This window comes from Odontesthes bonariensis, chromosome 6, assembly GCF_027942865.1.
Source record: "Odontesthes bonariensis isolate fOdoBon6 chromosome 6, fOdoBon6.hap1, whole genome shotgun sequence".
NCBI classification, from domain to species: Eukaryota; Metazoa; Chordata; class Actinopteri; order Atheriniformes; family Atherinopsidae; genus Odontesthes; species Odontesthes bonariensis.
This window is the reverse complement of record NC_134511.1, coordinates 14,375,868-14,519,749: the sequence shown is the minus strand read 5'-3', so window position 1 is coordinate 14,519,749 and position 143,882 is coordinate 14,375,868. Positions and strand designations below refer to the sequence as shown.

Genomic DNA, 143,882 nt, shown 5'->3' with positions numbered 1-143,882 from the left:
CGGGTATTGCTAGTACATCTGCCAAAAGTTCCACTCAAAGAAAATAAAAAATAAAAAATCTATGACACTAGAATATTTATGATGCCATACTTAATACATCAAAGGAGTGCCAAATGTGGGCTCATTGCTGTTCACAGAACCATATACAGAGAGTTGTGTTGTGAGGATTTCTCCAGTTATTGAGTAAACTGAGTCCTAGCAGAGCAGAGCAGGTCAGCAGCAATGTGCCTACACTGTGATGTCTGAAAAAAGGAAATATCCGAACACAGGAAATGAGTTGGCAGGAATTATCCATTCAAATTGTTTCCTCCTTGGGATTTCAGAGACACGATAATGGCCAGTGATAAGTTATTTGGAACACAATCAACAAGATTAAGAATTCATTTCCTCTCTCATGTCTGCCTATTAATTTGCCTCCGTTTCATACATCCTCTTCCGGGGATTTTGTTGATTTGTTGTTTGGAACTGCAGAGTGATGCACGAATGATTAAAACCCTAATACTTGGCAGCAAATGGCAGATATCTATGAATACCCTGCCTATTTTTACCATTTCTAGAAGGCTGCAAAATCCTTTGAAATTGCTCTGCTAACTTAGTGTTGAGTTTGCAGTGTTGAGTTCCAGTTTGCAGAAACAAACAGCAACAACACATTGTCTCTGAACAACAATAAAAGACTATGGCTATAAATAAAGTTTTGGGGGAACATAATTCACTATAATGTGAATTGTAAACTCAAACCTGCTTTCATGGAGTGTTCAAAAGTCTCCATAAAGAGCAGTTCAATCCCGTCCACAAAATCCTGCGAAATGGCAAAATGTGAAAGGAAGTGTTATAGGAGTGTGTGATCAGTTAGACTTTAATTATCAGTTAGATTCAACTCATCCATCATGTCAAATAGGTAGAGATCCAGCAAACCCTTTTAATAACAGTACACTGCACTGCAGTTCAGACAGGATTTTACATCTGGAGACACAAAAACTTTATTTTGTTTAATTCAGGACATTTTTTAATTTTAAGTCATAAAATCATGTTCCATGGGCCTCTACATGGAACATAATAAATCAAGAATATTGGAATGACTCAAAGCCATCACTATAATTAAAACCAAAGCTGGCAATGTTTTCATACTGTGTCTAAAAAGTGCTTCAGTTGTATTCTTCCTCCCATCATCAAAAATTCATATGGACATCTTCAGAAACAGACCTCATAGACAAGCTGCAAACCAAGCACCAGGTTAAGTGTTGGAGAGCCCAATCACAGATGGCTGAAACTTTCCTTTAAGAAATGCATCCATGGGACTGCAGCCCTACTTAACCCGTAAACAGTCAGAAAGACGGTCAGGTCCATCCTTTTATCCCCTACTACGAGCAGACCCTGTCATGATGGCAAGGACAATAGTATTCATCTTGGATGAAAGTCAAAATGACATATCCAATTAATTACATTACATCTGTAATAGCATCCAGGTAACATCTTCTATGTTTACCCTGAAAGACCTCTATGAATCTCTGCACCGCCTCCACACACCACATATTGCATACGCAGCTGTTGTAACACATGCTGCTCAGCCATGGGCCTGTATGAGCGGCTGTTTATACAGGCCTGAAGGCCTTTCATATTACAGCAGACAAACACCAGCACATATGGACCTACCAATAAAGCCCTAACCTCCGACACAGACATATGACCTTAATCTTACAAACATAAAGTGCAGTAAAAATTTAACCATATAAAAACACAACAAAGCAAAAGTACACATGATCGCTTTAACCACAATTGCTAAACATTCCTGAACTGCTGTTCAGCATTCTTGTACAGAAGAATCGACACATGTGGCACTTTTAACCTCCAAAACTCTTAAGCATTATCACTACAAAGTCAAACGAAAAGGCTTCTTTTTGGCTGATTAGTCTGATGACACTTAAATTGCAACGTTCGATTTGTGGGACTCTGAAATGCAGTGGAAAAAAATAAGAACACCGAGATAACGTTACTTTATAGGATGAAATGGCAAACAGTTGCATATATACACGTCAAGAAGTTAGAGAACAACATTCATGTTGAGTTTTTGGCTCTTTGGAAATGTAAGGCTGCATTTCTACCAAAAGTACAAAGTTCTTTTAGTCCAAAGAGCATATTTTCTAAAAACAAAATTTTAAAAAAATTAAGAAAAATTAAAGTTCTCACCGCTACAAGCCTGTGTGAGAAGCAGGTCTGAATTGCAGCGTTCAGGCAGAACAGAGAAGCCACAGTGAATGAATCTTCTGCAGTCATTCAAACTGGCAGTGTGGCACCATCCCACAAGATTGTGTTGAGGTGTGGTAGTTTTTAATTGTGTAGAAGAAATTTGAGAGGGGAAATACCAGAGAACCAGAGTTTAAGTAAAAATTTCTGTGTCCTCTTATTCAAAATGTTTAAGCTGGTAATAAAGTGTTTTTGTTTTTTAAGAGGCAGAGCAGCAGCTGCCTGATTTGAACTCTTTTCTGTTGGACCGGAGGGTGCCATGACTACTTTTGAACATCTTTTGAGAGCAAGGCTATGTTCCAACAAATTTTAGAGCATTATGCAATATTATGCCACTCAACATAGTGGATACCTTTTTAGAATAGGCATGGCCCCTGGTGGTGTGTTCAGTATACGTGAAAGGACTATAGGTCAGTTCTCTACATTATTTCATAAAAAACATCTTTCTTGTTATAACAGACTTGCACTTTCTTTTAACATTTTCATTGAATTATCAACATGTACCTTGTGTTTTACCCAGACCATAGTTTGTCATAACCACAAAGACTCCCAGCAAGAATATTCCAGAACTGACATTTTAGACATTTGGCTCAGAAAATAAAAACCATAACCATAATAAGCAGGGGTTTCTCTCCAAAGCTTGCTGCACTTTGTATAACTCAAAACACTAGATTTGACATCCAAACATGAAATACAACTGAATCAACTGAACTTTTCCATGCATCTCAAACATATATGCCAACCAGTTTATAGAGCTGATAGCATACATAAACAGCAGAGCTCACAGTAGAATACCATCTCACCATCTCATGTGATTTTCAAACTTGCATATCAGAAACTTCTGCAGTCTTTTGTCAGGCCTAAAAAAAACCTGTGGGCCACTTAAAAAAAAAAAAAAGCACACAAGACAACGATAAACGGCCCCCACCAGATCTCCCCCGGCACAATCTTTGGCATCACAGTCTGCTATAGAGTTGTCAAGTAGTGCGGGAGGGAATGTGAAACTCTAGCATGTTCCCCATTTGGCACGTTCCTGAGGCTCCAACACAGTTATGAGGCCACTTCATAGGAGTGTAAACTGTGTATTTAAAAAGCCGTCATTGTGGGACTAACACTGGCCCTGGCGTAGGTTGTTAGAATAACTGAATGACACAATGGTTTCTTTTCTAAATAAACAGATGTGGGTAGGCTGTTAAAACCTTCATTTTTTTTTCTCTTTTTCTTCATCTCCTCCCCTCCTCCATCCCATCTGTAAGTAGTCTCTCTCTCACACACACACACACACACATACATACACACACGCACAAACTCTCTTTCTCTCCTTTTCTTTCACTCTCACTGCTTAATTCTGTTTCTCTCTTCCCTCCATCAACATGTCTAAGAAAGGAAAAGAGCCGGTTTCCCCTCTGCAGCTGTTCAGTACAGACAGGCCTCTATTCCAGCCTCCACAGTGAAGCGATACTGGTTATGTGCTCAGGCTGATTAACTGCACGTCATACTTTACTCCTGCATGACCACTACCACACTGCAGCCCCCTCAAACCCCCTACTCTTCTTCCTCCCAGGCTGCAAATGAAGGAAGTGAGCTCACCACTATTCTGCTGGCACTGGACTCCCATCAAAAGTAATTCTTTATCAAAGATTATTGTTATGCTTCAAAAAGACAGAGGCTGGAGAAAATGGTAATATTTTGCAGATAGCTGATGCGACACAGCTCACTTCACAAAAAATACTTAGAAAGAGTTAAAAAAAAACACACACACATTGTACATGCTGAACTCTAAATCAGCAATTGAAATAACCATATGTATCATTTGATCACCCTGTTAAATACGACCCATGATGGTGTTCTCTAAACCCCTTCCCCTACAAGCAGCAGGAGGGAAATATGACTCATATGAGCGTTTGCAAATCAAAGAAAATAACATTTTCAGGCATTTCCTTTAAGGAGCCACAAAGTTCCTATTAAAAAACTTCACATGCAGTTGCTCTCACAACCACTAGAAGTCACATTTTCTTTAAATGTCATTCTAGGTCGTTTTTGACCGGATGAGAAAATGTCCAAATTAGTTGGAAAGTTGGAACTGAAATCTTTATCAAACTCTTAGTCTTATTTTTTAATGTAGCACTTTCTGATTTGGCAGATTTATGTTGGTTCAGAAAAAAAAAGAAATCTGTGTTTCTAACAAAATCTATTATAATGAAGTTGATAAACAATTTCTAAGCTTGCTAAGTTATTTAGTTTTCTATATTTTAATCAAAATACAAAATAATCTCATCCAGGGTCAACTAATACTTGAGCGTGACGTATTCCTTGTTACTGAAGTCTGAGTCCAAAAGTCTGAGATCTGGCACGACTACTTTTTTCCACTTAAAATTTTTTTTCCATTTCCTCTTCAAACTCTCTGGATATACACTTCCACTCATTATTAAGATAAGTTTTGGTTTGAAGATGAGTAAATATATTAATGGAACTTAAGTATCTTTTAAAACTGAACATTTCAATCATTATATGCACATGTCTATATGAAGTCGTGCAGGACCGCATTCCCAGCTGGTTCTGCTATGTTGATAAGGCAGAGTGGATGCCTGGTGACCAAATAAAAAACATATGTGTGACAGAGCATCAGAGATGCATCAATCCTCTGTGAACTCTTGACTGCAAAGGAATTAGTGTGGATAGCAGTGATGTGACCGATCTATACACAGAATACTCGGAGGAAACACAGGGGCCATCGAGTCTCGGCTTTTAGAAATGAGGTTTTAGTGCTTTAATGTTGATCACATTTACATTTAGGGCTAAAATCACTTCCATGATATAAAGCTAGCTTTTCTATTTTAAAATAGAATTGTACCGTTTGTTGGAGTGAGCATCTTGTATCAGTTTTCCTTTAGTTGAACTTTACACAATTTCTACTGACTAAAAGAGGCAAGATGCAAGTTGTAAGAACTATAAATGGACACAATACAATATATTTTCTTGATGATAAACCCTACCTGTGTGTAGTCTTGCATGTGAACAAGTCATTAACCAGTACTTGGCTAAAACTGCCTTTTAAACAACAATTACCTGAAAAATGGACACAAGAGATACCGGCCTTCTTCTTCAGCTTCATTTGACTCCATGGTTGCCAACCATCTTGGCTCTTGGCAACATGTAATGGCAGCACAAGACAGCATCTTGAGATGAATGAGGTGGTTTAGACAAGAACTGAGGAAAAAAGAAAGCCAGATTTACACTCTGTGGAAATAAATACCCAGAATCCTTAGTAAAAGACAGTGTCTAAATAACAGCATAACAGCAAAAAGTCAAAAGCTTTACTATCTGACCTGAATCTCTCACCAGGCAGTTTATTTTCAATCCAGGGGAAAATACACTAATCTCTTTGCTATATGAGCTGTTTAGCTAAAGACTAAAATGTTTTGTTATTTCCTTAAGACTCTGTTAAACTTATGAGAGGATTCATTATCTAGCCTGGTAAAATGAATGATTCCTTATCAAATTGTTTCCTTGATAATAGTGTCAGTATCAGTTGAGAAAACAAAGAGAACAGTACCACATCTCACTGTGGTGGTTTTGAGGGCAGGATTGCTGTTGCTTTTTTAAAGAAGATGGTCCGTACGTTATTTCTACAAAATGGAAAGTCTTTGGCAAACAGAGGTTTTAACATTAGTGCAAATGTTCCACCCACAAGTGTGTCATGGTCTGGGATTTCCAATGTACCTCTTTAAATCACTTTACAAAGACAAGTTAATCAGAGTTATTGTGTAATCACGAATATCTTAGATAAGGTGAGTTCAAAACCAATGTATCACAATGACTGACTTTTACCGAGCATTCTTTTAAACACTTAGAAGTCACTCACAGGTTTCTCCTGGAAAACCCAACATGCAAATGTTAAACAAGAAACACCTCAGTGCTGATGTTTTGTCACAACATACCCCGTCAGTGTCGGCTTTCAGCCGATAACAGCCAGGCAATAACTCTAGTGGGGCCCCAGATGGCTTTGGACAGATTCATCACAACTAACACCCCAGGTCAGCCGTAGGTAATCCATCAGCCTTTTTCCTGCGCTCAGTTCAGACCGAGGTTACATCTCTACTGACGCAATTTATGGCTTCCCCCAAAATGCGTAGCCCTGTGTTCTGGTGGTGCTCTAAAATAAATGGGATCAACAAAGTCCGAAAAGGTAAATTAAGCCTGGCATGTAAGTGTCTGCAGCCAGCAAAAGAGTTTACTCAGGCCCAAAATTACAAGCAGACACATTACAGTGAGATGTTTCTTATTATCCACTTACAACTTCCATTTATTCCAAAGAGGGAAAAACTCTTGACTCCATTACGTATGATGTATGTATGTGTGATGTGGTATGACTTAAATCACAGGAGCAACTGACAAAAGTAAACGAGTCAGCAGCCTCATTACTCAGCATTCTGGGCAACTCCTAACATGGCAGTGCAGGGAGACATACCGCCCTCTGCTCTGTGTCTGCCGCATCCTGGCTGCTCACAGCAACTACTAACAAACAAATGACATAGCCTGCAAAAATCATGAAAGAATCAGCAAGGCAGAAAAAGTCATTCCCGGATCTTCACATTGAGATCTCCAACACGTGTGCCAAAAATACACTTTCTCTTTTTTTTTTTTTACATTGTCCGTTTACTATATATTAGTAATAGACTTGGTATGGTTTTGCTAACTACCAAGATTTGTTTATTTTACCCAAAGGAAAGCTCAAATTCAATAGTGTCTGAAAAGTAACATGCATGAAAAAAATAATTTTTTAATCAATCCTTAGATTCAAAGTAGCAAATGTTCATGAATGACCAAAATCCTTTAAAATCATTATCAACTTCTCTGATTCACGACTTATGTTACATCTTGAGGTGACATTCACTTAATTGTCGTTTCTTTTTCAATTCCGAAAGCTTTTTCTATAATTGAGCTTGATATCTTGCTGGTTCAGACAATATCTGGTATTCCCAATTCATGTTTCATGCCAAACTACAAAATTGGTGATGTTTCATGTTTTTTGGTGGAATATCAACCCCATCAAATTAATTTTTTTCAAAATCTTCAATGGTAGAATCAAAAATTCTTCTATAATCACAGTCTAAAGGCAAGAAGTATTAAGTCTACAAATTAGGAAAAATAACATCCGGTGGCATGTTGGGTTTTTCTCAAAAAGACAGAAACACTGAAGAGCTGTCTGGGCCCGTCTTATTTAGGAGAAAAGAATGCATCGGTATGCATCCAATTTAAAAATTATTAGGAACAATTTCATCTTTTTGACAACTAAATTCATGCAGACATCATATAGGTATGTTATTTCATTATGAAGCTATACTGTAAAGAATACAATTTTTTGACATATTTATTCAACTAATGTCTATAAGAAGCTCAACTATTTGTGCATCACAGTCAGTAAAATCTGGCTTTAGTTCTCATAAAATGAGATTGTGGGTCATGTGTAAAATCTGCCAAAGCACGAAAGACATGTCATTCAGCTTCAGCCAATGCTCTGATGTTTGGCTGCTTAGTTTTGTTGCAGCAGTCAACATTTTCAGTCCAGGTGTGCACCCGAGATTACTCCTTGTGTCTCTCTACGCGAAAGGCCAGGTGTGTCCTGATGCTTTGGCAAAGGTTTATGACCTTGTGCACTGCCATTTTCTGTTACCTCACACCATTAGCCTGTGGTCGTCCTCTGAGCTGGAAGGAATGCAAGAGTGGATGTGCAGTGGCTTGCTCGAGACGTATTTTATGACCCTTGGGTGCCTGCTAAACGCTCACCTTTGCTAATAAACTGGAAATCTACTGTGGAAAGATGTTCACTCATTTGTGCACACTAAAACTAAAGAGGATGTATTGATGTTGGTAAAGAATGCATTAAACAAACAGCAAAGAAAAGCAAGGTTAATTTCTGACATCTTAAAATAAAGACTTATGGAACAGCAAAAACTGATGGTCGGGCTTTAACTCTGAGGCCACATTACTAGTCTATTACATACCATAACCACACCACAAAGGACACTAAAACTAAGGGGATATTGGCCATAATCATGGTAATTTCCTGAACCCTAGCTGTCTTCTATGCATGGAGTCTGGCAGTCTGGTATATAGACGGTGCAAACATGCAGGGAGCACACACTCATCTTTCCAGCACACAGCAGACTTCTGATTCATCTGCAACAACAGCCGGACAATCTGCTCCTTCTTCTGGCTTTTCCCTGTCCAGACATACTTGCTCTGTCCGCCCTGAATGAAGATAAATTGGGTTGTGGTGTTCTTCTTTATCAGTCAACATTGAACTATCTGAAAGTCCCCTGCACAGATGGCTGGATAATGTCAACTTAAAGACCCCCCCCCAGATTTCTTTCATCTTTCTCCAGACATATTCCTGAGAATACTCAAGAGCACTAATGATAAGCACGGAGTTCCAAAGTTAGAACACAATGATTAAAAAACTGTGCCTCTGTTTCTCATGTTGCCCCACTTTTGACTGCAGGAGAATCTGTGATAATAACTGGAAAAATAAGTTGACCGAAACATGATTGGGGTTCAGCAATCTGCAAATTATGCATCTACAAATTGAGGAGGAATTTCAGAATAATAATCTTTGATGTAAAATTGTGAGGACTTTCAAAAGTCTATTATAAGAATATTCTACAGAATAATCTACAGTAAATAATATCATCTAAATATTCAGAAAATCTGGAGACTTCTCTGTGTGCCAGGGACAAGGCCGAAAACTTATATGTTATATTGGATGCCCACGATCTTCAGGCCCACAGGCAGCGGTGCATTAAAAAAAGTCATGACTGTGTCATGAAAAAAAAAAAAAAAAAAAAATCACTGTATGGGCTCAGAAACACTTCCAGAAATCACTGTCTGTGAACACAGTTCACTGTACCAACCACAAATGCAGTTTAAATCTCTATCATGCAAAGAAGAAGCCGTATGTGAACATGATCCAGAAAAAGCAGTAGTCTCCTGTGGGCCAAAGCACATTTTAAATGGACTGAGGCAAAGTGGAAAAACTGTTCTATAGGTCAGACAAGTCAAAATCGGAAAATATTTTTTGAAAATCATGGAGGCCGCGTCCTCAAGACTAATAAGGAAAGGGACCATTCGACTTGTTATAAGCACTCTGTTCAAAAGCCTGTATCTCTGATGGTACAGGGCTGCATGAATGCCTACGGAATTGGCAACTTGCACATCTGGAAAGGCAACATCAATGCTGAAAGGTATATATAAGTTTTAGAGCAGCATATACTACCATCCAGATGTCTTTTTTTTTTTTTTTTTTTTTTTTTTAGAAGGCCTATCCTATTTCAGCAAGACAATGCTAAACCACATGCTGCATCTATTACAACAGTATGGCTTCATTGTGAAAAGAATCCGGTTTCTGGCCTGCCTGCAGTCCAGACCTGTCACCAATTGAAAAGGTTTGTTGCATCAAGACATGCAAAATACAACAAAGAATTCTTTATAAGACAAGAATGGGACAGTATTCCTCTTCCAAAGGTCCAGCAACTGTTCGCCTCAGTTCCAAGACGTTTATGGACTGTTGTTAAAAGAAGAGATGCTAAAGCTGGCACTGTACCAGTATTTTCGAGCTGTTGTACTCATCAAATTGAAGACGAGATTACATTTTTCTTTAAATGTAATCTCACTTTCAACACTGCTTCATGCAGTGTGTATATGTCAAGGTTTATTTTTGCCATTAGTGGCAGTAGAAGAATCATAGAACTTAATTTTCAACATCCAGAAAACATTTTAAAATGTAAGAAGTTGTGTAGATGACAAAGAAAAGAAAAGTTCACTATTCACTTTCCCTCTAGAGTAGATCAGTAGGCTTCTATTCTCATTGTATCAGAACAACAAAATTAGAAGGCTCAAAAGTTGGTCATTAATAAGGAAAATCACCTCAACTTCAAAGATATGTTCCCCTTTCCTCTCACCTGTAGTTACATCCATTCAGAGCTAACAAGTATAGAGATGTCTGCTTTGGAAAGAATGCAATTAGAAATTCACTGTATAGTGATGCTAAAATCACCAACAAAGTATGTTTGAAGAACTCAACAGCAAAGTCTTTGTCCAGAAATGATCACCACCTGATATAATAAATATGATAATGATAAAAAATATCCCATAATCTTACTGCGACTAATGTCTTATGGGTTTCTTTTGTACAATACTAAAACATCAACAATATCAGTGCACGAAAAGTAAAATGCATGATCATTACACTGGACTCCTGCTTGAGATTGCATCAATGCATGTGAGCAATAATGGGTACCTCTAACTGAGTTGTGTTTAGACAAACTTAGAAGGACAAACCTGTCTTGCTCAACTGTATTCACTTGAACCAGAGCACAGAGATGAAGAATTGCAACAGATGAATCGAGCAAGACCTGAGAGGCAAGCAGTGGGTGCTACTACTTGAACTAACCCAGGACCGCTGGTGCCAACTGCGACTGCTGCAGCTGCACCCATACCAGAAAGTGTGGAAACTTCTGGGTCCCATCTGAGTCTGGGTGTTATAGATCTCATAAATCCATCTGAAGTACATTTGGACATCCAAGCAGTGACTTAATGAAGTACCCCTGATAGAGGAACCAATCACAAAGACTTCCCTGCTCTTATCAGTTCAGGAGTTCTGGTAGCTTTTTTCCATGAAACCAAAAAATGAAAACGGGAAAACCAAATAAGGCAAGCAAGAACAAATAGCCAAATCTCCATGTTAAAAAAAAAAAAAAGAAAAAAGTTATTTCTGTGCTTTATGATAGATCTCAAGTTTGTTACTGCTAGCTAATATTATGTGAAAGGGTTATGGAATAGGTTTTATTCTTGTCCTGGCACCACATTGCCATGATGTACCAGTCAATGCTAAAATCATGGGGTCTCTTAGCCGTCTTGTTGGGCACATAAAGACCCCGGTTCAATTCTCAAAAACAATTGAACCATTTATTTATATTTTGGCCATTGTTACTATTGCTTTATGTCCAGTTAGGATTAATAGAAAAAATTATTATTATTATTGTTGGCTATATTTGGATCTTAAAATGCAGTAGGAGCCTGACCATACCTTAAATAAGATTTCACTATTCAAATGATCCTTTCTTCTAAATGAATTACTAACCTTTTCACAGAAGCAGTGGTGTCATCCCTTTAGGATGAGCTTGACTTCTTAACACGATGTTGTCAGTGGAGGAAAAGCTCGGCATTCTCTGAAGTAGCAGCATATAACTTAAACTCATTACATGTGTTCAACATGTAATGCAGCATATTTCATATATTGTTTTGTGTAAAGTTTGAGAAAAACTTGGCTCCCCGACCTGTTGACATATATGAGACAAGCACGGTCTTATCCTGCATAAAGCCTATATTTACAATGAACTGCATTGCTTATGCTAATTTTTTTTGTCTTTTCAGTTTCTTTACTTTCGAGTAAGTTTGCATTTGCAGCTGGTCCCATAAAGCTTTCCCTGTGTGTCAGCAAAGCTCAACAAAAGCATGATAGAGTGAAAAAAAATCTAAAGTGATTATCTGTCACTGGCATCAAATATTCTTTCCAGAGGTGTTGTAATGTAACATCTGAAACTCCTTCAACCTTAAACATGTTTTGACAAATCTGGCATGTAGCGACCATTTTGTTTTGTTTTTATAGAAGTATGCAGACTCTGATAGTTGTCTAATCAGTGAAATCTTCTCAAGACGGAAAAAAAAAACCTTGATGTGGGAAAATGTATCCATTCTTGTTTTTGTCTTTTTACTTGGACAGATGGTGACAATTCTGGCTTTGACTGGATGAATCACTCTCCCAGAACTTTGCACCAACTTTTTCTTTCAGCCTGCAAGACGGAAAAACTGAACCGACAAAATCCATTTTGCTGCTGCTCAGCAGAACTGATTTGAGGTGTGATCACCTTCAAATATTCAACGAGGCAAAACTTACATGTTAAAACGTATTAAGTTTTAAAAGTCTGGTGCCTTTCTTCAGTTGAACCATGCAGACATTTTTCCCTCACGTGTCTGGCGCATACATTTTTGATATCAAACTATGCAGCACGCTGAGGTCTTATCATAAAAGCATTTTCCAGGGTTTAGAAAATTTCTTCACAGAGAAAGAAGGACACTGGGGCTATGCTTTGAACTTGAGATAACATGGTCGCCACATGGTCTGAGCTATGGAAGTATTTTGTGTGAGTGAATGCAGTTGCGTTTTCATGTCAAAATAAAATCAAGCATACGGAAAATCTGGCAGATCGGCTCTGCAGAGAATGCTAAACGTTTTTTTTTCTTCTTTTTTTTCCCCCTCAAGAAACACTGGGTATTAAAATGTACTCAGCTAATGATCTAAAACATAAACTATTCGCAAAAAGACCAAACTCTATGCAACATTAACCAATTTACCACATCATGATGTTAATTTTCTTGATTATAATGCTACCTTCAACATGAGATTCCTTCAGTTTGATGAGCATGCAGAAGACAAACTTTCCTGAGAGGAAATCCTTCAGAGTCCAAAGGATTCCTTCTAAGTTATTTTCCCATCATGCTTTTCTCAAGTCTGGTCAGTTTGGCGACAAGCAAGTCCTAATTTACACATCTTCCATTTCCCAACACTGACCATCTCCCCTACCTGACAAGAGCAGCTGCATCTCATGACATATGGGCCATGTCATTTCCAAAATTCCTGCAGTGCTGCCCTGCTCTCAGCATTTCTGTCAACACTCAATATGATGGTCTAATTTTACCAAGGGTGGTACGCCTGTGCCACCTGACCATTAACACTCATGCATATACATACATACACACGCATTTTTTATATATACATATATATATATACACAGAATATTACTACTACTAATATAGTAGTTTGATGGAATTTGAGGCATTTCTCCTAACTTGATCTCACATTGTCTGCTACTTAAACCTCATTTTAGAGGGAAATATTGTGCTTTTAACCCACTTTTTTGTAATTGATAGGTGTGAGTCTTTTTGCACACTTCATGCTGTACATCTCTAGATATTTCAAGTATAAAAGGAAATATAAGAGCTTTTCAATATGTTAAAAAAAAGTTAATAAAGTAGTTACAATTTCACCACATTATAAGTTAGTCAATCAGTTATAATAATCCATTTACATAACAAGTAAAAATCAGAGTCATCCATGAGTTTGACTCCTTCTGAACTTTTGTATGTAATGGCGCACTGTTAGATTGTGGTACTGCTGCATGTGTTCTGTACAATAGAGGGGCCTGCTGGTATCTCTGGATTTGCAAGTACCTGCTGACCGAAAACATATTTCATGCCATGAAATGGTTTTCTACCATTTCTTCTCCAAATTCTCTCCCTAACATGGTATGAATCACTTACAACTTCAAATGCACAGCCATACACAAACCAACGCAGGCCCTCCAAGGTCTTGTTAAGGCCATGGAATGAGCTGCACAGCCCTCTGGGTAATGGGCTGGGGATGTGCTGGAAGGAAACTCAAGCCCTCATGCCATTCCAGGCAGAGCACAGCAGGCCACGCTTAGTATCAATGACAAAAGCAGACAGACAGCAAGCACTGATGCATAAAACATGAGCGTGAGAAAGTTAGTGCAACTGAGTCAATTATAACATTATAACTTTTTGAGGAACATGGAGGAAGTTGTCTCAGCAGAACATATGAATTAGTGCTTGGTTAACTAAATACATATACCAGAATAAGTTGTCACTGTTTAACCTGTATAATAAGTTGGAAATCAAATGAAGAAGAAAAACAGGCAGGTGGAGACCGAACTCCAGAAATGTCAAACTGCAGACTCCACAGAGAATGACTTAATGAACTGCTGAGGAATATATTTAGCATAAGAGTAAGTACATTTAGTGAAAGATGACAGTTGAGAAGTGTTAACACTAACACAAACACATTTAAACAAGCATGTAGTCAGACTACTGTGTAGTCCACAAAGTTACAGCAGTGTTGTATAAATTCAGTCGAGGCCGAGGAGTTGTTTTGGTTGAAACCATATGGGAGTCATTTGCAAGAGAACTGCTGGCATTGATTCCAGGGCCTGTTTTTGATGTGCAGATAGGCACGGTACACATTTCGGTCAACGTGAAAATATTCCAAGATAAATGTGTCACTATCACTGCGTTAGTGATGAAAATTCCAAACCTAAACCATGAACACATTGATTTTACTTAAATTTGTTTTTCCATACATCAACACAAGTGTTGGGGATTAGTTGTTCCATATTTTCTAATCATTCCATGCTACAACAATAAAAAAACTAATGGCCCTTTCAATATTTTTTCTCTATAAAGTTGAGAACAGCTTTTTATGGCAAGATATTCCAGTAAATGGAGTAAAAAAAAAAAGAAAAGGGCGAAAACAATTCTGCCAACAAAGTTACAGTGAACGTTTCTCAGCTCAGCTTTACAGGCAGATTTGTGTCTGCTTTTTCCTCCTGCTAGGATCAAATTAGTTGAGGGGCCTGTTTAGGGAGAACTACACCAGGGACCAACAAAGGATTCAACTCACAAACTCTTTTGTTGCATCAGCTTCTCCTACAGTTAAGATTAAATCTTTGGAAAAGAAATAGTTCCCGGAAAGAGTGTCCTGAAAAATAGAGGAGTCGTGGTGAAGCCCTGACTTCTAAGACGGGGAGCCAACGGACATTTATGAAAACTTCATTAACTTTAGTTTTCAGTCATGAATAATACAGAAATGCTTAGAATAGATTGAAAAAGGCTTTCAAACACTTTACATGGAGGACTTGAGACGCCACATTTCTCTAAACTTCGAACATGTGACAAAGAAACCAAAACATAAAATTAAACTAGGCTACTTGCATTGATTGTCCAGTTTAGTTTGTTTCAGTGGGTTCTCAGAACGAGGTTCTCACGATGAAAACAAAAGTGCACTGTTGTCCATGGGTCCCTGGGGCCTCCAAAAAAAGTTCTAGCCCAATCAAATTTCCAGAGTAAAAACAGCACAGAATAAAACAATACCACCAAAAAGTACATCAAATTAATTCTAATTGTGGTGAACGGCAATAATTAAAATAGTACAGCTCTCAGACAGCAGCACAACATATTTGGCATCTTTTAATCTAGTGTGTTGCCCTTGAAGCACAGTAATGCCCTCAGCATGTTAACCATGCAGATTACAATCTGAGCAGTCATGAGAACACCATTTACTTCAGATGGTTGGTAAATTACAAGGAAAACAAAGCACACACACCCATATAGTAACATGCAGACACTATGGCACCATTACATATAGCTTGCTCTTTGTGAGAACACCTCCAGCACTCCTGACTGTGCCTGTACTAAACTATACCTATAGAATACTGACATAAGGCAACAGAGAGGAAAAGTATTCTCAAATTTCCACAGACAAAGTTCTTGCTCCTCCAAAGCTGAAAGAAGAAGGACAAGCTGTAATCGTTTCAGGATTCTCTGCAAGTCAAAACTACCTTTAAGCTTAAGTGGTTTCTTGGCAGATGGAGAAATATTTTTTCCAAACTCAGAAAGCACTTTAATCTTGAGGCTTTTCTTGAAATAGATGGATTTGACTTTTCCTCAGATTCTAAGTTATATTAATGTAGAGTTTAACAGAACAAGTAGAGCCAACGTATAGTGTTTAACCATTGACAGGCCACAAACCATGTTGTTTTGTAAGTTATAGGTGATGTTAAAAGTAGGCTTTGGAGCAGGATATCTGAAAATGCTTTCAAAAGTTTGGAGACAGAAGGATAGATCTGTCAGATTTAAAAGGTACTCAAATCAAAGTGTCTCTGCTGAGCCTCTGCCTTTCTTTGATTGGAACGCCACAAAGAGGGTGTTTTCTTTGAACAGTCAGAAAAAAAAGAGCACCCTGTAGCTTCCCCTTCTGCAGCCCATGACTCTTTCAACCTGCAACTTCAGTCTACAAGCAGCTGCACACCCGCATGGAACTGCCTCCATGAAAACTGCACGGCCTGCATCCATCAGAACGACAGAAAGATTGAGGTTGCAGTGCAGGCTGCTGGCATGCACTGCAGGTTGGATTTCTTTTTAATGTATTCATCAGAGGAGATGTGCAGGATCTCCAATATTAACTTAGACACTCACATTTATATTTAAGAATATTCATCTTGATGCTTTCAAAGCAAGGTTCTGTAGATTGTTCCTAATAGAAGATAAAGATTTTCAGGGGGTTTCAGTAGCAGTATAACACACGTTTGGTATTGATGAACATAGGAAAATAAACTTCAGAGGTCATGCTCCTCGACATGAAAAAATATCTCACCCTGAGCAAAAGTGCTTTTGACGGATGCGTTTTAAATGGTTTCTGAACAAGGATGTAACTTTAGGTATTTCTCAGTTATAAAAAAATTTACACATCGTGAAAAATTTTCCAGAAATAAAAAGGAGAGTGCGCAAATAGCGCTTCTGTGCAGGCATTATTAATGCTGAACTGTGCACAAATCATCTGGAGAAACAGAGTGTGTGCTGTCATCCAGGAGTTTTTTTTTTTTTTAGTGGTCTTGCTTATTTCAGCAAGGCAAAAGCCAAGAACATTCTGCTCATTTTACAACAGCATGGCTGATCACTTTATTAGCAGAAGTCCTTTAGCAAGCAATACTGTCAAAATACTTCACAATCAAAACCAAAGCAATTGGTCTAACCAGTTCTCAAAGGCGTTTGCAGTGCTGTTAAAAGAAGAGGTGATACACGTTTTAAAAGTGTTGCAGGCATCTGAATAAAATCTCTTCATACAGTGTTTTTTCCCAAAAAAATCCTGTAACATTTCTTAATTAGGTTTACATAGCATTACAGCTTGTTTTGGAAATGGGGTTGCATTAGTTAGTAAGATAAATTGGGTTGTTGTTTTTGCTGTTTTCATTGCATTTGCTTACATTGACAACATATATAGCTGCCAACCTAAGAGGAATTCAGTCTGCTTTTTGTCTACAGGTTTTGACCTCTCCCTTAAAGCTGCCGTCGGCAACTTTTTTTTAGTCATATTAGCTTGAACTGTCATGGGATTCTGGAAGTAGAATATTAAATAGGCTGTTTAGGAAAAATCCCAAATTCTGTAGCTCCCTCTGAAGCCTGTAATCGTGCTTGCAAAAATCGAGCGCTCCTGGCTGTTTTTAACCAATCACGTTAGGTTTATTATTTATCACCACGTCTTCCATGCTGAGCGTGAGTCTGCCCCCAGCTTGTGTGCGCGCACACTGGTGTGAACTCACGTGCACAATCTCGTCCACAGAGGGGGAGGGACCGGAAAGTTGTATCAGTTCGAATTTTCCGACTTTAGACTCGGAATTTTGAAAACCTGCCGACAGCAGCTTTAAAGGGGAAGTTCGTTTTTTTTTTTTTTTAACCTGGACCTTATTTCTGCCATAAAATACGTTCATCTACTCGCCGATAACAGTTTGGTGAAAGTCGGCGTCCTTCGGAAGATTTTTAGATTTTTAGATTACCCTTCTTACCCTTCTGTTCACCCTATACATGCTGCCTCTGGGTCAAATTCTGAAGAACTCTAAAGTCAACTACCACAGCTATGCAGATGACACACAGATATATCTGGCACTGTCTCCGGATGACTGCAGTCCTATGGAGTCATTGTGCGACTGCTTAGAGCAAGTCAAAAAGTGGATGAACCAAAATTTCCTTCAGTTAAATCAAGAAAAAACTGAGGTCATTGTGTTTGGCAACAAAGAGAAGAGGTTTGCTGTCAGTAAACATCTTGAGTCACTGTCTCTAGAAACTAAAGACCAAGTCCGGAACCTCGGCGTGCTGATAGACTCAGACCTGACCTTCAACAATCATATCAAATCAGTCACCAAATCAGCCTTTTATCAACTTAAGAACATATCCAGAATTAAGGGTTTCATGTCCCAAACAGATCAGGAGAAGCTGATTCATGCTAACATCTCCAGCAGACTTGACTACTGTAACGGTCCTCTGACTGGACTCCCCCAAAAGAGTCTCAAACAGCTGCAGCTCATTCAGAACGCTGCAGCCCGAGTTTTAACCAGAACAAAGAGATCAGATCACATCACCCCAGTTCTCAAGTCTTTACATGGGCTCCCGGTCAGATACAGAATAGATTTTAAAGTTCTGCTACTCGTCTACAAATCACAGAATGGTTTAGGTCCAGAATACATGAATGACATGCTAGCAGAGTATAAACCCAGTAGAGCTCTGAGATCTGCTGACTCAGGTCAGATAGTGGAGCCCAGAGTTCAAACTAGACACGGTGAAACAGCTTTTAGCTGTCATGCTGCACACAACTGGAACAAACTACCAGCAGAACTGAAATCAGCCACAACTGTAAGCACTTTTAAATCCAGGTTAAAAACATTTCTCTTTCGGTGTGCTTATGGTTGAGTTTATATCTTTCTTTTTCCCCTCTTCTTTGATTGCTTTTAACTGTGTTTTTAATTTTTATTCTATTTTTTTTTCTCTTTAAATTGCTGCTTTATGCTGTTCTTTTAAATGCCTTGTCTTTATGTAAAGCACATTGAGTTGCCTGTGGTATGAAATGCGCTATATAAATAAAGATGCCTTGCCTTGCCTTGCCTTACCCGTGATCTGCGTATAACCATATAACGGGAGAGAACGGGGCATAGACAAGGCAGCCTTTAAATAAGGCATTATCTGTCTTTATTTCACCAATACTTTAAGACAAATGAATAAATGAATGCGTACTATTGCACTGTTAGCTCATAGCTGCCATGTTGTTGTTATCTGGGGCTATCGGGGGGCTTATAGGAAGCTTTCTACACACACGTCTAGTGGGATGACTTCATCGATGCGTGCCGCTGCAGCACAGCTCATTCACTCGGGTAAGAGCGTCCATCGTACTCAAAGTCGTTGTCCACGTCGTCAAAATCTGATAAATATCCCGCCATGTTGCACAAAACTAGCAGTAGCAAACTCTGTGTGAAGTTAGCCGGCTGTCACAGAGCATGGAGTGAATGAGCTTACAAAGGATGCCGACTTTCACCACACTGTTATCGGTGAGTAGATGAACGTATTTTATGCTGGAAATAAGGTCCAGGTTTAAAAAAAAACAACGAACTCCTCCTTTAATCAGCTGTTTCTCCATCTCAACATTGTCATTCACATTTATGATTTGCACGTAAGGTCCAAATACTTGGAGCGAAACTGGATACCTTCACTTCTGGTTGGGACAGATGGTCAGCGAGAGTGAGAGGGGTGCAGTGTGTGTGTGTGTGTGTGTGTGTGTGTGTGTGTGTGTGTGTGTGTGTGTGTGAGAGAGAGAGAACGTGATTGAATGATAGAGATAGATAAATAGGGAAAGAGAGGATGCAGCTGCAACCTGGCTATATGATGGTAGGGGTTCAGAAGCAGATGGGGGCTTCACATTAAACTGCAACTAGATAGCCATTTTAAAATACCCACATAGATTCAAACCGAAAAGAAAAAAAACAAACAAATAAAATCACTTTCTGTGTCTGCGTTCTTGGGCATAAAAAACAAAGAAAATGAAGCATTGACCGAGCCCATATTTACCCAAGTTTTTGGCTCTTGTTTCGAAGCTCTTACTTAAACCCTATGATGTTCTCTTGTAATTTAAAACAACCTCCTGCACATTAAACATTAAACACATTTACTATAAGCTTCTTTAATTCGTAATCTCTCGTGAAAAAATTGCTGCACACACAATCATTTACAAATGTTGTTCTTTCTACAAACAAAACCAAGCTTCCCACAAACAGAGATGCTGCTTAATTAGAGTCCTGCTGCTCAAGATTGGAATCCAGGTTTTGTCCAAAGACTGCAGGTTTTGAAGAACTTTGGCATCTGGACTGAAGGAAACCTAATATTAGGAATGTCCTCTCCTCACCCCACCCCAATAAAGTATCTCCCATCCCCCTCCTCTCTGCCCTCGGGGCTTCCAGCAGACAACTTCATGAGGCCTCGGTCTGATCATTCAGGCAATTTTGGTTGAAAAGGAATCTTGCATGAAATTTACTCCAGGCCAGTTATACATTGTCCCTGTGTGAAAAGTAATCAGCTTCTGATTAGTAAAAATGTGTTTTTCCCTTATAATAAGTAGAATGTTCTCATTTACAAAAACAGAACTAGGTATAAACTGGATGATGCTGGATTAGTAATTGACTTTCTGTGTTCATAATATAATGCAAACAATGTCAAACATGGGGGGATGGTATGATAAGATTTCATATCAAAATATGTATTTTAAAAAATGCAAACTTAGCCCACTACATACATCCCTATTAATGGCATGTCATCATGAAATACTTTAATCTCACACACCATCAGTCAGAAATTGAGCGGCCTTGATTCCCTGGCTGTGACCCAGGCCGGCCGTCTCTCGTGGAGATCGACCCCATGAGTCCTGGACCACAGAAACTCTTAAGAATGTTATCAGTGGGCTGCCAAATCTATTTGATTGCATCTGCTTTTCTCACGTTTGTCTTCTTTGACAGCTTTGGGAACAATCTGAACTCGCCTGCAAAGAAATGGGCCGGGCGATAAGAATGGAAATTTGTAACACAAAATTTTGACACTTAAATATATGCCAGTATTTTGGGGGAATTTCCATCATTAGGATTTTGACAACAGTCATTTAGAATACTTAGCAGCATTGCGTCAGCTCTCCGACTCTCATATACTGGTTTTAAAAACAGATGAATTGCTAATACAGCTGCTGTCATGGAAGTCTTTAATATTTAAAATGGTCAGGAAGATAATGAGCTAGTTCATATAGGCAGCTTACATCTGTTTGGTCGGCTTAATCTCTTCAACATCATATAGCTACAAATTGTCTGAAACATGTCCAGATTTGTCACTTTGGAATTTTTGTGAATTGGCAAAAAGGCTCACCTTTACCTTTCACCCCTCTCTGTATGAAGAGAGGTGAAGTGAGAGGTGAGATACTACATGGAAAGTTTAACGACATTTAATAAAGACTACATTAATAATATGTTCATATATTGATAGCTGTCTGCCAGGTTCTAAACTATTTGGCTGGCAGCAGAGGGGATAGTTGAACGCTCGCAAAGTGGTGAGGATGACAATATTTACGTCTCAAACAAGTCTTGCAGCTGAGCGGAATACTGGTTGGCAATCTTGTGACTGTAAAATCCAAGGGCCCACAAGGGACATCTTGGTTCGACCCTTTGGGAGCTACGCACATTTACTGTCTTGCTGAAATTGAGATGAGATGATTAATACCACTCTGATGTCATGAAGCTGGAGCAGATGTTTACAAAGAAGACTGCAAGATCAGAAGAAAGCATGTCACCTTGACCTTGTCATGAGAATATTCTTCTTCTAACAATAGCAAAGCCATACCTTGAACCTTGTAAAATGTGGCCTTTGAATAGATCAAATTTACAAGATATTACCTATTAATCAGTGAGCTTTGGAGATGTTCTCACGTGAATGTTTTTTCCTTACTTAAAAAAGAGTTGTTTACCTTTATCCAGTCTTAAACTAAAATAATCATTATTGCTACATCGCTGTACTTTGCTGTTTCCAGTATGATAACTTGGATTTCGTTCATCCATTTCTTCACTTCCCCTTCAGTACGTAAACCGTTATATACGTTGCTCCCGTCCGGCCATGAGTTACAGCTACTATAATGTGGTGGCTGTTTTACTTTTATCACTCCAATTATAGTTAAAAAACATGACGCCTGTGTAAGTGCCTGTTTGAATTTTCATTGGTCAGGGGCAGAGAGGAGGAGAGAGGACGGCTGTAGAGAGACGCATGCTCTCCCCACAGTGAAGTGAGGGTTTATGAAGAGCCTATGCCCCCAGCAGGAGATGTTTTATTAGTGGTGTTTAAATGACCGGCTTGTTAAACATCAAGCGGCAGGCGGGCAAGAGGGCAGCCAGGCGGCTGTGTCTGCATTGCTACATCGCTGGCTATTTTCACCCTCTTCAGAGCTTTATTTGACATGCTAGTGTGTAGACAGGGTTGTTTCGAGACACAATAATCACTTTTAACTTGAGCTGAAACACAAGATTCCCACCTGTGAGTGAGAGTTGAGGCCCGGGTGGTCTTGGGTTATTCAGTGTCTCAGGAACATCAGACAGAGAACAAAGAAGAAGAAGAAAAAAAGAAAAAAAGGCCAGTAATCTCGTGTCTGAATATTCACACTGTGACACATGTAGAGAATCTACTTAAAAATCCACATAGATAGTTGTTCACATGCAAGAAGTAAAAATCCAATTATTTTTTCACTTTTGTGATATGCTGGTTCCTTTGCTTGAGGGTCATGGGAGTGTTATAGAAAATAATCCCCAGAGATAAGAATCGCAGTCATGGAAAATATGAGAATGTTTTTTATGATAAAAAAATTATGATGATGATGATATAGAAGAGCGGCCAAGAGATGGGGAAAAATACTTCAGATGTCAGGTTACATCATGTCATTGTGAGTAAACCCCAGCAGATTTACGATATATATTTATTTTCTTTAATTCAGTTATTTCTTATTTTCTTTGTGGGGTATGATCGAGCTGATGGTAAAGTCCCAAAAATTAGGGTGTATCACATTTACAATATTTTCCTAGATCACTGAGCAAGTTTAGGGGATATGTTCTTGTAGTTCAAAGGCCTCTGGACACCACAAATGGTATTATGCTGTAGTATTTTCAGCACCCTTGAAATCACCATGACCCTTCCTGCTGGATAACACAATAGACATTTTGAAAGAAAACTTTGCCCAGAGATTCCAACAGAACAAGCAAATAAAATGTTCTCATACTTTATTATCAACAACACCCTACAAAACTCGAGTAAAACAGAGACTATAAAATGTAATTTCTTGCAGTAACAAATCTTATACTAATTCAAAATGTTGCAGTAAATCGCATGTTAAAGAGCAGCTCAAGAAGGATGATCATGGTGGCATCATGGAAATATATTTTGGGATATTTTATTCTGTCTCCACTCCAAATCTTTTTCATCCTGTTACTTAATTTCTTTGATTTGTGATCTACATTAATATCAGTGCTGGTATAGTGGTATGATGAGGATCAGAAAAATGTAGATTTGAATTCAAATGTACACCATAGGCCTGAATCCCAAAGAACATTTCTCAGTGCTGGACATAACCCTGTGCTGTGTCTGGATGATCTATTTATCCATGCATATTTGAGTTAGTAAAATAGTTAAAAGAAAAAAGAAGAGCAACATACCTGCTAACAGATTTACTATGTTTTAAACACTCAGCTCAGAGAGAAGCAAAAACAGTTCCTGAAGAACCGTAACAGAGTAGATGTTTTAAATGTGACCTGCTAATTACAACACCAGAAAACTGAAGAAAGAACCATCAAGGACTGTCTCATGGAATAAACATTTTCATACAGCATTTCAAAAGTCAAGAATAGCATGCTATGTATCTACTGATAAGGATGCAGGACAGGCAACAGATCTTGAAACTAACAAACCTTCACAGAAATTCACAGAAGACAACTTATCTCTGTTGTAACTCAAACAACACACTAGATTTAGCAAGCTTATCATCAAATCCACCTGCAACACTCTAAATAAAGCTATGTTCTTCAGCTGGACAGATTGCTAGGACACTTAAGAGTCCTGGTTATACTGAATACTTAGGGGTGTTCTGGTCTCTTTATCAAACCTGTTATATATTATCACTGTTTTCATGTCCCAGCCTGAAATAACTCCCGGTTTTCTTTGATCAAAGAAATGACTGTGTGACGACTCCTCCTCAGTGTTCCTTTAGACAGAGATGGATGGATGAAGGATTTTAGATTATTGTCAGGAACAGAAAGTTACACCAAATCAAGGTAGTGGGTTTACACATTTATCAAAAATGTAAAAGAAGGTGCAGGGTTCTATCAAATTTTACAAGAAGTCTACACAATTATACTACAATCATTATTCACAATTATTCAAAGCATAGCCATGCCATCACCGTGTTCTGTCCAAAAGGGCTCACGCAAATTATCCATCCATCCATCCATCCATCATCTTCCGCTGGTCCGGGGATCGGGTCGCGGGGGCAGCAGCTTGAGCAAAGAGACCCAGACGTCCCTGTCCCCGGCCACTTCCTCCAGCTCTTCTGGCGGGACCCCGAGGCGTTCCCAGGCCAGCCGAGAGACATAGTCTCTCCAACGTGTCCTGGGTCTTCCCCGGGGCCTCCTCCCAGTGGGACGGGCCCGGAACACCTCACCGGGGAGGCGTCCAGGAGGCATTCTCACTAGATGCCCGAGCCACCTCATCTGACTCCTCTCGATGCGGAGGAGCAGCGGTTCTACTCCGAGCCTCTCCCGGATGACCGAGCTTCTCACCCTATCTCTAAGGGAGAGCCCAGACACCCTGCGGAGGAAACTCATTTCGGCCGCTTGTATTCGCGATCTCGTTCTTTCGGTCACTACCCACAGCTCGTGACCATAGGTGAGGGTAGGAACATAGATTGACCGGTAAATCGAGAGCTTCGCCTTCTGGCTCAGCTCCTTCTTCACCACGACGGGCCGGTGCAGAGCCCGCATCACTGCAGACGCCGCACCGATCCGTCTGTCAATCTCCTGCTCCATTCGTCCCTCACTCGTGAACAAGACCCCGAGATACTTGAACTCCTCCACTTGGGGAAGGATCTCATTCCCGACCCGGAGAGGGCATTCCACCCTTTTCCGGCCGAAGACCATGGTCTCGGATTTGGAGGTGCTGATTCTCATCCCAGCCGCTTCACATTCGGCTGCGAACCGCTCCAGTGAGAGCTGAAGGTCACGGCCTGAGGACGCCAACAGAACCACATCGTCCGCAAAGAGCAGAGACCCGATTCTGAGGTCGCCAAACCGGACCCCCTCAACGCCCTGGCTGCGCCTAGAAATTCTGTCCATAAAAATTATGAACAGAATCGGTGACAAAGGGCAGCCCTGACGGAGTCCAACCCTCACAGGAAACATGTCCGACTTACTGCCGGCAATGCGGACCAAACTCTGACACCGGTCATACAGGGACCGAACAGCCTGTATCAAAGAGTCCGGCACTCCATACTCCCGGAGCACCCCCCACAAGAGTCCCCGAGGGACACGGTCGAACGCCTTCTCCAAGTCCACAAAACACATGTAGACCGGTTGGGCGAACTCCCATGCACCCTCCAGGACCCTGCGGAGGGTATAGAGCTGGTCCACTGTTCCACGGCCAGGACGAAAACCACACTGCACCTCCTGAATCCGAGATTCGACTATCCGTCGGATCCTCCTCTCCAGTACCCCCGAATAGACCTTACCAGGGAGGCTGAGGAGTGTGATCCCCACTATAGTTGGAACACACCCTCCGGTCCCCCTTTTTAAAGAGGGGGACCACCACCCCAATCTGCCAGTCCAGAGGCACTGCCCCCGATGTCCACGCGATGCTGCAGAGGCGTGTCAACCAAGACAGCCCCACAACATCCAGAGCCTTGAGGAACTCAGGACGGACCTCATCCACCCCCGGGGCCTTGCCACCGAGGAGTTTTTTGACCACCTCGGCGACCTCAGCCCCAGAGATGGGAGGTCCCACGTCCGAGCTCCCCAACTCTGCTTCCTCATCGGAAGGCGTGTCGGTAGGATTGAGGAGGCCCTCGAAGTATCGGGCTCAATGTCCCCCACCTCCCTCGGGACATGGTTGAAGCTCTGCCGGAGGTGGGAGTTGAAACTCCTCCTTACAGGGGATTCCGCCAGCCGTTCCCAACAGACCCTCACAATACGTTTGGGCCTGCCAGGTCTGACCGGCTTCCTCCCCCACCAGCGGAGCCAACTCACCACCAGGTGGTGATCAGTTGACAGCTCCGCCCCTCTCTTCACCCGAGTGTCCAGGACATACGGCCGCAAGTCCGACGATACAACCACAAAGTCGATCATCGAGCTGAGGCCTAGGGTGTCCTGGTGCCAGGTGCACATATGGACACCCTTATGCCTGAACATGGTGTTTGTTATGGACAGTCCGTGACGAGCACAGAAGTCCAACAACAAAACACCACTCTGATTCAGATCGGGGGGGCCGTTCCTCCCAATCACGCCCCTCCAGGTCTCACTGTCATTGCCCACGTGAGCATTGAAGTCTCCCAGCAGGACGAGGGAGTCTCCCGGAGGAGCACTCTCCAGTGCCTCCTCCAGGGACTCCAAAAAGGGTGGGTACTCTGAACTGCCGTTCGGTGCATAAGCACAAACAACAGTCAGGACCCGTCCCCCCACCCTAAGGCGGAGGGAGGCTACCCTCTCGTCTACCGGGGTGAACCCCAATGTACAGGCGCACAGCCGGGGGGCAATAAGTATGCCCACACCTGCTCTACGCCTCTCACCACGGGCAACTCCAGAGTGGAAGAGAGTCCAACCCCTCTCGAGGAGGCTGGTTCCGGAGCCCAAGCCATGTGTCGAGGTGAGTCCAACTATATCTAGCCGGAACCGCTCAGCCTCGCGCACCAGCTCAGGCTCCTTCCCCAGCAGAGAGGTGACGTTCCACGTCCCAAGAGCCAGCTTCAGTAGCCGAGGATCAGACCGCCAAGGTCCCCGCCTTCGGCTGCCGCCCAGCTCACACTGCACCCGACCCCCATGGCCCCTCCCACGGGTGGTGAGCCCGTGGGAAGGGGGACCCGTGCCGTTTCTTCGGGCTGTGCCCGACCGAGCCCCACGGGCACAGACCCGGCCACCAGGCGCTCGCCGGCGGGCCCAACCCATGGGCCTGGCTCCAGGGGGGGGCCCCGGTGACCCGCGTCCGGGCGAAGGAACACGGTGTCCAATTATTTTATTCATCATAGGGGTTTTGTGAGCCACCCAAATTATGTAGAACTCAATGTCCTGAAGTCCTATCACTTTTTCAATCCATTTTTTTTCATTATTGTTTTATTCTTAGGGGAATAAAACACCTGAATAAGGTTGGAAAATAAAATACCTGGACAGGGTTAGGGAAAAATACATGGCTTTTCTTTATATAGGCAGATAGACACCTGTCCCATTTCACCACTTGGCTCTCATTTACAGAAGAGTAGGGTTACAAGCAAAAAATACAGAAATAAGGTAAGAATTAATATACATGGTTAGGAGTTACTCATCTTACTATTCATAGGATACGGTCCCCTTCATGTCACGTGGGCACTACCCTACACAAAACAAGTACTGAACTTGTGAACAAACGTACGTATTACACGTTTCTGCCAACACTGGGTTGGCAATGTTCAACATCCAGCTAAAAGCAGTTAAAATAAGGTAATTAATCATTTAACAATTTAATTTAAAACAGATTTGACTTTTTCTTTTTACAGAGATACAGAGATATGATTTGATCCTAGTAGAAAATATTCAGGGTTGTTATCCAGACTGACTGTGATTTATCTGGTGTTTCTAGATTAAACAGTGTACACTGCTGGCAGCCTCAGAGACAAGCTGCACTCATTGCACAAATTTCAAATGTAAATACCATCTGACTATCCAAATCTGTCTTAGAGCTTCAGGGCTCCACTCTGTTTCCAAAGCAAACGGGGGCAGTTAGAAGGAGCAGGATGACTAACTGCACAGGGAGTCTTCCTGCAGCTAGTGAAAAACTTAGAAATGTATTGTACAAACCTCAAAATCTGAGGAATTGTGAAAAACAGACATTTTTTTTCCAAAAGCTCCTGACTAATTCAAACAACATCATGAAAAGAGAGTCAGCATTGTGCATAATTTAAGCTGAACAAGCTGAAATAACCCTCCTTTGCTGTGATATGAATCCTGGCCTGCTTACCAAAGACAGTGTCTGAAAGCAAAATCAGGCTGCATAGACAAAGTGCTGTATTAATGTTCCACTTGGGAGTGGCTTGAGTCTAAAACACATTTCATAAGCCAGGAGAATGTGCGCTGAGGTTTCTGGTTTGGGGTCATCTGAAGAGTCAAGACCAAACATCCCTCATGCAGTCCCCCACAGGAAGTCATCGCTAAGAGTGCAATTAGACAGAGGCCCCGGTTTTTAGCTTTGGGAATATTCCCATCCCAAACACAGCATTAGCATTATCTTGGGTTTGAAGCAGAAGGTGAAAGTCTGGTCTTTGCAGTCCGAGTCAAATCTGCAAGATAACATTCTGTATCTTTGAATATATTTTCTGCAAGATTCAGTTACTTGAAACATATTTCAAATTGTTCGGTATTTGGGCAACTAGAGAAAAATTATATACTCTATATATACACTACACCTTAGACTGAGGAAGAGAGATTTCTGTTATAAAACTTTAAAAATGCATGCTGATTAATATGTTTCAACACAAAGTGGCTTAAAAAAAACCTCATTAAATTTAGTCCATAAGATGAAATATCTATTCATAATATGCAGACAAAAAATAAAGAAAATCTCATTCCTGTTTACAGACGATTTCTGGAAGTGTTCCAGAGCCCATGCAGTGAATTCTATCACGGTCATGACTGTTTTTAATGCAGTGCTGTCTGAGGGCCAGAAGATCAAGAGCAAGAATATATAAGAGTTTTGTCCACGTTCGTTCCACACAGAGATGTCTTCAAATTCTCTGAATCTTTTGATGATATGATGAACTACAGATGATGGAAAAGTTCAGCGTCTTTGTGATTTTACAGTAATTATCAGAACATCATTCGGCAATTGCTCCAGAATTTGTCGATTGCAGTTTACCTCAGATTACTGAACCTCTGCTCATCTTTATTTCTGAGACTTTTTATGCCAAATCATGTTATTGGTCTGTTTCCAAATAAACTAATTAATTGCAACATGTGCCTCCTGCGGCTGGGGCCTTTCTGTGTGGAGTTTGCATGTTCTCCCCGTGTATGCGTGGGTTCTCTCTGGGTACTCCGGCTTCCTCCCACCGTCCAAAAACATGCATGTTAGGTTCATTGGTGACTCTAAAATCGTTCTTAGTGAGTGTGAGCGTGTGTGTGGTTGTTTGTCTTGTTTGTCTCTGTGTGGCCTTGTGGTGGACTGGCGGCCTGTCCAGGGTGTGCCTCTCGCCCGATGACCGCTGGGATAGGCTCCAGCCCCCCCGCTACCCGACCAACAGATTCAGCTGGTATAGAAAATGGATGGATAGATGGTTTTGCCTCCTGCCTCCTAAAACTGACTTTTCCAAACTTTTGTTCGCCCCGTCTCAACCTTTTGAGATGCGTTGCTTCAATCAAACTCAAGGTGAACTAATATTCTTCATGAAACAGTAAAATATCTCAATTTCAATGTTTCATATATTTTCTAAGTCACTGTTTTCTAAGTGCTGTGGACTATATAAAATATTCCACAAAATTGTAAAAACTGAATAAAAACTTTCTTTATTTTCAAATAAACACATCTATCTATATCAGCTAAATACTTGTATTCACTTCATCTATGTCTTTCATAGTCATATCTGTTCCTTTCAAAGGCATATGTATTTATTCAATGAATTAGTCATTTAATTACTATTGATGGTATTCCATAAAAGGGGCCATTGTGTGCATCTCAGATATCACATGAGCTTTGACAAAACTACAGTATTTGACACCTTTGGCCAACAGCACATTGGTTTCTTGGTAATGTTAAGTTATAGTATTAGTGGATGCTTATTTCTTAATATTCATGTCATCTGTATGATGAGATACAAAAAAATGGTAACTATATTGCAATATACAATATATACAATATACAAATATTGCAAAAACAATGCACTTGTTAGCACTAGGAAAGCTTCACTTGCATTACAATATCTTTTTTGAAGAAAACAACTGAACTATTTCTTAGACATCAATGTATATAGTAGAAAAACTTAAGAGTTAATGGTTTTCCACTACTTTTTTTAATTTTTTTTATCTCTGCATTTCTAAATCTTATAGGCATCAATCCGCTAATTTGTCAAAACACAGCGCGGTTTACTTTCAAGGTTTAGATTTTGACTGAGTGAACTTTCATGCAGTTTGACACTGTTCAAGACACATTTATTTGCAAAAAAAAAAGTCTATTTTAATCTTCTGAGAAGGTTTACACAGTTTTCGTGAAAATGGTCAGCAGCAGTTTTGCTTCTATGACAGTATAATTTAATCAGTGAAACGTAAGCATAGCCAGAATGGAAAACAGTCAAATGATGTGTCGAAGGTTGCCATCTTAGAAGTGATGGATGGAATTAAAGTAATCCAAAAACAACCGAATGCTATCAGCATTCCCTTGTTTTCACTGTATAAATTCACAGCGTCACAGTTTTTAAGCTCAACTTTCAAAGTCCCTGCATGTTGATGTGCTCAGTAAAGTGTTCCACGCCCACTTACTCTTAGAACTGAACGTGTGTTTATGTGTTGAAGAGCTTGGCATTTGTGCCAGTTAAGATCCAGCTTCAGCTGACTGTTTATGTTCATTCTGGAGACCAACCACCTTCATGGGACATCAATTCAGACAAGAGAGACACAACCACTATGTGTTAGTGTTCTCTTACTGTAAATATTTCCTTAGCTGTGCATTTGCCAGCTGCCCTCCCTGCCTGCGCTTACATCTTGTAATGGGTCCGAGTATAGACAACTTTAGACAGCGCTACATCTTGTGTGACATAAAAATCAGGGGCTGCTGAAGATTACTTGTCAAAATTAGCACTCTGTCAGCTAAAATACTGTCTCTCTGCTCACTAACTTGATTAACCATGGTTTTGCCCCCATCATTATCATGAGTTAGTTGCTATGGTGGGCTACATCGACGCTGTATACTGCGGCTACTTGAATATACTACAAATGTCTATGCTTAATTAGCCTCTGATTACACACCTACGTTGACGTCTTTACTGTTGTATTGACAAGCATAAACAACACATCCAACACTGATGACTAGCTAGATTTAGCAATGTGCCCTGTTCATACTGACTGGGATTTTTCTTTTACTATGTATCAGCACAACAGTAACTTAAACTTTGTAAGAAGAACACCAGAACCGATTAGACCTTTCGTCATGATTCTCACCAGATTACTGTCCAAGAGTGTTAAATGTTCCTCTCATGGCCAAGTCACATACAAACACGCATGACTACTCAAAGGCAGTCTCATTTATGTTGCTGTTTGGAAACTTTTCACGATTCATCTTCACAAATTGCAACAATGTGGAAAAAGCGTTTTATTTATTTATTATGTTTTTCAACAAGCAACCATAACATATTAGTTGGCACATGGACTTTTTTTTTTTTTTACAATAAATAATTAGTTGCTATGGCTATGCTGAAGGGAAAATATGATGTTGCTCCATTGGAATGTCTCCTCGGTGTCCTGCCAAATCTGAGCTGGAAACACTTAGTAGGGAACCTGTGTGTACTAGGAGCTGCTAATAATTTGCTTAAGGGAACCCACATCTGGACGAATGGCTGCAGCAGAGGTTAAGAGTGTCGAAAATAGGCCAGCCTTTCTTGCCAGTTGCAGGCTGATAGTAGGGCCTAACGTTAAACAAAAATCTTAACTACAGGAAATAAGCCTGTTATCATAATATAACCATTTGCCTTGGCTGACAACCAGACTAAAATTGTTCCTTGTTTACTATTTGTGAGTAGAGCCAAACGTTTAGAGACAGATAAATCACAAATCCTCAGCAGAGTAACTCCAGTCCCTGGGCTATTTATTTTTAGTATCGTGGCCAAAAAGTTGAGCAAATAGACGGAACAAGTGAAAAAACAAAAAGAGGAGAGAAAAAAATGCAATCTTGTTTACAGAGCTATCAGCTTCGTTTGAGGGCTTAGATGATAATCCAAAGAGTTCCACCCTCTGAGCTACTGAACACTGACGACTCCTGAAAACGCTTCATAATTTCTTACAACATCTGCTTTTGGAAACGGAAGCAAACACAGAACATTGTTTAAAAGCTACAACCTGGCTGGAACAAAACTGAAAACCAATTAAACAGTATGAGGAAAGCAATGTTGTTGTTTTTTTAGCCTGCAGTTGTTTCTGTCATTTTGAGATCTTATGAGCTGAGGATAGAGTCCCGAAGAAGGGAATGTCCAGAGGGAGAGAGAGAGAGCATATGAAAGGGTGGAAAGATGTGAAAGAATTTTTGGCATGGCATTTGCGCTTTAGCATTATGGATGAAAGTTTGTGTGAATTTTGGCCTCGAGGACCTCACCTGTGTTCTTCAAACAATGTTGAACTTGCTGACAGAGCATTCCTTCCATTCGATAAACTTTCAGTTCCGTGTGTAATAGACTAACTTTAACTGACATTTGCACGGTGCTTTGAACATGACTTCTTAAATACATCCTGTAAGACCCTTAAAGGCAGCAAGAGGGGCACATTCTGGGCAGAGGACACTGCCCTGTGTTGATGGAGTCATTGTTTTGGTTCCTCTGTCAGGGTGTAGTTTTCTATACAGGTTGGGTAGTCATCTATGTTTGCATGTGCAAGTTAAACCAGCTTCAAATTGGCATGATGACCAGCTTAGAAGTAGCACCTGGTTTGCATAAGCACGAGAGCTTTCGCTGCCACATTCTAACTCGAACACATTAGTGCCCGTTAAAAGATGTTTACATTTTCAGAAAACAAAAGAATTCTCTTTCATAGAGAAAGCATAAAGGTCAGAGCAAGTATTGCATGCAGTGTTTTGTCTCACTATCAATTATAGCAATACACTCCTCAGACAACTCCAGAAGGATATGATTAATGTCTCAGACCAACAAAAAACAGATGTAATTCTTTTCATAAAGAGGCCACCATGCAGCTTCTACTCATGTATTAGTGAAAAACTATTTGCTTCAGGCACTCTTACATGCATATTTCTTTTAACAAGGAGTTCCAGCCTCAGTAGTCATTCTTATTCAAGCAGTAACCAAAAAAAAAAAAAGGCGGGGGGGACTAGATCAGAAAATCGTAAAGGTAATATTTGCAATGAGTTCTTCACAACACAAGTATGGAAGGAAATCCAAACCTCTAAGATCTGGTTCACATCAGTTTTCACAACTTTCACATTTCATACCAAAACAAAAAAAACAAATGAACATGTGCTGAAAGTGAGAGACAGGGAAGGAGAAGTAATGGGCAGCACAAACCTACGACATGTGTGTAAGGTCATTCATGAGGCAGACAGCTAAGTCTTTCATTTGAACACCATTAAAATGGCCTCTTTGTGAAAATGCACAGCATGCACCTGATAGAGTCTTGAGTTTGGATTTTTTTTTTTCTGTTTCCATCTGCGTGGATGTGAAGACATGTTTTCAGTTATATCCCTTTACATAGTGATTGTCAGCTTTAGCAATCACCTGATCAGATGTCTGACTCTGTTGGATTACATTTGTCTGTCCAAACACAGTGCTGCTGCTCCTACAAGTAGTGCTAGCACAGCTTGGCACCTTCCAAACAGAAAAGTGACCGGTAACATCTGCAACATCTGTGAGTACAAGCCAACTTTCCAGCTTTTTGTTTGTGGTCACTCTGAGCAACACACTGACTCAGTATTTAATGGGAGAAGTCAACTAGTCTTTGAGGCTCACAATTATTTTTAATGGAGGCTGGTGCTGTAAAGTAAAGAGTTACGGTAACAAGTCATCCTGTACTAATCTTTTCCTATGAGGTCATTATATGCTAACTGAAGATTTCATTTGGGATGACTCAAGATTCAGTATCATTATGGATCAGCTTTTTTGTTTGTATATGTTGATTTTATGGCATAAACATGACATAACAAAGGATTAAGTGTAGAGAATAACACATTCTTGCATTTTATATGTATGCTGATGTAATAAAAGTTCCTCTGTTATCACTTGTTATCACCTGTTATCAAGTGTTATTTTGTTTTCAGGGTGGGGCTGGTAACTATATGAGGTAGTCCAATAGGTTTTTGTTCGCAGGCCTATCTTAAACATCTAAGGGAACCTAAAGAAGGGGGCTGTACCTAAATCTACAGACTCTTGTTGGAGTTAATTTCCCCCAAACCTCCTCCTTTCAATGAATTCCAGATGTTTTGCAGACTAAAGTAGATTTAAAGGGGTGGAGGGGTGCTGGTAGTTGCGGGGAGCTGCTCTTTTTTTTGTACAGTATGCATAAAGTATGTATGTTCCTTACATAAAAAAGTAGCATAGGCCCCTTACACTTTGGCAGATCTCCAACATTGTGCCGAGACATCTAATCTTTTCTCTCTTAAACAAGTCATGCACATGAGGTTTAACCTGTACAAATAGATGAATAATTCACAAAGAAAAATTGCAAATGCAAATTAAACAACATATACAGCCAGAATAGTTGTAACCCAAAGCAAGTCAACACAAACCATAGGACTGCCAGTGTTACTTGAACTGCCAGTTCAAGTAACACTCTGTTCAGAAACTATTCCAAGTCTAATGAAGTCCTGACTTGCACGCTTTGGCACAGAAAAGTTCACAATTCTGCAAACCCTCAAATTCAAATAGTAGGTCAGGCAAACAAGCGGATGAGATGTTTCAGATCTAGCGACTGTGTGTGGTCCGCCTCACTGGAATAACCTGAGGTAATGAAGTCATGACTGGAAGAAATATACTGCTCTCCATTTTTAATAAATATCAAATCCTTCTTGCCAGAGGCCCAGAGGAAAAGAAGCCTCAGTCTCGTGTTCTTCTTGGCTCCAAATAAAGTGGCAGCCCCCATGGAAGATTCTCAGACATAGGGTATGAAATGAAAAATGCATGAAATGCGCCAATTGTCCCTGCAGTTCCAACGATCTAAAAGTAAAGCACACCAATGAGAGGATTCTTCTCATGGAAACAACTGAACAGAACCGTATAGTAGACTCGAACATTCTACACCTTTAAATCTTTTGTAAGCATGTTTATTGCTCTTAGCTTCCTTTGGCTTATATCTTTCGAATATGAAGGAGACTAATTGGAGAAACTAAGTGTTTCGCCATGAACTCCTCTGACTCCCTCATCACATCCATTAAGGCATCCCTCAAACCAATGCAAGCACCACCATTATAAAACAACTCTGACTTCAAGCTGCAAATCATGGTTTCGCACTCGCCACTCTTTTGCCTGACTCACTCAGTCAGAGCTGCAGAGTCATTGTTTGCTTTTCCTCCCTGGTAGCGGCACACATTGGTTACTGCAAATGACATTGGCAGCAGATGTGGAGGGGCCCTGAAAAAATAAACTGGCCGACGATGATGCCGTCCGCAGAAGCTAAATATTGACTTAGCGACCTGTAATCAGATTCACACACATAACAGAATGGAAATAAACAGCAACATTTGCTCGTGTCGCCTCTGCCGACCCTCCCACCACAACACAGGAGCCCCAGCTCGCAGGGAAAACCCACCAGCTTGGGTCTCTCAGCTCAGCCGATCTGGTAATGAGAACTTGCGTATGACGCCAAGGGGTGGGGATAAGAATATGGGAGACATATTATGATGTATAATTACTTCTCTCACAGTCCTGCCTCCTTCCAGCTTTCAAATCAAGTTGTGTGAAAGCTTTGGTGTGGACGTTTCTCTTAAAATAGACCTAAAAACTTAACAGAGGATTTCAAGGAAAACAGCTGACTTTCCGAGATGACGGGACATGGTGTAAAGTGATCATGCTGCCACATCAAGATCTATTGACATGCCACGACAAATAACTGGAAAAAAATGTTCACAATGATTCAGTGGGATTTAGAGCGTCTTCTTGTCGACTAAAGCAAATGTTAAAGAGATAACCTTTCCTCACATGTGTTTATAAGATCAATGTTAAAGCAAGCATCTGTTTATCTGAGTCACAGTGCTGGCTTATCCTCTACAGAGAGAGAAAACATTAAGCCAGGGCTCTATAAATTATGACTCCAAATAGAAGACCTTCATGTGGTTGGAATCTGGAGATTAAACAATGGTCGTAAATCAGGCACATCTGGGGTGTCATAAATCTGTCGTGCTATCTTTGGACTCATCGCGCCCTGAGTCCCGTTTAACAGGATTTGAGGAGCTTTCGGTGCAGATAGAGGGATCACTTTGGGATGGAGATTATCTCTCACAGTTTTGTTCATACATGAAAATCACTTTCTGCAATGGATCAGCATGTACTTGGAATCAAACCGTCTATGAATCTAATGATCTAAATACTTACGTAAGCGTCCAAGAATGATTTTGGCACACAAAAAAGGTTTTTACTTTCCACTGAACCAAAAAAAAAAAGCCACATGATTGGTAAAGTAAAGGCAAATATATCTCTACAGTTTTAACTGAAAACATCTAGCAAGTCACAGCATGTGTGTTACGTTCCAGAATTATTTCAAAACATTTCTTGACCCAAAAGAATAAGTGCACCTGCTACCATACTTGCAGAAACTAGTCAACAGATTAAATAACTTGAATGAAAACTGTGTTCTGCTTTGTGTTAAAACAAATAGGAAAATCATGTGAGTGCATAACTTAAGACAATGGACATACATTTTTCTGGACATATAAAGCCACTCCTAATTTTATCTGCTTTTACATGTCATTCTTTTCTTACTGTGAAGTGTTTCATGTCATATTCATAAAATAATTGACTATGTTATTGTACATTTCTGGATAAAAGCAAAGCTCTGATCAGCTGTACTCTCATCTATATTTGAGTTACAAGCACATTATTATTAATTTTCCCCGGGTTATTTGGAGCAGATGTTTGGGAATTCATTCTGTACTGCACAGCAAACCATCTGCAATTCATTCACTCTTTATTTGTTTTGTTTTATATGGGTTGAACATACTCAAAATGAATGTTCAGAATCTTTTATCACTTGCCAGTTGACAAAAATAATGAGGGGCATAAAATCTTTTCACTAAGCTTTATGTTTCTCAGTACTAAGGCTTTCAACCACTTGCCTTTGCAGCTTGTGTATATACAGTGTATAAGTGTGTCTGTGTATCTATCTGAAACCATCAATATATGGAGCTAAAAGATGAAAAACTGATGAACCCTGCAAAATGCTTGTTTTTACCAACTAAAAGCTGGCTTTATTTGTGGTAGTTCTTGTTGTTGACTGAGGGCAAAGGACACAAAAGCAATGGCTGACAGGAAAATATGTGTTTAATATATTTCACTGCATGGTACACATAGGTAGAACAGCTGACTTCTACTGGATTCCGATGATCACCATTACAAAACAGACCTTAGTTGTGTTTGATAAGCTGAAACCTTTCGAATGATCTGTGAAACTGAACTTCCTTGATGAAGTTCCATGTCTTGCCACTATTAAGCCTCATTACCAGGATTAAAAGGCACAAACACATCATCCCAGTGCTTGCCTCCCTATACTGGCTATTTGTTAGATTTTGTATTGATTTTAAAAATCTTACTGCCCACTTTCAGGGCCTTTACCCAAAATATATCTCTCGCATTTCATAAAATTATTAAGAAAAGTGCTATACAAATAAAATCTGTCCATTCACGCGTTTAGGTGCAGTGGGAATTTTTAGAGCTCGACATATCGTACACTCAGATTGACAACTAAGAGGAAAACAAAATCCTTTTGGGGGTGGATCACCTTCTTGGACTGAGTGCAACATAACTAGCCACCTCTGCAGAGAACTCACCAACTAAAAGGAAAAAGATTCGAGAAAAAAAAAAATCTAAGTGGATATTTTTATGATTGTTACCTGTCACTTGGCTAACAGCAACATGGTGCCAAGCAAACTGTAGCTGTATTTCTCCTCGGAAAACATATATATTTTCCACATCAGGAAAATGCCGCCATCTTTGAAAGAGCTGGAGAGCCAAAGCAGTGGCAGCAAGACTGACTATTGGTTGTGTGAGTGTGTCTGATGATACAGTCATAAAGTAGAGTAAACCTCCCGTTGTTGTAAGTTTAAACATCGTAGAAAACAGCATTTAATTGACTTATCGAGCTCCAAGTCAAGCGCATTGTATTTCAACATTACAGGTATAAATCAAGGATTAAACTTCTATGATGATTTTTTCATCTGTCAGTGATACATGGCTTTATCAGTGTTTCCTCATGTGTGCACAGATACTTTTGTACGGTAAAATAATGGATGAATATTATTTTGGATATATGGATATATATATATATATATCTGGTGTATTACTATGCATCAGGGGTTGTACATTTTACAGTGAAGATGTAAGATTGGAATAGCTCTGAAAGTACTGTTGATGCTTCTTTTTTCAAAACCTCTATGTAGCATTGCTTTTAACTGAATCAAGGTAAGATGGCTGCCATATGCTTCCATTTCTGTGTGGGAATGTGTTTTGACATTTCCTCTCTATTGTCAAGATCTAAACGAAATATCCAAATGTTGCCTTTTACTTCAGTAGAAGGCTTTTATAGTTGGATGCCTGGATAAACTGTTAGCTTAGACCAATTTTGTCCACAGCCATCTGGGCCATTCATGATTTGGCCCATTAGTCCGTCTTCAATGCCTGCACATTTTTGGCCTCACTACACAGGAGAGGAGATAGCGGCTCAGATGACGCCGAAGGTAATCACAGGAACTTGAATGAGCCTCTGAAATTGGGGCATAGGCCAGACTGATAAATTGGACAAAAAGCACATTGGAGGCTAAGGAGGAGATTATATTCCATGCCAGGCTAATTGTTGCTGATTAGTGGGCAGATTGGTGGATCGCTGGCTAATCTAGATGAGAGCCAGTTGATTAAGCCTTGGCCAATCCTTTAAATGACGGCCTGTTCCCTACAGGTTAAACAACTCCATCGTGGGAGCAAAAAAAAAAAAAAGTCAGGAAAGAAACATCTGTTTCATGAGATATGCGTGTCATGTTCATGCACACGCATTCCATTTCTCTGGTTATTTTTAGGAAAGAAAGGAGAAATTTGTGAATAACTCAAGGCAGGTTAAAGCCCCCAGTGGGATCTGTGGAGCCTGTGTTGAGCACCTAAACCACTCTGGGTCCATACGAGTACATACATGCAACTACCAACCGCATTGTCATGATGTATAGGTATGACAATAATCAATTCAATTTAATATGATCTTGGTCAGAATAAAATGTTTACATGCAATATAAAAGTCAAACTTGATATTTTCAGGCAAACTAACACAATAATTACATTGTTACCAAATTCATGTTAACATACTGATTGTAAGGAAATCTAACCATACACGTTTCCTGCCTTTTATACACCACTTCTACAGTTATGATACTACATTTTCTGTTGGTTTATATGCCTTCACCTGTCCCTTTTACCATTTATGGTGCCATGTACTTTGTGTGCTAAAATTTGAAATTGTGCATTTGCAACTGTTTGTGCTGCCATCTTGACCAGGGCTTCCTGAAAGAAGAGATCATATATATATTGATGGTACTTTCCTAGTAAAATGAATGTCCAGTTGAAAAAGAAGAAAAAAAAACAGTTTTTCCTTCAAATGTCTCTTAAATGACCGGAAGTCAGATGGTGCTTTCTCTCCAGCAGGATGCAATAATTAATTCATAGTGTCTTTGTGTCAAATTCTGAGCCATTAGTCTACTGCCAACACAATTTTAATCAGTGTGTAGAAACAATGTTCGCTTTATTTCTTATAATTATGAAATGCTTGAAACAATTTCACATTGTGACATTTTCCCCCACTACATATTCTGCTACAATATGAAAGCTTTCTAGATTCAACAATTAAAATGTGAAAGCTGTTAAAACGGTAATATTTTCTACATGGAATTCTAATTAGACATCCAATAAAACGTCAATAAGAAAACCTCTTTTTGTCATTTACACAAATTACTCAAGATCTGCACAGGAATTCTCATCTCGCAAATATTTTGCACCACATAAATTCCCCTCAACTGTAATTTAAATCGGCACTAAATATAAACTGCATGCTGGATGCTTTATTATGAAAGTAAAAAAAACTCAGAAAGAATTTAGGGAAAGAACAACTGTCTCTGTCGTTTCTGTAACATGAAATATGCAAAACCTTTTTCTGATAAGTGTTAAATGAAGAGTCCACAAGTATCAACTTTTGCTCCCTAACAAAGCTTAATTTCCCAGCTGTTTGATACCGTAAAGTGACCTGTACTATAACTTAAGAAGATGCAAAATTCCCTATAATTTCAGCTGGGATGTCACCAGTAAAGTGCGTAAAGGCAGCTGCAGGAAAGCAGAGGTGAGCTGGAGAAGTCATAAATCCTTGTCAGCTCTTGTGTTGTTTGCTTCTGACAAATTTTCAAAGAGAAGCCATTTAGCTTGTCCAGCTGTTTTAAGAAATGGGTTGTGAATGTGGCAGGCTTGTTTTTGAAGTCCTCTAATGATGATGAATGAGATGGTGAAGCAGTGGATATACTTACAGTACTAATATCACTTCCAGGAACAGATCTGATGCCCAGAAAAATGAGCTATAAGAATGCTATGTGCATCTTTTTTTTTTTCTCTCATCTAATTCATTTTATCCGGGGCTTTGCTCAAATGAAACTCCTTGCTTGCCTCGGACAAAGGAATAATGCATTGTAGTGAACATTATATACTGCAAACTATTGTAAAAGCAATCCAGCAGCATTCATATCAGATTCCATCATTTTAGAGGTTAAGTTGCGCTTGGTCTTGCAACAGCTCAGCAACGAGCTGATTTGACTTTGATTCGACTTTAAAGTTGAATGTGAAAGAAAAAAGAAAGGTTTGAAGGACCAGGATTTGAGCAACCAGGACTCTACAAAGTTCTTTAAAACTGATGAAAATATACCATATGTTAGCATTTAATCTAACCTGCTTTAAATAATAATAATAATAATAATAATAATAATAACTTTGCTGGTCTGTCTGCCGGTAGTATATATAAGTTGTTGTTTTTTTTCTAAATTAGCTGCAAAATGCAGCAGATGTCAGATTAGGTCTGTCGCATTAGATACACGCCCAAAACAACACTCATACACATTGCTTGACACATTCCAAGAACAAAGACATGGGCAGTGGTCGGGCTGGTAACTGGCCAATTATACTCGGTCGCGTGTAAGTCCAATCTCTGTACGGGGCAGACTCAGCCCAAGAAGATAAATATGAACTATTTCCAGAGGCCCAGCGCTGCCATACTTTACCTGTGACCTAAATAAATACTTTGTCTGTGAACAGAAGATTTCTGCGGTTTGTTCTTGGGCTTCCAACATAAGAATCGGGCTAACAATGGAGACAAAAAAAAAAATTCAGGAACGATCTTCCACAAATAGATTTGTTTATTCACTGCTGAAGATTCAGACGCTGAAGTCACAGACTGTGGAGATTGTGGATCTTAGTGTTAGGTTTCACAATAAAGCCATACAATTGCTGACTGAGAAAAATTCAAGAACGCATCCAGCAGAAAAATTTGCCTTGAATCGCTCCAAATCCACCAAATTTCCATTTGAGAAGCATTGTCAGAGAGATAAAATCACATCAGAGACCCGGGTACAGCAAACTCTTGTTTATCTTTAGCCTTTTCAAAAGGCACTGAGAAAATGCCAACAAGGTTTTCATTGTGAAAGAACAGACGTTCTTTTGTGGGCCCTGCCACCAAGCTCTGTGTTTCCATAGCCCTGACTCTCCACTCTCTAAATCATACAATATTCCCAAATTACAATGACATGTGCAGTATAGGATTACTCCATACTCAGACGTTTCTGTCAGAGTGTCTTAAAGTTTTGTCTTGGCAGGGGAAATCTGAGCCCCGCTCCACAGTCTGACTGAAGACAATGCCTTTCAGTGATTTGTTGGCTTTAAGATATCACGTGTAAAGGCCTTTAAAAAGTCTCATGGCAGAGGGACAGTTGTATTTCATTTCTGAATGTGACACAGTGTGCCAACAGCATGCAAAGTGGATTTAATCAGCAGTCTAATTAACAAGGCTAAAGTCTATAACCAGCAGCTCTGTGCAGTTGTACTAAAGGAGAGCAGCGCCTTCAGCTAAATGTGATCAGATACTGATGTTTAGCTGCAAATGGTTCACCATTTTAATCATTGAGGCTTCACGTTAGCATGCTAACAACTTATTATAAGTATTTGGTTACGTTGTAAAATTTAAAAATTTGATCTGCTGATGATCCTACATGAGGAATTTGGATATCCAGACTGTTATACTGTAGCCTGACGGGAACATGATTGACCAGATAAACTAAACCAAATTTTCAGACCAAATTTTTTATGTTTCATTTCCTTCATACCACAACTGAAAATATTGATGCTGGAGAAAAACTCATTTGCTCACTAAAACTGCTGGATTCATCATCAAAGATCAACTGAGGGAAAAGTGTTTTTTTGTAAATTGTTTAAACATCATATACTTGGAGAAATGCCTGTGCACATGTAGCAAATATAGTACATGTAAAAATGTGTGCCTGCCTATCATTCCTGGAAGCATAGCTGAAAGCATCCAGTTCACATGTGGAGTCCACTAAGCAAAACAAACACAAGGTAACATTTCATGTTAGTATCTTAATATTAATCAATAAGCTTGTTAGTTGAGATGGATGATAGCAGAGAACTCAAGCACGCTGTGGCTTTTAAAATGTATTTAATATGGTGCTTAAATGCTAGCCTGGGAATTCCCATGCTGCTTTGCGCGTGATTTCATTCACACTGCAAAGGCAGCCTGGAAACCACCGCCCTTATTTTTGCCTGAGTTAGGGAACCAATCACAGAACAGGGGAGGCAGCAAGACGATGTCGAAGCAAGTTTACTTTTAAAAAAGAGCAACGTTCTTCTTCTTCCTCATCGAATTTCTGTCGCTCTACATACGTCATCTGGTATAAGTGATACAATTGGCTATGAATCGCGTGTAAAGCAGCATGGGAAGAACCAGACGCCATTTGATAGACATTCGTAGCACCCAATAAACGGCTCTAGGCATTCGTAAACCACGCCTCAAATACGAGAAAATGCACACCTAGTTCCCAGACCACCATCCACATCTCATCGAGATGTGGACGCGTCAGCCAGGCTACTTAAATGCACTGCTTGGATTTGCTCTTGTACCTTTTCATGCAGTTTAATACTTAAATTTGTTGCATTTTCTAAAAAAAAAAAATCAATCAATGGTACATTTTAAGACACCCGTCTTTGTGTTCTTTTAAATAGTTATGACTGCAAAAGTATTTCTTATCTGGTTACTCGATTAATCAATTGAATAATCGATAGAATACTCGATTACCAAAACAACAATAACTTGCTACAACCTTACTGTACATTGATATCTTTGTTTAAATACAGCTTCCTCTTCACTTCACTCCCTCTTAACTCTCCCATCATTTCACACTCTTCCCTTCTCTTACTGGTTGTCAGTGACATGTCTGTGGTTCCATGGGAACCTCCCATGTAAACAGCCATGTTTCACCACCAGCAAATTGCCAAAACCCCTGAATTTGTCACTTCCAAGTCAGTTAGTGTTTTGTGGCTTGCAAGGTGCTAGCAAAAGGTACTTTAAAGAAGAAACCTCAGGCAAAGTGAGCCCAGAGATGGAAGAGATGTGGTTGATGGTTTGTGTTGCTTTGAAGGTGTGTGGAAAGTGCAAACCACCAGACTGGCTCAGACAGAAACCCATCATCTATTTACACTTCAGACCTTCTTTTAGCAAAAGGTTTGTTGTATCTTCAGGAATTGGGCCAGCAGGTCATCATATTACTCGTACTATAACTAAACTGTGTAACATGGTCACCGGCAGCCAGAACTTGGCATCTGTGTGATCTGAGCCACAAACCATTCATCGGCAGCACATGTCTGGGGAAGGTTTTTGGTAAAGTACAGCTCAGCTAAAAAGTGAAGGTCTCTTATGAATTACATTAGTTTTCTAAATGTGATCCGTCAGTAGTCTCATGAGTTATTCCCAGTATTCGCTGACACGTTTTTTATTTTTATTTCAAATGACCCCAAACTTTGTGAAAAGATTATCAGTCATGGGGCCACGATGTCAGCAACAGGTCGTTTAATTTTTGAGGGAGCCTATAATATTTGTTACTTATATTTACCTTGTAAAAACATATTGTAGTGGAAGATGATATTTTTCCCAAAGGGGTCTTAGTATCCTAAATTTATGCAGCAGAAAATTCTGTTTTAAAGTGTGGATAGAGCAAGGATTTTGTCATTTAGTAGAAAAACATCAAATAAACAACTGGAAGTAAATAGTGAACTATACTTTACAGAAGTAGAACAACTAAGCCACATGAAGATTTACCATTTTCCACCCTTTATATCCTAACAACCAAAACGTGTTTAGGCTTCATTGTTGGACTCTCTGTGAAATAGTTTCTTCTGTATTTTAGACGCAGGAAAAGCGATCTATTGACCAAGAAAGTAATCTGTCAGTTGCAGCTTTCACCATGATATCTTGCAAGATTTCAACACATCCGTAGTCCAAAGTCGAAGGAAGGTCTGAGGCGGCTGACCAGATTCACAATCACATTTTATACTGAACATGAAGATTCACTGATTACACAATGGTTTCGGTTGTATGTGCTCGTAACAACTTGTCAGACAATCCCATGCGGCATCTGAATAATCTAGTGAGGGCCTAGGGGTACTTGGGGTTTCATAAGTAAAGAATATAATCAGACAATAAACTTATGTTGAACCGCTGGATGTCTGTACACACATTCCCAGCATAATACAACTGATACGTGGGAGCATATTTAAAAAAAAAAAAAAAAAAAAAAAGGTAGATATAAAGATGTAGATATTCATGATCTGTCATAAAAATATAAAGGTTTTGTAATTGTTTGACCACATCCAAATCTGATACCCGTCCAAAATTGTACCAGAGTTGCAGAACATACAAAAGGGAATCAGATGAAGTCAATGAATCAATTTATGAATCAACTATACCCGACACAGTGAAGCAGTGGATGGTGGGAAAAAGCGCTCAAGACATTTCACATTAGCATCTTAATATTTATCAGTAAACTTTAGGATCCCAAAGTTTATGATTTCTCTCATCATACATGCAAGTATGGCCGAATTCACAAGATAAACTGAATGGTGATTTCGTCAGATGAACATCATAGCCCGTTTGCTTTTCGTTGAGCGTATACATGATGATTTGATCCCCAACTGCATTATCTGGTGTGTGTTAGTCAGGCTTTCAGAGCTTTCTTTTAATCAAATTTTGGTAAGAGTAACAGGTTTGCATGCATTTTAAATGTCTGGTTTTGGTCAGGCTACAGAGTTCTTTTTTTTGTGTGTGTGTGTGTGACCATTTCATTACAGGACTGACTCTGCATCCAACAAGGCATCGCTGCCAGCTTTTCAAATGCTGGATATGTTCCTGATATCCTGACGGATTGGTACATCAAGAGATTCCCAACATTTGTTGTTCAACAGCTGAGCGACTCGAGTGTCAGTGGTTTTGTGGGTGTCGGTTGAGTGTGGAACCAAAAGCTCAAAGGAAAACACTCTCAGATGGGATTTCTTTTTTCTTTTTTTTTTTGACAGAGGAATAGAGTTGCCTTTGTCATCTGTGCACACATGCAGATGTGCAAGGCCGCCCCCGCACACCACGCACGCACACCAGCCTACACACTTCTCCCATTACTCGTCTGCCGTCTTTCCACAGCTCATGTTCGCCAGATGCAACAGGAAACAGACGAGAGAGAGTGGCAAAAAACGGACCCCGATTGTGAGTATCTGAGGAGAATGAGAAAGCAAAAGAATGATAACGAGAGATGTTGACGTGAGGGGAGGGGAGAGTTGGGAGTGGATAGAGATGTGAGCGTTTCCGATAATTCATACCCGCAAGGTGAAGGGGTGGGGTAGAGAGGTTAAGGGCACTGCAAGCAGGGGAGGGGAGGGGGAGTGTAAACCTAATTTAGCAGAACTAAAAAATCCTGGTGATGTGTGTTAGCCGCATGAGACTGGCCTACACAGGTCACCTCACTTTCACTCTTCACTCAACATTTACCTTCTGCTCTATCACCTTGCTTTTCCTCCTCTTTTTCCAAGCCTCTAACTGCTGCAAACAAGCAGCCTTTGCTTTTACGAAGGTCAAGTAAAACAAGGCTTCACAAATTTATGGCCCTTTTTGATATCTGATTGACCAAAACATCAATAAACTGATTAACTTACAAAGAAGAAAACCATTTATGGAACCCAAATAAGGTTACACATGATTTAATATACATTTGCCTTCTTGCAATATACTTTAATTTCATGATAGTCGAAAGACATGTTCAATTTCATCCATTCTGACAACTGACTATATCTGCAAATCCCAAATCAGGTGTGTCCATAACCAATCTATCTCATAAATTCCACTCAGCCTTTCACAGGGCACGGGGTCAAAGCAGAACACAGAAAAAGCCCAGGAGCCTCCTGGAGCTATCTGGAGAATGCTGAACATGGCCGACAAATGAAGACACAGCTGCGCTCGTCAGAGAGCTCCCAGTCTCTCAGGAACAGGAAGTTACGGGGCCACTCACACACGACTGTGTTTGCTTAGTCTCTGACACGAAGAGACAACCAACACACAAGATGGGAAGAGGGAGAGAGGAAGGGGGAAAAAAAGGGCTCAGATGGGGGAAACAAGAGTCGGCGGGTGAAGGACTGATGGTGAAGATCAAAGTCAGTGCGAATACAGATTCTTCAAAGAAAGAGGAGTACGGAGAAAGCATTGGAAAGATGTCTGGGAATCAGAATGTACATTTGTAAGAGTGGCTGATCCCCGTCACCGGTTGCTTTTTATCATTTATCATCTGTGAGCATAAGGGTGGTTGAGCTTCTACCAAAAATAGCAAAATAGGTTCATTTGTCTTTTTAAAGTATGATTAATAGAGAATAAAATAGTCATATTCTAAAAACTACAAGGTTGTGTTTTGGATAGTTTGCCCAATTCTAGCCTCGGTATCTAAAACCAATTATTTGGGCAATGTATCCTTTGGCAAAGCTGCCCATAATCTTTAAAGAAGCTTCATTTAATTTTTCACCATAAACGCTCACATAAAAAAGGTGAATGTACCTTTCACCCTTCATTATATTGAATATAATTTTCCTAAAATGGTCTAACGTGTTTGGAGACAAAGTTTTGACTAAAAATATTACCCTCTTTTCCCACATTTTACTGCATTTTGTTTTGTTGTGCAGTCACAACCAAAGTCAAAGTTTTTGTTCTTGTGTAAGAAAAGTTAAGAAAAAAACAACAACTTTACATTGACTTAATTGATTTTATCTTTTTTTAAACAAACTGCTCCTATGTTCTGGAACAACATGCAGAAACAGAGTAACTTTGACAACTATATTACCTCCCAAGTATTACAACTTTTCGCTGATTTGAAGGAAACGCTTACATTTTCTTTGGTTTCTAAAGTGTGATAAAACATTAAAAGTGCCCATTACCCAATTATTAACTCATCACTGCTGTCACCACTGCCAAATAGGGTTCCTTTAGGTGTTGTAAAGGAGATGAATGGAAACTGTAGCTTCTTGGACGGTAAAACGTGAAAGGATGATAACACAGTGAAGTGCACATCATTTGTACTGGCCCACACACACACACTCTAAACATCAACCAAAAGGTGTCAGTCATTGCTCCAAGTTGGTGGCCCACTGAAGACAATGTGAAAACAAACTCACCAACCCACCCCAATCACGCAGACACACACAGTTGAAACAGCTGGCCAAGCTAAACTTGTATCAATGGAGGCAACAAGTTAATTTGAAGACAGGGGTTCTCTTTGAAGTTGTGTCACTTGGTCAGTGAGCCAACACTTTTGTGAGCTAACAAGATTTACGAGCTCTCCTGCTCACCTTTGCTTCCCTACAGCTGCTTCAACACTATCTGATGACGATAGCCGAGCCTGAGAGCTGATAAAGGCTCACATAAATGCCAATACCACCACCTTTTAAAACCCAAACTCAAAGTTAAGTATAAATTTTCTTAGTTGTTTTTTGTTAAGATGTGGTTCAAAAACAAAATGTGAATTTCATTAGTGGGTTAAAACCCTGATGATGTGGACTCATCTATGCTGGAACCACGTCTCGGTTGGTGAAGAAAAACTGAGCTTCAGTTCAGGACACGTCCAAATTAAAAGGGGAAGTGGTGACCCCTGCTGGTCACCCCAGCTCACTGCAGTTATTATTTGCAGAGAATTAAGGCTGGTGGGCTTAAGTTAATAAAGTATGTCAAGAGAGGTGAAGCATTTATTTCAATAAAGTATATTCCTAGTAATTATAAAAGGTGACAAAATATATTTTCTTCTTGTTCTTCCGATTCTTTTGTGAGATTTATAAATGATGGGGATGAGGGACTTTGGGTTGAATTGCTTATTGCAGTTACCAACACTTCTCTGTGATTAAACAAATGCTTTTCCAGTTGGAAGTGCTGGTCAGACAGCAGATGCATTGTTCAGGACTTGGGTTCATGCAGAAATGTAACTTATCTCAGTTAGGAAAGCACAGGGAGAATTAATACTCCTTTTGGTGTCCTCATAAGTAATGTTACTAAACCGGCATGCACAAACGCAGGACCTCCCTCAGTGAACTGCAGCCACTGTTAACACACCTGTGCTTTCCCTACTGTGACAAGTCAAAAGGTCAGCCTTGAAATACGTCTGTGTTCAACAGGATTACATTTCATTTTCTTTCTGCGTAACATCAGGCATTACATTGATTCAAAGAAAACACGGAAATAGAAAACTAGCAAGCTTGATAAAAGTTTTGCCATTGATAAAGAGTACAACCAAAGATCTGTTGTTTTGTGTTGTGCTTGTCTCTGAAGGTCTCCAAGTGTCCCCACCTGTGTTCCAGTGGCAGTGAGGGAGAAAAAAAAAAACTTGAATTACAGACAATATAACACATAAGTTTCTCATGATTTTCTGATATTTGCATCAAGAAAAAGTTTTAAAATTTGCCCAAAGCGCTGAATAAAACCATTTCTAATCTTACTGATTTAATTGACTTTTTTGTATAGAAAAATGCTTACCGCAGTCTCCTAAAATCCAAGACAATGTCTTCAAAGGGCTTATCTATCCTTTAATGTGTCTGAGTAACAGTCCAAAACTCAAAGTAAACAGTTCACCGTAGCAGGAAACTGACACAACCAGCTAATATCTACATCTGAGGCACAAGAACCAAATCATGTTGGGCATTTTTCCAGTCAAAAACTGAGCATGCATAATACTAAGACAGACATCACCTATGCAGACATGTTGCACACATCTATGGTAGCAATTGTGTTCCTCATCTCAAATTCTGCAGACACTAAAACGTTTACGTGGCACACACACATTGCATTTAGTCGAAATCATTGCAGCCACTAAGCTGCACTTAAAGCATTATGGCTGTTAAAGCTCAGGCAACCACAATGAAACTAGAGAACCTCTCACCTACGGCCCCCTGCCACTATTTCACAACGCTAATGCTCCTCCTTGGCCCTACCATAGTCCAATAACTGCTGTGATCACAAAGTTTGTTTCCTTTTAAACACTAAAAAGTAATTTTCATCTTCTGTATCACCTTAAAACAACAAGCCCTCACTCAGTTCCCATTACATGGTATTTATTTTCAGAATTCTTCAATGATTATACTGAGATCATGGGAATATTGTGTGAGAAATATTCCTTGGATAATGTAGGACTTTAAATGCTTTCCAATAAAAGCTCTGGAAATCTGTAAAAACTGAGAAACTGATCGAGGTCCAAGTTACTTTTTTTTTTTTTTTAATGTGATTTTGGGCCTCAAGTGGCCTTTATTACACAGTGGAGAGAAACAGGAAAATGAGCAGAGAGAGTAGAAGATGTGCAGCAGAGGGCCAGGGGCTGGGACCCAAACCTGGACCCGATGACCCAAGGACTTTCACCCTCCACACGTTGCATGTCCGCCCAAACAGCCGAGACACCCGGCACAATACAGTTAAAGACATCATTTTAGGTTTGTGGAAACTAAGAAATAAAAATGAACTCTAACAACAGAGGTGGTGGAAGCCCAAATAGATTGTCAGTCACAAATTCAATACCTATATTTGAGGAAATATACCTGGACTATCTGAAAAAACAACCAGTCAAACTGTTGCTAAAAAATACTTTAAACTTGAATTGTCAAAAGAAATATTGATTTTGATATTTAGCTCTGAGTGAGACAAAAAAAAACAACAGACATGCATACAGTTCTAAGCCAAAGGTTTGAACCATCTCTCATTTCTTTAGATCTATTACCAGAAAAATGGGAGATAGATGCAGTATATAATGCAAAAACAGAGTTTGTAAGTCAGTATTTAGTATAGCTATACCTTTATTCTTCGACAGTCTGAACCCTCTTAGACAAGCTTTCTTGTCATCTCTTTAAGTAGCTATAGTTCTTCAGGCTACTTTAAAGACATTTCAAAGCTCTTCTTTGGATGTTAGCTGTCTTTTGTTCCATTCTCTGTGAAGATGAACCCAAGACCTGTTGCCACTGATTTTCTGTCCAGTTCTTGTGTCTCCTGGCATACCTCAGCCTTTTCTCAATGGTTTCTTGACAGCCAACCATCCATGGCAATTATTTCAGATGAGGCTTCAGTAAACAGTACCGGGATCAAATGAAGGGACAAATGCACCTCTCGGGCCCTGTGTCTGAGGTCTTTACTGGATTTTTTTCTTCTATTTCTTAAGGACATAACGTATGGACACTGTTCATCTGCTGTAGACAGTTTTTTTTTTTTTTGGCCTGTCACTTCTTTTGTCCTCCACTTAAAAAGAGTGAAAAAGCTGTGAAAGTCCAAAGAAAAACTTTGAAAGACTTTCAGAAAGCCTGGAAATCTATTGCTAAAGACCACTTTAAAAGATTACAAGAAAGTCTGACTCCTTAGGAAGCTAAGAAATGAAGGGTGGCTCAAGACTTTTGCACAGCACTGTACATGTTTCTTGTAAGAAGAAAAACTTTTATACAGTCCGAATAGAGCGCTCCCTCAGATGGAGCCAGCAGTGAAAGACTAAAGACCGTTTTATACCCATGTCCGCAAGGCTCCGGCCAACAGACACGACACACCTGTCAGACAAATGTAACATTTGCAAAAATCCCACATTCAGTGAAAATTAGAACTCAGTTTTACAAAAACATGAATAACTTCATACACAAAAACGTAAACAAACAAAGCCCAAGCAAAACTAAGGTCCCAAAATTGCCATGTCTGTAACCATCAAATTACAAGGTAACTTTATAGTTTATACAGCTATAAAAACATAACTACGCACTGCTGGTTCATGAATACTGTGGTTTTCAAAATTAGGTCCCTAAGAAAAGCTAAATACCTTTCTGTTAATTCGTTCCTGTTTCCCAGGCCTTTGATTCGGCCACTGTGGTGAGATAAACGTTTAGAAATCGCGGGGTTAGTAACAGAGACACTCTCTGAGAGCACACAAGCGTGTCAGTCTAGAAAGAATATGGTTTTGATTTTGAGAACATGCAAACGCTCCAGCCAATGCTAATCATGGGGGAAAGCTTGTGAAAACCATGATGGATTTCACAGACATGGGTTTTGAGCTTGAGGTTTCGTCACAAATCCATTTAAGCTTTTATGTAATTTGGTTAAATATACAGAATCCTTTTAATCTTTTTATGTGGCCATTTTGGACCCTCTCAAATTGTTGGAAAGTATGACATAAAAGGGGAAATTCCCACTGAAATAATTTTTTAAAAGAAAAAACTTTGCAGAGCAGGCGTGTGTGTGTGAGAAAGAGAGAGTCCAGTGTTTTGTGTAAGGAGCTCTGCTGGCACCGGTGTGAGTGAGCAGCTCAGCTTCCAATGCTGACCACTGTCCAATCCAATTTTCACAGTGTTAACGAAAGACAAAATGATTAGCTGTGAACCCAATTGTCTGCAGACGACATGCTGTGTAACTTCCACAGTCATGCCTAATGAGAAACACAACAGAGACTTTTGTGATTGATACACAAGAAGAATGTCTGGATTCCACACCAAATACTTATAAGTAATCCCACACAGATCTTACAAAGACAGACCCTCTACAACAGCAGAATATCCTCTATTTAAAATGAATCACGACTAATACAAAGCCCCCAAAATATTAAGATCGTCGCATCAGTTTGGATGCGTTTGAAGACCTGCCTTGGAGACTTGGAGCCTTAGTCATCGTCATTGTTTTAATCTCCTTCTCTTTTCCACTCCATGGAACAATTTTCTGACTTTGAAAATGCCAGTCAGTGCATAACATTTTTTATTTTTTTTTAAAAAGTACATAAATAGCTTTTAAAAGAGTTTGACAAGACAAAACAACAAATGCAATGGTGTAGATAGATGTGAAAGGGGGAGAGACAGCACACAAGTAGCTACAGGATCAACATCTGTATTTAGGGCTGCCGATATTAGGATAACATGTGATATGCAATAACATTGTAGTCCATTATGATATCTGCATGCTTGTGATAGATGAACAAATACTTCAGAATGGTGTTAAGGTATATTGATGAGGGCTTCATTCCACTTCTGCACCACTTGTGCGTGCTGGTTAGTTCTGCAACGTGAACAAAATCCGAACTTCCTTTAAGTGGAATGCAGCCATCATTAGTGCTTGTTCTGCTCTTTCAAGTAAAACTGATACTGATATTGCGATGACAGCAGATTTTCCTAAAATGCACCCCAAGGAAAGAGAAGTGAGGGGATGAGGTTTTCTGCAGGAGCTATAAGTGAGGATGTGCCTTTGTGTCCTCTTTTCGACAAATGTGCTGGTCTAAAGGGGCGTGACACCTTAATCCAACATTGAAAATCAAACACATACATTGATACAAACACCTTTGGAGCTCATCCACCAGATAACTGAACACAGCAGTATGCTGAAACAAAACCCCGGTAAAATGTTGCAGCAGTGCCACACATTAGATATAAAGTTATAGGTTTTAATTCAAGGCTCCAAACAGCAATGTCTAATTGTGTTAAATGCCTGTCACCTCGTATACTATCTCCTCCTCTCTGGTTCATCTCCTCTACTTGGATCTCTGGTGGAAGTGAGTATATATGAGAAGAAGAAAACGGAGAGGAATTGCGTGATGTGCAAAGTGCTGAATAGGATAAGTTTGTTGATCATTTGTTTGCTGTTGTCTCTTATTTCTCCTCAACATCTGCGCAATTTCAGAAAGCACAACATTTCCTGCTAAGGTGCCAGACAACCAAATACAGATTTATGAAACACCACTTCGAAGAACTATGGAGGATTTCACAGATATGCATTTTGTAATTGAGTAACGGTGCCACAGCAGCAGTAGAATAACTAAATGATCAATTCAATTAAGGAGGTGGAGTTACAGCAAATCATTGAAAACATGCACATTTGAGTTAATATGAAAGCTTTTAGCTGGTCTTATACCATTAGAAAAAGAAGATTAATCTAACAACAGCACAGCCAGCTGCTTAGCTATAATAGTGGTAATAAAAACAATCAGCCTCCCAAATAAAACTTTGTTTAAAATTGAATTATTTCTATCATGCTTGGCCAAACATACTTAAAGTCTAAAGTATAAAAGAGGGGAATTAATATGTGAATGCAATATAGCCAAAACAATCATGCCTCAGTGTAATATTACCATCTGACTGTGTCACAGGTAAATACAGCAAGTCAACAGAAAACGTGAAATACATGCAAAAACCAAACCAGAAAACCAATGGAAACAAGAATTGTGAGACAAACAAAGCTGCAGTCTGTCAGCTGTCAAACATTATATGTAAGGCAAACGAAGGAAACGGAGGAAAGTAAACATACGCACACTGCTACCGTGTTTACAGGAAAGAAGCCTCTACTTACCTTGAACAGGAGTAGAGCAACAGAGCAGGAAACATCACGCAAGTGCGGTCTTTTTTTCCACTATCCCTTTCATAATCAGTGCGATCGGACGCTTGGCGGATAAATCTTCTAACGTATTATTGTCACGTACAAATAAATGTTTCTAACCCAGCGCAATCTGCAACAGGTGTACCACGCACAGGTGTCGGGGAGTCGAAAAGACCGCCATGTAAAGGTGAGACGTGGTGAGATGTAAAGGTTCAATGTCATCTTTCCAGGTATGGATTTTAATTTGTTGCACTCTACTTAACCAGCGACAACAGGCTACTACTGTAGTTCATGTGTTTTAAAGCAAAAATATTCACAATCAAAAGCTGTTCAAAAGTTTTTTTTCAGGTGTGTTTTTATCATTTCAGCCAAAAAAAAAGCGATGAAAAAGAAGGCGATGTGGCAAGAGAGCAAAATGTAAAGCCTAATTAGGAAATGCAATACAGATTAAAAAATAAACAAATAATGTAGAAACTATTATACAATAAATTAAGAAAGTTGGAATTGAATTCAAGTGAATGACGCAAAGCGTTTTTTATCATTTAATTTTTGTTGAGAAGGCTAAAGCATTAGGCCCAGTACAGTGGCTACTGGGTGTGACACAATTTGTTTGTTTTTGTTGTTTTGTTTCAATGTGTTGGGCCTAAATACTGATCCAGGGAAATAAAGCTGCCAAATGAAAAAATATATAAATAGATAAGTAAATCAAACAGATTCTAAAGAAGGTATTTCTATATATAATTTACTGTAGCTTGGGACTGATTCACCAGATTTTCACCTCCACCATTGTTTCTCAAGCTGCTTCTCAATCAGTCACTTACTTAAACTATAGGACCTAGTCATCCAAGGGGACAACAAATATTTGCCAGTTTGAAATTGATATAATAGCTATGGTCGGAGGTAGGAGAGTTGCAGGCTGCAGCCAGCTGTGCAAACACAATCTAGATTATTCATGATCCCAGCTGTGAGCTGTTAGTTGTCCAAAATGACCAAGAACCCACTGCAGCTCAGGAAGTACAACTCACTGATTAACTACTGCAGCACAGCCCGTTAATATATACAGTACAAAGAGATAGGTGGGTGGTCTCAAAGAGAGATAAATGAGCAGTTTTGGAAATTTCTTCTCTCTTATCAATTTGTATCACTTTGTTTATGCAGCTAGGAGCTAAAACACGTGAAAGCAACATCTACACTACAATAACATTTTTTTCTCTTTGACCGTGTCTGTATATGTAAACGAAAGGAGGAGAACGGATGGAGGGACCGAAAGGGTAGGAGTGTCAGTGTGCATACAAAAAGCACTTTTTGTATGCTCAAAATGAATCCACAGCTGGAACATTGTAGGAGCATAGCAAGAGTCTGTGTGTTTTCATCCCCATTTTTTTTTTTTTTTCACTTGGTTCTAATTTTGCCCCAGGGTTACATCGGGATGTTCCATGGAGAGACTTGTGAGGTTTTAGGGTTGCTATGGGTGCACTAAGGTGTCTGCCCTGAGTGGAGCTGTGTGCAAAATGCCCCCCAATACTTTTGTAAGTGCACTCCAGTAAAAATGGTAGCGGTCGGCTGCCACTAAATGAGCAGGAAATATTTATCATAGCTGAATAATTCTTTCTTTGGATGAAAAACAGACAAAGAACCAAAAACAGACTATTACTACTGATATTGGTAATACATAACCTGAAATATAGTTTATTTTTCTCTTCCACATAATTATTACAGTGAGAGTGTGTGGAAAGGAGCCTGCAGCAATGTTAATCTCATGAAAACATTGTTTTTTTAAAGGAATATCAGTGTTTCTTTGAAGAGGAATGACATGAAATAGAGTCAGCACGCATATAAATTAACACTCATTTTTATTTCGATAGGGTCTTGGATGTTGATGGCCTTTAACCAGCATCACAATGTCAAACAGCCCTTTCTGTTGGAAAAGAATATCCATACAGGAAGCTCTCTTAAAGCCGCTAAACTAAAATACCAAATAGAGATTTTTTTTTGGACAGAGGCCTTTAAAAGCAGCATAAAAGTATTACAATGAATTGTATGACACTTAGCTTGAAATGGACTGTTTCTTAGAAGTGCCTTGAGATGACATTGGCTGTGATTCGATGCTCTATAGATAAAACTGAATTGAATGGAATTAAAACATTCAGTAAGGATGAAGTGGTGCAAATACATAAATGGCCACATGAAGGCAGAATGGAGCCATGAGTACTTTGATTTCCGCTGGTGTGTCAATGAGTGTTCTCAGAGATTATTTTAAAAGATTGAGCCAAGGTAGCTGCTGATTTAAACCAAAAAAGAAAGATCGGTCCTCAAATCCAATATGTTTGCTTCAGGGCAGATGTATTGGGCTTGTTAATCTCATTGGTTAAAAGTGACAGTTTGTCTCCCTGCAGTTGATGTTCTTGTCGATTATAACAGTAAGCAGGACTGCAGTTAGACTTAGTTTATTCAAATGAAAGAGTTTGAAATCCTGTTTAAAATGTCTGTTTAATCTGGATGAAAGAAGCATAAGAAATCCATTTATTGTAAAATGTCATTTACAAAACAAACCCGTGCATGGACTTCAAATGACAAGCAGTCACAGTGCATTTTTATTGTCTTTTGGAGACAAAGGACATTTCAAGTACATAAAAGGTAAAGAGGACCCAGGGAGACATTTTATTGAATGATGAGTCACTCTGCAAGCACTGTTGGGTCAAGCTGCAGTTAAGAGACCGACCCATGATATACGTGGGTGTTAGTGGTGGTGAATTGAATTATTGACTCAAGTACGTCCGAACACTGTGGACTGCACGAGTAAACATTCAAACCATTCTGCTGCCACGAACTTTCTCTGCCGGAGATCATCATACTGCCCTCATTTTCTATTTAAGTACAGATACAGATCTGTTCAAGCGGAAGATAATCAGGAAGGCAAATGCCATTCTTTCTGACCGCTCCCATCCTTTACATTCTGAGTTCCAGTTTCTGCCTTCTGGCCCCCGGCTCAGACTTCCTCGTATGAAAAGTAGCAGGTACAAGCACTCCTTCGTCCCTACAGCCATTTCCCTTTTGAATCTCTTTTGCTACTTTGTATGGGCTGCTACTGATGTTGTTTCAGCACACTGTATTACCCCCCCCCCCCCCCCTTTTTTTTTTTGTTACTTGCTGCAACACTAATTGCCCTACGGGGACACAAATAAAGCTGAATCTGAATCTAAGTTACTTTAAGTGCGATTTAGTCAGATGTCACTGCAGTTATAAAATCATCTATTTTTATTTTTTTTATAGCAGAGGAAACGCTTTAAGCAACCATCTACATGGGGTTACGAGGGGATTTTCAATCCCAACTTCTGATGCATTTAGCAATCTAGGAAACAAGGAAACAAATACGTGTCAATTAGAGCAGCTTTGGAACTTTGGCAGGACTGATTCAATCCCCAACTGCAACATTTGGGTGTCATTGCATGTATTTTATTACAACTGCTTTGGTCTGATCATGTAAACATGGTTCCTGTATTCGGAGCTACTGGCACACAGAGCTTCAGTGTATACTATAGACTTTGAATTAAAATCCCAGATCCATGGTATGATAAAAAAAAAAGAGCTATTTTGACGATTCTATTTGAATGTTAATGGACGCCGTTTCTCTCCTTCTGGCATGTGAGCTGCTGCTCAGCCACACAGATAATATTTTGACTCCCAACTGTTAAAATATTAAGGAATTACGGACAACATAACTATCATTTTTTTAAAAGAAGTTGGCTTTAATTTAATGTTTACTGAACTTAAATATGAGTGACAGGCATGACATTATAAAACAGGATGAACTTATCAGCAGTTTGGTTAATCTGTATCTCACATTTCAACTAAACTGTGACAGTTGACACCCTCATCACAGGCAACTGTGGTCTCATTATCATGATTTCCTCCACAGGTGCAGTTAGTCGCTCATTGATCATCTTTCCAATGAATTGCAACACCAAAGAACTATCTCACTCGTCCAAAGGGAAACCGTTTCACTTCCTAACCCGATGACAATCAAAAGAGGGCAGGCCTCTAAAAGAAATTCAAATTCATTATTGACTGTTGCACTAAAATCATTCAAAACACTTCAAATAAATGATTAGCAAAATAAAACACTAAAGTAAAAAAAAAATGAAAGATCCTGGAAGAGGAGGCATTAAATCACAACTTTCTTAATTTAAAGCAATTCAATGTAACTTCTCAAAAAGCCCATTATGGAGCTCCCCCTACAGGCTTGGAGGTAATGTACGGTTACACTGTCGTAAATACAACACCCTTTCGCTTTCACGTTTCACGTTTGTTGACGAACCGGCGAGGAGTCAGAAGGTGCAAGCTATGTCGACCGAGAAGGTAAGAGTAATCAAATGTACCTGGGAGCGTGAGAGGGGTCTATTTGTTTTTGCGGTAGGTGTGCCAGAAAGCAAGTCGAAGTACTTCCGCTCAGCTCCCGGGCCGCTCCCGGGTCGCTCCAGCAAAGTTACTTAGCGCAGTTTTTCCAACTCAGACCCCCGAAGGGCATAGGAGCCAGGCCAATCGTAATATTAAAACTCATTCTAGCCGCACAATTTTTTTCAAGCTGTTATTTTAAGGTAGAAATGTTACATAGTATTGCTTTAACTATCAACGACGCCTTAAAAAAAAATCATCCATTCCTGCATTTTCTGTACCCGCTTAATCCTTACAAAACAATAATAGAAATTATGACATCTTCTAAAAGTACTTAAAGAACTTTCAAGAAAATTTACAAGGTACAAAACTTTGGAATTTGGCTCTGACGATTTCAGAACTTCTGTTTTATGGTCCGTGTCGGTCCGATGGATCAGAGCCACAGTTTATAAATCTAGAGCTCAGTGTTAAAAATACGTACTCCTATTTACATTCAAGTTCTTTGTCAAACGCTTTTCAAGCGTCAGTGAACTTCATGAGGAAATAAAATCCACAAAAACTAAAATCTTTCTTGGTGATCATACATGGAATTAATTTTGAGTAAGAATTATATGACCAGCAAAGCTTCTTGAAGACTGACAACAGTGGAAAAGATTCACATTCACAGAAACAGCAACGCAAAACAACACAAAACAGCCAAAAAAACAAACTTGAAGACCAATAATAAATACAAGCTCACATTCATGGTCGACTAACCATGAGGAAAGTGCAAATCCACAGTGGTTAAATCATGACATTCTACACCGTAGTGCGGGAAGTTAGTGCCTGATATGCCTTTAAAACAACCGTAGATCCTGTACTTAGACCAAACTTCAAGAATTAACTGCAGGGCTGCAAGTTTAGGTATGTAGACGAAGTGCAATTTCCAGTCTGACCGCTTGAAAAGTTAAAAAACAAACTGGAAAAAAAAAAGAAACAAACAAAACACAGGTGTGTTACTCCCGTTTGAAACCACTCAGATGAGATCCTTTTTTTTCTTTCAAACCACATGCCTTTGGTTCAAAGGGTTGAAGATGCGTTAAACACGCATCCCACCTGCAGCTGTTACTGTTACAGCGAGTTCAGAGCGTAAAACGCACAGATGTTAATCAGTGGAGCTTTGCGTCACTCAAGTGGATGCGCTTGTGTTTGCTGAGTTTTATCCAGGTGGAGAAGCATTCCTCGCAACTATTGCATTTGTAAGGTTTCTCGCCGGTGTGCGTCCTCATGTGGCCTTTAAGGTCTGTCCTGTGACCGAAGTTTTTGTCGCACACGCTGCACTTGTACGGTTTCTCGCCCGTGTGTGTTCGGACGTGCCTTTTCAAAGTCGTGCTGATGGCAAACTTCCTATTGCAAAATGTACACTTGAAGGGCTTTTCCCCCGTGTGCACCCGCACGTGATTTTTGAACGCGGAGGAATCCGCGAACTCTTTGCTGCAATATTTGCAGGTGTAAGGCTTCTCACCCGTGTGGACCCTCATGTGCTTCTTCATATTCACCAAAGCGCTGAAGGTCCTGCCGCAGGTGCTGCATTTGTACGGCTTCTCCCCCGTGTGGACCCGGGCATGCAGGTCGAGGTTGTAACGCCGGTTGAATCCGTTTCCGCAGACGTCGCACTTGAAGGGCTTCACCTCCGAATGAACTATCATATGTTTGTTCAGCTCCCAACTCTCCCGGAACATTTTCCCACAGGTGTCACATTTAAAAGTCTTCTCAACCGTGTGGGATTTCATGTGGAATTTGTAGTTTTTGAAATTGGTCATCACTTTACCACATCTGTCACACTTGAACGGATTCTCCTCTTCCTCGGCATCCTCATCGGAACTGTTCCTGTCACTCTGATGCGGTGGAAAGTTCGCACTTTCATTCGATGCATTCTCTTCATTATGTAGCGTAAGTTTTTCATCAGTACTGATCGATGTGGTCTTGTGATTACATTTCTTCTTGAGTGTCGGATCAGAACTCTCATTTGATGTTGCATCCCTATCGTTTGGTCTTTTAAGCGATGTTGTCTCCTTGCTTCTTGAAGGTGCATTTTCATCGCTAGCTTTTTTCCTTGTTGTTAACTCATCGCATCTACTGGATGTTGGGCCACGATCACTAGATGTACGTTTTGATTTCGAACTTGAGGTTGCGCTTTTCCCATCTCTGGTTCTCCTATTTGGTGTTGCCTTGGTCCGTTCAGCTGTTTTCTCACCAACGCTCTTACTCTTTGTTGACTCGGTTTTTCTAGAAGAAGTTGCTTTCCCATCACCGCGTTTCTTATTTCGTACAGATTTTAAACTCGAAGTGTCCATCGTTTCCCCCTCTTGGGCTTTTGAAGTTGTTGTCTGATCTGTCTTGTCATTAGATGTCGCCTTCTCACTTTGCATTTGTTCAGAGCTTCCAGCTGGTGCATCATCATGACATGAGGAGCTTGTGGGTGTATCTCCATCTGATCTCGTGCTCTTGCCATGGTCTTTCTTGTGTGGCCTTGTTTCAACACTTCCATCTTTGGACTTCCTCTTTGCCGTTGGGTCAGAACTTGTACTTGACGTCATCTTCCCATCTTTATGCTTCCTGACTGATGTAATGTCAGCCCTTTTAGCTGACTTTGCTTTCTCTTTGTTACTTTTCTGGTTTGGTGCTGATGTTTTGCTCTCATCTTTGCTTCTCTTATGTGGTGTTGACTCAACACTTCCAGCTGAGACTGGTCCTTCATCGGGACTTTTCTCATTGGGTGTCAGCTCCTTACATGTGTCTGATGTGCTATTATCGCTTTTCTCTTCTGGTCTTTCGTTTTTGTCCCCCTCATTTGAAGATGGTTCTACACTTCCAGCTGAGGCTGGTCTCCCATCCGGGCTTTTATCATTTGGTGTTGGCGTAAAATCTGAAGTTGACATTGCTGCCCCATCTTGCCTTTTCTCAGATGGAATTGGCTCAACCCTTTCAGTTGAGGCTTGTCTCCCATCTTGACTTTTCTCAGATGGAATTGGCTCAACACTTTCAGGTGAGGCTTGTCTCCCATCTTGACTTTTCTCAGATGGAATTGGCTCAACACTTTCAGGTGAGGCTTGTCTCCCATCTTGAATCATCTCAGCTGCTGTTGGCTCCCCATCGCATTTCGCGTTTGGCTTTGGTTCAGTGGATCTAGTTGCCACTGTGGTCATTCTACCACTGGTATGCTTCACGTTTGGAGCTGGTTCAGTACTTGCAGTTGATGTTGCGGCCTTGGTGTTACACTCCTCATTGTGCGTTAGTTCTGCACTACAGGTTGAAGTCTCAGCTTTACGGTCTTCATTTGGCACCGACTCGGCGCTTACATCTGCCGGAGTCTCACTTTGACATTCCTCCAGCTGTGTTAACTCTGTGTTAGCTGTCGACATGCTGGTTGACGCTGCACTTTCCTCATTTTGGAGTGCCTCACTATGCCTAGTTGGTGTTACACTTCCATCATCAAAAGTTGGGTAATCCTGATTCTCAGCTTCACAGGAGCCTTGAGAGAGGAGCTGGTGGTCACTGTTTGCAGGTGACACTGCAGACGTTTCCCTGTCAGGCCCCGATTCTACATCTTTGCTTGGAGTGTTGGATGGAGGATTGTCATTCGCTGACTGGTTGGGGTCCAAATGCTGAGGCTGATAACTGGAGACAGTTCGATCAGAAGTCGGAGTCTGCTTAAAAACGCTGGCCTCCTGACTGATGCAGATTTCCTCGTGTTCATCTTTAACCCTTGGAGAATGTGGTGGAAACAATCTGGAGTCTGTCCCGTGGTTACTGTGCTGCTGCTGGCTCAGGACAGCCTGATCCTCCTTACTGAGAGACGTTTGATCTTCAGAGAAAGACAAAGACAAGTGATGATGAAAATCTGGAAATGTTAAATCTGATACTTAAAGCAATTCAATGTAACTTCTCAAAAAGCCCACTATGGAGCTCCCCCTACAGGCTTGGAGGTAATGTACGGTTACACTGTTGTAAATACAACAACCTTTCGCTTTCACGTTTCACGTTTGTTGACGAACCGGCGAGGAGTCAGAAGGTGCAAGCTATGTTGACCGAGAAGGTAAAAGTAATCAAATGTACCTGGGAGCGTGAGAGGGGTCTATTTGTTTTTGCGGTAGGTGTGCCAGAAAGCAAGTCGAAGTACTTCCGCTCATCTCCCGGGCCGGTCCAGCAAAGTTACATAGCGCAGTTTTTCCAACTCAGACCCCCGAAGGGCATAGGAGACAGGCCAATCGTAATATTAAAACTCGTTCTAGCCGCACAATTATTTTCAAGCTGTTATTTTAAGGTAGAAATGTTACATAGTATTGCTTTAACAGTACAAATTAAAACCTCTGTAGCTCCCTATAGCCAAATACTGATATTTCTAATAGGCTCTTTTTTAAAAAAAAAAAAAAGATGTGTAATGTTTTAGGTAAGGTAAAGAAACACATTTGGGGTGTTACGGGGCTATGGTAATGACAGACTTACTGTGAAAATGAAAAAAATATATATTCTCAGTAATTCTCCCAGCACTTGTAACTGACTACAAAATTTTGCATCGCTAAAGTCAGCAACTATGAGGTATGACAGTCCTTACTGCGCTCAGTAACTTCAGTCTAATGATCCTTCTAACTTTCTAAAAATGTTGCTTACAGAAACAATGCATCGCCATTACAAGTCAGGTCTGTTCGTTCCCAGTACTGGAGCTTGTGTGTCGAGATTTTCACCTTAGAGAGGGGCTTGTGAAAATATAGAATGAAGGTTTAAGATTGTGTCAAAAGATGTGCACTGCATAGTTTCACCACTTAATGCCAAACAGAAACTTCTTAGAAACTCAACCACAAATGAGATTAAACTTCTGGCCCATGCTTGGGGATTTGTCAAAAAAAAAAAAAAAAAAAACATAAAAGGAATCAGTGGAACACTGGCTGCTTCATGAACTTAAATCGTGTTTAGTGCCATGGATCTCCAAAAGCTATTCAAATGGCACAACCTTATAAATCTACTTTCTCTTTACAACCACACACTGAATACTGTGGTAACACTACTTGTTAGCATAGTGGAGAATAGTGGAGCACTTCTGAATGATCAGAGTTAATCAAAATCACAAAAAAAACATCTTTATCTGACCAGTGCTTACAGTTGAAGGGGTTAAAAAGGAGTTAATGACCTGTGAACTGCTGCCTCAGGGAAACATGCGGCAACTTCCGCATATGAAATAACATCAATTATTTTGAACTGCTGTACTTTAACTTTCGCGTCCCATAAGCGTGACCATGTGTTTGCTTTAGCTTCTTAGCGAAGTGCTGCGCCACAATCTAACTCGTGTGCCCTCGTTATTAATGTGAAACTACAAGTTGACGCGTCAAACCTGTCCAACAGGTTATGCCATAAGGTTAGCCGGAAAAAAAAACGCAGCTAAAACTAATAGTGAATGGGCCAACTCATTCGACAAATTCAGACCGACCCCCATTAGTTAGGGACTTGGGTGTTTCAGCTAACCTGTCCTTTGTAGCTTTGTCTCAGGCGAAAACACCGTGTCCAACAGTCTTCGTTGACGAACGATCTCGATTTCGTAGTCTTCCACTCTCTTCTCGAAGGCTCCCAGTATTTCTTGAGCAGCCGCAGTCAGTCGATCACAGACGAACTTGCGCATACTTTGAACTGGATACATGGTTAAATCAGAGACGCAAATAGAACTTCATGAAATAACCAAAAAGAAAAATAACTCTTTGCGCTCGCTCTTGTCTGTTTACTTCCGCGTGGGTTTGAGCTGTCACTTCCACTTACCATCACGTGCGCGCTGGTAGAGTTCGCACGTTCGGCAGTCAGGGCACAGTTTGGAGACAGTGCTGCCGATGCAGTACACACGCCACTGTGTCACGCCACGCTGTGAGACAATAGAGAAGTGTTAAAATTGGCTCACAGCGTCAACGTTTGACTGACGCAAAAACGTTTTAGCTGTAACAATGGAAACGAAACGAGGCCGTTTTCAAACTTTCCCACTCTGGAACCCGTTCTCAAAAACTATCGTTTAGGGGTAGTGGGAACGCCGGCTCCGTGTGGCCGCGACAGCGAAACGATAAGAAAAAGTATCGTTTACAGTGAAAAACGTTTTCGTGTAGCCGCAGCCTTAAGCACACCTCCTGATTTAACAGCTCATAGAACCATTTCTAGCATGGATAACTTGAATAAATTATTTATTTTCTGGGATTATGAGTCTGTCACGTCATTTTGGTGGGATTTTGACCCACTCTTCTTCCCAACATTGCTGCAGGTCTTTCGAGGTCTTCAAACATATACTATACACAGCTCTCTTTAGGCATTTCAGACAGGCAGAGAGGTCAGCTCTTTGACTGAACCATCATAACGCCCTGGTGCTTTTTCCTCCCAGCCATTGTTGAAGATTTGACAACAGATCAGTGTTTCGATATGTGACACAGTTGATTTAGCTGCTGGACAGACGGCCTAACATTTGATTTCATTGTTTTGTTACAGCCTACTGTACATTCCTATTTGGGGTAGTTGTCATTAACATTGTTTGCCTTTTCTTTGCCTCGTCCACTTAAGGGACAAGAAGAGTTGAGGAAAGGAATAAAGGATGTTAAATTTAGGAAATGAGATGTAGGGTTTTCCTTTGAAGTAAGAATAAACTACTAAATTCCCTATATTCCCTATATATCTAGAGAATTATTGAGGCTATTCCTTTATAATGACTTTTTAATTCTGTGAGAATGATGTGGTATAAGATACATGCTCTGGTCTAAAATCCACACCTGGTTAAAGTATTTTCTCTCTTTTTTTGCCGCTATTAGAAGACACAGTCTGCCATTTGGAGTTCTCTTGACAGACACTGAAAAGTCACCTTATGCTTGGCCAAGTTTTTCATTCATTAAAAACTGAATGTTGAACTTTTCTCAAAGATCCATCATCACCCCGAGCTAATTCCATCACCTTTAAACCGAAATAGATCATTGAGAAATAAAGGCTGTGTATTTTACGGAAGCTGAAAGAGGCTGTGCTCGAAATATCATTTTTAACATCATCATCTGGATATCATGAGCGAATTATCTTTTTCATTTTGTTCAACTTGTTTTGCAGGGATAAGGGGTTGATTCTGTCATAATCTTGAGAGTACAAGTCTTGTTTACCGGAGACAACGGGTTAATATAATTTGTTGGTTCTGCCCAGTACAGTTTGTTTTCAGTGGGATCGCCTGAGGAGCAGCTGCAGGCAGAGCGGAATAGATTAAACTCTTATTTACAAGCACAGATGCTCGGTATGTGGCGTGTAATCGAGAGCAGATGCTCTTCACTGAAATTCTGTGCAGCACGCAGAATTACAGGTCTCGAGAAAACAAGATAAACTAACTTGTCATCACACAAAAACTCTTTGAATAATGGATTGCTCAACTCACGATGAAGATACAGCATCAAAATAAACGATTGCAGGAAAGGTCACTCTCGGCTTCTAAAGGGTGGAGTTCTCCTTGTTTCATTTCGTTATTAGGATTTTTTCCATCTATGATTTTCTATTTCTACATTTATTTACATATTATTTGTGATTATTCTTAGTTACTATGATTGCACCCCATTTCATTGACAAATTATTTTGAACTTGTTCATTGGGGAAGATTCTGCAGCCACATTTGTTTGTGTAAATTTACCAGTAAAGATAAAAGTGGTAAAGTGAATAAGGGTGTTCCTTGGGTCCAACTTCAGTATACATACCACATTCCGCATTTTCATCAGGGTTATTAAGCATGAGGTATGTGAAGAAAAGACACTCTATGGTGGGGCGTCATCTTAGCTTTATAGACCGGGGGATACAGATTCTGGCAGACTGAGAAATCCAGTTTGCCAAAAATCTGCATCCCTCTCCAATTTTGATACAGAAATAAGAAATTTCTCCATATTTACTAACGTCTAACACCAGGTGCACCACTCGTCACGTGACCACTTTTGTTTTCATGCCAGCTTTAAAGTCAAGAATGACAATTTGAGTCAATCAACCAAAAATCAAGCTGGAACAATAAATGACAACAAACTGAACAAATAAACTGCCAACAAAAATGTTTCTCCGATGCAACATCAGAGTTTACAATCCCTTCATAAATGATGTAGTGTAAAAAAAAAAAAAAAAAAAAAAAAAAAAAAAAAAAAAGAAGCAGTCCAAATACAAACTCCATTCAGATGACAATCTTCTTCTATTTTTCCCGACATTTACATGATGCAATTGTTACACAGTATACATAATCAACAGAAATATAAGTATATACCCATATGGAGAATTAATTAAGCAATATACGCAGCCCTCATATTATGCCATCTACATATTAGAAAACATCATTAATTTTGATGCATTGATGTATATGTAGCAAAACTATTTCAATTCAAGCTTGAGAACTCTCCTAAACAGAGGTTTTAGCTTGATTATTTCTCCTGATTAGTCTTATTTAGTCTTCATCAAAGGTAACATTTTTAAGCTTGAGCTCTAATTACGTGTGTGCACACCACTTCAGTACAGTGAAAGTGTCCACGTCTGCAAGGCTACATGATTGATTTAAGATGAATCACAATTACAAGTCGTTTCACGTGAACACAGAGAAGCCCAGACAAAATCCAGGGGTTCGGGTTCGGACATTGCTCGCAAATGCTTTTCACGCACGTTACAGTTGAGCATTTTCACAGCAGGAAATACTCCGGGGGAGTTAGTTTGTACATGAGATGACACACTGGAAAAAAAAAAAAAAACACATTAGCTTTTTTTTTTGGAGGGGGGTTGCTCTGCCTTCAGTGCATCTACAGTGTCAACAAATCCAAATTCTCACATCAAAGACACTGCTCTTAAAACACCAAAAAAAGCCACCTTGTAGTCCAGGCTTTTCTTCCAGGATTTGATAACATCTTGGCAACATATTAGCAAAAACTTTGGCATGTGTTTATTTCTCCCTTTCTTTGTGCGCTCTCCCAAACGAAGAATTTAGCGGCAGATGGTCAATCTTTAGCGTATCCCTTTCCTATTTGCCGCCAGCAGCCCACACCTTTAGTTAGCTAGCAGCAGGTCTTCAGTCCGTGCACTCCTACGGGAGAAGCCAGTGACCTGTACTTTCACCCCACAGTCACAAATGAAAATACTGGACCTAAATCTAACATGAGCACAGCAGAAATCGAAGTGATTTGTTTGCTGCATAATGACAATGGTGGGCGACTCATCGATAGGAAAAAACGTTTTTTTTTTTATAACATCTTTGCTACGTGTTTAGAAGCATCCAAGGCAGGAACAAATGCGTATACAGAAACAAGTGGAGCCATCAAATGTCCGCAGATAGCACACTTGCTCCCCACGACTTCTCTATTCCCACAGACAATCAGAAATGATGGAAACTTTCTAATATAAAGCTGATAGAGTAATCTGCAGTTAGTATCGGGGTATTTCATTTATACATTCAGGTAAGGCTACAGTGCGTGTCCTAAATCAGATGTACATTCCTTTACAAAGGAAATGCGGAAAAGTAGCTTCTGCTCCAGGCAATGAGACTTATTCAATATTTACAGGTTAGCAAACAGTTCACTGCATGTTGGATGAATGCAGGGGTTCTCACCAGTAGGGCTCTCGCGCAGAGTTTCGAGGAACAGCTAAGTCTGAAATCTCTCCCACATGTCACAAGAATACCCCCCCTCATCTGTGTGCGTTTTCATGTGAACCAACAAGCTTGACTGACTCCTAAGACATTTGCCACAGGTTTTGCAAGAGTATGGTCTCTCGCTTGTGTGGATTATTCTATGGCCGTTCAGTATTGATTTCTGAGTGAATCTTTTGCCGCAGATTTCACAAGGATACGGCCTCTCGCCCGTGTGGATTCTTCTGTGAACGTTCAGTATCGAGGTCTGATTGAATCTTTTACCGCAGATGTCACACGGATACGGCCTCTCGCCCGTGTGGATTCTTTGATGAACTTGCAATATGGATTTCTGATTGAATCTTTTACCACAGATGTGACACCGGTATGGCCTCACTCCTGTGTGGATCCTCAGGTGTCGAATCAGTCTGGACTTAAACCGAAATACTTTCCCACAGGTGTCACATTTATACTCACACTTTTTGGAAATGTAAGAATTAAAGGGAGTCTTCAACGGGATGGGGTGATATACATGACCGCTTTTGTGGCGTCTCTTTTCTGCTTGCTTGCCTCCTTTACAGTCCGATGAGTTGGGTGTGGACCCCTCCCCCGACGCGCTCCGGAATCCAACAGGATCCGCGTAGAAGGTTTGAGCACCGCTGTGATCACCTTTGTTGCACAGAAAAGTCGGCATAAATGTGTCAGACTCCTGTTTCAGCCCACACTGCTCGTTGTCCTGACTGGTGAAGAGGTCCTCCTGTTCCTCTTTAATTTGTGGAGACTCAAAGTCCTCTTGGCCCAAACTGTAATTCCACTCCTGGTTACAGATCTGCTGTTCGGTGAAAACATCTTCCTCCTTACAGACATATCGCTCTGGAAGGAGAAGCAACAGAAAAACACGTGACTATACTTGACAGAAAACAACTTTGTGCGATGGTAAACAGATGTAAATTACCCGCCGTTCAGTCCCTAGATTTCTACCCCACTCAAATTTATCTCCCTCTCTCAAGCTTTCTTAAACACTCTACTGTTCAGACTACCTTCTGGAAGATTCCACATTGGATAAATAACTCGTCAGTAAAAACCTAAGAAGAGAATTGAGATTCAGGTCTTGACATTAATGGTTTACACACAGACTGCATTCACAGCTCACAGATCAATGTGATGTTCTTGTGCTGCGAGATTGAAAATCTCAAACCTGCAGTGTGATTCCAACCACCTATGGTTGACTAAGTTTGTGGGGGAATAAAAGCCTAAAAACTACATGTGAACAATAAAAAAAAAAAAAATCAGCACGACTTGGCCACAACTTTAAAAATTAGTTGAATGTTTAAAGATCAACTCAACTGGCATAATTGCAATCTTTAAACCGTAATTTCTTTGTTTTGTTTTTTTTACCAACAGCTATCTAAACTTTTCACTTAAGTTTAACTCTGGTTAAGATTCCTCCTGCCCTGACATCTGTAACAATGTTGAAGCTGTGCAGATACAGCTATCTTTTTTATAGCACTGGATAGATGAAACTACAAAAAACAATAATGTTTGTCCCTTGACAAAGAACAGCTTTGTGTAAACATCTGACAAAAACGGCAGATAAAGGAGAGTGGCTCAAAAAGCTTAATGTGATGGCCTGAGATTGGTCCATCAATGCAATCCTTTTAAAAAATTTCATTTAGAGGCTTCAAGAAAAAACAAACAAACAGAGGAGCATTAGAAACCGACGAGCTCGACTAACTGCCGGCACATTTGTCACGTGTGGTTCTCACCCGGGTGCCACATTAAATGAGACTCCAGTTTGGATTTCTGATTGAATCTTTTTCCACAGATATCGCAGGAGTACGGCCTCTCGATCGAGTGGGTTCTTTTGTGAACGTTCAGTATGGATTTTTGATTGAATCTTTTCCCGCAGATGTCACAAGAATACGGCTTCTCGCCGGTGTGGATTCTTTCATGGACCTTCAAGATTGATTTTTGGTTGAATCTTTTACCGCAGATGGCGCAACAATAAGGCTTCACTCCCGTGTGGATTATCTGGTGTCTGATCAGTTTAGACTTAAACGGGAATGCTTTCCCGCAGGTGTCACATCTAAACTCGCACGTTTTACCCGTGCGAGTACAAAAGGGAGTCCTCAGCGTGATAGGATCGTGTTCAGCGACGCTTTTCTGACGTCTTTTCTGTAGCTTTGTTTCTTCATTTCCAGTTGGTCCCGAGCTGGGTTCTGGTACCTCAGAACTTTTCCCCGATATGGTGTCTATGGACTCCTCTCCTGAGAAACTCAGAGCCTCGACGGGATTCAAACATAGAATTTGATCTCCACAGCGATCACCTTCAGCACAAGTAAGAGTCAGCAAAAAGCTATCAGTCTCTTGTTTCAGGACAAGCTGCTCTTTGTCCTGACTGGTGCAGACTTCCCCGTGTTCGTCTTCAATCTGTCCATACACCGAGTCCTTTTGGTCCAAACTAGAGTTCCTGTCCTGGACACAGAGCTGCTGTTCGGTTTGGACATCCTTCACCTTGAAGAAGTTTTGTTGTGGGAGTTCTGTAAGGGAAAGTGAGAGAAAAAAAAAAAGTAGGTGACATAAGTAGGATGTCAGAGAAAAGTAGTTGTTAAATACAAGTAGCTTTAATATGTGAATGTATGCAGAGTTACGCCACAGGCAAATTTGCCTTCCCTTCCATATTTAACTTAAACCGTTGTTTTTAAATCTGATTTTATTCAACACTTGGGGACAAATTAATATTGAGAGTGAAGTGAAGACAAGAAGCTAACTGTCTGCGTATTTTTCCTTGCAAGGAAAAGTCAGAGAGTTAGAAAGAGTGACAAGCAGCGTGAGAAACAGTGATGTACAGTTCGTTTATTTTTTTGGGTTTTTTATAATCACATTGTACATGTACACCACACCCCCTGCACTGCAGTCAGCAGCGTTTTGTGTTTTCTGATTCATCCTGCTACGTTATATATTCATTCTACTTCTGTATTTATACATTGTTACTCCTATATTCTATTAGATTTTTTATTCTTTTTATTTTTCAACAGTTTTATCTTTTCCTTTATATTTTAACTAAATGTTATTTAAGTGCATTTTTTTTGTTTCTATGACGTGCAATATTTGAGATAGTCCAAGAATTCCATTACCGATAATGACTGGTTCCTGTGTACGGCACTAAAAGTTTGAAAACACCGTTTCACTTCCTTATGAAGTTTAACTTCATCATCTTCCTCATGAGAAGTTTACTCATGACTGTGACACCTGCAGCTCTCAGTTCTGCACTGTACTCCATCTACAGTGCTGAGACTGCCTTTGTGAGTTTTATCTTAAAATCAACTGTGCACACAATGAAGACTGTGAGACGAGCCTCTCAGTGCAGCTGCTCCTCGGTCCTGCCAGGATGCTGTGGAGGGGGTGTTTATTGTTCACCATCAAAGAATATAACTTCCTCCTCATCCGCTACTCCACCACAGTTCTGAGGGGGTCCAGCTCCCTGCCTATCACAGAACTGGCCATTTTCACCATTTTCAACATGTCCCTGCAAGCATTGAAGAGACGGCTCTGTCCCTTTCTGTACACCGTAACTATGTTGGCATTTTCCAGTACCACCCCCATGTATTTAGAAATTATGTAACTGTTTTTCTTCTTTTGTTTTGTTAGGATATCTCCTCAGGGTTTCGTTTTTAAAATTCCCCACTCTGAACCGAAATTAAACTCCTTCTAGAGCCTGTGAATAGAAGTACATATTGTTACATCTGGGCCCTTTTGATGTTGTGTCAGACAGTAACTGTAATGTCTACCTGACGAGCTGTAACGTAACAAAATCATACTTTCATATACACCTCTGCATTCCTGACTTGAATCTTATTTACTGCGAACTGGGAGAAGAAGACCTGACCCCACAGCCCACTAAAAATGATCTATAGCTGACATCCTGGTATCAAACACCCCAGTACACCCTTCTTTTGTTCTTTGTCCACGTCCTGCCTGGTCAGAGCTCGTTTAACTACACGAGGAGGGCAGGTGGTCACAGCGTCATGACGGATCAGATTAAATCTAATTTAAATCTAAATTCACATCTGCCATGATCCAAAAAAGTCAGGTTTTGAACGGTGGAGACCCAGCACAAGTTGACTTTATGTTTTTAAAGACGAGCGAGCTTTTCCAAACCTGTCCTGTGTAACTTTACTTGAGGCTCCCAGATGATGGTGAGCAGTTTGCGCTGGCGGTTGATCTCATTCTCATAATCGACGATAGTCCTTTCAAAGACCTTCACTATCTCGTCTGCCGCAGCAGTTAGTCGCTCGTTGACAAACTGTTTTAAACACTTAACGGAAGACATCGTTGCCTCTTCACAACTGAAATAGCCATCCATGACTCAACAGTGGCGACGTGGTTATTCCTCTTTTTTTTTGTTTGTTTACAGCCGCAGTGTGTCACACTCAAGAGATCCGACATTAAAAGTAAGTTCTCATATAGTTCCGCTTTCATTTGGTGATGATGAACAAATTACTCTTTTGAGCTTTTCACGGTGACTTCCTGTTATTTTCTCTTCCCTACAACTTTGGACACAATTTGGTAAAAGCTACGATACACACGTGGGCTAGAGAGAACTTTACACAGATCACTTCCAAAAAGTCTTGTTTTCCTGTTGTTTGGGAATGTAGAATTAGTGCCAGCAAAAACTAAAAACTCTTGCTGCATTGAGGTGGAGGTTTATGAAAAGAAAAGAAAAAGATACTATATTACTGACCGGTTTGTATGAGCAAAAGTTTCTGTGTGTACATTTCTCTAAAGTTTAAAGTACACACACAAAACCTATCAAATCGAATTTAGTGCTTTCTAAGTATTCATAAAGTTGTATATAAGTCAAAAAATCCGGCTAGAAATGAATCATTGTCAGAGTAAGCAGCAAACAGAACACACAATCACAATCAAATCTATCACTTCTTAGCAATAGAAATGGAGGGTACCTGCCTTTACAGTGTCAGTGAACAAAGATGACTAAAGAATAACACAAAAATAATTCATGGAACTCGAGAAATCAAAATGAAATATGTGGCTAATTAGTGTGAGTCAAGTATTTCCTCTAGAGAATTTTCATAAAGAAATATAACTTTTCTCTCCACCTTTTGTGTTCTGCCCGTTCAGCATCATACATGGGTTTTGTGCTGCGCATGGATTTCTGTAGTGGATTACAATCTTACTCAAAAGCGGAGTATCAGAGGAGCATTGAAATGTTTTTGAAAATTCTTACAGGCTCCTTTTGTTTGCATCTTAACATAAACCAGGCCCTCAGGTGTGTTACCATAGCCCCGGAGCAAGATTAGACAACAGTTGATCGTGTTCTTTTAGGCCACAGTGTGGTGTACGAGGGATGGTCGCCATCAAACAGCCAATGTGTAAGATGGTACAGGAAGAACTCTGCTGACACAGATTTGGTCGAACAAAAAAACCTTTTATTGCCAACCAGGTCCATTGCAGTATTACAGAATGATGCATCAAATCTGGAGAGATCTTCAATGCCCAAAAGTCTGTGCAATCTCTGTCTCACTGTGGACGTTTCTCCCCTTAAGTAAGGAAAAACCTTCCCCTATTTGGTGACCCTGCAGATGCTGCGCGGTCCTGTCCACAGGCATATAGCCAGAAGATAAGGTATAAATATCTGGTGAGCCTCCCCTAGATGCACTAATGGGGAGTGTGTTATTCTCAAAATGTTTGATGTTCGACTTTATGTATTTCCTACCTTGAGACGCCCTGTTTCCTGAACTCCTTCCCACAGCTGGTAAGTATCAGACACCACAACAGCTTTGGACATTTCGAAGGGTGACTGTTCAATCTCTTAATTTTCTTTCCTCCAGTTTCATGAGATAGCTTTTAACACAGATGTAACAGCGCCGTGGATGGAGAAATAATGGTGGTTCACATCTGTATCATGCAGTCATCATAGGAGAAACCTAAACGCACGCTATGATTATATGTCAATAAGTTAGCAGAACTTCAAGCAAAAATCTGTATTTTTTCAAGGTGAGCTTGATTTGTCTGTCTCTTTCTCTGAGTTGGTAGAAGCAGCATGCAGCAGTATCACTATGTGGACACCACATGTCTACCAGCCCCAGTTCAGTGAGATAGCCTCCACAGGTGCTGCGTCCTGGATGGAAGTACTGATGATGCAAGGGGTGCTTGTACTTCTCAACTACATCCTTTCTAATGAAGTCGTTTTCTAAAGTATCTCCATAAATGATTCCTCACTGTCAAAGAGGTACATGCATCGATGAGTATACAGCTACCTTTCAGAACATGCTGTAGTATTAAGTAACATTACAAAGTTGCACATAAATCTACAAGTCAGAAAAATAAAACTAGTAAATGGGGACGTGAATAATAATATTTCTGCTGAGAAAGCATTGGTCCTGGCACTCGTGTCTGACATCCAGGACAACGAGTTACGTTTTTGGTTCCTGTAACAACTTTGAACAACTTTTGTTAAAATTATAGTTAAGAAAAACCTTACTCAAGAGGGGAAAAGAGGAAGGGAAGCTATAATAGAGGAAAATGAGGAGCAATAATGAAATGAGGAAAAACCCAACGATTTACTAAATTTATCATCTAAAAAGACAGAATTGAACTGAGCTTTCAAAAAAATCAAAATGTCATCAGGTATGTTACATAATGGTTAATCATCTCAGTGAATCTTGTAAGGATACTTTATTGGAATTATATAACAAAGTTTGCAAAAGTGGGAAACCAGGAAAAGATTGCTCGAATCCAGAAAAATATATAGCAATTATGTTAATCTCCAACATCTGCAAAATTATGGAGATGTTGCACACTCCCTACCAGTTGGTGGCGGTAATGCTGAAACTTAACAAAGAGGAAGTTCATGTGGTCCGGTCCTCTGTTTCCAGACGGAAACATTTCGAAACGGAATTCTTTCCTGTTTGTCATGTTGCTATGTTGGTCAGTGTTTACCGAATAAATAATTTAGAAAAGAAGAAATAAAATTTGAGGAGTACGGCTCTAGCTCTAGCATTTCATCTGTAATATACGTTCGGCAAATTGCACAGGATCTAAATGGGTGCACATTATTGCGCCATTTGCAGACAAACAACGTTCTCCGGAAAGAAACACATCTTCGAAAAAAATCATCAAAGCAGACTTAGAGTGGTTCTTCTGAAATTTTTAGAAAAGGTAAGCACGTTAAAGTCTACAGATTCATAATAATTGTAACATTTGCAGTATTTTATGCTCACATCTCCGACGTTGGTGAACACGATCACGCTAACGTTAGCCGCAAACCATCGGTCTCCCAATAATCTTGCGTGTCCTATCTATTAAATAATAGTAATGCATTACTGTTTTGTCATTCGCATCGTATACAGTAGCACTTTCTGATTCAAATAGATGTATAATTCAATGTTAATTAAACGGAATACGGAGTCCTCTCAATATTCTGTTGCCTGAGTAGGCTATATTTTAGCATCGCTCTGAACTACAACAGACAAAACCAAAAGCAGGTATACGTCAGGAAAAAAAAAGGCTTTAAAAACCAACATTACACACATAGCCACTATGTTTCATAAAGCAGAGCAACGGGGAATAATTTTTATTTTTAATATAAATTTTGTGCAGTTTGTTATTGTTTTATTAATTGTTTTGTTGGTGCTTCGTGGTGTTTTGCTACGGCTTTGGTTACGTTACCGTTTCATTCAGTGTTGATTTGTGTTTCACCTCAACGCAAATTTATCCAAAAAAAATATATTTAAATTTTTTTTTTAATTTGATTTATTCTATGTTTTACACCAATCGTTTTTATGGTTTAGATTATAATTAATTTAATTTGTTTACTGCTTGTGGTTTTCTTCGACTGTACATTTGCGACGCAATGTCTCCAATTTTTTAACTTTCTTGTTTCATATCAATTCAATTTTCACTTGGTATCATCCTTTTTTTTTCTTGCCCTTCACCTTCATCTGTAACATTTGACAATTATTATGTTTATTTATATATCTAAATTTATAACTGCTAATAACACCCTCCCAAAATTACACACACACTCATGAAGGTAATAATGGCAATTGCCTTAGATTTCTTTTTTTTAGTTTTAATTTTAACACAAGTGCAATTTTTTTGCATTTTCTGTCTGTTTCATGTCTCCCAGGTGAAGGAAGCTCGCAGAACCCTTAAAAAACCCCAAGTAGAAAAGTTTGATTGCACCCAGCACAAGAAGACATTCTGGTGCTACTGCTGCGGGCTTGAAGTTGAAAGAAATGTTACAGACGACAACATGACCGTGCTGTACGGAGGACTGTTGGAACACATGGCTACGTAGGTTTTATGTTGTTGACTTTTATTTTAGTTCTTTGGTTTGCCTGGAAGCATTGTGGTAACCTATCTCTGCTTGCAACACATGTTTTAGCCTGGTTTGCACATATCTGTCGGCCTCTTAGAGGAGTTATTCGTTTTTGAAAAATGAACATTTTAAGGATTTTGCTTACTTGTTTTCCCTGCAAAATCCTACAAACAACTGTGCTTTGCTTGTGTGAGGTTACAGAAATCTCACACGCTTTTCTTTTGCTTCAAAATGTGTTGGATTTCAGTCCAGAACACAAGAAGAACACTCACAAGTTCTGGTGGGACAATAAAGCCGACCCAAAGTTGAGAGACAGAGTCATCATCACAGAGGAGGAAACTGAAAGGTGGGCCGGCCTAAAAGTCTGCGTTATCATTATTAAGGTTTGGGTCGAAAATAAAAGATTTACTCAGCTGGTAATGTTCTTTCTTTTCTTTTTTATTGTCTAGATTTAAATCCGAGGTCACAAAAGTGTTGGAATCCTTTGTCGAGAAGGAGGATGAGTACGTTAAACAGGTAATGCAAAAATAATTTAGATAATAAAGATTGCACCCGTGAGCTGGCATGCTTACACCTGCTTTTTGGCTAAATTTGGACACAATCTCTTCATGGAAACACAGATATACTGCAAATCTGATAGACCTTATCCTAGTCAAATGCTTTTTCAGTCAAGACCAAACTAATGGACGGATATGACAGATGTGTCCTACAGAATGATATCTCCTTAGGATGATAAATATTTTCATTGTAATATTTTTCTTTCTGTTTTATCTTTGCATGGTTTGCAGGAAGCTGACGTTATCCGGGCCCGGGAAAAGCACCGTCAGGAGGTCTTTCAGTCTCTTTTAGAGGTTTGTTTTCCAAGGATGCAGTGGCAGTATCCATGGCTGTGGCCTTGATGTGTTCTTTTTCTTCTTCTTCTTCTTCTTTTTTTTTAATGTAAGATGTAAAATTGTGAATATCAAGCAACAATAATCACTTGGAAATTCCTTTTGAGACTGGGCTGAAGACAGATTAGTGCTACGTTTATATTAAATTAATCAGAGTAGAGCAAACCTGAATGTAAAATGATTTGAGCAGAGCTCTGTTGCGTAATTTAAAACCATTGTCCACTTCATCAAGCTTAGTTGTATTTGAATAAAGTGAAATTACAAAGATTCCTGCTTACAAAAGCAAAATGATATTAAACACGACTGGAACACGGTAAGTGGTAAGTTTACAAGTTAAACTAGTCCGTTGATAAAAAATTCATAAGCGTACAACTCAGTCTGATTCAGCGAGTCCCTGAACTTTCTTCAGGAATTTCATCGCTTTCATTATTATATCTCAGAAATAAAATAAATAATCTTATTTGATTGGGGTAACCGTAAAAACTGAGTTCAGTTTTGACGTAAAGTTATAGTTTTTAAGTGAAAGGCTGTGCTTTATAGTTAAATCAAAGAGAGGAAGGTTGCGTTAACATATAGAGCAAAGTGGTGTGTTAGGATTGCTGTGATACAAGCTAAAGTGAAGCACAGCTAGATGTCAGACTTTCCGCTGTGAACCACTGTTGGCTTTTCCTGAATCAATACCAGCGCGACGAAGAGCAGGAGTTGTCCAATGGACCAAACAACAGCAATGCATCTGCAGAGGGTTCTCTCAGGTAACACTGTTTCTTTATGGTTATTATTCCTTTTTTTTTTTTTACATAGTATCTGTCATAGTGTTTTTTTTTTAATCTTCCTTTTTTGGGGAAGCTCATTTTGTCTCCTTTGGAACAGCTCTCAGTTTCAGCCTCAAGGATCAGGCCAACATCAGGGCAGCAGCCTTGTCGACTCAATGGCTGAGGTGCAGTGGGCTCCTACAGGACAAGGCCTGACTTTTATTGGTTATCAGGTACCCAGACGGTTATCATTAAGAGAGATAGAATGATGAGTATTTTCTTTGTTTTATATTTTTTCACATACACTAAAATAGATCACTTTTTCCGTCCTCTGTTCCAGGATTCAGCGAGCAGTGGAAATGTTCATACAGGTAATGTGAGGTGCCTTTTTGTAAGGGTTATAAAAAAAACAAGTTGGCTGAAAATATACTATAAATTTAGGTGAACAATGCAAAACTTTGGAAAGTATACAAGGACATATTTTGATTTTTAAATTAATGTGTCTTCCCAGTTTTTTTTAAAGTTTTTTTTAATTAGATCCTGATGTGTCTTAATTCCCTATCAGTGTTGTGTTGAAACCTGGAGATTATTGTGTGATCATGTGTTACTGCTAAGCTACTGCGAGTCTGACGCTTCGTTTCATAAGAATATGATAACTCTGCCTGGCCGTGGCCGAGCTGCTCCTTATTATTTTATATCTGGGGCGTCCTCTGTAGAATGCTGTACAGAACCCACACATGCTTTGCACACTTACGCATACATGTAAGAATTTTTATTTTTGCAGAATAATTAATGCAGTCCAAATGATGTCAATGTTAGCTTTGAGTAATTTTCTTTATTATGCAGCATTTTCCAAGTTAATTGTTGTGTCAAAAAAGATCTTGGCCCTGTCTGGATAATTGTTAAATGACTCAACAACTCTGGCTTGGCACAAAAGGGAACACAACAGCCAGGTGCACACGCTAATCTTCCATGAGGATTCTATGGTGGGCACAGCTCCCTTTTTCTTTACAGAAACCCATCTATTGACTGTAAATGTCGTAGTCTGACAACAACAATACGATAAATTAGCCTTAATTATCTCAGAAAAGTATGAAAAAATTCTTGTCCAACAACTGGTGTCATACTTGTTCCCTGGGAATTAATGGATTCATTAATTTAGTGGGTGTTACCCATGTTTAAAAAAAGGACGTCTAAACGCACTTCTAGTGTAAAACTGGCATCAGTATCTTCTGTGTTTCAGACTCTGGCTGTTTTGTTTAGGGCTGTCATCTCATGCTGAAGAGTGAAAGTGGGGATAAACCAAACACCTCCTTGATGGGATTTTGTTATAATTAAGTGTCTTAATGTCTTGCAACATAGAATGTATCAAGAGACACATTGAATTGATAAATCACCCTTTCTTTTCCATTGCTCTTGCCCACTTTTCAAAGCTTAAGTGGATTCTTTAATAGCTATGAGCTCTGTGTTGTAGGTGCCGTCCCTCCTTGGCTCCAAGACGATCCTCTGGAGGGGTCCTCTGGAGCTGCAGCACAGCCACAGATCGGCCCATCACTGCAAGACTTCCTCAAACAGAGTATGTGCACAGTTTGAACGAGGAAAAAGCCCGACCACTAATGTTTTATTGCTTGTATAAGTTTACTAGAACGTCTTGTCGTTCAATTTATGGCTTCGTATGCATGATGCAACTACAAGGAAAAATCCTAAAACTAAACGACATATTTATCTGATCTTGATCCAACTTGGTCCGATGAAATGATTATGGCAAGAGTGACTTGTGAAAAGAAGGAGAAAGAACTCTGTGACTAACAGGGGCGTATTTGTCTTTTACCAGAGGAGCAGCAGAAGCTGAGGAAGCTTCCACCAAACAGAGTGGGGGCTAACTTCGATCACAGCTCACATACGGACGCCAACTGGCTTCCCTCCTTTGGTAGGGTGTGGAACAGTGGTCGACGCTGGCAGTCAAGGTCAGTTAAAAAAAAAAGTCTTCTCAGCAAAATTATTGTAAGCCGAGATTCCTCAAACTCAGTCTGATTCATTTTATTTCCACACACTTGTACTTCAGGTCATCAGTACTATGTCAGGGTGTGTGCAGCAGGGTATTAACAGGGTTTAACAGGGAAATTGCACCTTAAAGTGATACTCCGGAGTAGATTCAACCTGGGGTCATTTGAACCGTGATATCCAGCCAAGTAGCCCACCCGCAGTTTTTCCGATATTGGCTGAACATCAGCTGAGTTACTGAGTTATCCCGAACAGCTTCGTACAAGGGTTAATGGATCCTGGCAGTATCTCCAAAATTACCACACTAAAATCACATGCCATGACACCAAACTTCTACAGTAGTACAAATATGGTCTGTACTCACAAAGCGATGCATTTGGAAGTTTGAAAATAGTCCAGGAGTTGATTATTATCAACACAAGCCTAATAGCTTCTCTGCAGCTAAAGCTGCGTCGACGTCACTTCTGGAGCTGGGAGCTTCAAAGTAAGATGAGGGTTGATCTACTACTGTAGACAACAAAGTATATGCTATATTCTACATGATTTTTTATGAATTTTTACGTTGTAGAGTTGTGAAATTATTTTATCAATGGAGAAATTGAGCAGCCTTGCTTTGTTGTCTGCAGTAGTAGATCAACCCTCATCTTACTTTGAAGCTCCCAGATCAAGGAAGTGACGTTAACGCAGCTTTAGCTGCAGAGAAGCTATCAGGCTTGTGTTGATAATAATAAACTCCTGGACTATGTACAAACTTCCAAATGCATCGTTTTGTGAGTAGAGACCATATTTGTACTACTGTAGGAGTTTGGTGTCATGGCATGTGATTTTAGTGTAGTAATTTTGGAGATACTGCCAGGATCCATTAACCCTAGTACGAAGCTATTCGGGATAACTCAGTAACTCAGCTGATGTTCAGCCAATATCGAAAAAACTGCGGGTGGGCTACTTGGCTGGATATCACGGTTCAAATGACCCCAGGTTGAATCTACTCCGGAGTATCACTTTAATGAAGATGACTGTAAATGTGATCAGCAGTAAATGATGTGATACTACCATAGAGTACATGTACATATTAGCCGCCTCTGTTGATATTTAATCTCCAATGCACCTGAAATTTGAGAGATTAGATAGATCCCTGTCGGCGACCTTTGTCACCCTGAGCTTTGAAATAAAATTCTGAATCAGTCACAGCTCCAAGGTACTTCTGTTGAGATACGCGTAGCCTCTCCCATGACAGAAAGATTAGTGTGCAGTTTAAAAAAGGATTAGAAATCTTTGCTTGGATCTAAACTTTTGACAGGTACACTTTTCTGTAATAGCAGCTACTTTTGTATGCGATCATTAGTGTGCATGAAAACCCACCGGCTTGATTTATAGTAGTTTACTCTGCTATTGCTCTAACAGTCAAATGTTGTAGAGGGGAAATCTTTCAGGTTCGTTTGAAATTTACTTTCCTGTCTAGTTTTTTGGATCAATTCAACCCAAGCAACCTCAAGACGCTCAGTTTAGATGGATGTAAAACCTCATACTATCGTTCATGTGTGTTATTGCACAAACTGAACAGATCTAAGATTAGATGGAAAAGATCCTGCAAGTACACTGCAGACAGATTTCCTTTCTGCGAGTTGCTTTGGGAAGTGATCTTCAAGCTCCAGGAGCTGACGGCTAGGGTATTTCCTCCCGTTATTATTACTACTGGTTGGACAGGACAGGACAGGACAGGTTAGTGATTAAGCATTGCAGAAACACAGTAATTTGCGTTTTATTTTTCCTTCTTATTCAAGCAAACTTCCAAAGATACGGCTTTTCTATGACATAAGTTTGCTCAAAATAAAACTCGGTATTGGCCATCAAACTTATTTTTTTTCCCTGTTGTGCCTTACCCATACAGCTTAATTAATCAGCTTCACTGTTCAAGGCAGTTACATTTTTTGCTTTTTCCCCAACAGGCACCAGTTCAGACAAGAAGAAAGGCAGAAGAAGAGACAGAAGAGGAAGCAGGAGCCCGGCGCAGAGGGCTCAAAGAAAGCAAAAATGACTGAACAGCAGACCAATTCTGACACATAAAGCTTTGTGTGTGAGAGTTTGGGTTTATAGTGATGCACATAGTTTGAATGAGAGCCCCCCCCCTCCCATGTCTTTTGAGCCATTTGTTGAGATGCTCAAGCTAAAGAGACACCCGAATGTTAGGAAAATGTCTTGAATGTTTGCAGTAAAGGTGCTTGCTGTAGTAAACCGAAGGTATTGGACATGTTATTTATATTTGAAAGTCACATTTGAAATCACATTTTCAGAGTTAAAAGCTACAATACGACACTCTGTTCCACTCAGATAGTCTTGTTCTTAAGCAACCTACTCCAAAATTGAGATATTTCAAACAAGTTGGTTGTACTCCACCTTAACTGATCAGTAAGCAACGGTGTTTAATCAGTTTGAACATAGTTACTAAGCTCTGAGGACAACTTGACTGTGAAACAGTGACGAAAGGGAACAGTAGAGGGCGCAACGTAGTCTCCTTTGCAAACCCTGTGTTGCCTGCTGAGGAAAGCAGTTGGTCTGAAACAAAACTGCTAAACTCGGGTGATATTGGTCATCTTGAATGTAATACATCCTTTTTTTTTTATTACGTGAAAATGAGAACATTTCTGAACAATCAGAATGGGAGCAGTGGTCCGTTTTTTTTTTTTTTGTAAACAAATCATTAGCTTTCATTTCCCCTCAGATCATGTTATGTAAAGAATTACTGGAAAAGCCTTGCAAATGCAAACACTGTCCCTTTATAGACGAATAATGGCTTTTAAATAACTGATTTGTGGTAAATGGCGTGTTGCTGTATAATTTATTTGGTCTCAATACGATAAGCTATTTTAAATTGTGTTCTTTGAAACGAGTAAACCAACTTGGTCTGAGGGCAGTTGGTTTCTAATCTGTGTCGCATGGGGGATCTTTTTGATATCCAAAAGCTGGATAAAAAAAACTTTGGATCTCAAGCACGTGGACACAGGGTTGCGGATTACAATCAACATTTGGTGTGCTTTGTTGTATGCACACGATTTGCGCATAAAAGAAATGTGATGGAGAAATTGGTGTTTTTGTCTTCTTGACACAAAACACAAGCCCCGGTAAGCCTTTTGTCATCATGCATATCTCTCATAAAATCGCCTCCGATGTAATGGTGTTCTCCTGCATTGGCTGTGTGAGTGAAATGGGATGTGGTTGTTCTACCAAGAGGGTTATTAAAAAAAAAAAAGAAAAAGAATGAATAGCCCACAGCAGTAAATGCAATATCTTATTCCACTCCTTGAGCTTGCAGGTTCTTCTTTTATCTTCCCATGTCTCCTCTGCGTAGCAGAGTATAATAAAGCCCCAGTGTGCTGTGGGTAGATGGGCGTGGAGTCAGTGCAGCTGCAGTGTGAGGATACAACGTTTAGCTGATCTATTCTTAGCTCTGTGACATGGCTTTCGCTGATTCAGTACAAATGGTAGGGGGAAAAAGGGGGATTACGATATAGTCAGAAGAGTAAGCTGCGAATCTTTGTACATTTAACTATAGTCTGTGTCAAAAAATGTAATTTGTTTTCACTGCGGATTGGTTGTCAGTTGAGCATTTTATTGTCCTTTCACATAGTTTCCTCTTAAAATTTAAAGGGAATAGTGACTGCCGGGGTTTTAGCACAAAAGGCAACCCTGGCACTAAATACTGGGAGGGGACAAAAAGCACGTGTACTGGGTGGAATTTGAGGTAATCCACAGACCTATCACAGGCGCAAGTTTTTGAATACATCTGCATGTTTTAAAGTAGACACAATCTCTGAGTGCTGATTGGTTAGAGGGAATGGGAACAGCCAATCGTTTAAATGACAGGCGCCCAGCTGGATGTTAAGTCCCGCCTTCCACATAGTTTTCAGCAAACCCCGGAAATATCCCCTTAAAGCGACAGAGGGCGAAATTCAGGCAAAGGTTGTAACAACGAAAACAGCTGCGAGCACAAAAAAGAGAGATAGAGGAAGGGACGTAGCTTAGTCGGCCAGTAAGAGAGCTATGTGGCAGGACAAAATGGGAGGACGAAACTGAAGTCGACCGAGCTTTTCGCCCATCACGTAAACCCCAAATGTGTCTAACGACGTCTGGCTTCGCACTCTATTTGCGTTAGCTACCTGGAAACCGTCTACGTACCAGTAAACACGACAAAGATAGCAAAAAGGCCAAACTCCCAGGCGACAGGGACGCGTTAGTTCTGAGTACCTGGCTGTGTCTGAAACACCTAATTTGTGAGGTGAGTAACTTAAAGAATCTTACGATTTTACCATCTCGTTGTCTTTTGAATCTTCTGCACTGTGTGAACTTGTAAGTATATCTCTACACCAATTACACTAAAGGTCAAGGTATTTAACAAGTTATTTTGAAACGATCTATTTGATTGACGATTCAAAGTCATCATGTTCATGATTGTGAATGTGGGCAGAAAAATGCCTGGAATCCGGCCCGAGCCAGCTGATGACCTGACAGTAGCTTGCAGGATTTAGGGGGCGTTCCCTTGCTTTGTCTGCTTTCCTCACACTTTCTTTATGTGTGTGCATGCAGTGTGGGTTGGGTAGAGACGAAGTGATAGAAATCCCAGTGTTTTAATTACCCATGATGGATAGACGTCTGTGTGTATGTGGCATGAAAATGCACGTGTGAACATTTCATTTCCATTTAACTGCACAATCATTGTGCATCTATGGGCTGTGCTATAAAGAGGGATCAATCAGCAGTGGCATATATCTGTGAGATTATGACTTAGCCTCAGAGGTGGAGTGATGATGATCACTGTGAAGCTTACAGAGGAGAGAGGATAGCATTGTGTGCAGTGGGTGTATTGTTCCCTTGGATTGCACTTGGGAGTTGAATTGCATCATGCAGTGAAGAGGGCACTGATGCTTGCACTGCAATCGTGTTGCAATATTTGTAAAATCTATAAATTGATAGCCTTTTATTGCATTGTTATAATGCTCATGTGCAATGTCTCCCATTGTCCTGATAAGCATGGCTTGATGGCATTGGCATGTAATGCACACATGTTTGCACTCTCGCACTGTATCAGTCATATAGCATGCATGCATATAGGTATTCTGCAGCTGCCTCACATGTATGTAACCCGGAGGTCTGTGCACACACATGTAGCCACATTGCTGCAGCAAAGTCCACGCTGTTCTCTTAGAGCCACCCCCCACCTCTCTGTCTGGGAGAAAGCAGTGGGCTTTGTCCTCAGCTGAGTGTGACGTCATATGGCTCTTTGCTGTAACCAGCCCTAAAGGCGATGTGCATGTTGTTCAGCAGGCCCGGGTCTGGGCTTGTCCCATGCAACAAACACCTCGACTTAAGTTCCCAAATGCTGAAACATGCCTGGAAAGAAGATTATTGATGAATGGGGTCTGTTTAGGTAGAACAGAGAAATTTAGGGAAATCTTCTCATTTCAAAAGAGATGGAATGAAAGCTAGATCAAATGCTGCAACGCTGGTTGTGAGACTTCTTTAGCAATTTTATGCTCTATGCATACTACCAAGTTGAGTACATTGAATAATGTAAGACAGTGGTCATGACTGGTTTGTATTTTCTCATCTTAATATATGGAACCACAAGTGTCTAGTTAGGCTTTGTAAGGGATGAATGTAATATAGTTAACATGACACTAACTTGAGGCTGGTAATTCTATTGGAGCCCAGTTTCTCCTAATTCTGTCTGAATAGATTAGGTCCAGACAAGCAGTGTTACAGCTTCTTTAAAGCAGTAGCCTGCAAATGTACACAGTACCTCGCCTGCAAGACAGCTACAGTTTTACAGTTGTATTCATGGCTCGGTCATCTGATAATCTGTGACACTGTACGTTAAGGGACACAATTCATATTATGTTCCTTTGAGTATTCAGCCTGTCTTTCTACGAATTGAATGTACCAAAGTGAGTTATTGATGTTTATAGTTGCAAACTCTTCTGTAGCATCCATATCTGACATTACTTCGTATGGGATGTAAGTGGTGGTGGCTATTAAATGCTTTAGGCCGATGAGGGCTTGTTGTCGGTTCTCCAGTGTGTGTCCGCAGGATTTGATGTCAGAGATTACAAATGATTATGTGGGTTAGATCCAGTACTCAACACTGCTTTGGGGCCATATTGATTTCTAATGTGTGTGCGTGGGACTGCTTTTGTGTGCAAGCGTGTATCTAAATCACATCTCTTGAATTTAGAAAAAAATTTAAATCACATTCAAGGATTATGTTTACAGATTCCGCGAATGAACAAACAAATACGGTCTCACCAGCATTGGAATGTCACTGTAAATTTGATTTATAGCTTTTAACTATCACCCAGAACTGGTGTGGACTAGTCAACTGACAGACCAATGTCTCTTGTTTTAAGAAAACATAAATACCTTATACCGATTTTCTTTTTCTTTTTTTTTTTTCCTACTTTTCAAATGCGTGTTTGAAATCTTTCTTGTAAAAGTCTCTCTTAAAATCAGCTAATTCCTCAGAGCTTCTATTCAAAATAGCACATACATAACTTTGAGAAGTTCCACCTTATCCAAACATTTAAACTAAACCTAGCTTCTGGCTTACCAATAAAGGTCAAACTGTTTTAACAAGAGGAAGTAGTAATTTCGCTGTCAGGTCTGCAGTATCCCATCTTTATAACTATGTTCCTCCAGTGCTATCTTACTGCACTTACTCTATTAATGTATGTATCAGGAAGTGAGGGGAACACTATTGAATTCAAGAATGGTTGAGAATAAGTGACATTGATTGTTTCAGTGCTTTTAAACGATCTGATGACAGTTGGAACCAATACATTATAAAAATAAAAAAAACCTCAAAATAATGAGGCAGTCACCTGTTCTCCATTATACGTATAAGCATGTGATTCTGTTGTTTTATATTTCAAGTTCCTACTTTAAAAGTCTGTTCTAACTGACTCAAACAGGCTGTAAAGATGCATTATCATCTCTGATCACAACACTTCAGCCAGGTTGGATTGTCATTTTTAAAATGTTGCCTCTGATTGATCTGGGAAATAGTGGATAATATTTAGAATAAATAGCAGTGAGTTGATTGATATATATCATGAATTTGATTTTAAAAAAAAATCTTAAAGCTTAGAGGAAATGATCATTACATCTTTGAAGAGACTTTTCTTCCCTTGAGTCGGAGGGTTAGGGTTAAACTTTGTTTAGTGTTAAATGCCTTCATCTATTGGAGAGGCCCTCTTGCCTTTAATTTGAATTAAAGGTTTGAATCATCTGACAGCAGAAGCCAGGAGAGACAGAAGAGGATGCCAAGGAGACCATAGCAGCTGCTGAATTAATCAACATGGTTTGGCGTTACACCCAGAGAAGCAAAGTGCTTTGGTATCCAGTTATCTGTAGCTGTTATATTTCCAGCTTTTTAGTTTGAAATATTTTTGTGACAAACTGTATATTTACTTGGAATTGAATTCATAATGTGAGATTATCGTGTCATGCCTCCCTCAGATGTCACACATACTGAAAAGACTTTCACAAAGGGCACACAGGTGCATCCTCCGTCATACGTCCTACAGCAAGCCTCCTCTCTCCTTGCTCCTCTTTCCTTCAGTATACATTTTAGGAAATGACTCATCTTTCAAAATATTTGGGTGAGGATGGTTTCCTGGTCACAGGCAGAAGGACAGAGGAGAAAGGAGAGGGGGCAAGGAGTCACAAAGTAAACAAATGGGATGAGCCATTAGCTTTGAACATTGTTGTGTGCTGCCGTGAGACATTAGTCTGACATTGCCTGGAAAATCTCAAGACACGGAAACCCCGACAAGCCTGAGTTTCTTTCCCCTCAGAGAAAAGAGTCCCATTCCTTTGACCTGTTCATCACCATTGACATCTCTGTGGTGGTGTCAGCCTGGCTCATAAGAGACATGGCAACCTCATGTTTTCCTGGATGGGATCCTGCATGACATTGAAGTACTTGTTGATTACCTTTCTCCAACGTCAGGAGGATTTTTAATCTTCTGACGATAGAGGTAGGTTGCCTTGTTTTTAATCTAATTTCCTGCTTAGTCCACTACAACTCCTTCCTTGTTACTGCTCCCGTGTCTACCATCAGAACTCTGCAACGTTTCAGCCTAAAACACCCAAATGGGCCTGAAATTTATGCTCGAAGAGATCCAAAATCTGCGAATATTGGGCTGCTTAAAAAAAATTGACCAGCTTCTTTCATAGCTGTAACTTGCACACTTCTGGATCGTCCTCTATGAGAATGAAATGATGGAGGGAAAGCATTTTATTTAAAAAAAAAAAAAAAAAACAGAAAAGGCTGGCTTTTGAAGGCTTTCTGGGGCGAGGTCATGAGTGACCATCTGGACATTTTAGCCATTATTCTGAGGACTCGGTCAAGGTTTTTCTCTTGATTTTTGTCCCTGCTCAGCTTCCTCTGCAGGCTAAGAGCCACATTTTATAAACATCTTATGTCTTGTGCTTGCTCTTGTCTTTTTAAAAAAAAAAACAATCCTTAAGCACAGGTACTGATGCACTGAAAAAAAACTTCAAGTCATGTTTACTGTAAATGCAATGTGCACACATTTTTGGAGGAGATATAACTAGTGCTAGGTTCAAACTCATTCATTTTAGGTCGCTTTGAACAAAACATGAATGTATTCTTGGCTTCCAAAAAAAAAGCACCAGCATTAATAATGAGTAATTGTTGGAAGTCATATATATCTCTGCATTATATAGGTCAGCACAGAGCTTATCAAACTATGGCCAGTTCACTCTCGGCTCCTATACCGTTCGTTTTCATTTCGCTCCTCCTGTCCATTGCTCTCGGTGACGATGTTATTTGTCTTGTTCTCTGCCCGTGCGGTTTATATTCCCATCTCCATCTTGCAGATGTGGTTTTCTCTGATGGGAACACAGTGGGGTATTTCCTGCTGTTGAAACATTTTTTGTATGTTTCACGAGTTTCCAAAGAGTTTTTAAGTGGGTGGTATACAGGTCCAGTTTCAAAGAGCACATAGCTTTACGTGTATGTTTGAATCTGTTAAGTAGGCCTTCAGAAGCATGTGGAGTCTTGGAGCATCACAGAGGCTGTTCTGTATCTTAATTTGTATGCAAATTTCTGCAGTGTTCATGTGTAATGGTATGTCTCCCTTCTGTCTGTGGCTTGATGTAACAGTGGACATGGAAACATGCAGTCGGGCTTGACGCAGACAGAAATGGGAAATATGAGGAAATGGCGCAAGAATATGACGGATAAATGTCTTTGTGTGGATGAACCTGCTTTTGTGACATCATTAGGACCCTTTAAGTTTTAAATATAAACCTTCTTATGCATCCTGAAGGCAACCACAGTGCTGTCACATTGAGGAAAAAAATCATTTTAGTTCCTGCCTATAGTTAATTGTAACATTTAAACTGACTTATGGGTTAAACATAAATTAGTTGGGTTGTCCACAATGAATGGAAGTCAGCGTAATCCGTTAACCGTGTTTGTGCAAGCTTGTTTGTGTGTGTGTGTGTGTGTGTGTGTGTGTGTGTGTGTGTGTGTGTGTGTGTGTGTGTGTGTGTGTGTGTGTGTCGGATTGACCTCGGGAGTAACTCTGATCAGACCTCTCTTTGACCTTTACTTTGAAACCCCCCCAGACTGAAGTGGATGAGAGATTCTACATATTAGTGCCCAAACACATACGCTTACGCCATTTAATTTAACACTTGTCCTTAAAGTTATTGTGAAAATGTTGCACTTTGGGACCTAATTTTCCTCTGTTTTGAATTTTGATGACATTTGTCCAACTGATATAGGTGTGAAAGACCTCTCACTGTTATCGTAATCTTCTTGAGCATCCACTTTGGTTGGTAATCCTTTCTACCATCTGCTTTGCTCAGTAATCAATCATCAGTCAGACTGGCTGGTTGAATAGTGACAGTGGGCTGGTTAGATATTAGTACTTTTTTTTCCTTTCACTCCCCAGATGATAGACTGGACTATATTCAGTGGCTGTTAGTCAAAGTAGGTCATTACTGCCATGCTATGAGTTTTCCAAGCATGAAAGGGAAAAAAAGGGAAAATTACTTTATTTCTATACATTACTTTTATTACTTGTTACTATAAATATATCATAAAAAGGTACACACCAAGTAGCATACACCAAGTAGTAGTCAAAGGCCTAGAAGAGGGAGAAGAGAAAGAAACACTTGCAGACAGTGTGAGGTAAAAGAAGAGATGGGTGAAAAGACATGCGTCTGAATTCAGCGTGAGAGGAAAAAGAGGATTGGAGGAGTGAGAGGGAGCTTTATTTCCTGTCCTCCATGAATAGGCAATATATTTCTCTGGAACATTCCTCTGCGCTGGCCCAGCCTGTCACCAAGACTCAGCATGCCACACTCCTTCTCATCTCTGGAGTTCCTCCTACTGCCCTCTGTGTCTCTACTTTTTCTTGTGTGAATCGGTCACATAGGTCACATATTACCAGTGGTAGATGTGACTCAGTAGTCAAACAAGCATACTGGAAAAGACGAAAAATAAAAATGATTGATGTAGAAAAGAGGACTGGAATCAACAAATTTACACTGAACTTTAAGGGCCTACTTGCACGTTCAAAAAACTTTTCTTCAGTTACATGCACAGATAAGTCGAGCCACAGTTACAGCTTAATTTGGTCTTGTAACAGGCCCACTGTCTGTGTCCTTACATTATCGGGTGGGGAATCGAGTTATTAAGTGAGGTATGTCCAATGTTGCAACACACACACACACACACACACACAAAAGTGATGTTTTAAAACCAAGGTATAAAAACTGGACACAAAACAGAACCAAAAGTCAAAGGATCAGCTGCTAAATTATTAGTCATATTACACATTGTGTAACAATGCAATGCTAGGTTTTTGCAATGCCTGAAACCATTGGAGCTAGAGAATGAGAAGAAAGAAAGAAAGAAAGGAAAGATGAATTCTTAAATTGGAAAATAAAAATGGACATGACACAGTTCTTGTCTCTGTTGAGTGGGACTTCTCATGGCTCCGTTACTGTTGAGCCCCCAGTCTTGTAAACTGATGTACTGGGATAATTCTGCTGATGGTCACTTAAAAGCAGCAACTTGTTGGAAACCACTGTCAGCTATTTTGAGCCTCTGCATGTCATATGGGAGTCCATTAAATGCTCAGGTACATAATATTTAGGTCCAATCAAACAATCTATGATTTATGTTTAAATTCTCCAGTTGCTAAGGAAATGAGCACCAATGCTTCCTGCTCTACCATTTAGTAGAGCACATTTTTCACTGACTAAACAAAGATTAGAAGTGAACCACCTAAATCATCTCTTTAAATTTGATTTAGGTGTGCAATGCTAAAAGAAAGTATGCGTTAGGACATTACTTTTTCAAAATGTCATACTTTTGCCATAAAGTGTCATCCCAACCGTTTGTGAAAAAAGTACTGATTCTGTTTTTTATTGCTTCAAGGAAATGAGAAAATGCCATGAAACATTTGAAAAGTAAGGAAGGCATAGACACAAACATTCTATTCATACTTTCACTGCAGCTTCTGTTTCGAAGTCAAACAGAGTTTAGAATTGTACAATCAAAGCATTAAACATTTATCGGTCATATGAATATCTGATTTTCTGGAATGAAATGGTGAAAAAGTACAAACACACCCACATACACACAATGTCTTTCTATTGGCACTAAAGCTATTTTTACACTTTAATAAGGAAGTCTCTTTTGACTTTGGAGTGCAGATTTCTTTAACGCACAGCTGGTCAAACACGCCCTTCAAGAGAGAGTTCACCTCACCTCACCGCCCAGTTCGTTACGCTGCTCTACAAATGTAAATATATAGAAACCACTAGAGGTGGAAAACTGGCTGCATGTCATGCTATCTGATGATGATCAAGTTTTGGATCATAGCACTCAGTCTGTCTGGGAATCATTCCGAGGTCCTATCTTATTGTAAAAAGAAAGCTACCCCCCTAACTTTCTGTAGAGAAATAAGGAAATGTTTTAAAATAGAAAGGACATCACTCTGTGCCTTAGTACAATGATTGAAAATAGAAAATCAAAATACAATATTGTAACCATATTACAGCATGCACATTCATTGATATGTTGCAGTAAAACCTGACACATTGCATCATCAAATTCAAATGGTAATTCACTGTAAATATTAGCGTTGAAAGTTTCAGGCTAATAGACACCAATATATGCAGGAGTCTATGCATACTGAAAGAATGCTCCATGTGGTGCAGATACACCCATCTGAAATAGATAAGTCATTCCCACCCTCACATCACCTCCACTCGTACACTGTTTTTGTTCTTTTCCTCTCCAAGAAAGTGTAGGATTTAGACCTTGTTTCAAAACTTGTCTGTCAGAAGTGTAACAGACGGATTTGGATTTCGATGTTGGCTTTGGGCTGGTTGAATGCTGTCAGTTGAGGAAGTTGGGTGAACGCCCCTGAACGGAGTTGCTGTTGAGAGGCCTATAAAAACAGGGCATGTGTTCGACAGCATCTCAAATGCCAAAGCGAAAAAAAAAAAAAAATCCAACTCTGACATTGTCCTCTAAACATCAAAACAAACACTATTGTGTGGTCAAGTCAGGATAGAGTCAGTGTGAGTGTTTAATGGAATGTGAGTGAGTGTGCTGTTTTTTCAATGCATCTTTCTCCTCAGCTGCACCCACAGTACCCTTGAATGGGGGAGGGTCTTCATAGAGAAAACACGCCCTTTTTTCCCCAAACATGGAAACCAAATCAGCTCTTAAAGGAACAGAGGTTTGCAAGAGTTCGTGCGTTCATGTATGCTGAATCACAGGATCTCGCATACAGCCCAGCTTAGGAACATAAAACCCCTGTTATTGAGAAGGTTTTCAACGAGGTTTGCTCTCAGAAGCAGAAGTTGAGCCTATTTGGCAACAAGAACTTTGTCTCGTTTTAGTATTCACTCATTTGCTCTTTCTGTCTTGGTTCCTCCTCCCTCCCCTCTCTCCTTTTTCCCCACATCTCTATATTTGGAGGTACGTAGCTGAGGACGTGTCTTGTTTTTCAACCTCTTTGCTGCTCACCTATATGGTTCACGACACTCACACTTTAAAGAGCAGGCTCACTGAATCCATCTGTGAGCGTGTACATACGGAGCTGGACAAGGAGTCAGATAGTCACTGAAAGTTGATCATTATATGTAGATTCTCAAGCCAAAATGCCAATTTTTTTCTTTTAAAACTGTACAACTTTATGTTTGGATTGTTCATATGTTTATGACTATACGTTTATGTGTTGGAGTTTTAAACTGCTCAATGCTGGGCTATGGAATTAAAGATGAAGATTATTCATTGGTTGACAATATTGTATAGGCTGCAGGTGGCTGCAAATGCAAATCCAGCACATATATGTTACTATTTGTATGAGTTTTATGATTGTCATATAGTCATTTGAGTAATGTTGTTAATCATTTCCAGACTCTTTACACTCTAAAATATATAACATTTGATATGCTAAAGTAGAAACTAATAAAAAAACAAAACGTCTACTTCCCTTTGTGTAACAGGGACAGTATACTGAACAAGTAGACTATGCAAGAGTGACATTTCGGTCATGTCAGAAACAGTCGCAGCATGTCACAGTTTGGATCAGATCAGGGGGCAGATGTAGATCAGGAGTCATAGCAAGACAGTGACAGACAGTGACAGACAGTGACGGACACACAAAGAGACGGAGAGCTTTCTTTCGTCTTGTCTGGCATGTCTCAACCAGCACACATCAGATAACAAGTAAACCCTTGCTTCCAAGATAAAAATAATGCAGCCTGTTGGTGTTTTGTGTCTGGAACAAGAGAACAGGGCAAAGTAGTGTGCTAAACAGTGTGCTTGACAGCTTCAAGGATGTTTTGTGTGCAGTGCTTTAACTTGCGCAATCTCCACCCACTGTGTGTTTAAGCTTGAGGTACACAATGTATGATGCACTTTCTTGCACAGTGTGTACTTTAACCACACCACCCTGAAATAGTTATTGCACAGTCAACATGCTGTTCCTTATTAGCTCACAGATGCCAAAATACTCACACAACCACGCGCACACAGCTGAGGGCTGCTCCTGGTGCTCTACTGATAAAACTTTTTCACATGCCCCTCATTCTCTATCTCTACTCCAGCTGCTGCTTTTCTGGTTTTCGTACTTGAGTAGGCTATGGGCAGTGTGTGCATATCATGCTACAGAGTGTGTGTTTGTGTATATGTGTGAGAGAGAGAGAGAGAGACTAAGACAGAAAGAAATGGGGGAGGGGGAATTGTATAGATGGGTGCATCTTTAATCTCCGAGCCATCGACTTCTTTATTAGTGGTTTTCTTCTACAGATACAAACACAGAAAGGCGTGCAGCCACACTTATGGCTGGCATGCTGTGGGAAGGTATTACAAGGTAGACACTGTGTACGAAACGGTTTCATAGCAAACACGGATCGAGCACACACTTTGAGGAAAGTACTCTTTCCGTCTTGTACTTTTGGAGAACAGGCCAAGCAGCAGCAGGTGGGCGGGCTTTTCACTCTCCAAATCTCCCACCCTTCTTTTCCTCCAAGCCAATCAGGACCTCATTAACTACAGCTGAACCCCCCCCTCCCTGCTTCTCTAGCCAATCAGTTGCCACCATGCACCCACCCCCCCCTTTCTCTTCCCCTGTATGCCTTCACTGCTGAGTGAGCAAAGCATGCCTTGCTCTATCAGCTGAGAGAAAAGCAACAGAAAGAAAACACACCTCGGAGAGAGGGGTAGGACAGCGAGACAGTGCTGAAAGGAGAGACATAGGAATAGAGGAGAAGGTGAGGAAGAAGAAAATGGGAGATGAGAGAGGGCATGACAGCGTGTGAAGTTGCCTTTGTATTCCAGATACTTTGATAGCGTGTATAAGAGGGAAATGAGGGCAGGGGGGGGTGGTTTGAAAGAGAAGCAGAGAAGGAGGGTGCAGGCGAGACAAATGGGGGCTGGGAGTTGTTGATGGGTTTTTGATTTGTGCATGTGTGTGAATGAGGGTGGAGGGCGGTAGACAGGAAGAAAACATACAGAGAAGGAGAGAGAGAGAGAGCCCAATTGCAAACTATTGGACACCCTGACCTAACAAGCAGAGGGAGGCAGAACAGCTTGACTTGCCTTTTTCACCATGACCTGTTCAGGAGGAAGGAAGCAAAGTGAGACGACAAAACCAGGGAGTTAAGAGAGACTGCGGCCTGGCCCAGTGCAAACAGAAACCCAGTGGAAGACAACGGTGTCACCTTTTCAGCCACCAGATGAAATAAAGGAAGGAAGGGGAGAGACAGAGTGAGGCAGGGAGATAAACAGCGTCTTTCTGACAGGGTGAGTGTGACAAGTTTTCCTGCTCTCATGTCAAGTGTGCAAATGTTACTCCTGACTGTCAGAATTTTTTTTGTCAGCTGTGCTCCGATAACTTTATGTCCCCTAAAATGGCCACATGAAAGGCAGACAGTTAGGCAGCAAGCATACGGAGGGAGGGAGAGAGAGACAAAAAGGGACCCTGTGTCAAACAGCATTCTCAGCAACTATGTCACTGCCAGCTTAGTTTAGACTGTCATAACTCCCCAGCCTGAGAGGTGTCTGTTTGGTGTGACATTGTCTTGCTCAGAGGTTTATCAGTCTCAATAAACTTTACCTTTCTTCTGTCACCATCTGCCTTTCTCTGCCACTTCCTGTTTTATGCCTTTGTTTAACACTCACAGATACAGTCAGCTGTCTTTCCACCCATCCTTTGTCGACGCAGGCTCCTGTAATCTCACTGTTTGCAGCAGCACCGAGCAACTCTTTCTGTCTGAGAAGGTCCACATGAGTGTTTTTATCAGCCCTCAGACACAGAGCAGGCCTGGGAGTAGCTTAGGCTAGTATCTGCTAAAACTTGATGAGACAATCGGGGCTTTTGGGAGGCTGCTAACTTCATGCTGATGCTATCGGGCTTCTTGTTATGGGCTGTGCGTGAAGGGTGGACTCAGGGAGAACACAAGGAGGGCAGAGTGCAGCTGAGCAGCAAGAGATGAAAGTGTTCACAAAAGGCTCATTCAAGATGACCGTTTTAGTCATAGACTGAAAGTCGGATGTATGATGGGGTGGAGAATGAACCTAATCAAAACTCAAAAACACTGTAACAATTGATCAGCCAGCGCATTTCTTTTCAAAATGTCTTTATGAGATGATTGTCACAAAACACATCCTTTGAGACGTTTCCCTTTTGTTTTGTTTTGTTTTGTGTGCAAAAACAAACCAAAACAAACTTTATAGCAGCATTGCATTTTTGTACAGCGTGTTTCCGAATACTTTTTGGCAACTTTTTTTTTAAAGGACTACTGTGAATGTTTGCCAGTTAATCTCATAAAAGATTCATATCTATGAAATGTAATTTGAGCAAAAATAATAAAAGACTCTCTAAGCTAGCAAGTGAGCTCATTTAGTTCCAGACAGCTGTAAGCACAGCAGCTGTGTTCCTCCCAGATAAAGTTTCTTTAAGGTGGAATGTGCAATTGTCAAATAGCTTTCGGAAAAAAAAAAAACAATCAGTTTTGTTGTGTGCTTTTTCAGTTGCTCCAGCAGGAAAAGGGATGATGCTCTTGATACCAGCACGTCTCGATGCGTTTCTTTGTGTGCACACATGCATGTGGCATTTAGGTGTTGTGATTAATGCACTCAGGCCAAATGTCAGGTTATTTTCTGCAGGTTGGTGCTGGCTGCGAGCTCTGCCCTTGTCACCTATATAGATTTCACTGGAAGCTGTCCTTTTTTTTTTTTTTGCTTTTTTATCGTCAGAGCCATCTGCATACTCCACTAATAACATGTTTCTGTGTGCTTTTTTTTCTGAGTGTGTGTTTTACTTTGGCCTGTTCGGTTTTTTTCAGAGTTTACTGGGAGCCACAGGTAGTTAAGCGTGGTTGTGTCTGCTTTACAGATGTTTCAGCCTAACATGCAGATGTTCCACAAGCAACTCAAATTACCAGCGAGTGGCTGTGTTTACTTGCACAATAATATTCAGACTGTAAACCTTATTTAGATGAGATAAGACGATCCTAATTGTGGCATGAGCTGCATATAATATATTCCATTCATATTGCCACTTACATGTTACAGAGGATAGTCTAATTTCACTCATTACTTCTTCTTCACATTATGTCCCTCTGGGGCAATTTGATGCTTATACTTCCAAAGTCTAAAGCATATACATATTCCTCAAAACACTGGGCTTTACTTGGGTCTATCCGTCACCCCAGTTGCACAAAGTCCTTAGCCAGCCCTTGACATGCATTGTAAGACAGGGTGTGTCACAAGATGCTGTGAAAACTCCAGTAGGATGTAATAGCGCGATTGAAGCATGTTGATTCTCAAACAATTTAAACTACATAATCCACATAGTGTAATTCAGTTGATGCTTACTCTGAATATGGCTTTGTTCAGGTAAGACAATCAGAAAATAGGCCAGGTCTTTTTTTTAGAGGAAGGCATAGATGGAGTCAGTGCACTCCCGTCTTTTCATCACCATCCCTAACACCACCTTCCTCATGATGAGGAAATTAAACACCTCTGGGCCTCCTGATGTGCTCGGTCATCTGATCCAAGACAGTTGGCCTTTGACCTCATGACCACAGTCTCCTTTAGCTTGAACTCACAACGGTGCCTTTGTACAGACTGTCTTATCCATTCCTGTGAACAAATATACACATTTCAACACACCTCTGCACAGCTGAATAGCTTCCTTAATGGCTATCCTCTGAACAGCATTCTGATTCCACAACAGGCAAATGACATTGGTAACCCTTGAAACAAAACTGAGGTGGTGCTCTAACTTTCACTAAAATCAGTAGGCAGATAAGGTTTCATACAGCAGTTATCTCAGAATTATTTGAAAAATGGTTGTCCTCAGTAGGTCAACCACAGTTCACTTCATTTATTTCTTAGGAACCTTTTCAGATTTGGTGGTTTATGTACTGTAGCCATGAACTCTTTGTGCCTCTGTTCTGATTATACCTTCTTCAAGGTCCTTGGCTGGGCTGTCGGCTCTCTGTATTCCCCTCATCTTCCATCTCCTTTCTGTCTCTGTGTGTCTCTTCATTTCAGTTTGGTGAATGCCATTCCTTCGTCTGTCATCTCGCCATTTCCAATCTTGCTCTGGCACCTTTTGAGTTATTATTTGGTGTGTTTCAGCAGAGCTGCAGGCATGTTGAGATTTCACATGACCTCTCAATAATGCATAATGGGTTTTTTTTGTGTGTGTAAGTGAGCGTATTAAAATCCCTACATTGTTCAGTGATACAGTAGTGAAGTTCCTGAGTCCTCAAGTCTGAATTGTAATACACCCAGCAACTTGAAGCATTTCTTGGGGTGAAGCCAGGGTGTTCCCTCTCCGCTGCTGGCTACTGGGTCGAGCCTGAGAAGGGCTGGGCATCCTCTGCCAGCCTCCAGTTTAGCAAGTCCAAAATAAGGTCGGCAAGCTAGTGGGATCTGGAACAGAAGCTTTGGGTGCTCATCGTGACACAGGCAGTGACTATAAATACTCCTGCTGACTTTTCTCCCTCCCTCCGTGTAGTGGGCTGATTGAACTTACAAAAGTTGAGCATTTCTGTTTTACTTTAACAGGTCTTGTTTGGCACCACCCCACCTCGATGAAAAATATTAAATGCCTCGTCTAACTGCTCTTGACATGCAAATGTCCTGGCTTTGTTGATATGTAACCCATGCATTATTTTTTTTTTTTTTTTTTTAGAACTTTCAGCGATCTTCCTCATATTTGACTCATTCCAGTCACAAGAGAAAAAAAAGAAAAGGGTGATATGCCTGACATGGCAAAAAATAGCAATGGCTATTTTAGTTTTATGCATTTCAGAAAGGGATTTTTCTGAAATGTCTAAACTTTTCGGATAGTAAAGAATCAGAACTATTTCACCTTAATGTGGGCCACACTTTAAGTTGTTTTGTTCTCAGTTCGAGGAGAGACTCTTGTGTGTTTGTGCTAAATCTGTGCAGCCTGAGTTTTCCCAAAGGTAGTGTTGTGTGACTGCAAAGAGGCCATATGTTGGGTAACTAATCACAGGTGACAAAGGCTTCACCCCGTCCTTGTGATTCTTTGTATGCAGTAGTTAGAAAGCATGATCACCTCAAGATAAGCCAACGTATCACCAGCTACACTGGGGGGCTGTTTATATGGAAGAATGAAAGTTCAGTGTGTTTCTGTCTTCTCTTTTATGTCTTGTCATGGAAGTTGAAGACATTTATTGTCCCGACTGAAAGAAGAATTTTGTTTGCGGAAGACATGAGACATAGGACATGTCTCATGACATGACTTGTATAAACACCATTTGTCAGCCAAATAATTCAAATACCAGCGGCAGGTCATCTAGAGGGCAGCTATTCACATAATTACATATAAAGGTAGCAATTTGGGCATGCAGACAAATTGCACTACTGTTTCAGTCAAGTGGAGAACATGAGTGAGTAACTCTTTGATTACTTCACCTTTTTTCAAAAGTTTCCTTTCCTCTTGCTTTGTCTTTCAGATTATGTCATTACTTCTGTGTAGTAAATGGATTTCTCTTCATGCATCATCACTGTGTCATCACTGAATTGGTTTCAGTAATGGTGGTCCAAACGGGATTCAACTGCATTTCGCTACTTTACGTAAATCGTAGCCAGCCTGGCGTCCGATTAGCTGTTTTTAATTTCAAGCCTTGGATGAAACGTCTAACTGCTTCAGTCAATCAGAACCTAAGCCTTTATCACAGTGTGTTGCAATTTTTTTACTGGCAGTACACTTCCCATGGAGAACACCCTTTTGTTGGGAGTGTAGATATTTTTTTTTGTTTAATGGAGATGCTTCTATGCTGCTCCAGCCCCCAGCACCCCCTGCCATCAACCCTCTCAAACCCTCTCTGTAGCTCTGCTTCCCTTTCTCCCTCTTTGTGGCCTAGCACAAAGGAGTAGTTATCCTTGGGCTACTGGTTACCACGGAGACGGCTCATTGCAACCCCACCTCGCCCCCCTTAAACATTCCCAAATTCAGGTCCAAGTAGGTTGGGAAAAGGCAAAAATGTCTCGTTTCTTTTGGCTTAGCACCATGTGGTGCCGAGCAACCTCCATGAGTGACTCCTCCATGTTTGAACATCAACACAAAGAGTTTGGATTTTTGTACTGAATATGTGGTATTTGGTGATGGAGGGTTAAAGGAAATGATAGAGTCTTCTGTCTAATTAAAAATCCGTAAGCACCTATACTGTGTTTTAAGTGTACTGATTATTTAATGTTTTAAAGTGTTTGTCTTTTGTTTTTAGGAAAATATTATCTGAGATTTAAAGATGGTAATGACCACTGATTTCATTTGTTTTGGTGTATTTAGGGATTCTGGGTGGAATGACTCAATCATGATGCCACAACCATGCCCAACCTCACACCCAGGTGACCAAGGAGGGAGTGCCTGGCCATCTGCTAATCTTAGAGGGAATATAAACAGAATTATTACCAACTTGGATTCCGAGGTGTTTTGTCTAAATAACCTCCTGCATTACTGACACTCTGCCTCTGCTGGTAAGTTTTGGCTTTCAGCAGCTTGATTTAATCCTGATCACTCTGTGTGTCTGTGTCTGTGTTTTGTTTTTTTTGTTTGTTTTTAAATTTATTGGACAATTGCTTGTAAATTCTAATATTAAGGGGGGGGGGTATCTAAGCTTTTCAAAGAATGTGGTCTATGTTGAAAGTGGAATATCTTCAGTTTTAATTTAATGGTGTGTTGTATGGTGCAATTGCATTGAATTATAAAATATGACACATAATTGTTGTACTCAAATTCTTTTGTTGCTGACAAAACCCCAAACTATTTGATTCCTCCTCAGGGTTGAGCTCTTGTTCCCACCACCTTTACTTCTGCTCCTTCTGGATTCCTTCCTCTTTCCTGATTACCTTTCCTGGGATGGTAGCATCATTTTGCAGCAGTTGGCATGGAGATGGATGAGTTCCTTTAGTACACTGTTTAGACACAGCTTCCAGATGCTGACAAGGACATGCACAGAGGTGAGATGTAAATCTTGTCATTGTCTTCAATGCATTATTAAGATGTATAAATAAGGAAAGGTTAAGAGCAATGTTTCTCTAATTATACCAAACTGATACCCTGTCTGTTTTTTGTGGCAGTGCAATTTTGTTAGAGCAGAAAAGATTTGTTAAGATTATAAAATGAAATGATGAAATTTGTTAGATCATAGTCTCTAGATACTTCTCAAATGAGTGGAAAAGGCAGGACCAAACCAGTGACTGTCCTCATCACTTATGCACCAAAAGTGAGAGGGTGGATTAACACTCTTTCTGTAAGAGTGGATATGTTTTATTGCTTGATACTATTCTAAATGCTATTCATACAGTTTATCTGTGGCAATTTATCTTCTATCTGTAGAAGACAGGTAATTATGCACACAGCACAAGATATTCAAAAGAAGGTGATGCCAAAAGCAACTTATCAGAACCCCAAGACCCTAATTAGATTTTCTCAAATCATTGTCCCTTAGAAAGGCCTTCATTGAGATGAGTTCCAGTTATGTTTTTCACCAGTCATGCCAGTGACCTAAATAGTAATAATGCATTTTGTTCTTCTCAGGTGGCGTGTGGTCCAGCTTCTTGATTCACATGCTTTGATGACAACAGAACAGGATCTGTAGGAAGTCCCCTTCCTCTGGAACATCTTGGTCTCCCTTTGCACAAAAGTCAGTTAAGACTCTTATCCTTCAGCAGCAAAACCATGAGGCACATTCACGTGGAGTTAGCCCACAAAAAGGCTCCACTGGTGCTTCCAGCACAGGAGGGGGATCTGCCTCCTTCTGCATCCTCAGCTCAGAGCCTCGACCCTGGGGTCAGAGCAGGGGTGCCCAGGCACTTTGGCCAAGAGGAGTTGCGGCTCCAAAAGGTCTACCAGCTCTCCATTTTTTCCCAAATGGGGGGGTTTTCTACCTCTACAGGATCCCACACTGATGCCCAACAGAGGCCTGTCCGGTTGGGTGTTAAAAGGGGGTTAGAAGAGCCTCAATTGACTCATAAGCGCTCCCATCTAGAGGACTCCCCAGACAGCAATATGCTGGAGGGAGGGGTGCTTTGTGGTCCAACCCCAGCTCAAGGAGTTGGGATGGGCTCAGCAACTGGACCTGATGGACCCGGTTCCCCATACTCTTGCATGCAGTTGGAGCACAGAGACTGTGAGGGTGGACGGTCACCCAGGTCTCCCCCACTCTCCCCAAGCCACAATCCCTCCCGACGCCCAGCTCAGCACAATCACGATAGGCCCATTCCTGATGCATTTGCTCGACTCTCACCTAAATCCCCCCCAATGTGCGACCCGCACGGGCATAACTGTGACATGGGTCATTGCCTTGGAAGCTCACCCAGAGTCGATTCAACTAATGGGAGCCGCACACCAACCCACTCTCTTGGTAGCCCTGGACATGAGAGTTGTAGTAATGGCTCATCTGGAGGCCAATCCAGCTCCCACTTATATGAAACATCCACATATGAATCTCCTAACCCTGCTAGCCCCACCAGTCCTCCAGGTCCTTTCTCCCCCCCACACCACACAGAGCTGCAGGAACCAGGGGAGGCCACCGAATGGGACGTTGGACTTGAATCCTCTCCACCAGTGCGAAGTGCTACCCAGGCTGCCACCTCTTCTAATGGGCTGGCTTCCTGGGAGAAAACTCCCAGCAGCAATGGCCACCGTCTATTTTCTGGAGGCCATTGGCCGGCCAAAAAAAGGTTGCTGTGCCCGAGTGATGCAGGGGAGTCGTGCTCAGAGGATGAGGGACCCTCCACATCTAAGAGAAGCAGACTGTCACTGCTAACTTCTGGACCAGCCTCATGTCGTAGCACCGATGCTAAAGCTGCCCCATACTGGAACCACCTACTGCCCAGTGCACGGGACCGACCCAAGGTTAGCACTCACTCGTATCCAGATCAAGATGCATTTTCATACAGTAATCTTTCTGAAAGTATTTTATGCCTGGCAGAAGTTGAAAACATGGCTTGTTGATAAAGGATAAATGTGACTATATGCAATGGAAACAACCTCAGAATAAATTGTGACTTACAGAAATCAGATGATTCACTTCCAAAAGTACACAGTTTTAATATTATTTGATGAGAAGTCTCAGTTTCCACAGTCTACTGTGGTCTCCTTTGCTAAGATTTCTGTTATGTTGATATACTCATTCATTGTGACAGTAGCAAACAGCTAATGACAGCTATGCTGTGTAGGATAGCTACAATGCTAAGTTAGTTTATCTGACAGGTTAAACTTATCAGTTGCAGTCAAAAGTGACACAGAATTTAACAGTGGTCTTTACTGTGATTAAAAATGCAGTTATCTGTTCAAGTTTTAGTTCAAGCAAGTTAAGCCCCCCCCCCCCCCCCCCCCCCCCCCCCCAACTTCACTAGAAAAGCTTGAAATTATAGATGTACCAAGACATTCACATGATCCTAATGTTATTTACATCATAAAGAAGTGGAAGGGAGGAAATTAAGCTTCAGGAAACCCCAACTACTGCCAGACAGAGTGGCCAGGTGACTTGAAAAGCATCATGGGCACGTTTGAATGCCTTTGAACCAAAAAAAACATGTATCATTAATGGCAGTCTCCAAAACTCTGAACACGGAGCTTTGAATGATACTTCAGTCAGTGGTGGGAAGACATCTGTTAACCTTGACAATCCTGTGATGCAAAGCATGGACTAAGAGAACGAGTAAAAGAATGAAGTTATGGCTGGCTCATTATCACAATGCACTGGAACAGGCAGAGCAACTCCAGAATAAAACCCATTGAGGGAGGGTCCATTGTTTTCCAACATGTGTGTTGTGTTTCATACACACATATACATACATGCTGCTTAAAATGTTTCTGGAAGTGAGTTGGCCATTTTTTTTTTTTTTTTAACATTGGAAGGCCAGAAAAAGCTTTCAGTGTACAGGTTTGTGGAATGGGGAGTGTACTAACGGTGACAATAGGGTTCAGTGCTTGGGTTTCATACTGTGATGGGATCATTGGGATGAGAAGTGTTCAGTTTATCTGAGAGGAAAGAGCAGAGAGAAAGAAAAGGCATTTTAGGGACACAGGGCAGTGAAAAGGATGAGATAAAGAAAAACAGCAGGGTTGGTAGCCTACCAAAGGTTGAAGTCAATTAAATAAGCGTTTATTTAGAGGATAAGATTTCAAAATGCTACGTGTGGATTTGACAGTATATGAAGATAAGCCGAAAAGCTGACAAATATCTCAAAGCTCTGTGAAGAGCCGATCTCAGAGTGTTAGTTGATACCAATAAGGTAATCATGGGTGAGAGGATTGCTTCATGTAGTTGGCCAGGAGATAGTATAGGTTTGGCTGGTGAGGAGCCATTTGACCGATGGGTGGCCTTTATGATGAACGGGAGCCTGGAAATGGGGAATGTTTGTGATACAACAGCTAATAGTCAGGGCTCAGTAAGTAGGACACCTTAAAAAAATGGAACCACAATTCAGAATTTTTCTGATAGGACCGCGGAATCTCAAATGATCACCCTTTTGTCTGTTCTTCTTTACTGAGTGTTTAGTGATGTTTTTTTCTTGCATGTGAAATGATTTCAAATTCTCTTCGCAGCATAAGTGATAAGTAAGGTATTATCTGGCAAAAGCAAATCATCATGTCCAATTTTGTGTTCTCTTTTTCTCAGACTGCCACAGACTGCGCAAGGGCAGGGAGACGTCTAAAAAATGGGCTGCGGTTGAAAAGGTGAGTCATATGTCATATTTTTAATCATGTAATCACAAGTGTTTGTATAAGAATAAGCAAAAATAACTAAAATAGAATCAAGAGATCAAAAATCTTGCCTCAGTAGTTGAGATGGGTTGTAATTCCATTGGTCGATTTACATGTGGCTGGATGAGATTATAGTCCATTCAACACGGATCGGAGGTGGGAGTTAAAATAGGTTTCCTGTTATTCCAAATGAAAGGTTTTTGTGTCTGGGCTTGTATTCTCAGACACTCGGAGACATGTGAAATATTGGTTTAGAAAAAATTTGTATAAACTCAACCGCTAACCACTAGTCTGTCTTGTGTATGTTTGTGGTCTCATTCAGTCGGCAGCTGCGCAGCAGTAAGCAGACAGACACCGGACGCTCCACACGTTCCAGCTGGCCCTCGTCTTCCATCAGCAGATCACTGCTCGGCAACTTTGAGGTATGCAATTTTTGAAAACCTTGCTGCAAACTCAAAACCTTGACCGATGCAAGCACATTCCAGTCAGAGCCAAGGGAAGCTGTTTTTCTTTCGTGAAAACAAACACTTTGTTGATGCTTTTTTATTTTTTTTAAAAAGCAAAAAATGCTGTCAGATGCATAAGTTTTAAAAGGGGGTGGCAGTTTCTCTTTGGGGGCACGAGTTATCCAAAGAGATGTAATAGAATAGCCTAAATTTTAAAAAATCATTTGCTTTTCCACTATCAACAGCTAATAAAGGCATTTGGACAGACTTTCTGTGATCAATTTAATGTAATCTGAATTTATGTCAGACAGCATTATCTGCCATTTTTATACAGTAACACAATTATGGTCCCACGTGCATCCTGAAATATACTGGAGCAAAGCTAAGCGAATACTTTGGACATGCACAGAAACACCTGCAAGTCTGAGGGGCTTAGTCATTTAGTTTTTTGTTTGTTTTTTTTTTAAATAAAAATGCCTAACTTAAATTGTACTTAGTTGAACAATCTAAAATCAAAAGATCCACTATCTATAATAGTTTGATCCTGTCACGGTTCGGGACGGGCTGGAGTCTGTTCCCGGTGACACTGGGCAAGAGGCAAGAAGTCATCAGTCAAATTAACCACCAATTAACCTACCCTGCTGTATTTGAACTGTTGAGAGAGAAGCCGTAGCTCTAAGAGAAAACCCACGCAGAAACGGGGAGTACCAAACTCTACAGGAAAAGACCCAGCCTATTGTTGTCGTGAGATGAAAGTGCAAACCACTGCACCACTGTGAAGCTCAGACTTTTTTTTTAAGACGTATTAAGACGTATGAATGTAACGTACTCATTTTCATATATATGGTAGCATCATTCTATAATTTAACCTTAAAAAAAATGTGCATATTCTTTCAATTCCTTTTAGCTTGTTGTACACAGGTGTAAAAATTCCCCACAACTTATATTTACTCTCCTGCATTAAAACAAATTGTCATTGCAGATAATGTTATTGCAAAATGATCTGGTTAGCTGAGTCTGATTTGAAAACGAAAGGTCTGCATATTTGCTTGAAAATAGGATAATATTTCTGTCATATCACCATGCTGTTGGCTAACTGGTGCATATTTTGTAAACGTTTTTAACATTTAATTTGGTTAGATTAAGAGGCATTTTTCTCTAATGTACCCTTCACTTCAGAGTTTGAGTTTTACCGTTCCAGACTATGACTACAACACTCTTTTTCTTTTTTTTGCCTATCCCAGGAGTCCATACTGAAGGGTCGATTCTCCCCATCAGGTCAGATTGAAGGCTTCACAGCAGAGATTGGTGCAAGCGGCTCCTACTGCCCACAGCATGTCACCCTGCCTGTGCAAGTTACATACTATGACATCTCAGAGCACAGCGCACCTTCACCCTTCCTGGTCAGTCTGTGTTTGTGTGCCTGCTCACAAACGTTAGCATGAGAATGTAGCATCAGAAGTTTGGTCTGAGAGTGGAAAACGATACAGATATGCCAATGTCTTCCGTAAACTTGATGTAAAACAATATATTATCCACTTTTCTAAAAGTGAACGATATTCTTAAGTGGCGTTTAACATGATATGACACCCCGCGTTGGTGCCTTTTGTGACTAGGGTACGATGTGATAGCTGTAGACTCAGTCAGCTTTCATTTTAGAATTCTGTTTTTGTGTTTTTTGAGATGATGAATTGGTTGTGCATGCATAATCTGTACAGCTGTGGATGATGTCATCAGTGGATCAAACCAGAAATGGAAATTGCTTCTGTGATATTGCTGTACTACTGCTGCTGCTCGCTGAAAGTATCACTTCAGTACAGATAAATTCACTCACTGATCCTGTCCACAGCTACTACGATGCGCCATAAAACAGGAGTTCTTTTGGGGTTTTTTTGCTGGGACTGAGGAGGTTTTTATTCAATGCCACACCTGTCTCTCACCCTCTTTCACAGGGGGTGATATCCCTCGAGCCTCTTGGAAAGAAAGGATACAGCATACCCAAAGCAGGGACCATTCAAGTGGTGAGTCTGTCCTCATCTCATCTCTTTTCAAGAAAAAGCACAAGATTGTAAAATGATTCACATGTCATCTGTGTGTTAGATGATAAGAACAGTAGTTTGACACGGTGATGCTCCTTTTTCTAAGGGTCATGTACCTATGAGTGATGAAAATTTCTTTCTTTTTTTTTTTACATAAATTTTGTGGTTTCAATCAGGAATTTAAAAAGAAAATGTGTTCTTATTTTAATCCAAGGTGTATCTGAGGTGTAACATTTGGCCTATTTCCCCAGACCTTATTTAATCCCAACAAAACTGTGGTGAAGATGTTCCTGGTGACTTACAACTTTGGCGACATGCCCGTCAATCACATAACCTTCCTGCGCCACCGCATCTTCCTGGTGCCAGTAGAAGAGGGTGTTGAGGGGAAAGGCGAGGTGTCTCCCGGGGCTGGAGTACTAGACAGGAAGAAGATTCTCTGCTACCTGATACATCTCAGGTTCGACTGAGGTTTCATTTGCCCTGTTTAGTTTTTATACCTATTAATTTGATACTTGAGTTTAAATTCTGCTGCATTTGCCTCTATAGTGTAATTCAGGAGAAGCACAATAAGATCAGACGGCAATATCTTCTAAAGCTTAACTTACTATTGTGTAGTTGCAGTACTTTTCTGCGCTTCGATATAATTAGGAAAAAATGTCTTTTAACACTTTTTTTTCCCCCCCTTTCTCTGTCTGACTTTGTCAGATTCCAGAGTTCCAAATCTGGGAAGATCTACTTGCACAATGATATCCGGCTGCTATTCTCCCGAAAATCCATTGAAGTGGACACAGGGATCCCATATGAGCTGAAATCTTTCACCGAGGTGCCAAGAAATCCTAAATACTCCCCCCGTTTGTGACCCAGGCCTGACCCTTTTAAAGCTCCCCAATGCCAATGCAGCCCCTCCCGTTCTTCCTGAAGAGGAGGCAGGGAAACAAACAGACTGCAAGGATGATGGGCACACAACTACATAAGACTTAATGAGACACACCACAAGCACACAGTACACACATTGAAAAAGTCCCCTTTTTTATGCCTAAACTCTCCGTCGGAGATTTAGATACAGATTGAAAATCATTCAGCAGATGTGGCATTTCTTCTGTCATCTGTTAACTGAAAAATGTTCAAAAGATAAACAATTTTAGTCTTGGGGCTGTCCAGCGTTCACGCAATCAAAAGCAGGACTTTTTCAAAATCTACATCTGTACAAGGAAAGAAATGCACAAATGCTGACACACACCAAAACAGACTGACAAGACTCACACACATACCATTCTGCAAGCATCGCAGCAGGAACACTTTGGATGGTGACTCTCTGAGTTCAGTGTTAACATGCATGCCTTGTGACTTTAACACCTGAATTTTCCTCTAGTGCCGTATCACACTGTCCTTCATTCTGCCTGCAGCATCAACTGCCTCATCGGACCCCAAATTTTAGCTCCGCAACTCTGGTTTTAATAAAAAGTCACAAAAGATATACACACCCCAAACTGAGGTATGAAAAGCACTTAAACACCTCTCTCAGAGGAGATGAGCAGAGACGCAAACACTAGTGACATCAGAAGATGTAATGGGATCAGTCAACTTGACTGGACGTCTTCTAAAATCACACGGACACAATCTGACCATACTCAGGAGCTCTGATGAAGAATAAATGTCTCTTTTTACCATTTCACCTGTCACGGTACAGACCACTGTGTACACATGCCATGGAAACGTGGGGATCCAGTTCAATTTATGTAGCCAGACTGAGGGACACTGTGCTGTATTCTCTTTCTTTTTTTCTTTTTTTTTCCTCTCCTTTTAGAATCTGTTCAGAACAGTCTAATGTTGGAACAGATATTGGGGGAAAAGAAAAAAAAAAAGACGAGCTGTAGTATTTTTAATTTATGTTTTCGCAAATGTCTTAATAAGCAATATGCTGCACAAAGTAGAGTGTGTTTTTCAGCTTGGACAAGCTTTCTTTTGGAGGGGTAGAACAAAGAAAGCAAAAAACGAGATTGAGGGATGGTGCGGGAGGGAGGGGTGATGGGGTATTTAACACGGGAGGGAAAAGTCTATGTATATTTAAAAGAATAAACTCTGCGACTGGCGAGTAAAGCCCATGCTTGTTGTAGTTTTTCATTGACAGTCGATGCACCACATCATTGCTCAACTTGGCACTAATACTATCGTTCTAATGTGAATTATACAGCAGATATTATTGTTGCTCATCAAAAGCAGTCCTTATCAATGACATCATAAAAATCTAATTCTGGAGCTTGTAGTTGCATGCCTCAACCTTACCTGATTTGTTCAACAAATTAGGTGAAAGTAAATGGTATCATTTGTTCTGAAATAGAAGAGTTTATTCCGAAATATACATTACATAAACTCGGGTAGTTTCATGTTACAGCCACAAGAAAGATCATGAAGTCATTTCATTTTGAGCAGCAGAGAGTTTGTAGATTTCAGAGAGCATCAATAATAAGGAGATGGAGATTATACAACGCATTAGCCATAACATTAGGACCACCTGTCTAATATGGAGTAAGTCCTCCTCATGCTGTCAAAAGAGCTCTGACCAGGTCTCTTGTTTCCGGAAAATAAATAACAGATCTGTTGGGCCTTCTGTGTGTCTTGTGCGATAGGGACTTTTTGTTTTTTTCTTTTGACTGGGTTTGCTTCCCAGAGATGCCTTCAGAGCCTTTCAGACTGGAAGCTCAGTGAAATCCTCAGACTTTTGGTTCTATTCTTTAAGCTTTTCCTAAGCTGTTTTTTCGGGGCCCACTGCTGTCCTGCTGGATCACCTTACCTGTCAGCGGTGTTAATGTTGTGAACGATCGTTTTATGTCAAATTCACACTGAAATTGTTATAATCGGGTAGAATTTGATGACGGTCATTAAACTTGAGGAAAATTCAGTCTAGCTGCATTTAGATAAAGCCTGTGGGCTTGAGGGTAAGATTTAGAACAAAGGACTGAGATGATGCAGACCGGAAACTTGGACCCTTCACTTTACGCATCAATTATAATAACAATTGCTGAGTTTTCAAGTCAAAACCAAATTTACATAATTTGGTGTTAACAGAATTTTATTTGCAAAATCATTAAGATTTGAGTGTTTTGCTATACTATTTTAGTTTTCTGTAATACATGGGGCAGATCTGCAGTGAAAAACTGTTGATATTGAGAGCACTATTTGAAGAAGTTCATGTTACATGAGGTTTATCGAAGTGTTTTTTGTTTTGTTTTTTACAGCAAACTTAGCATGAGCTCCTCTATTTGTGTCTGCAAGTCTTCTGATTAAGTTGAGTTAGTGACACTTTGTCAGTTTCAAAATTAATCGCAAGAAACAATGATTTCGGCTGATGTTGAAACTAAGAAAAGGAGGCAGCGGAATTGTCTTAAGATGAATTAACTGCAGATCTGAGTAAGAGATGTGCTTTCCCCACCGCTGAAAACATTCAGTGGCTAAAACACACCATCTCTGGCCACTTGTGCATGTAAAATGAGGAACACTGCTTGGCTGAAGGGGGGAAAAAAAAGTTGTAAATCTCTCCTGCTAAAAATACTGAAAAACATTGCAATTTATAACTCACAAACAGCCAGTCCTTCCTGAAATACACTGGTCTGGATGTCAGAAAATATCTTGTGCCCTTGACTTTTTTTTTTTTCTCTGTCAATATATGTTAAAAATAGATGAATCATCCCACTGCTCTCATTCACCAACCTACACAAACAGTTATTCATTTACACAGCTCAGGGGGTTCGCGTGAGTTTGTTCAACACTATAAACTTTAGCCTGACAAAGATGTTTGCCATTTAACCTTTTCCCCACAGTATTTTAATTGAATACGATTACAATCTATGTTGAGAGGGATTATTGGGAGTATCATCTCGAAATCTATCTTTGAACAGTCCTCCCCGAATAGTTTGACTTGATCTTTAGCTTCTACGGACACACTCCATTTATGTTGCACCAACTAACTCAAAATCTCAAATTCAGACTTTGTTTCAAAGCATTTCCTGACCCCTGGAGGCAGGAGCCGGTACTGTGGCTCCCTTCTGCTGTAAAGGCAGCTGACTCAAGAGGTGAATATAGGTTTTCAATGAGGTGCAGCTTTTCATAATGGGAAATTGCAGTCTCCACCACCTTCTGTCAAAATGATTAAAATGTTTTTTTTTCCACCTTCAGTTTAGGCCTATTTGCAGCTCAAATAATTGTGGTTTTTCTTTTTTTTTTTTTTTTTTTACCATTTGAAGTGCTGACAGACAGTAATCCTTGACAGCTAGCATATGCTGGTAAAAGCCATACATTCCAGAAATATTTGCACAAGTTAAAATTATAATTAAACTCTTTGTATGCAATAAAACTACCCATTAACTGCAGTGCATGACTGTCTTTATCAGTTATTTCTGCATTGTGAACACAGAAAATTTACAGTACACTTTAATCTCATTCAGTGTCACTGCGGTGTTTGTCTGCATGTCTTCCTGCATGAAGAACCTAACATTTTTCTTGTATAAAGGAAATTTGGAAGAAGACAACAAAACAGAAAACATTACAATAAAACAGTGACCCAATAACATCTTAACAGCAGATATTCGTAATCTCATATAACTTTCAAATTTAAGAAAAAAAAAAAAAACAGATTCCCAAATCCCTCCATGTTATATGGGTTTGTGCAGTTGTGCTTATATGACATCAGCCAGTATGTTGGCAGCGCCTTCAATGGCCTGACTCAACACCGACACGTGGTAGTGCGCTTTTTCCCAGTCACTGGACTGTCCTGACGACTCCGCACTGGCAAAGGCATCTGCTAGGCCTGGGAAGGTTGGCTTGCCAGCGCTACTTGAAGCCCAGATAACGTGCCTGTTTCACACAAAGGGACACAACATGGTAATGAGATGCATTCTGACACAAATAATAAGACAATAACTGTCACTAACTGTGAGATCTCTCTTCAAAAAATGTAACAAGGAAAAGACGAAGAGGGATTTAGAAAGGTGTATGACAAGTTTGAGGCTCAGTAGTTTCTTGTACCAAATGTGAGGTCTTTTTTTTAATCATATCATCATGTATCAATATCAGCTTCTGTTTCTGAATGTTTTAATGACTGTTTGTGCCCGCCTTAATTGCACCAGGTGAAATTCAAGTACATTTGTGGCTCCTGGTGACTTTGATCTATTCAGGGTTGATATTTCTTTTAATATTTCTAAAACCAGATCCTTCAATTTGGATTTATATTAAAACAAATATGGTAGTCATGGTAATAATGTCTAAAAATGACATCCTACAGGATGAAAACAGTTGGCCTTAACAGACCTGCTACTCCTTTTACTTTATATACAGTATCTGATGAAGGTGCACAGCACAATGATGACCTTACATACAGCCTCACAAACTGCTTGGCAAATACCCTAGAAATAATTTTATACTCCCTTTGGCCATGCAACTTACGCATCATGTCCTTACCTGAATGCATATTTGTCTGGGAATGCCAGCGGATTCAAGAAAGCTCGGTCTAGCAGCATAAGTTGGTCATTGATCTTTCGGACCTTCAGTGGTCTAAGAGAAAAAAGAAACGGGGATGGTATCGCAATCTCTGTGACTGACGACAATGTGTCAACATGTACATGTGTGCACTTACGTTTCATTCGGAAGGTCTGAGCTGTGAATCACCTGGTTTAAATGGTCAGCCGCTCTGCGAAAGCTGGCAACTGCATGTTTTAGTGGTTCTGAAATCAGAGATGAGACCAAGTCACACATGTGCAAGTCTCAAGTTAGTCTCAAGTCTTAGCTTTCAAGTCTCAAGTAAGTCCCAAGTAATTTTTTCCAAGTCAAGTCAAGTCAAGTCAAAGTCACCTTATTATTGCAATTTTACCTGCAGAATCTGAACTTAATACAGTGAAAATACAAGATATAAGTAACTGTCCCCCACCCCGTATTATATCAAGCTAACGTTAGCTAACTACCGACTAGGCTAACACGATAATATTAGCTAATTTGACAAGTACTTACTGGTCAGAATGGATCTTCAAATGACGAACAAAGTTCAAACTTGTCTGTCTCCTACCGGGTAATCGATATTATTTTTAAAATTAATTTATTAATCTTATATTCAAACTGAAAACATGAACTGAATAACTCTCAAGTCATTCAAGTCATCGTGTCTCAAGTCAGGTCAAGTGCCGAGTCTTTAACTTCCAAGTCCGAGTCGAGTCTCAAGTCTTTTCTTTTTTGTCAAGTCAAGTCACAAGTCATCAAAACAGCGATTCGAGTCGACTAGAGTCCAAGTCACAGTGACTCGAGTCCCCATCTCGATCTGAAATAAAGCATAAATCACTGCAGCCTCTCGTAAAGATTTCATTCTCTCTCGTTTTCTGTGAGAGCAGGAATGGGAACAGAGTCTGTTTCAAGCAAATAGTTAATACTAGTATTCCAATTTGCGTCACTACAAATGAAGGTAATCGTTTTTAGCTGTACACTTCTACAAATATCCAACTCCCCCGCACACCTGTTCTCATTTTCCATGTTCTATGTCCTATGTCTGAGATTCAAGTTGTATAAACGTCTTATAAATTTGGAAGTTTATAAAACAATCTTCTCCCCAGAGAACTTCTAAGCTATTTTGAAGAGATGAGATGCCAGATAAGCTCCATTTTCATCCTTCATCCAGCTCAACTGATCTGTGTCCCATTTCAGAACCTTCAACCTGGCGATACTGTATTAGAGTAAGTGAAGTAAGAGTGATGATCGGTAGGTAAATCAGCCTAACCCCTGAACAGTAATTGGTTGAATGCTGACATTTTTTGTTGGCATAGTCTGGTGCCACGGTCCATGTGTGTTAGGGGTAAGAATCAATCTCAATGGCTACCCTGATAACACTGTCAGTGATACAGCTTCTCCTCACTCTATACTTAATTTCAACAATTTTCATTTTCTGGCACTGACTGACTCATTTTTCTGTCTTTGCTCTTGATAGCATGTTTATCTGTCATACCTTTTGGTCATATCCTGCAGCTATTCCGGGGGCCAGGGTGTACTGTTAATCATTGTCAGACAAGGTACTGTATGCACCATAAGCGCATTATAAAATAAAATATCATAAGAGAAGATCAGTCGCTCAAGCACTCTCATAAATCTTTGGTAATGGTTTAGTGAATACACAGTTTTCTTCCCCCTCAACCTCAATCACTTTTCACCTTCTGTACAGTCACTGCTTCAAGCTGCTAGTTTCATTATATCTATACACATTCACAATCCTTCTGTTCCCTCTTCTGGCACTAGGATTGTAGTTTATCTTACTTCTACCTATATTTCAACAACTTTTCACTTGTATCTCCGGCTCGGGACATCGATTTCCTTTCATTTCAAGAATTTTTGGTCAGGATCTGTTGCAATAGTTTCCCCATGAGGTCATCTCATACCCCACAGGACATTATTTTTCAATCCTGTATCCTACTTTAACAATCATCTCCTCCTTTTTCTGGCACCAGAATATCAATTCACATTTTCTCGATCTCTATTCTCAGTCTATCACCCCTTTGTTCCGGCATATCTCATCTTACATGTCTTTGCCCATAAAGTACATGGACTTTAGAATAAGTTTTTCTTGGCCAAAGACGGTACAAAATCAAAAATGTAAAAATGTAATTGACCCAACTGGAGACCCAACAAGAAATATAAAACGTAAGACAGAATAAATGCTGCAGCAAAGTGAATTATTGTGGCATTAGAGTAAATTTATAGTTACCCATGGATATGTTATTGGCTTTTAGTTGCACCTCATAGAGGGTCACTGCTGTATTCAGGTACGTCTCCAGACTCTCAGCGTAGTCACCGCAGTTCAGTGGCAACACCAGACCGTCAGCCAATCGGATCAGGATGTTTCCTGCTGTCCTGGCAACGGCCTGATGACTGAGAAATCCTGAAAGGAGGAAGAAGCAGGATTGTGGTATTGGGGACAAAAGACACTATCTTAAAAGATGTTGCACCCTTTCTCATTTGTCTTATGTGACTAACAGAAACAGTAAAAATACTTGGCTGGGAAACATAAGGCGTTTTACTGAAATACGCTAAATGTTTCAATCATACAAAGTTTCATCTGCATCACAGTGACAAACGACAGGCAATGAAATAGCAATGCTTACCCGGATCAATGAATTTTGAAGCATAGTCAAAAGTGTCATATGCTGTGTGGTAGGCAGGGTAAATCCGAGCTTTTGTTTTACTCTGTGAGAGGAATAATATTCTGATGATTACACAAAATCATCAACATTCATGTCTTCTTCTCATTGATTCTGAAATAAACAGCTGTCTGCTTTTTAAATTGGCAATAGATTAAATTAGGCAGCTTTTAAATGATGAAACCAAGCAATACATTTAAGATCCATATCAGTCTGTTGCTTCTGCCTCGGCAGCAACAACTAAAAATATTATTTTTCCAATTCAGACTACATTCAACACAAGCGCTTCACATTATTTTTTGAAGACATTTGAAATACCCTGTCATATGTGTATGACATATCCATGGATGCAATTCCCAGGTAATGGACAAAGGCAGCATAATCACTACCTGCTCCTGTTAGATACCCGACACTGTTGAATGAAGACACAAAACATGACAAATGACAAATTGGTCATTTCAATGTGTAGACTCACTGTAAGATTAAATATGAACATATTTACAATGCAAAACAGACCATAACTATATTGCATAGACACAAATTGTATAGATGCTACAACTCAGCTTGGCAAAGCTGTGTTTTGATAGTTTGCAGCATTTATAGTTTTGTAAATTTTAAGCCAGGGATGAGAGAGTTTTAGTAAAAATGAGAGAGGTGACACTGTATCTCAGTACTTGGGAATGAGTCCGTAGGTTGGGCTTGTCCTGTTGAAGTAACGTATCCAGTTGTCGTACACGGATGCAGAATCCACTCCAGGTGCACTGACCTAGTGAGCAAACACACTTCTATGTGGCAGATTTGTTGTGTTGTGGGGACAGTGCTATTTTTCAAACACCAGAGCTGGCATGATTCAGCTTTTTAAAAAAGCTAACCTGTTTTGCAGCTTTGAAGATGACATTCTGCATCGATGGCATCCCTGAAACTCTGAGGGTGGCGTTGGCTGAGGAGTGAAAGTAAAAGGACCGAGATGGATTATCATCACTAGCTACATGTCCAAGACACAGCAGTTTACTAAAGTGAGTTCACACAATCTGCACAAAGAGACATTCTACAAGTTCATTTTCATGCATTATTTCTTGCTAAATATTTTGCTGAAGATTTCTTTATCAAAATTCTTGTAACCAAGAACGTGATTTCTTTCTTCCACATTTATGCATGAGTGAAAGTGAATTAGGAAACTGTTTTACCACAAAGTGGCACTATGACTATGCACATTTTAGCCAACCATCAACAAAAAACTTCTACAACCTCAAAACAACCTGTTTATTAAAACAATTTCTGGGATATTTCCAAATGTATCTGATAATAAGTACAAAGACAAATCTTCATTTGTGTAAGCAACATTTTTTTGTGTTTTGTCCCACCAACAGCCTAAAACCTCTAAATAGTCTAAAATGTTATGAAGAAAAGCAGCACATTGAAATACTTTAAAAAGTGTCAGAAACCAGGATATATGGCTATTCTTATTCCTATAAGTTTCGGGATAATCTTTAAAGCTCTACTGTGAAAAAGCATCACACATTATGCTGTAGGCGTTTCAAATATTTTGCTCGTCAAAGTCTTGAATTGTACAGTAGTTAATGATTAAGAGGTCAGATAAATGTAGTGAGTTAAGAGTAAAATAAAGTAAGTAAAGTATTAGATACAAAGCATATTAATATATATTTGAATTATTATATATATAAACAACAATAATGTATTTTTGTTATCATCATATCTGCTTATAAAGGATAACTCACTCTCGCATCCTCACCTACACTACACACATCACTTGAATTGCTTCTGTCTTTAACATCCTTAGGTCCTTGTGTTTTTTAAACTATTGCAAAGTATGCAGTGTTTGATGTCTCCACTCTTCTGATAATTAAAAGGATGAATTAAAAGCATTGTCAATAGAATACATTTAGGTCAAGCTATGTTCCTTTTGTTTGATACACAAACAGGGAGTGGTTATTATCACGCTATTCATGGTGTGAAAATATGCTTTTTCAAGCATTAGTACAACGAAAAACCCCTTACTTTTTAATGTAGTGTTTCTAGTACTTCTAGTAATGCTGGTATTTCTGTTACTTGTACAGTCACATCTACTGTCTAACTAATGCATGTCCGGTTACACCCGATTGTAGTAAAAGTACGGCAGAGTTGTGAAGCTTCTTACCAAAGACAGCTATGTCTACGTTTATGTAGGCAACGGTGCGTTCGCTGAGCTTGGTGAAGTATTCCTGAAGGAGAGAAAAGGTCAAGTTTTTTTTTTTTGGGGGGGGGGGGGGGGGTTGTAGGTCAATAGACATGCAATACATGCTAAATAAATGGTGCATTTTATTCCTTCTAAATTAAACGTATTTGCGGAAAAACTAGATCTATTTCTTCAAAATGTACATGGTCTTGTTTCAAAACAAACTCTTTAAATTTGCTCTGACGCAGTGGATTAATTGGAATTCACCTCAGTGTATTCTGCAGATCCAATGAGGCCAAACTCCTCAGCTCCCCAGCTTCCAAAGATGATGGATCTGCGTGGCCTCCATTTGCCTGCCATAGAGTGGCACAATGATAAACTATCCAAAATTAAGACAGTAAGACATGATGTTCTTCCAGCTTTGACTTTCCTCACCCTGCTTGACCATCCTGCCGAGCACCCTGGTAATTTCCAGCATGACTGATGTTCCACTGCTCGGGTCGATGGCACCATGAACCCAACTGTCCCTGTGGTTCCCATAAATCACATATCTGTCTGTGGACACAAACACAGAGCATTCACAGTAATATCACAAACTGCAAACAGCTTACATTGCATCATTAAGTTGCCTTCAGGCGCCCTTCTCACCTGGCTCAACACTTCCTCTGATAACTCCCATCACATTTGAGGAGTTTATCTGTGTTTCGTAATTGAAGACGTCCAGTTTCACATCACTGAAACAAGGTTAAAGGCAGAAGACTTAAGTGACGCAGAAGAGAGATAAAGGCTCTGTTTAACAAATTGCAATAAGATAAATCTCTGGTGATCTGATCACATGTTGACAGCTCTGGGTCCAGCTGTAAACACACTTAGGACATATTGTGATCCAAGAGCACCAATCACCACATTTGGAGGTGACCTGAGCTGCATATGGTCTCATTCTTTTAGCTGTATTAATGCCACACTTGCCACATTGAAAGACAAGCTGAAGTTTAAAAAAAACATTTTTTTTCTGTGAAAGTTCAAATACATTGGAGGTATAATTCGCAGAAAACCTCCTGATCCCTGTTTGTGTTCATTTTTGCAGCAAAAGTGGCAAAAAGCAGATCCTGATTCAGTTAAGAAACTTCCTAAGCAGAAACAACTCTTCAAACAGACTCTTAGTTTCCATGCCAGCAGAATATTGTTCACACGGTTCTCTTATATCTCAAATCTATCTTTTAATACATCTTTAAGTTCTATATCATATTGCGGTTATCAGATATCATAGACTACTGAAATGCCAGATTACTGCTATACTCAGGCAGATTTCAAACATGTTATTGTCTGAATCTGTAACAATATTGTTCATGTGACTGGCTGTATTTAGTATTTTTGCTAAAACTTCACTTCTTGCAGTGTAAAATTGAAAAAACGTAAACTTTTCCAGTGGTAAGACTGGTTTTAGCCAATCAGGGCATTCAGGACTCTTGTTAACACCAAGTGTAAAGAGGCACAAGTGTAAAAAGGGACAAAAGGAATCTTATTTTCACTTTTTAGTCCATGTATTATTCGAGGTGTGAAAGTAGGTGCAGGATATTACAACGGTAATGTTTCAGTGAAAAACTAATATTGAAAGTTTTATGTGGACTGTTGACTACCTGTTGTTGAAAGCAGACGTTGGTTTGAATCCTGGACCACCATAATTGTAGGTACAGTTGAATCCTCCCTGCCATTCATTTGGAGCTGCTTCTCCACCCAGCTCACTTTAAAAAAAAGGGGGAAAATTACTTGGTTTGAAGTCATAAACAACCATTTTGAGTTTTAACTTCTCCACAAGCAGGTGTTCACAAACCAGATTAATATGTAGGCATCCTCAAATCCGATTGGTTGAATTGGAATAGGAGGGATTCCTGTTATGTTCTCGGCTGGGATTCTGTAGGTTTCCTCTGCAAAATCATCCATTTGTTTTTTTTAATAGTTTTTTTTTTTTTTTTAATGAGTTTTTATAATAATGTTACTTAATGTATGCTTGTCAATGTGGTTTACATTACAGCCATTTATACAAAATACACTAATTACCTTTGGCAGCCAGGTAGGGGGTGAGCAAGTCTCCATAGCTATTGCTAAAGGAACCTCTCTCCACACCAGTGGGTGGCAAGTACCAGGAGTGGGGATATGTCTCATTGATGTCTGACATGAGACCATCGTTAATGTCCAGAGGATCTGTGTAGACAAGCACACCGATGACGCCGTAGGGTGCTGCATTGATGGCCTGCATGAGAGACCCAGTTAGTGAGCAATTAGTGATACCTGAGTAGTACTATAACTTATTGATTTACACTTTGATCACACAGACATGTAGCAGCGTAAGGGATAAAATACGACTGTTTTCTTTATGAATGCTTTTAAGTTTGCATGAGTCATTTTTGCAGTGGTGGATTTCAGACCTTTCCAAAAATGTTTCCGAGGAATTTTGGTACAGATTAGTTTAAAGGAGCTTAAAAAAGCACATTGTGTTCTTTTCAACACGTCTTTGTGTAGGCGATGTTGTTGTTCTCCTGCTGAAAGACTGAAGATCTTCACATCAAACATAGAGACAAATTCTACTACAAAATACCTTTGTGCTCTCAGGTCTGTGGATTTGTTTATGTAGATCAGATCAATCCCACATGCACAGGCAGTCAACACAAAAAAAAATCCATGACAATAGCCTCAAAAGATGAGTCCCCATTGGAAAAATTGCTTTTGTTTAGAAAACAAACAAAAAAAGACTCACTTTAGTTGCTCTACCTGCTCCACCATATCTGGTGATAGCGATGGTTCCTCTGAGGTCCACTGTCTGGTTTAGACGAAGATAATCACTTGCTTTCCCCTGATTAGCGTAAACCAGTCTCCCCTGAAACCATCAGAAAGATCAATATTCTGTCAACAGCAGAAAAATAACATGAAAAATAACTTGGTAAACTGATGTCAACAAATCATCACAGCTGGCTCTTTTAAATGTATGATTCCAGATTTACAATATGTTGATAACGGCACAGAGCATCTTTATTAGATTCTTTATCTCAACATCTTCTGTCACTCCCACTTTATTATGGCCTTCTTACCCTGTAGGTGATTTAACAAACTACTTAGTCACTATGAATCTTCAGAAGTGAATCTTCTTCACACTGTGAATCTTTTTGATGGTTAACTCACTCAGTCTTCAGAATAACTTGTTATCAGTTCTTGATAAGGTTTTGGCCTTGGAGATACTCTGTACGTTAGGATATTCACTTTTGTGGCACCAGTAAACCTGCACTCATAACTTCTAGTAAAGAGTGAAGCTGTCAATATTTAATCAATGTACCTCTTGTTTTTTTTCACAACGGATTTAATAGAATATCTTTATTCTATTCACTTATTGTGTCGGCTCATTTCAATAATTGTCTTCTTTCCACGTGAATCATTTCCATGCATTTCATCCCATCCAGTAGTAGCTTTTTTTCTTTCTCTCACACAAATTTGAATTTGCTCTGTAATGTGTGAGGATTTCGAACTGAAATATAAACGTTAAATTCTGCCCCACCACCAATGAAGAGACACCATAGATGAATGGGGTAAAATTATGATCATATGTATTATGAATGCTATTTTCTACACAACTGATTAAATGAAGACATTTACAAATTACATTGAGTTCTTGTTCTGAACATTGGATACAGCCGGGTTCAAAATTCTTGGCACATTTTGTGGATGTATGAGAGAGAAAGGATTTTATTGCGGGAATCTTGAATAAGTATTTCTAAATTAAATCTGTAACATTTTATGGGAGAATATGGCAACACACGAGTGTCAAAGGGAACATCTGTTGACTTGCGTAAAAGTTTAACTGCCAAAGAGCTGTAAAATGAACCATAATGTGTTCTTTCGTCTCGTCTTTTGGGAATCAAAAGTGTTTTCCAGTAAGAGTGTAATAATGTGAAGCTAAAAGATAAGAAACATTTAGAGCTGGGCGTTAAAGTTCATGACATGGAAACTCTTACTGTTTGCTAGTGAGTCAAACAAGTGATATTTATGTGATTTTTATAGTTACGGAGCATCTGTGCACAAACATCAACTAAAAATGGGTGCTTGTTATTCTTTCTGCTGTACATACAGCAATTTGGATTTTTTTGGTTATTTCTAATACTTTTGCTGTCCATCAGGCATGGTACGGCATGTCTTAGTCTGCTCTGCTTACATAAAAATGATGACGCAGTAAAATCGGTACTTAATTGATATTGATCTGCAGTCAGTTATCAACCAAATACATTTTGTAATTTGAAAAAATGGGTAACTTTTTTTTTCACCTTTGGGTTTCCTGCAGGAGAGTATGCAGCGTATGGCTGAACCACGGCAGGATCATCCTGGTCTGGAGTATAAGCTTTCTCTTTTTCTCTGGCAGTGTGTAGCACAGTATCAGATGGAGTCACTGAAATGAACAAGTGATGGTTACTGGTTTACGTGTCATCTAAGTCAGTGAAACTCACAGATCACAGACTGAATTACAAATTCTTCAATGTAAAGGAATCACATAATAGCAGAGTTTGATGACTATGGACATTTTGAACTTAAGGACATTGGCTTCCTTGGGATAATCTAAGAGACAGTAAAGAATGTTTACAGCAGCCTACACTGTAGTAAATCATGTAGCTCAATACATTAAATAAAAGCTATTTGACTCACTCTATTTTATGATTTGATTGATGTGAGGTTTCATCTCAACAGTTCTTCTGCAATCAATGTGTTTGTACTCTTAAATACACTTTTTACAAGAACTTCCTTAAATTGTATTCAAAAGATCATTTGGTGCTGATTCAAACACCGGCTGAATGATGTAGTAACCATTCCCACTCCCATTCGAAGATTTTCAGCATACATTTCACTCACCTACAGTCACCTTATTGGGCTTTTTGGGGTCAGGGAAGGAAAGGTAGACCTTATATTCCTCTCTCCAGGCTTCATCCAGACCTGTCTCAGGGTCCTGCCATCTCTTCAGCATGAATTTCACTGTTTCCTCATCTCCAGCAGTGGTGGCCATATGGGGCACTTTTGTCAACTCCCTGGGGAGGAAGATATGATTATTATGATAATGAAAGGTTTGATTCAATAAACCCCAATAATCTATAATATATATATATATATATATATATATAATCTATAATCTATATTTAGAATCTGCAGCAAAAAATGGTTTTAAACCTTAAGGTGCACAAGAAATTAGACAACATTACTTTTGCAATTCCTTTGTTGTCACATTTTTTTTCCCAAAACTTAGCCCTCATCAACTCACCTCAGGTTTTCCTGTATCTCGATGTTATTCACCTCAGACAAGAACTGTTCAATGAGGCTCTCATCCACGTCCTTTGCCACATCCTTCACCCAAGACGGTGCGGAGTCGCCACTCTTTTCGATACCATAGTGGCCGATTAGGATACCTACAGTCAGGACAGCGGCCCCACACAGAATCCCAAGCAACGCCTGCTTAATCATTCTTCACCTTAAGATGAACAACTCAGTAAAAACCCCTCACCTCCTCTGTATACCCGAGCACTGCGTGTGTTCACAAGCTTTCCCAAAGGTATCTTAAGGCTGGGGTGCTGCTTATGAATCCATATTATGTGAGAGAAAATACTTGCATCTGATCCCTATATACAACACGAATGCAGCTGCCGAAATCACCTCTCATAAGACAGTCATTGTAAAGTTTACTCATTAATGTTTGCAGTTCGGATGGACTTTATCCCTTTCTGCATGTGTATGACTGTCTGTCTGTGACTGTAATTCTCAGCAGTTTCTAAAGCAAGTTTGGAATTTGGAATTTAGGTTAACTAAACAGTGAAAGACTTGATATATTTGATCAAAGCTAATTAGTTTGAACGACTAGGAGGCCACTCAGAAGATACATTGTCTACCACAGCAAATGCCCTATTTTAAAATCTTAATATGAGTGATTTGGATGTTCCTTTTCTTCCTTTAACCATGTTCCACCTCTTCGTTGTGTGTCGTGAAATTCTGCCAAGGAGCTTTTGTGTATTCTCACTGACAAACAAAGAACTGTGACTGAAAAGACACTCAAACTGGAAGCTGAAGAAGGTGTTCCCTTGGCAGTTTGAGCTGTTATCACTGAGAGGGGACAACTTTGACATGACAAAGACCTTTTTATTACATTCTATTACAACGTGTAGACATGCTGAGTTACAAATGTTTTTTTCTAAGGAGATACAACATTCATTCAAGCACACTTACAAACATGAAGGTAACCTAATTTAGTCCTTTACATCAAGAAAACATTTCCAAAATACCATTGACGTTTAGAGAACATAATAAAAGATCATTTAAAAAAACAATATCCAGACACAAGCGTATCACAAAACACAACTCCCAAGGGTGAAAAATCATCCTACATCCGTGCACACACACACACACACACACACACACACACACACACAAAAGAAAAGGATGGTGGATGGAGATGTATCAATCAAAAATGCAGGCTGTCAGGCGGGAGGATGGATGAGGAAAAAATGCACTTTCTTAACCAAAACAAGGCCAAAAGTGCTGCAAAGTGAATGTAAAAAATGTAAAACACATCAAAGCAGAAACATGACTGGATCAGAAGAAAATACACAAATCAATAAAAATGACTATCAGGCCAATGGGAACAAAACTAGGAAGTACAACTACTGAGTAAGTAAATGCAAGCAGGTGTGTGCAAAGAGGGCAGTGGTGTAAGCAGCAGAATTTAAAAAAGGTGAGGAACAGGTAAATAAGAGGCAAGACTGAAAGGAGTGGACAAGGATGAAACCATTTGGAAGAGAAAAGAGAACTGACCGAAAACAAATAAGAAATAACACATAAACCATCCATCCATTTTCTCTCCAACAGTTTTTATGTTGCATGTGTCTAACATTGCATTTTCTCTTTTGTTTGCGTGGCTTCCCCGTTTTCTTGTTTAATTTTGTAAATCGTTGCACTTCTTTTTTTGTCTATTTCCTTTCTTCCTGATTGCATTCCGAGAATGTTGCTGAGTTCTGCGAGATGCTGTCCAACACAAAATGACCAAATATTTCGGCACATATTCACGTTCCTCGGCGCTATGTCGCCATCTGCTGGTCAAATATGTTATTGTCACGACACGGGACTTCCTGTTTCTTTCCGTCAGTGTCACTTTTAAATGAATCGTCGTACCTGCTTCGGTACCTTTTTTTGTTTGTGTCGACTGAGTAATGCAGTAACGATACTTTGGTTAGAACTGTCGCGAGCGCTTTATGTGGTTAAAACTGTGTCGGAAGTTGTCATGACTTACAGCTCCTGAACTGTGTGTATGAGCTGCAGACATGAAAAGGAGCTTTGAAATCAAAGCTTTTACTAGTCGTGCCGCACAGATGTTGGTGATACACTAATTGCTGACGCTTAATCCTGCCAGAGGTTTTCTCTGCTTTTCCCGGCATGCAGTTCCTCCTCTTTCTTCTGTTTCACTTTCAGTCTTGCAGTATTCGGAACTGCGTACAAAGAACGAGACGGTAACGTTGAAATTTTGATGTATTGTCGACATAACTGACTGATATTTGGATTGTTGGGCAACAGAATATATGACTCTTCATTTAGGGCGGCATAGGGGTTCTTCTATAGAGATTTATGTCCATAAATGAATGGAAATATGTGTGAAATCGAAAGTGTTGCATTTCCAGCTCCTCGGCGTTTGTCTTTCAACGTGTTTGCCCAGCATTCGTTTAATGAACTATTTAAATATGTTTGAAAACAATATAAAATAAAAATAGGTGATGCTAATGTGAAATGTGGTGCTATGTTACTAATATTGCAGGTGAGAGTGTCCTGCTGTCGGTGCCATCATGCTACCTCTCCTGTTGGTGCTCTTTGTGCCATTTCCTCCATCATCTGGAGCTCAGATACCAAATCAAGATCAAACTAAAGGGCACCCCATCGCCACCAATGGCCAGCTGTTCCCCTGGGACCGCATGAGACTTCCCAAAACCGTCTCCCCCTTCCACTATGACCTTACTATTCACCCCAACCTCACCACTCTCGACTTCACTGGTGTTGTTCGCATAGAACTTGATGTGCACGAAGACACCAGAACCGTGATTCTCCATGCCAAGCAAATGCACATATCCAACGCGGTGCTGCTGGCGCCTGAAGGCGTTAGGCCCTTGAAAGTGCTGGAGTATCCTCCTTTCCATCAGCTCGCCCTGCTCTCAGACTCAGTGCTGACCAAAGGCAGGAAGTATGAGGTCCAGCTGGAGTTTGCTGCCAACTTGTCCGACAGCTACCATGGTTTCTACAAGAGCAGCTACCGCACCAGTACTGGGGAGGTCCGGTAAGACCACTAAGCTTCTTTTTCTGATTACATTTTTTTTCTTTCTTTTTTTTCATCCATCCATCCATTCATCATCTTCCGCTTCTCCGGGGATCGGGTCGCGGGGGCAGCAGCTTGAGCAGAGAAACCCTTTTTTTTCCGTCTCTGGCAAATACAACATGGCAGACAAAACTAATTCATTCAGGAAAAATAACTGAAATAACACTGTGTAAGTTACACAAATCCTAAATACAGCTGTTTTACTTCACTCAGGGTCATGGCATCTACGCAGTTTGAGGCGACTTTTGCTCGTGGAGCCTTCCCCTGTTTCGATGAGCCTGCTTTTAAAGCCAACTTCACGATACGGATGATAAGAGAGCCACGCCACATTGCCATTTCCAACATGCCCAAGGTACTGTATGTGTAAACACATGTATGACTCCTCAAAGGTGCCTCATTCCCTTAATCAGGCTGTCAAATTAGAAGACGTAAAATTCACACAATACATTTTTTTCAAAATTAAAAAGGTATAAAAGCACCAGAATGTAATGTTGGTAGGGAATCTACTGCCCTAATGTTTCTTCTCTCCATTACTTTCCTGTTGTTTACGCGTCTCAGGCTAAAACAGTGGAGCTGCCGGATGGTTTGCTTGAGGATCACTTCGACATGACTGTAAAAATGAGCACTTATCTGGTGGCCTACATCGTGTCTGACTTCCTGTCTGTGAGCAAGACCACGCGGCATGGTGTCAAGGTAAGACACACAACAGGCACTGGCTGAGCCGTTGGTTTCACTCTCTAGGTCAGATACTCTAGAATAACCCGCAAAGTGTTTTAAGTTGCCCTCAAACAGCTCGTATTATTTGATCAAACTTAGCCTGTTTCTTCATCGTTCTTTGCTGTACTCCCCATCAGATTTCCGTCTATGCTGTCCCAGAGAAGATTGACCAGACAGCCTATGCTCTGGAAGCTGCAGTCAAGCTGTTGGACTTCTATGATGATTACTTTGATATTCCCTACCCACTTCCCAAACAGGGTCAGTGAATATATTCTGATATGGGAAGCAGAACTGCAACAGAGGCAATATTTATTTAGTAGAAAGGCATTTTCTACCTCTAAATTACTGACTGATCGAGTCAACTGACACATTTTAAGTTTAAGGAAATACTTAGTGTATACCATGGGCTAGAATAAGTATAAATAAACATCCCCCTATGTAAATAATTTGAAATGTATGTCTTGGCAAATGAATGAGAGATCACAAGAAAGTCTTGGTCACAAGTCTTTGACCAAGCAGACCGAGACTGCACTTGTGTCTTGTGTCTGTGTAAAACAAAAGAGAAAATAATTGAAATATGCTAGCATAGATTGCAGATTGCTCTCAGATGACACAAATCTAACATATTTAGATGTTGCTCCCTGCAGACCTGGCCGCTATCCCTGACTTCCAGTCCGGTGCGATGGAGAACTGGGGGCTAACTACCTACAGAGAGACTGGCCTCCTCTTTGACCCCAGCAAGTCCTCTGCCTCAGACAAACTGGGCATCACCAAGGTCATCGCCCATGAGCTCGCGCACCAGGTAGCTGGCCTGTTACAGTAACATTTGAGCTAACACATTCGCCATTCTGTGAAAAGTAGCACAAGTTGCATTCAGTAAAGACAAACTGAGGGTCGGCATGGACACAAGTTCCAGATGTTGTTCCATTTGGTTTGCGAATGTAGATTAAGTGAAATACAGTTTTTGCATGTTTGCTACCTGTCCAGTGGTTTGGGAACCTGGTGACGATGGAGTGGTGGAATGACTTGTGGCTCAACGAAGGCTTCGCCAAGTTCATGGAGTTCATTTCCCTCGACATCACCTACCCAGAACTGCACGTGGTGAGAGCTGAGTCCACAGATCTTAGTCTTTTTCTTTTTTATGCATGCTATCTTACTGTTTCTTTATCATGGGGTTGAATTCAGAACTGACTTTCTTAAAAAACAAGAAACATATTCTTGCTCTTTAAGTATAAAGTGCATTTATTGGACAAGACTACAGAGAGTCACATTGTAACTGTCTTTATCTCAGGATGACTTCTTCTTGGGTAAATGTTTTGAGGCCATGGAAGTAGACTCCCTCAGCTCCTCCCACCCCGTCTCCACACCTGTGGAAAACCCCACACAGATCCAGGAGATGTTTGATGATGTGTCATACGACAAGGTCAGGCTCATTCTGCCAGAGGGCCCAGCTTTGAATGTGGATGCGCTTGAATGATGCATTAATATATTTGAGTACTCTGCGCACAAAAGGACTTGTGAGTGTGGGTTAATTTTCGTTAAGTCTGCTTTGGTTTATATTTTTTAGGGAGCATGTATTCTGAATATGCTGCGGGACTTCCTCACTCCTGAGGCCTTTGAGATTGGCATCATCAGATACCTGAAGCGCTACAGCTACCAAAACACCGTGAACAGCCACCTGTGGGAGAGCCTAACTGATGTGAGTGATGTTTATGAAGGCTGCACCACAATGCTGGTTGTCTGGTTTTAATTAGAGATTAACACAAGTTATTCAGGTTAGAGCTAAAACAAAACGCTGCTTATGCATTAATACAAGTCCATTAAAGCTGCATTTCACTTTCAGGAACTCTCTCCAGGTACTTTGAACCTTTAGAAAGGGACAGTTCTTATTTTACATGGGAGCTGGCTGCAGTGGTTGGTCGAGTAGTCTCAGGAAAGAAGTTGCACCTGTCCTCTCATTCATCTTATCCATCCACCCATCCATTTTCTGCACACACTTAATCCTGTTCAGGGTCCATCACAGGGGCCACACAGAGATGAGCGAGCCCAGTCATCTTGTGATATTTGCTAAAATCTGTTCTTACCGTTTGCAAACCCAACATTCAAACTCAGCCCCTCGTGTCTCAGCCGACGGAGGAGTGGCACAGAAAACACATCAGCTCTGCTCTGCTGGTACGTAGTTCTTCTATAGTGCGTTTAGTGGCACTGCAGCCCATTAAAAGGAGTTTAACAAAGGTTAAACAAGTCAATGGTAAGCAAATGAAGCCTGTCTCGCTCCCAACAGGGGTCTGTATGCTGAAAATCCCATATGTAACTTCGGCAGGAGCGACCCGCTTCTGAAGTGTCGTGATGCGCGAGAGGAGTCGTTTGTGTTTACGGCACTTAGCTAGGTACTGTATGCTAGCTGTAGTTGTAGGCTATGTGTTCGCTTGCGTTGAAGAGCCAACACCAAGCGTTTCATATTCTGCCTTTCACAGACTGAATATGAAACGTTCGATGTTGGCACTTCCCATCTTTGTGAAATTTCTCCAAGCGTGATCTTGTTCATCTACCATAGTGATCTGGGTTTTAGATCGTAAAGAGACAGGTGATGATGGTGCTCTAATTCCTCCTGAGTTCGAGACGTAGCCTAGCTTCAGAAATACACGGACTGACCTGATTAGAATAAAAATAGCGTTTTGATCCGAACAAGAATTGTTATCTACACTTGAAAATGGATTCATTTGTTCGGATTATGATTGTAATCGGAATAGTGTAGAGCTAGTCTGCGTTTATTGCGGCGTGTATGTTGGTAGTGCTTGCGCGCATCTGTCTAAGATGTAACTTTTGTAAGCGTCTGCTAATACAAAGGAATCACTCCACGAATACACCATGATGAGGGAAGAATCCCATTCAAGATCAGCAACAGTCCATCCATACATCCATTATCTTCCGCTTGTCCGGGGATCGGGTCGCGGGGGCAGCAGCCTGAGCAGAGAAACCCAGACGAGCTGTCCCCGGCCACTTCCTCCAGCAACAGTATTATAGCATATTATTTTGAGTTCTCTCTTCAGAAAATCTCTGATTATAGTATCTTACGTGGGCAGTCTACACTTGTGAATCAGATGATTTAACTGCACTGACTAAATAACACAACGGCAGCATTCGCCACGATGTTTAGTTAGTGGATGTGTATAATACAAAGGTGGGCATTTTTACGACAGTGTAGAATTTCAGGTTGACCAATAGAGATCGCTATACTGCCGCTAAACTACCTTGTATCCCTTTAACACCACCCTGCAGGGGGCTGCACATTCCGTGCGTATGCAGCTGAAGTGCCCTTACAGCCTCTCACCTGCTTCTCACTGCTCCTCACCTTCAGTCAGTGAGGAAGGAAGTACCATATATTCTGTATATCTGGTCAAAATTCTCTGCTTCTGCCCACCAGATCTGCAGCTCTGATGATTTGGACGAAGGTCGAATGAAACACGTTGAATTCTGCTCTAAACGTAAACTCCAGTCCGGAGCCTCTGTGAGTTTTTTTTTTTTTTTCGAAACTATTTCTTATGCAAGTTTACACTTCTTCAGTGTTTCCTTAAATTTCTATCGTATTCTAATGTGAAAATAGAAAAAAAAAGACTTGCAGGTTCACATGTAAAATAGTGCAGTGTACCTAAATGTGTGATGCGGCTGGTGTTTCACAGAAGTGGTACTCAGGTGATGAGCTGGATGTCAGGGCCATCATGGACTCGTGGACCCTGCAGGAGGGCTTCCCGCTTGTCACTGTAGAGGTCAGAGGTCGGGAGGTCAGACTCAGTCAGGAGCGTTACCTGAGGTCAGATGATCCCTCCCTCACTGAAGGGTAAGTAAGATTGGATGTGCTATGGCAGGAAAAGTATGAAGTATTAGTTATTTCAGAAGCTTCCCATCCTGCATTTAATGCATATTTTAAAACTATTCTTTATAGACTATTATCACCAGACCTTGACAAAGATGAGCCTTTTCAGATTCTGCACACACAGCAGTAACTCTATGTAGCCATACCTCCATTTTGTTATTATATGATAATTAGATACTTTACTTATTTCTCTAATCGTCTCTGTCAACATGTGTGTTGACAGCTTTCTGTGGCAGATCCCACTGACCTACATGACCAGCACCTCTAACACCATCCACCGTTTCCTGCTCAAAACAAAGACTGGTGAGTATTTTGCTCCGAGACGAGGCCGCTGTATTCACATCTGCTATTGGAAGACCTAAGATCACAAAGCTGCCATCACTTTTAAGCTTGTCGATATTCATCGTCTTTCAGATGTCTTGTACCTGCCAGAGGAGGCGGACTGGGTGAAGTTCAATGTGAAAATGAGCGGTTACTACATGGTCCACTATGTGGGCGACGGGTGGAACTCCATAATCCGGCTTTTGCAACACAACCACACCGCTTTGAGCGGCAACGATCGAGCCAGCCTCATCCACAACGTCTTCCAGCTGGTCAGGTCAGTTTCCTGCCGCATCGCTTGAATTTACTGCTTCTTCTTTATTACACAATACTTGGATGTGAAGCAATTTAATCAGTTAAGTTAAAATAAAGTACCTTTCATTCAATATACACTTTGTGAAAATTTGTTGTTTGCTTAGTTTTGGTGGTTTGGTTCTGCAACGGGCTGTTAGTTTTCAAATCAGTCAGTCATGAGTCTCCTTGAATAAGGATGTGAATTTGAAGGTGCTGTGCTGACTTGAAGGTTGTCCTGTGTGTTGCAGTGTAGGAAAGGTGAGGCTGGACACCGCCCTGGAGCTGTCTCTGTACCTGTCCAAAGAGACCCAGATTATGGCTGTGACTCAGGGCTTCAGCGAGCTTGTACCCCTCTACAAGCTGATGGAGAAGAGAGACATGGCTGCGCTGGAGAATCAGATGAAAGTGAGGCAGAATTCATGGCATTTCATTTGATCTTAAAAAAAACCCAAAAAAAACCAGAAACATTTGAATGTTATAAAACGGAATAAGCTCAGCTGACATCATATTTTGATTAATAAGTGTCACATTTGTGCATTTCATGATAGTGCAGATCATTTGATTACTTACTTCTTTTCTTCTTTTTTTTTAACTTGCATCTAAACATCAATCAGATATGAAACAACCATTTCATGTTTTATTTTTGTATTGTCTGTTATTTCTTCCGGAATCTTTTACAGTGACACTTGTGTTCCTCAGGGCTACATCGTGGATCTGTTTCGGGGCCTGTTTGATCGGCAGGAGTGGACCGACTCTGGTTCAGTGTCTGAGCGAGTGTTGAGAAGTTACCTGCTGCTGTTCTCCTGCGTCAGGAACTACGCCCCCTGTCTGACCAAAGCCACCAAGCTCTTCAACCAGTGGAAGGATTCTGACGGCACCATGAGGTCAGGGGTCACAGCCCAACCAAAAACAGTGCTCCTCTTTCAGTATTTACTGTGTGTAAATGTTAAACATTTTCAAACTGTGTCCTCTGAGCTGAAACCTGTCGCTGTTTTCAGCCTCCCTGTGGATGTCACAATGGCTGTGTTTGTGATTGGCGCTCGTACACCTGAGGGGTGGGACTTCCTGTTTGAGAAGTACCGCAGTTCTCTGCAGATGTCTGTCAAGAGCCGCTTGAAGGTTGCCATGGCTGTCAGTCCACTGCAGGACAAGCTCAAGTGGTGAGCGGTAGATTATGGAAACGGGGACACATCAGTGCCCTGTTCCCCCTCTGTGCTCAATTTTTGTATTCTGCCTGCAGGATGATGGAGCAAAGCCTTCTTGGTGAGGTGATGAAGACTCAGGACCTCCCTGATGTGATTGTCTCTGTCAGCAAGAACCCCCATGGCTACAAACTGGCCTGGGACTTCCTCCGAGCCAACTGGCACACCATGATAAAGAAGTCAGTCAACTCATCGCACATGCATTTATTTCTCCAGGGCCTGATTAGACCTTATCCTCAGCAACAATAAGTCCTATGACTATGCAAGTGATGAACAGATTCTGTATTTTTGCTGACTCGTGTTTTGCCAGCCAGTCAACTTGAAAGGTTCATTCAAAAGCAGGAAAATAACATTATGTGTTTGCTTTGATGGGACAGATTTGACCTTGGCTCCAGCACCATCTCACACTTGGTGACTGGAGTGACCAACCAGTACTCTACCAGGGAAATGCTTCATGAGGTATGTGAGGCTGTTTGGGATTCTTTCACTCTCATATGAGAATTTGGATGGTTAACTTAATGACATCATTTTGCTTTAGGGTTCAGAACAGTTTGCACTAGAATATGAAAACATTCAAACTTTGCTGGAGCTACTTTCAAAGTGTGTCTCACTCAACTCAACCTTCTTTACTGTTAATTGTCCACTAAGGAAACTACCTGAAAAAAACATTCTCTCAGTATATCTGCAGGGATTTATCAGTTTGCTCTTTGAAATAGTCGCACCTTTTTTGACCACACTGAGAAACTGACTCGGTGCAGGCTGGAAAAGTAAGTTACACTTGAATTTGATAACTTGTAGAACCTGTCACAGCTGTAACCTCAGAACTGTTCAGTTCATCAGTTTTCCTGAGACATCTTGATTATAAAGCCCTCTTCATGTAGTGCCACAGCATCTCAGCTGGGCTTAACTTGGCCGTTCCAAAACAGGAATTTTCCTCTTTTTGCAATTATGTATATACTTTTACTGGCCTTATTATGTTTGATACTTTTATTCAACTTCTTATTTTATTGCTGTTTTTCTTTTGTATATATGTGGCGCCAAACGGAGCAGCACTCATTTCATTGTATGCAAGTCAAAAGGCTTTCTATTCTATTCTATTCTACTCTATCCTAAATTTCATGCCATAGGCTTCTATGTTGGCATTACACTATTTGAATAATAAAGAATTAATATTTTTCTTACATTAGACGCATGAACAATTTCTGATTCCAGTTTTGCTATTACCCTGGGGTAAACCAAAAGAAAGCCAGTTATTTAAACTTTGGATCTTTGGATTCGACCGTATTTTGAGGCAATTCCACGAACCACAACTCCAAACTCATTTCCTTAATCGGTACATCTGGCGTCTAGTAGTTTTTGGAGAAGACACCAGCAGAGGTTCACATACTTTGACCAGTCTTTACTCCAACTCTGTGTGTTCCATAAAGTCATTTGTTAGTCTAAAACTGTTTCTGAAGATCACACCACATTTTATAATTAATCAATACAGCAGTCCTGGTCATTTTCCTTTATTTTCCTATCTTAATGTTTATTTATTTTTTCTTATTGAGAAGTTAATGTTTATTTCTGGCTCTTATCTCAAATATTAATCTGCATTCCTGTGCTCAGGTACGAGGCTTCTTTGACTCCTTGACTGAGGAGGCGGGCTCAAAGATGAGGTGCATCCAGCAGACCTATGAGACTATTGAGGATAACATCCGCTGGATGGACACGAACCTTCCTCTGTTGCAGGCTTGGCTGAACAAACGCAATCCCAGAACCCCTCATGACGATTTATAACTCCAGAAGAGACACAGTGCGGATAACGGAGGGAGAAATAGAAGTGTGGACTCAAATGACAAATTATAGGATTTTATGCTTCATGACAACAATCAAACACATCTTTCAGCTAAACTCTGACATCATCAACAGGAACCTTTAGCTAATTTAAATCACAAATTTATACAGTAATATACACCTGATATTTGGATTTTTGGCCATCAAATTATAAATTATTTAAACGTTATTTAACCCGCCAAAACTGACCACGACTTGACAACGGCCTACAAATAGCAAATGAGAGTTTCTTTTAAAACATTTACTTAACATGAACTGTAATTTTTCTCTATGTGAAAAAAGAAGAAAAGAGAAAATCCTCAATATCAGAGAATCTTTAAGGAACTGTCAGGGTTTCCTTATTTCGTCTCTTGTTATTTATTTAGCTTGTTTTTTCTTGGGAAGTTGGTTCCTGATGAAAGCACTTAGAGCAGAACTGGAGACTAAAGAATTCTGCTTCGAGCTGAATGTATATGGAAGCGTGTTTTCTGTGTGAAGTGGGTGTGGGTAGGTTTTTTTAAACTGCTGTGAAGTTTTGGTGTTTGTTAATTCGGATTAGTGCTGCATTATTACAACAGAAAGCGGCAACATACTGTAAATATTATATCGCGTTTGATAAATGGTACATGTTGCTAAAAAGAAATTCACTGCACATCAGATACTTAAAGCTATGGTAGGTAATCCTAGAGAGCTAGCAAGAGAGCTAGCAAGATTCGAAAGTGTCCCCTCCTCTAAGCTCCACCCCCCCCTCCCCATTCCGTCAGTGCTTCATCCAAAGCCGGTGGAACCGCATGCGCACATGGAGCAGGGAGCCGGCAGAGGGGGGTGTAGGCAGAAAGCAGAGGCATCTGATTGGTTTTTTGTAGGCGACCGTCCCGCTGATCTCGGATTGGTCAGCTTTTTCTCAGTCCTGCAGCTGCCACAGAGGTCTGATTATTTTCGTCCCTTTTTCTAAATACATCTTGTGTAGATTTCTCTCAGGATAGACGGACCATTTCACCCAGTATTACAAAATGTGTTTCTGAACAGGATTACCTACCATGCCTTTAACATTGCAGTCCCAGACTATTTCTCACCTGCAAAACCACATAAATAAGAATAAAAACATGGGAATAACAGCAGAAACTTCTTTTTACAGTTTATGAACGGTTGCAGCAAAAGTGATGTAATACATAGAACTCTTTGTAAAAAAAAAAAAAAAACATAAAGATGAATTGTGACTCCGCTGGCCCTGTTTAAACAGTTTTAAATGTTAATTTTACAGAAAAAAATATTTTTGTAAAATTCAATGTTCAATAAAGCTAATTTGATTTGAAATTCAGTTGTTTTCCTCTTACCGCTTTGTGTGCTGTCACTAATAGGGATTTTTTTTATAATCTCTGCATGCTCACCGACTGGCAGTTATAAGGATATAACCTTTGTAACATGACAAAGTCACAGCCCCAGAGACTCATATCCTGGTTTATGTTGGGACGGTAAGCAGTAATATCATCGTTACTGCTCATTCAACTTGGGATAAAAAGCCCACTTGACAAACTAGTGATATTTAGCTTTTTCACTCCTGAGTTGCACCTCAGTATGAACAGGAAGCAGGGTCTCAACCCCTCCAACCCTTGTCAGTGCTACATGAAACTGTTGGAATCAGAATTCAAATTTGATCCATAACGACACAAAAACAATGCACCAAATGGTCGAAAACTGTTAATATTTAGTTAAAGATACTACCAGAAATTCACACTTTGTGTTTGAGTACATTTGAGCAAAGTTTGTCAAGCTTATTCTCCTTCAGGTTTGCATCAATGTCAACAACCCAAATGGCTCAAACCTACACTTCTTAAAGTGCTTCATTTGCTTTCAGATTAAAAGAAAACGGAAGGCTTGTCTTTTTGTGACACGAGTTTACGAGAAACGGGCTCTTTCTAAACGTTAATTCAGTTGATTTCCCTCTCCTGTTCTTGTTCCCAAGGTAACTGCCAGCTTATGGAAAAGGGTCGCTGTTTCTTTAAATTTGACAATGCTGCCATATATTGTTCTGAGGCGCCTTTATCATAAACTTATAAAACATGCAGTTCGGCCACCGAAACTTTCAGACATTTAATTTGATAATGTAATCACACACTCTTCATATAATGATGTAAAAGCTGACCAAAAATACAGTAAAGCTAAGAAAACCTCCTTTTTAATGTATTTCAGTGGCAGATAAGCATTGTGGGCTTTGCCCTCTATCCCATGCATGAGCACACACACCGCACACCACCCCCCCCTCGTCAGCACACCTACAATAAAAACTGCACTCTGCTCCAGTGAGTTTACCCTCTCAGCTCCACACCTGAGAAGAGACGTCTCTGGACCACAGGTAAGAGCCTGAAATTCAACTTTATGTTTCTGCTTCCTGTTTATGAAAGGGTAATGTTCTCTTTCTGATCAAATTCATAACCAAACGAAACAAATTAGAAGCCGTTTGCTTTTCAGTATTTACAGCCTTGGACCCTGTTCCTATTTGCTCACTTTTACGCATGTGTGTGTCAGCAAACATGTCCAAAAATACTGAACAATTGTGTTCTTTTTACTATTTATCTATTTTTTTCTAACTTCTCAATATTGATGCAGCTGATGAAAAAAGTCTGTGATAACATCGCTCACAGCCAACGTTTTGTGTCGGGTGAGTTGCTCGTGACTTGCTGATTTAGCGTGCTGTAATCCAACAGAGTATGTTTTTCTTCTCTCTTACTCATCTGTAAAATACAATCCATTTCTGAAACATTCTCTTCGTCAACCAAGAACAGCCCTCATTTTAGCTTTGTGTACATTATCAAATAATCCAACTGGGTTTCTGATACCACCTAAAGAGGCTCCGAAGGCACAAATCACACAAAAAGGATCACTCTGCATTTACTGGACAGCAATGATTTGTAAAATTAAAAGCAGATGTGGATGCCCCAGATACTCAAATGAAGGCTCGATGTCTGTTATAAACACCGCTAACCGGAACGGATTGAAGTCAAGGACGAATAGAGTACATCTGGACAGACAGGGATGTGACCATCACCAACAAAGATGTGCTCCTCAACGTCAATCATTATTCATCTACGTTTTCTTGTTAATTTCAAATTGAAGTTAAGCAAAAGTAAAATGCTGGCGGGTTTGTGATCTCAGGGACGGCCAGTCATGCTTGCTCTGATTGTTCCAGAGCTTTACATGAGCACAGAGCCCGGGAAAATGTGTGTCAGCTTGTTCAATTCCAACTGTGGATACAAAACAGTCATGATCTAAAGCAAGGACACCCTTTTTTTGACTTGGAAGATCTTTACATATCAGGACTAGATGCTAAATGCACGCCATGATTCAATAGCTTGCCCAACCACCTGTAGCAATGATGTATGATGTATGATCAGTCTCCCATCAGTCTCTCCCATTTTTGTGGAGGAATTTGTTGAGGTTCCTGGCATCTGTTTATGCACAGCTGTCTTTAGGTCCCACCACAGGTTGAGGTCTGGACTTTGGAACCGTTGCAACACCTCGATTTTATTATTTTTCCATCCATTCTGTTGTTGATATTCTGGTGGGCTGAGGGGGTCATTGTCCTGTTGCATGACCCATGTTTGACCAAGCTTCAGCTGTCCAGGTAATAGAGATGGCCTCACATTTAAATACTTCCATATACAGAGTTCACATTTGACTTATTATCTCCACGGAGCTCAGGTCCTGTCACTGCAACACAAGGCCAAGTCGTCACCCCTCCACCACTGTTAGTAACAGCTGGTATGAGGTTTTTGTTTCGTTTTTGCCAAACGTGCTGCTGTGCACTGTGGTAAAACACCTTATCTTTGGTCTCATCTGTCTAAAGGACATTGTTCCAGAAGCCTTGTGGTTTGTCCAAATGCAACTTTGCAAACCCAACCCATGCAGCAATGCTCTTTTTAGAGAGAAGAGGCTTTTTCCTGCAACCCTTCCAAACAAGTGATACTCGTTCAGTCGTTTTTTATTTGTACTGTCATGAACTACACTCCTGGGAAGACAACTCTCTTTCATGTTTCCCACTTGTGAGTAATATTTACCACTGTAGAATGATAGATTGCAAATTTATTCATGACAAATACCATTTGCTTCTTAAGATCATTGCTGATGTCTTTCTTCCTTGGCATTGTGTTAACACAACTGCCAAAACTTCTGCATCCAGCTGCTGAGTAGCAGAACCTAGTTTTTCCACACACCGCTTCTTCAATATGGATACCATTTAGTTGAATAGATAATGATATGATGTAATATGTCATATGTTGTTGTTAATCTTAGATTATATTTACCTCATTTAAGATCTGATGAGAATCAGACTTTTCCTCCTCTTTTTTGCCTTCCTGACACATAAAACTTTCGAATTGAAATATCATGACTGTATGTTGATGCTCCTCTTAAGATTTTGATGAGACTGTACAATGCAGTTTCCCATAAGCACTACATTATTATTTAAATTCCCCCAGCATACACATTATGGTCAAATTTAGCATCTCATGGAACAAATAATCCATGATTCCCTGATATGACGACTCATAATTTGTCATTTGTAATCAGGTTTTATCAATGCCTCAGACTTCTTTCTAAGCTATTACGCCAGTCTTCCTGTTGATCAGCTGACATTCTTGCAACCTGGGGGATCATACGTTATCATCTCACTTTTATGTAACACCACCACCAAGTACAGGTAGTCAGTTATTTGTACGAGGTTACTGCAGAACAAGCTGTAGTAAAATCTGACTCTATATGTCTGTCATATCACTCCCTACAGTATCAGGTAATAATTATATACTCTTGCACCACAGTGTCTATGACAAAACATTTATGAGTTTTGAGGACAAAGTGCATTTTATTATTGATCCAGGAAGAGCATGAAAATCTCTTCTGTGGTAACAGGCTGCAGCATGAGCCCGCCTGAGAGAAAACATGTCCAAATTCTAAAAAAAAATCCAGCAGCTAATCAGAGGCCATGTCTTGAAATTATTAAAGCATTTTGCTGTTGACAAAATCAATATTTAATCTTTGACTGTTTGTATTTCAGGTTCTGTGCTTGGTTTTGTGGCTCCAGCTCCATCAAAGTGTGATCTGTCTATCTAAAGAATGGGATTTGACAATTTTCCTTTTCTTGAGTAAGACATGTCTCTTTTCATCTCTATGTTTGTGTTAGCTTTTCTGCCATTTTGTTGTTTTGATGATGTTTACCCAACAGTTTTATGCATTATGAAGGAGTGATGAAAAGTTTCCATGAACATCTTTGCTGTTGAAACAGTGAAGGGTTATGGTTGAAGTGCCAGACTGAGCTTACTTGGTCCAGTAACGAGACAAAATGTGGAATGAACCAAAAATATTTGATCACAATAAGCTGTGAATTGAAAAAGAAAGTACACCCTCCTTTGATTCTTAGGTTTTACATAAAATTCAAGAAAAAATCTGTTTTTTATGAGGTTTTAAAACAAGGTACAGTAAATACAACATTGGTTAAAGATTTTACAGATACTATATTAGTGTAATTAACAAAAAAATAAATGGAAATGCAGAAGCAGTGTGTAAAAAAAAAACTAAGTAAACCTTTAGTGTGTCTAAAGGAATTACGAGAATAAGGAGCAGCCAGGTGCTGCACTTTTTACGTTTTATGTCAGCAATTTTTAGAAGTTCTTTATAGAAGTTTTGTCAGTTTGCTAGTCTGGGCCATTGAGGTGTTCATTAACACAGTGTCAAGTGGGAAAGACATTAGCCACAATCTGAGAGCCTATTAATGTGAGAATGTGGAAAGGTTATAACAAATTCAAATTCATGACAGAACAAATTGAAAAAGGCCGAACATGTAAGGTCTGTTTGTAATGCCAGGAGAAAACTTATTCTTCCTGAAAACAATGTCATACAGCATAGATTGCATCTGATCAATCTGCAAGACCTCTGGAACGTCCAATGCACTTTGGATATTTGGTCATAATGCACAGCGCCTCGTTTGTTAAAAACTAAACACAGCATATCAGCACAAACACCTCACACCAACTGTAAAGCACGGTGATGGAGGGCTGATGATTTGGGCTGGTTTTGAAGCCACTGCACACAGGACAGGCACCTTGCAGTCATTGAGTCCACCATGAACTCCTCTGTTTACCAAATTATTCTAAAGAGTGCAGTAACAGTAATGTAAAGTGTACTAGAATCAACTGTGAGGCCATCTGTCTGACAGCTAAAGCAAGGTTGAATCCCAAACGCACCAGAAAAGCAGAGTAGCTGAAAAAGAGAACGATGGATATGTTGCAGTGGTCCAGTCAAAGTCCAGACCTCAACCGGATTGACATGCTGTAGGGGGACCTTAAGAAAGCTGTGCATAACTAAATGCTGGAAAGTTCTTTGAACTGAGGCAACGCTGTAAAGAAGGATGTTAAAGAATTCCTCCACAACGATGTGAGAGACTGATAATGTCATTCAAAAAAATGTATCAAGGTTTTGCCGATAGAGATGGTTCTAAAAGCAATTGAATCATCATCACTGCTTCTGCATTCTGGTATAGTTTTTACTGAATTAATAGTTTTTATGAGTTTTTATCATGTAATAAAACCTTGTAATTAAAAGTTGGTACTTTCTTTCTCACTTGACTGTATTATGTAAGGCATAACTAATGCAACGTTTCCTTTATTCAATCAGAAAATGTCCACATTTTTAAAGGATTCTAAATTGGTGCCTATTATGCAGAAGCTGTAAACCAACCTAACTTAACTAACATTTGGAAGGGATCTGAGGTGTACAACAATTGTAATACAGATGACCAATCTTTTCTCTGTTTTGCACACATTTCTATCTCTCTCTAAGGCTCTTCCTTGGCCTCCTGGGCATGGGTCTCGGCATCCTGTGCTGCACCAGCTTCTGTAGAGCGTGCACTCGTTTCCGGGAGGAGCAGATAGAGAGGGAGGTACAGAGGCGCAGCGAGCACAGCCCTCACCTGCAGTCGATATATTTCATCCCCTTCCCTCGAAGCAGGCCGCGGCAGGACAGCGAAGACCAGCATGGTGTTGAGCGTGGGGAGCCCCACACACCACCGCGATATAGCACCACTGACTACTATGGGCCCCCACCTACATACAATGAGGTGATTATAATGCTGCATCAGCCCGTGATGCATTCTGGTTCTTTTTTTCAGGACTTCCATAACCAAAATAAAAAAATATATATATACTGAGCTCAATGTTTAAAAACATTTTTGTTAATTCTTCCAAGTCATTCATTTCTAAATCCGTGTTGTTATTTATTTTTTCTGTGTATTTCAGTTGGGAATTAAGCCTGATGATCTCCCCCCTGCTTACACGGAACAAAACTTTCCTGTGTATCCGACAACGCCGCCACCAGCTTTTACAAACATGGAATCGTTTCAGGCACAACCGCAGGCACAATCACAGCCATAAGGCAGCACCATCACGCTGTACCATGTTGATTATGGACGGTCCTGCACTGCCTCGTGGACTTAAGTGAGCTCGTACCTGAAGATTCTATTATTTTTAAATGGTGACACAAAGAAAAAAGCAGCAGGGATGAGGCAAGATGCACAAGGATGGTAAAGTCGTTTTTCAATCGGCGGGTTGCTGGTTTCCTTACTTCCTAAGTTTACATGTCAGTGTCCTTGGGCAAGATAGTGGAACTCACAACACCCCCCGCAAAAAATGGGTTCCTTCTTGGTATGTCACTTTGTTTAAAAAGCATCTGCTAAATGAATGTAATGTAAATATGCAACACATTTCACTAAAGTAAAAGATAGATTTTGTTTTTTTTGTATGATGATACTTTAAAATGAAAAACTTGAGCCTTGTTTCTGTAATCGTAGCATCGTACCATAGCAGTTTTATGTTTTGTTAATTTGTTTGCACGGTATATTACTGCAGGTTATCTCAACCACTTTAAAAGATATCGATTATGTCCAGTGAAAATACAGGAGCACTTCCAGACTGAAATGTACCGGTACTTGGCTTTAGAGTGTGTCCTGCATCAGGACATTTCTGAGCAATCACTGAGCAATTCCAACCATACATAGACAACACATATCAACTCTGCAATCATACAAAATCTGATTGCACTAAGCTTGTATGTAGCACAACACTATGATAAACTGAAACTGATGTCATTTAAGTGTTCATGAATCTGATATCCTTCAGGACTGACTTTACTATCAGCACCGTTGCATATCTGCATTTATATTTTGTTCTTGATCTAAATATGGAGTGAACAAATGTGTTGTCTCATAAAAAATCAAAGTCTGGACGAATGTTTGGCCTTATGGAGGCACTGTATGTAGTTTCATGGTGTTTTTTTTTTTTCCTCATTTACAACTGAGTTGATAAAGGCGGAAACACACAGTGTGACACAAAAGCTTGTGTTCCTACACTTGATAGCTGTTTAATGTCAGAGATTTTCAAAGAGTGAGAGCCTCACCAATGGGTCTCCAACCAGTTTTAGGGGAGACTCAAAGTGAGCGGAGGTGAGGAGGTATTACATTAACTTATGGATATATCACAGATATATTTACAGATATAGTTTACACATTTAACACACTCTAGGGCAGCCGTGGCTCAGTGGTTAGTGTGCAATAAGCTGAAGGTCAGTGGTTCGATTCCCATTGCCACTCAAAAAAAGGTTAATGGACTGAGAGCTGGAGGGGTGGCAGTCCTCCCCGGGCTGCCCACTGCTCCAGTGTATGGCAGAAAGAAAGAAATCCACTGATGTAATAACCTGTTCATTCAGTGTGTTCAGGTAGTCAGCTGACCTCATTCTTTGGGTACATAACGTTGCACTGCCCCCACAGGCTTGTACGGTAGTCACTAGGCATGATGGACGCATCACTTCCTCCGCCTCTCTTCTTACCCTGTTGCGCCCATCATTCAGATCACATGACCTTCTTCCACTGCTCCAGAGTCTAATCTTTACGCTCCCTAGCAAACTGAAGCCTTTTTTTCCCCCGACTAGCCTCACTGATAAGTGGTTTCCTTAAGGCTACACAGCTGTTTCGTCCCAATCCCATTGAGCTTCCTTCACGTTGTGCGTGTGAAAATGCTCTTACAGTCACTATTAAACATAACCGTGAGTTCTACTGTTGTTGTTTTTTACGATTTGATTTCACCAAACATTTTAGTGATCGCCGATCACAATCATTTGAGATCTAAGCAAAAAAGTGTAGTCAGTGTGGTGTCTGTTTTTCCTAAACTATATCTCAGGGGGATCTTACTGCCTCAGGCTCTAAGTGACAGAGTTGTGTATTAATGTTTCAATCAAGATAGGAGGATTTTCAGAAAGACTTGATGTTTACAACCTTTTTGTTTGTTGTTGTCCGCATTAGCTTTTCTTGATTTTGTCTGTCTGTCTTTACACTCCATCAGCCCGCTTCACATGTGGATGCATAAACTACTGATGAGAGACTTCTCTCAGACTAAACTTTTGATTTATTTCTGAGGACTTGCTTTAAACCTTGAGTGCCTTTTGCGTAAATAAAATAGCATATAAGAACTGCTCAAATCTCAAAGTGTGAATGGTATTTATTGTAGCTGGTCTACTTCATTCTGTGATGAGTAACAACAGAAAAGTTTTGTCTACATCCAACAATTTTTCTCTAATGTCTCCAAGGAAATAGAAATCCTTCTTTATGTCTGTTTATAAAATTTGACACCGTAGTTTTGTGTAAATAAAAATTAAATCTTTGATATTGTGGTGTAAATATTTCTTCAATAAATATATGATGCATGTTTTTTTTTACACATTTATTTTAAGGACACCAG

At 40.2% G+C, this 143,882-nt stretch overlaps 6 protein-coding genes across 9 annotated transcripts; 3 read left to right on the top strand and 3 right to left on the bottom strand.

The window, feature by feature from the left end:
- Positions 1–55,676: 55,676 nt before the first annotated feature.
- On the bottom strand, positions 55,677–65,970 carry LOC142382726 (uncharacterized). The gene is made up of 5 exons (XM_075468847.1): positions 65,966–65,970; positions 65,387–65,462; positions 64,026–64,125; positions 63,738–63,899; positions 55,677–62,082 (listed from the first exon to the last, which is right to left on the bottom strand). The coding sequence occupies exons 1-5, from the start codon at positions 65,968–65,970 to the stop codon at positions 59,384–59,386; spliced, it is 3,042 nt and encodes a 1,013-aa protein (XP_075324962.1). The 3' UTR covers positions 55,677–59,383.
- A 420-nt stretch (positions 65,971–66,390) lies between these two features.
- Positions 66,391–72,286, bottom strand: LOC142382055 (uncharacterized). Its single transcript, XM_075467503.1, has 3 exons — positions 72,019–72,286; positions 69,624–70,397; positions 66,391–68,730 (listed from the first exon to the last, which is right to left on the bottom strand). Exons 1-3 carry the CDS (start codon positions 72,221–72,223, stop codon positions 67,874–67,876), a joined length of 1,836 nt encoding a protein of 611 aa, XP_075323618.1. The 5' UTR covers positions 72,224–72,286; the 3' UTR covers positions 66,391–67,873.
- Positions 72,287–74,779: 2,493 nt separating this feature from the next.
- Positions 74,780–79,411, top strand: cenatac (centrosomal AT-AC splicing factor). Of its 3 annotated transcripts, XM_075467502.1 has the most exons (9): positions 74,780–75,039; positions 76,010–76,176; positions 76,449–76,547; positions 76,651–76,717; positions 76,990–77,078; positions 77,776–77,843; positions 77,962–78,076; positions 78,184–78,214; positions 79,318–79,369. In XM_075467502.1, exons 1-7 carry the CDS (start codon positions 74,923–74,925, stop codon positions 78,057–78,059), a joined length of 705 nt encoding a protein of 234 aa, XP_075323617.1. In that variant the 5' UTR covers positions 74,780–74,922; the 3' UTR covers positions 78,060–78,076; positions 78,184–78,214; positions 79,318–79,369. The 3 variants fall into 3 exon arrangements, with proteins under 3 accessions (XP_075323617.1, XP_075323615.1, XP_075323616.1); XM_075467500.1 differs by having other exon boundaries at positions 76,990–77,052; positions 78,184–79,411; XM_075467501.1 differs by lacking the exon at positions 79,318–79,369 and having other exon boundaries at positions 78,184–78,262.
- A 4,258-nt stretch (positions 79,412–83,669) lies between these two features.
- atosb (atos homolog b) lies at positions 83,670–109,186 on the top strand. Of its 2 annotated transcripts, none has more exons than XM_075467498.1 (10): positions 83,670–84,123; positions 100,232–100,419; positions 100,725–100,902; positions 101,483–102,802; positions 104,574–104,632; positions 104,982–105,081; positions 106,350–106,508; positions 107,058–107,126; positions 107,396–107,601; positions 107,850–109,186. In XM_075467498.1, exons 4-10 carry the CDS (start codon positions 101,624–101,626, stop codon positions 108,001–108,003), a joined length of 1,926 nt encoding a protein of 641 aa, XP_075323613.1. In that variant the 5' UTR covers positions 83,670–84,123; positions 100,232–100,419; positions 100,725–100,902; positions 101,483–101,623; the 3' UTR covers positions 108,004–109,186. The 2 variants fall into 2 exon arrangements, with proteins under 2 accessions (XP_075323613.1, XP_075323612.1); XM_075467497.1 differs by lacking the exon at positions 83,670–84,123 and adding an exon at positions 94,546–95,202.
- A 2,634-nt stretch (positions 109,187–111,820) lies between these two features.
- On the bottom strand, positions 111,821–122,987 carry naaladl1 (N-acetylated alpha-linked acidic dipeptidase like 1). Its single transcript, XM_075467499.1, has 19 exons — positions 122,788–122,987; positions 122,385–122,557; positions 121,805–121,926; positions 120,250–120,369; positions 119,553–119,745; positions 119,326–119,419; positions 119,132–119,236; positions 118,140–118,225; positions 117,927–118,046; positions 117,759–117,844; positions 117,474–117,537; positions 116,188–116,255; positions 115,990–116,081; positions 115,634–115,727; positions 115,280–115,361; positions 114,883–115,056; positions 112,777–112,864; positions 112,602–112,694; positions 111,821–111,998 (listed from the first exon to the last, which is right to left on the bottom strand). Exons 1-19 carry the CDS (start codon positions 122,985–122,987, stop codon positions 111,821–111,823), a joined length of 2,232 nt encoding a protein of 743 aa, XP_075323614.1.
- A 1,680-nt stretch (positions 122,988–124,667) lies between these two features.
- erap1b (endoplasmic reticulum aminopeptidase 1b) lies at positions 124,668–135,417 on the top strand. The gene is made up of 19 exons (XM_075467496.1): positions 124,668–125,020; positions 125,323–125,835; positions 126,088–126,226; positions 126,433–126,567; positions 126,729–126,849; positions 127,239–127,393; positions 127,579–127,692; positions 127,883–128,014; positions 128,159–128,290; positions 130,019–130,102; positions 130,275–130,432; positions 130,692–130,771; positions 130,883–131,066; positions 131,332–131,488; positions 131,783–131,967; positions 132,082–132,243; positions 132,324–132,464; positions 132,663–132,744; positions 133,894–135,417. The coding sequence occupies exons 2-19, from the start codon at positions 125,351–125,353 to the stop codon at positions 134,062–134,064; spliced, it is 2,817 nt and encodes a 938-aa protein (XP_075323611.1). The 5' UTR covers positions 124,668–125,020; positions 125,323–125,350; the 3' UTR covers positions 134,065–135,417.
- The last annotated feature ends 8,465 nt before the right edge of the window (positions 135,418–143,882 follow it).

What these genes read in the sequence shown, in the direction of transcription:
- LOC142382055 (XM_075467503.1), bottom strand. Translation starts at nt 72,223, where the DNA reads ATGGATGGCTATTTCAGTTGTGAAGAGGCAACGATGTCTTCCGTTAAG. An exon ending in AGTAAAGTTACACAGGACAG is followed by an intron (nt 70,398 to 72,018) that starts GTTTGGAAAAGC and finishes TTTCCCTTACAG; the next exon opens with AACTCCCACAACAAAACTTC. An exon ending in TCATTTAATGTGGCACCCGG is followed by an intron (nt 68,731 to 69,623) that starts GTGAGAACCACA and finishes TTCTCCTTCCAG; the next exon opens with AGCGATATGTCTGTAAGGAG.
- cenatac (XM_075467500.1), top strand. Translation starts at nt 74,923, where the DNA reads ATGGGTGCACATTATTGCGCCATTTGCAGACAAACAACGTTCTCCGGA. An exon ending in ACAGAGGAGGAAACTGAAAG is followed by an intron (nt 76,548 to 76,650) that starts GTGGGCCGGCCT and finishes TTTATTGTCTAG; the next exon opens with ATTTAAATCCGAGGTCACAA. An exon ending in AGGATGAGTACGTTAAACAG is followed by an intron (nt 76,718 to 76,989) that starts GTAATGCAAAAA and finishes CATGGTTTGCAG; the next exon opens with GAAGCTGACGTTATCCGGGC.
- naaladl1 (XM_075467499.1), bottom strand. Translation starts at nt 122,987, where the DNA reads ATGATTAAGCAGGCGTTGCTTGGGATTCTGTGTGGGGCCGCTGTCCTG. An exon ending in CTCCTGCAGGAAACCCAAAG is followed by an intron (nt 120,370 to 121,804) that starts GTGAAAAAAAAA and finishes TGATGGTTTCAG; the next exon opens with GGGAGACTGGTTTACGCTAA. An exon ending in CGTAGACATAGCTGTCTTTG is followed by an intron (nt 116,256 to 117,473) that starts GTAAGAAGCTTC and finishes TTCACTCCTCAG; the next exon opens with CCAACGCCACCCTCAGAGTT.
- atosb (XM_075467498.1), top strand. Translation starts at nt 101,624, where the DNA reads ATGAGGCACATTCACGTGGAGTTAGCCCACAAAAAGGCTCCACTGGTG. An exon ending in CACTGCTCGGCAACTTTGAG is followed by an intron (nt 105,082 to 106,349) that starts GTATGCAATTTT and finishes TGCCTATCCCAG; the next exon opens with GAGTCCATACTGAAGGGTCG. An exon ending in TGCTACCTGATACATCTCAG is followed by an intron (nt 107,602 to 107,849) that starts GTTCGACTGAGG and finishes TGACTTTGTCAG; the next exon opens with ATTCCAGAGTTCCAAATCTG.
- LOC142382726 (XM_075468847.1), bottom strand. An exon ending in CTACCAGCGCGCACGTGATG is followed by an intron (nt 63,900 to 64,025) that starts GTAAGTGGAAGT and finishes CCATGTATCCAG; the next exon opens with TTCAAAGTATGCGCAAGTTC. An exon ending in GACAAAGCTACAAAGGACAG is followed by an intron (nt 62,083 to 63,737) that starts GTTAGCTGAAAC and finishes CTTTCTCTGAAG; the next exon opens with ATCAAACGTCTCTCAGTAAG.
- erap1b (XM_075467496.1), top strand. Translation starts at nt 125,351, where the DNA reads ATGCTACCTCTCCTGTTGGTGCTCTTTGTGCCATTTCCTCCATCATCT. An exon ending in CCCATGAGCTCGCGCACCAG is followed by an intron (nt 127,394 to 127,578) that starts GTAGCTGGCCTG and finishes CTACCTGTCCAG; the next exon opens with TGGTTTGGGAACCTGGTGAC. An exon ending in CGCTGGAGAATCAGATGAAA is followed by an intron (nt 131,489 to 131,782) that starts GTGAGGCAGAAT and finishes TGTGTTCCTCAG; the next exon opens with GGCTACATCGTGGATCTGTT.